Raw genomic sequence first — 144,179 nt, 5'->3', positions numbered from 1 at the left:
TATGCAGTATGTTGTCTCAGCTACTTATTAGAGTTAAGACTAATTCTTCTGTATGTTATCTGTTGTACCAGTTGGCTAATGTTCATGCATGTCATGTTATGGTTTTCTAATGTGTTAAACAGTTGGTTCTTTATTTCATTCCTAGAAACTACCTTGCACACATGACCCTGTGTGTAATGTTATTCTTGCGCAATAAATGGCTAAACTCTATCTGATGACTCAAACTCCCTGACCAGAGTTCTGTGGCGGTCAATAACACAATCACCAGTAACAGCGGACAATCCGCAACAATAGGAATTGATTTTTAAATAAAGTTTGAATGGTACATTAATAATATCCGTTGTGCTATTGCTATTATTATTATTATTATTATTATTATTATTATTATTATTATTATTATCATTATTATTTTACAACTCTATCTTTGATTGTAGGTGAATAATTCATAGTATATGTACTAATGTTGTAGCCATGATCCCACCATAGCAACAAATGCAGTTTGGTGTTATCGTTCTAAGAGCTTGATTGTCATTTAAAGTCTTTTGCTACTGCAGGACTAAATCCTGACTGCAGTTTACCCAATGTGTATACCCAATCAGAGAGCTTTTCAAGCTGGTCCAGGATTAGCCTTGAGCTTACTGACATAGCAATCATATATATTGTAGGTTTTAGCAGGGATTATGTTATTATTTCAATTTCTGTTGCTGTGGGATTAACACCCAGGCCACAAGTTGCAGTTGTTTGTGACAGGAAGCTGAGTCACAAAAAGAATGCGGAATTGACAAATTGGAAGGATTAAGTGCTGTCTTAAGTGAAAGTGTTGACTGAAAAGGAAAATGTAATAAAATGAAATGGTACAACAACCAGATAAAATATATTTCTAATCTTACTCTTGTTCTTTCTGGTCGGGGTTGGTATAAATACTTTTGTAAAAATAATACAAATAATATTATTAATTATTAACTACAGTTAAACTGTATTCAATTAATTAAATAAAATATATAATTTGTTTTGATTAGGTAACTAATTAATTAATTCATGAATTGTTTTGTTAATTCATGACAAAATGTTAAAAGGTAGGTGTAAGAAAAGATACTCATTCAGTTGTATTTCCACGCTTCACCACTAGAGGAAGACAAACAGTTTACCAAGCATGACAAGTTACCTATGACATCACAGATCACCGTTCTCCAACAACAGTATAAAAGGCCAGAACACTGAGCAGCAGTTGTCTTTCAGCACTGGGCATTCAGCATCATCCAGACCTACCGAACAACAGCTAGCAACTGACAGCAAGAATCACACATGATCAATTCTAAACCCAGTAAAGTGTGAGTGTTCTGAATCATGTACAGTGTTTTTACTGACACGCTAGAGCGAGTACAATCTCCTGATCAGCGCACACCAGATAGTGAAACTCCCTTATTTGGTCCTTCGAGCCGGATAGAAAACTTTCCTTACATTTGGTCCTTTGAGCCGGATAAGTGTGCTTACCACAGAAGTAGGATGTCAGAGCAACCTTTCTGCAAGTTTCTGTGCCCACAACACAGAACTCAGTCCCCATTATATCTTAAAGACTATGAGGTGCAATACCCTACACAGTGTTCACCTGCACAAGAAGAGGAGACACAGCAAAACACAATAAGAGATGAATCTAGCTTGTTACCCCCCGATTATAGTAATTCTCTTCCTTTAAGTTCAAATGCTGATGACATCGACGCAATTGCTGGGGCTACTAGCGCTTTGCATGGTCATGTACAACCAGATAGACCATGGCTCACCACACAGCCTTTCGAAAGTGTGGACGAGGCTGCACTCACACCCGTTAGGCATAAGTCAAAGCTTCAAGACCTGGAGAAGGAAAATAGGCAACTGCGTGAAGATAAGGCGGCCATACAGGAGGAATTCCGACAATTTAAAATCCTTTATAAGGATATGCAGAATTTAACGGTAAAGCTTCAGACAGCTTTGCTGGCTCCTCAGCCACAGTGGGTAAAAGAGACTCCAGTCCCATTGCCCCGAACTATTAATAAACTACCTGCGGCAGCGGCGCCCAAGCCAGTGCCTTATGTTTCACAACCTACTAGTATGAGTCCCTTAAAGTCAGAAGTAGATACATATGCCTACGGGACAAGTCCACGGCATGATGGCGATCATAATCTACAATATCCTTCCCTGATGGGGCGGCTTCAGAGTACTCTATCTCCGGACATGTCCTATAGGGGCCCGCATCCAACAATTCCAAATTTCACCAGTCCCGACCCTAGCGAGTTCATTCATCTAAAGTTAGCCCTTAATAACATTCTCCCTGCCGATGCAGCCGAGCTCTTCAAGTATCAGGTTCTCCTAGAACACCTCAAGTTTCCACAGGCTTGCCTGATAGCAGACTCATTCCTAAATTCCTCTCGGCCATACACAGACACTATGACTATGCTTACTGACAGATATGGACTACCTTATCAGTTAGCCCTAACTAAGATAGCAGAAGTCATGGATGCCCCTGATGTACAGCCTGGAGATGTAGCTAGTTTCAATCTGTTCGCCCTCCAAATTCAAGCTCTCGTGGGTCTCCTGAAGTCATTTGGTCCTGAGGGAGATGCTGAACTACAGTGCAGCTCACATGCAGCACATTTACTCACCAAGTTACCCCTGGATTTGCGTGCCTCATTCAGACAACACCTGCCTTATCAGAATTCCTACACCCTACCGGATCTGGCAGAGTGGCTCAAGCTTGAATCCCGGTGTCAAGACTCTAAGAGCTTGAATCAGAGGAAAGATCAGGGACCTAAGATGGTGCGGCCAAAACCAGGCCTAGTGGCGAAGCATAAACTCAATTCAGTACCGTGCCCATACTGCAACAGTACTGAACATTACTTAAGCCAGTGTACCACTTTCCAGGCGTTTAGTACAGATCAGATGATCGAATGGATCAAAGACAACAAGCGTTGTTGGAAATGTGGACGATCACACTTAGCTAAAGATTGTACCCTAAAGAAGCCCTGTCGTCTGTGCAGTGGAAAACATCTTCAAATCCTTCATGAGGTTAATAGCCGACCTCAAAACTAGAGTACCTGTCTAGTGAGTTCCATGAACAAAACCCTGTATCTAGACAGGCCAGAAGGTTCCAAGCGTGTTCCGTGTTGGCTGAGCACTCTTATCCTATCGCAACACTCCAGCAGAGATACCAACACCTAAAGGACATTCCTTTACAGACCATTGATAAAGTACAACCCCTCCTTTTGATAGGAGCAGACCATCCACACCTTATAACACCTATTGAGCCTGTACTAGACTAAACTAGACTAGGCTGGACATTACAAGGCCCAACATGCTTTCTGCAGCAGCAGCTACAGCTTCAGCAATGTTTACATATCTCTATCACCCCTCAAATGGAGGAACTGTCCCGGAACATGGAGAGACTTTGGCAAGGTAATTACTATTCCACACAGGAATGAGAAATTAGTCACGTGATCAAAGCAGGATTAAGTGGCAATGGATTTACTACAAACCAGAATGACCTAATTACCCCAAATCTCTTGCTCATGGGGCGGCCAGACAGCTCTTTACCTCAAGTGATATCACCTGCCAATGAATCCATAGGACGATGTAGATGGAGACAAGTCAAGTTCTCACTGTTAATTTTTGGTCAAGCTTTGTAAGACACTACTTACCCAATCTCCAGCTACGACACAAATGGCACGCAGAGACTAAAACCCTTGCAGTTGGGTCTGTTGTTATGATGGTTGATCCCCAGCTACCAAAAGCCCTTTGGCTGATCGAGAGTGATAAGGACATGTCCTGGAGCAGATGGACAAGTAAGGTCTGCAGAGGTCAACGTTAAGGGTCGATAATACACACGGCCAGTTACCTGTCTCATTAATCTACCAGAGATATCTGATGAGGATGACACCAAGATCCAACCAACAGACTTTTAACTTGGATTTAGGGGCAAATATGCCGTGCATATTTTTGGTGGCAGCAGTATAAGAAAGGATTCCTATTTAGTTGTATTTTCACGATTCACCACTAAAGGCAGACATACAGTTTACCAAGCATGACAAGTTACCCATGACATCACAGTGCTCCATTCTCCACCAAGAGTATAAAAGGCCAGAACACTGAGCAGCAGTCGTTTTTCAGCACTGGGCATTCGGCATTGTGCAACCTACCGAACAGCAGCTAGCAACTGACAGCAAGAATCACACACGATAAAATCTAAACCCAGTAAAGTTTGAGTCTTATGAATTCTGTACTGTGTTTTTACTGACACGCTGGGGTGAGTACAATCTCCTGATCAGCGCACACCAGATAGTGAAACTTCCTTATTTGGTCCTTCGAGCCGGTTAGGAAACCAGTAAGGGTCTGTGTATGTAAATGTACATGCATTTCTTTATACTTGTATTCCATACAGTATTTTGCCCTCAAAGCAATAATAATAAACTGCTCCTTTCCAAACTGGTACCAGAATCACCACAGCAGAAAAGTGATTACTGATAATGAATGAGAGAATGAACCCTTTAAAAGCTTTTTGTCGGACCAGAGAACTGCTAGAAATGTTCCACCGCCCAAATCATTAGCTCGACCAGCAGGCATGTCAAAGGTCTCACGTTGCCTTAATAGTTCCATTTTTGGCTGTCCAAAAGCTGTACAGTATTATATGGCAAGCTACATTACTGGTTAAGTGCAGTAATGCTGACTAAAATACCTTGTTTTAATGATTATCTTCTTAAAAAAGGTCGAAATATATCAAGTCAAGTCAAGTTTATTTCTATAGCGCTTTTCACAACAGTCATTGTCTCAAAGCAGCAACTTTAGGATGCCCCGGGATGGGTAGAGAAAGAGAAGCAGTGGAGAGGAATTAGTGTAGCTGCTGTTCATGATATTAATAGCACAAGTTGATAATGCACATTTGATCAGATGTAAAGGATCACAAGGTAATGATGTGATGTGTGTTATGTGTAGGCTTTGCTTGAAAGCTAAGTTTTTAGCACATTGTCTTTGCACCATCACCAATATATATATATATATATATATATATATATATATATATATATATAAATGTTTTGGCTATAGTCCATAGTGCTCTCTCATACCACTGCAAGTAAATTCTTTATATATTTTTTGTCTTGTTTGTGTATTTACTTTCTCTTTTTATTTACAATTAACCTGTTAGCGGACTGCATATTAAACTCGCAGTAGAGTTTATGATAGCTTTACTTCATAAATCTTGGTTTCATCAGTGTTAATTGATGAATATGGCTAGTAAAATCTTTTCATTGGTTTGTGTCTCTGTTGAGGTATGTGGCATAGCTATGTTATGCACAGTAGATTGTTAATTTTGTGCAAAAAAAAAATCAAATATATGAATGCACAAAATGAGAAAATCTACTTTGCAAATGCGGTTAATGATAATCATTGCAGGAATATTGCAGAAAGTGGAAATGCTTTACAATTCGAGCAAATTAGTTAATAATCTTTTGTAAACATTTTTAATGCAATTCAATGCAGTTTTTAGCACTCCCCTCTATTTGTCTCCAACCTACTCTTCCACTGCCATCAAGTTTAATTCCATTAAATGTTAAAAATGGAAAGCATGGACAGTTTTTCCCCATGCACTCAGGGTGGCCATGTCATGCACAGTGTATGGAATTAGAATACTCAGTGGAAACCCTTGTGCATCATCATGCTATTTACAAATACATGAAATGAGACAAATGTGTGCAGTAGAGACTGATACACAAGCAGACTTATATTTATAATTATGTAAGGTGAATTCAGTTATACTAGGACATGGGGAAATTTAGGATGGATAATTTATTTTCTGGTCCCAGGAGTAAAAGTAAAAATCCTAAGGTAGGTGAATCATGTAAGCTTTTTAAAATTATATGTTAATTAAATTTATTTGACTGTCAATAATGGAGCATGAGATTATGTTGGCCATTCTAAGCTAAATGTATTTAAACCTATTTATTAAATGTATATATATATATATATATATATATATATATATATATATATATATATATATATATATATATATATATATATATATATAGTTAACAAGTAAGTAAGGTATATCTTTCGTCTATTCCTGGTACAGTAGTTCTTTCTGAAAGTTCTCACGCCCTTCAGATATTTTTGGTTGTATCCGGTTGATGACTTATGACGTAGAAAGAGACGCAAGCGCGCGACGGGAAGGAGAAAAGCAGGAAAAGCGCAGTGTAACCGGGGGATCCTGGTGTCTGACAGTAATACATTTGGTTGGAAACATTTGGGCAAGTGAATAGTGAGAGATCAGAGCTTAGAGACGATATCAGCGTTTATCCTTTGCATAATACACGACTAGAGGACGAAAATAAGCTGAATCTAGAAATAAAGAGCAGTATAAAAATGGCTAGCAGGTGAGTCGCGCCTCTGGTGCATTCACAGCCTTTCCCATGAAAACCAGTCACGTAGATTCTCCTTAAATACATTCTCAACAAACATGTTCTATGAACAAGCCCAGTAAATTTCGCTAAGAAATCGAGTAGATATACTAAGACGAAAATATTTCCAAAGTGTGGGGCGTTGCGTCTCATAAATTCCAATCGCGCTTGTGCAAAATATTGCAAGGGATTGTGGGGAATGTATTTTTCTCACTGCATTGGTCCTCTTAAGAAGTCGGGCAAAACAAAAAGGCTGTGTTATTGTGTTATTTGTGTCTGTTAGCTTGCATGCATTGCTGTTCTGACTTTATCTGTGTTATTATGTTTAATGCATCATTTAAGCTGAAATTTGGGAGGCTGTGGTCGACATGTCTGGTAAAGAACGTTCAGAAGGAAAAAAGAGGTATGTAATATATTGATGCATACAGTTCTGTTTAAAAAGCCATTATATACCACTTTATATTAAACCTTGTATAAGTAATTAATAAGTACAAAAAAAAGTTCTTTTTATAGATAAACTGCAATTAATGTAAGGTTCACAATGTCTTTTTTTTTTGAGAAAAAGTATGTAAATAGTGAATTTAATAGTATTTCAACTCAAATGGTGATATTGTTCATTCCACATTAAACATATGGCAATATTGTAGTGATGGCATATGTTTTACATGCAAGTAATATGCTCGACAATATGACAACATAAAGGCTGGTTACTTATTATTGTGATCAATCGATCGATTGTTTGATTGATTGATTGATTTGATTATTTATTGATTTATATGTCAACAAAGCAAATTCCTTGTAAGTGCAAACATACTTGGCAATAAAGCTGATTCTGATTTATTTGCAGCTCACACCACACAGAACTGTATGCTCAGGTCCCAGCAACATGTCTGCCAATCGTTTACTCTCCAGTGTATAACATCACCTTTATGGGTCTGGAGAGACTCCATCCGTTTGATGCTGGTAAATGGGGCAAAGTTATCCACTTCTTAAAAGGTAAAAACACTAAGGAATTTTTTTATAATTCCTTTTAATTTCTTGTTTATCTCCCAGTATTATATGAAAATAATGTAGAGAAATATGTATTGAGCTGTTTTTAGTTGTTGTGTAGTAAGTTTAGGTATGTCATCTTGATCAGTGAAGTTGTCATCAAGTTCATTTTGAATGTACAGAAGTCGTCATAATTTTGCCTGAATTCACATATGCAGTCAAAGGGTTGATTCATTATCTTTAACAGCAGCTCTGACCACCAGGTTTATAGCTGTTTCTGTTGAAAGGTTTATATTAACACAGTATCGTTTCTTTGATAACAGCTTATTCACAAGGACTTTTATGGAACATGCTCTATATAATCAAAGACTGTTAAAAAAAATTGAAAAACACCACAAACATTTATATTTAACATTTCTTGAACGAGTCACATTGAAAAAAGTAAATAAAAAATAATGCAATAATATGCAAACTTCATAAACTCATTTAACCCATACTTTATTTATAATAGACCATAGGAAACAATTTAATGTTTAAACTGTGGAAATGTATTATTTTAAAGAACATATAAGATTATTTTGAATTTGGTGGCTGTAAAATATTGAAAAAAAAAAAAAAGTTGGGACAGGGCTATGTGTTTCATCCCCTCTTATTTAAACAACAGTCAGACTAAGGAGACCAGTTGCTGGAATTTTGGGAGAAAAATGTTGTCCCATTCATATCTCATACAATATTCTTGCTGCTCAACATTCCTGGGTCTTCTTTTTCATATTTTCTGTTCATTATGCACCAAATGCTTACAATTAATGAAATGTCTTGGCTGCAGCAGGCCAGTTCAGCTACCGGATTCTTCTGAATAAAGCCATGCTGTTGACAGATGCATAGGACATCTGAAAAGTTCCTCCGGATGGAAACATGAAAACCCGTGTATATGTTCACTTGAATTCAGAAATGACATGGTAAACTGTGTTCACAGACCATGATTTCTGAAGGTGCTCTTTAGCCTATGCAGTAGGCTATGAGGCTATTTTTCACTGTCTATCTTTACTTCTGAGAAATTTTGCCTCCCTAAAATATTCCTTCAGCTATATTATTTACTTGGCCCTTAATCCAGACTTAATCCAGAAATTTTGCCCTTGTCCCAATTTTTTAAAGACGTGTTGCAGCTATGAAATTCTAAATTAGCTCCTTTTTTTTTTTTCTTAATATGGTACATTTATTGAATTTAAACATTTGTTCTGTTTTCTACGTTTTATTGTAAATAAAATGTGTGTATGAGATTTAAAAATAATTGCATTCTGTTTTTATTTACATTTAAGATAGCGCTACCATTTTTATAAAGCTTCTCTTACCCAACTAGTTTCGCTAATGATGTATGGCAGTTCTGAGATCATGAGACAATGAAGCCTTCTAATGAGCGACAGAGCAATATCAGACAAAAGACCAATTGGTGACACTACCAGACAATGCTGTATTTACTAAGGGTTGGCAACCATTTTTCTGTTCACACATAGAGGAGCAGTTTATCACAGATGAGACCATTGTCGCAGCAAGAGAGGCGAGTGAGGAGGATCTCCTGGTGGTTCACACCAAACATTACTTGAACAGACTCAAGGTATTTCCTTGTCTTTACACCAGTCAGTACATTATCTAACACTTGCTTAGATAAAATGGTGCTTCTCAAGCCCTCCTGCTTTGCTCCCTTTCAAAGGGATACAAAAATCCAACCAATCAGCAGCTAGTTGCACTTCCAGCATAGGCTTGATTTAATGACTGCAACAAAAAACATTTATTGGCTCCACCATATAAAAAACAAACAAGCATATAATGAACAAATACATTTATTTTTTACAAATTGGTTTTCTTTGTATTTTGTTTGAAGGACAACAATTGCATCATGTGCGAAATTGTAATTAGTGGACATAGACAGATCTCTAAATATACAGTGTTTATTGTTGCAGATCTAAATGAGAGGGATGATAAGACTTCAAATCGTAATAGTCAAGCATACACATTGTTCATTGCTCTTTCCTCTGGTAGTGCAAAATGCCATCGATCAGACTGAGATATTAAATGATGACATTTACCATTAAAGTAATTGTTATACATGATGAATCGTTTTTTTAAAGCAGATTATGTTTACCAGCGTAATAGTATGGGGAGACTTTTACTTTAATTTCACTACATTTTAAAGTCAAACATATTACTTTTTACTCAAATACATTTTGTGAAAACTGTTGTTCCTTTTTATTTATAAGTGGAAAAAAAATTTATTATTACTATCAATTTTAGAATTTTATTAATAGTGTACCGAGTGAAGTTTTAAGTCATCGATGATGTACTGTGGCTTTATATAAAGGTAGGGAAAAGTGTGTGAGAGAGAGAGAGAGAGAGAGAGAGAGAGAGAGAGAGAGAGAGAATTAATGGGTACAATAGGGGATTATAGTCATACTTTGGATACATTTGAAGTCAAAAACTTTTATACTTTTACTCAAGTGAAAGTTTAAAGGAAGCACTTTTACTTTTAATGGAGTAATATTTTACCTACTGTATCTGTACTTAAACTTTTGCTTGCTTTTTGTTTACTTTGTCCACTACTGCAGTCTACTAGTGCAGGTGAAAGATGTCTGTGTTACTCTTAGTTCTGTAAGAAAAGAAAAAAGACAGAAATTCTGACAAGCAAGGTCAAGGAGTAATGTCTTAATTTGAGTCTAATGAGAGTCTAATGGCCTGTCAGTTAAAAAACCTCCCCATCTTGCAGTAGCTTAGAACCTGGGTAGGTGTTTCGAGACTTGTCTTTGGAGAGAATACTGACGTATGATTTTCTAGTTATTTAGAATTTATTTATCTAGAATTTATAACTCCAATTCAAAACAGCTGGAATCATGTAATGCTGAAAGGCCATTCTGTGCAAATACAATATATTATATATAAGTAATAAATCAGTATCTGTTACTATACATTTTACCCTTTTTTGGATTTGATATTACCTTCTATCACTGACAGACTAAATGACAAAATGCATGCACAATTAAAAACACCCCAAGTAACGCTTCTTACCAGGTTCCTTTCCAGAACGAACAGGTCACATCATTCCTGTTTTTTTTTTCTCTCTTTCTTTCTGTCATTTCTTATTTCTTCTTCTTATTTATTTATTTATTTTAAGTATGACTCAACCAAACTCCTTTATTAACTCTTCAAGAAGCCTAAGTTAAGGGACTCCCTAATGCTCAGAAAGCACAAGCCAAGGTCAGTATGTGGCCTGGCCACTGCCTGTGTTTACCGATGCATGACTCAGTGCAGTGTGAATCACAATTGCTCTCCATGATATGAGCATGAATTGACAACAGAACACTGGGGAATTACAACTGAGCCAAAATTTGTTTTCCACCCTCAAATTTGACCAGCATGAGCCTGTTCTCAGATGATGGACAACGTTTGTTCAGTTAGAAAATATCAGTTCTATAAATTAGACGGAGTTCATCACCCTTAAAATGCCTCTGTCTATTTATTCTCTTTCTGCATGCAGAACGATATCTTGGAGGGCTCGAGAGAGGTATATCAGCTTCACTATGGCCAAATTTATATATGCTTTTACTATTTTCTAGTGCTGTGTAACATTCTCTATAGGGCTAAAAGTATTTGGACACCTGACCATCAGCCTACATCTACCTTTTGAACATCCAAGTTTCCAAATTTAGTTTTTCTATGCTGTTATTAACTTTACTCTTTTTTGAAGGCATTCTCTTAAATGGTGGAACATGACTAGAGTTTAGCTTTTTTAGCCACAGGAACATTATTGTGGCATTAATGAGGCAATGAGTGGTGTTGGGTGAGAAAGCCTAGGGTACACTAACCATTCCAGTTTATCCCAAAATAGTTTAATGGGGTTAAGGTTAGTGCTCTGTGCAGGCCACCCGAGCTCTTCCACACCATTCTTAACAAACCATGACTAGAGACCTATATATATTTATGCCTCTCAGTTCCAGTGAAGGAAAATTGTAATGCTACAACATACAGAGACATCCTTAGCAATTATGTGCATTCAGCTTTGTGGCAACAGTTTGGAAAGGCTTCACACTTGTGTAAGATTGTCAGGTTTCCACATGCTTTTGGTCATATAAGGTACTTGTGTAATGATTTGTCTCAGTAACTCCAAACAGCACACTGACACTAAAGAGCCAAATGTTAATTTAGGGTATGATTTACCTGATTGTGCAAAGTTCTCCAAAAGTATTGTGTGTTTCTCTCAATGACTGTAATACTAACACTTAAATGCTTTTGGAAACTATGGCCACAATGTTAATGCAAATTATACGATTTGTGTGGTGGTTTGGGAAAATGCATCAGATGTCATAGTAGCTAAATTCAGGAAAACAGAACAAAAATATGTTGGTATAAATATATTTGGGGTTTCCACCAATAACACATCTTAACATCTAAATAAGAAAACGAATGAAAAAGAATGTCAGGGATTGATTAAGCTACACAATATGGCCAGCGGTTTGTGGATAGCTGTTCACCATCACATTTAAATGAACTTTTTGAACACCCCATTTCTGGTTTAGTAATCCTTTGCAGGTGTAATAGCCTTCACTTTTCTGGCTATGGAGATTTGCTAATTTAGTCACACATTTAGTTTATCCCAAGGGTTGAGTTGATGTCAGGGCTCTGTGCAAGGCACTCAAGTTCTTCCACATGGACTTTGACAAACCATGTCTTTTTGGTCCTTACTTTGTGTATAGGGCATGGACATGCTGTAACAGGTTTCCATCTCCATGTCTAATTAATATTGACAGGGTCAGGATTATGTAATTGTAATTCTCTATAATACAAAGACATTCTATTTAATTGTGTGCTTCTTCTTGGCAACAGTATGGGGAATGTGTACATATGGATATTGTGTTCAGTTGTCCACAAACTGTTGTCCACATAGTGTACATGCAAGACATGGAGAAAGCATAAGCAGTTAAGTTTATACACGTTTGGACACTGGGTAAAATGTAAATAAAAACAAAATGCAATGATTTGCAAATCTCATAAACCCATATTTTATTCACAATAAAACATAGAAAACATATCAAATAGAAAACATATTAAACATCACAGTAGACAAGGGACAAGGGCGAAAATCTATATTTGATGCCTTTGATTGCCGGGCACTCAGGTGTCAATGCATTTAAAATAGTCATGATTCTGTAATGAAAATCACTGCATGGGCTCATTAACATCTCCAGAATTCAATGTCTGTGAACACAGTTTGCCATGTCATACACAAATGTAGGTTAAATATTAATCATGCAAAAGAGAAGGCATATGTGAACTTGATCCAGAAACGCCACCAACCTTTCTGGGACAAATCAAAATGTTAATTTGGAAACCACAGACACCATGTCCTTCAGACTAAGGAGAAGAGGGATCATCCGGCGTGTTATCAGTGCTCAGTTCAAAAAGCTGCATCTCTGATGATATTGGAGTGTATAATTGCCTGTTGAATGTGCTCTATCAATGCTGAAAGGTATATACAGGTTTAGTGCAACAAATGCTTCTACTCAGGAAAAAATATTTTCAGGAAAATCATTGCATATTTGAGCAAGACAATGCTAACTGCATCTATTACAATAGCATGACTTGGTAGTAGAAGAGCCCGCTTGCAGTCTAGACTGTTCACCATTTAAAAACATTTGGTGCATCATGAAACGTAAAACACAACAAAGGATACCCAGGACAGATAGAATCTTGTATCAGACTCACATGAGACAACATTCCTCTCACAAAACTTCAGCAATTGGTCTCCTCAGTTTCCAGATGTATGCGGACAGAAGACGCTACACAGATGCTACACATTGGCAAACATGGCCCTGTCCCAACATTTGTTTAATCCATCAAATTTAAAATGACCTTATTTTCTCAATTTCCTTATGTTTTTTGTTTTATTATGAATAGAATATAGATTTATAATATTTGCAAATCATTGCATTCTGTTTTTGTTTTTTGTTTTTTTGTTTTTTTACTTTTGGGAGGTTGTAAATGGGGTTGTAATCAGATAGAGGCTCTCAAAACACTTCTAATCTGTCTGTAATGCTCCTACATCTTATCATAAAAATGGAGAGGAGGACAGCACTCAGATTACAGATGACTTCAAAAAAGTTTTCAAAATGCATAAACTATCTAAAAAACCCAGTAAAACAAAATGTTGTCAGTGGAAAAGAGATCAGTAAAGTGTTAATACAGAGACTGATGTGACTGATGCTGAAACCCAAATTTAGCACTCAAGTAATTTCCATTTATAAATGTATATTTATTTTTTTTAAGAAATGGGCAGCAATAGATTTTTTCAAAAGTAGATTATAAATGTTGCGGTAGATGGGATGTCTTTCAGTGGATTTGAAATAAATATTGTATTTTTTTCCCTTTTTACACTGGTGACAACAAGATATAAAATGCTGTTTTTTTTCTGGTTGTCATACATGCAAAAGAGAAACAGTTAAACATCTAGCAGCCTTCAGCACTTTATATTAGTAGAAAATCTTTCCCAGGCCATCATAAATGTTATACTTTTTTTGTCTCACAGGTACTTTGTCGTCCCGTTTGTTGTTGTGATCTGGTTGGCATAGAAACTGTAATATATAACCAAGACTTCTGTTTCAGCAAACAAATGTGTTTTTTTCTGTCTCCAGTGGTCTCTGGTGGTTGCCACTATCACAGAAATCCCTCCTCTTGTTTTTATGCCCAACTTCTTGGTGCAGCGCAAGGTGCTGAGACCGTTACGCACCCAGACTGGCGGTACTATTATGGTAGGCCATCAGAGAATCTCACACACACTGCAGAAAAAAATTATTCCAAGACCTTTATAGTCTGTGTTATGTTTCAATGTTGCAGTTTCATCTTCAGCACAGATTTGACATTTTTTATCCTTTTCCTATTGGGTGTTAAATCTTGGAATGAAGAATGTCATTGTAGTGTTAGACACAGGCAATGTATACATTTTCAACACAACAATGACTTTCTTCATTACCTTATACAGTGGAACCTGCTTATCTCGCCCTCGGTTACCTCGACAACCCTAAGTCGACGTTTTTGAAGTGGAACCGCCAAATTCTCACTTTTTCTAAGCATTTTTTATCGGTTATGTCGACTTTATGTCGCCGAACCCTAATATCTCGAGCACAAGGGGGGGGGAATTTGCCATTTAACGTCGGTTATCTCGGTGCAGCCGCAGAAGAACTCGCGGAAGTGGCGGAAAAATTAAGGCTTACAGCTGCTACAGGTGTTGTATTGTATACTGGTGAATATCTGCTGTTAGTTAGTGCACATGTGCCTTTTGTTGTTAAATGTTATGCGATGAACGGGAGGCGAAAGCCGCGATTGGCGGCGCGGAACGGGGGATGAGCAGCAAAATCATAAGCACTATTCGGACGGGACTAGTTTTCCAAACGACGTTTGAGTTATAATTTTTTTCCGCCGACGTCTGTCATTTCATGTATGGATTCGGACGGGACTAACATCTCCGTGTTTATTGCGGAGGTAGGAGTGTCTGTGTTTTACATGTGGGCGTGGCACAAGACCTCTACATCCATTATTGGTGCGCAGAAAGCAAAAATTTGAATACCGGCACGCTAGGGTTAGTACGGTAGTTAACGTTGACCAAAACACCCAAGTAAATGCGTTTTGGAAAAAAAACATTTTCGCCAATCACAGACATTCGCATTCGGACGGGATTAGATTTCTCAGAGGAGCGCAGAGTTTGCTGAAAAACAGTAGGTAATTTGCTCTGGAATTTTTATAGAGGTCGTGTGAGAAAAAGACAGACATGGCAGATACGGACGGGATTAAAATCACAAAGTACCTCTGTGAAACAGAAATTTCTCTAACGACCCCCTGTAAAACTAGTCCCGTCCGAATAGGGCTATAGATTGAACACCGGCAGGATCGGGGAGAATCCGCGGTGCGCTTTGGGAAGAAAAGAGCAGCCGTTGAGAGAGTGGTGGTGGGAAGACACGTACCGGGAAACGCATGCGCGATAACAACGACCGCCGTGAACCAACATATACCAACAATAACGGACGGTGAGAGTGTGGAAGTTTAAATAGGAGCTGGTGATGATGATAAACGAGCACCATATGTGCGCGATTGAAGCGCGGAGCTTCAGAGAAAGCGGCGAAAGCACCTGACACGCTGAAGGGGGCGAAGGGGGCGTGGCAGGTGAATTCCTGACAGATAAACATGTACTGTATGTATTTTTATAGCATGCCTTCATCAAACAAATCGCGGCAACGCTGTTGTGTAAAAAAAAAACTTCAAAAACACGTGCATGCACATTCTCATTTATTAACGCACATCATGTACATAAAGAAATTTCAAGCACGTTAATATATTGCCGCCATTTTGATTTTCGTTTATCTCGATCATCGGTTACCTCGATGCTTTTTGGCGACCCCCTAGGACATCGACATAACCGGGTTCCACTGTATATCTGTTTTTAATCAAACTGCTGCTTTATTCTTGATATTTATATTATATGGGAAACATTTGGAGCGCTTTTTCTGAACCAAATATTTTCTACACATGGGAGGACATGGCCTTTATAAATGACCCATAACATCTGTGTTGGAGGAGCAAGTAGTGTGTTTTTATTTTTATTTTACTGGGTAGTGCCACTCTCTGGTCTCATATTATACCTTTGCTTGATGGAGCAACCAATTTCAATATTCCATAAAAAATTCAATTTTAATGTTCCATTAAAAAGCAAAAGTTAATTCTCCATCACAGAATGTAGATTTATAGCAGCCAATAATAACCTCCTCATGCTCTGGGTCTGCCATTTTTCTGTCTCAGCTTTTTTAAACATTGTAGCATTGGCAATAAGAGGTGTATTGTCATTGGTCAGGAACAGACTCCACTGGACACATTTCAGTGTTTTATTCAAAAAACAAGTCCTTTCCTTTGTGGCGTAGTAGAGTCATTGTGGACACCTCATTAGCTGGAGCAAGTGCAACCTGGGGAGGAATGGCTTTATTTGAACATCTACATGACACCCGGATAGCAATTGCTGTATTAAGCCTGACATCCCCTTTTGAAATTATTATAGGAATAGACTTATGACTGGGTTTTTTTTAGCAGGCAAGATAAGCAGCACAAGGGAAGCGTGAATGCTGTGCTGTCAAAGCTAAGTGTGTGTTTGGAGAGAGTTTCAGGAATTGCTAATAAGTTAGTTAAGCATGGAGAAGTGGATGTTTGAACAGGCTAATCACAGAGGGAGGCATCAATCACTAGAGTGGCATACACTTGTGATGTAGTTACTTTCTTTAAGGTTTTACTTCTGTCATGTTTCACTGAAGATACTAATTATTTTAGTACATAAACAGTTTGTAATACGTTGATTAGATGAATATGAATGCTTAAATACTTAATTTAAAGATGCACATTAATGGCAAAAATGGCTAAAATGTTTTAAACCCTTAGTCCTCTTGGCTGAGTTTAAATCATATATAATAAATATGAAATTTAAGATTGGCTGCTTTGGATTCATCCTGACCAGCATAATTCAGGCTAAAATTGCTGTGCATTATGTTGCTTTAATTAAGAATTAGTGTGCAAATATTGAATTCACGGTTCTCTTTGGATAAGTATGTAGTAAACCAATAAATATACTTAATCAAATGTGAATTCAAGCAGCATTACAACATGGCTGACTCAAATATAGTGTGCCGTGTGGTAAATAAGGAATAAATCGGGGCTCCCCAGTGGCACAACAGGAATAACATGCATTCTGTTCATGTGAAATTTGGGGAATCCAGTGATGTCTCAGCCAGCTGTAGCCAGGAATGTAAAGGAGCCAAACAGAATAGGTTCTCTGGGTGGGATGGGTAGCATATTCTTTCTCTCCTTTAAACACACTGATGCTAGCTAAAACATCTGTGAGCTCATGTACTCTAATGTAGAGTCATCTCACATGGAAATACTTGCACAGGCTCCTGTGCTTTTTGTTGCTATTATAGTATATAGAGAATATTTTCAGGTGATTCATTTGAATTAAAATATATCAGTATATGTTTATCTCAGCTAATTTATTTTCCGGACTATAAGCCGCTACTTTTTTCCCACGCTTTGAACCCCGCGGCTTAAACAAAGAAGCGGATAATATATGGATTTTTCCTGGGTTTTTCCCGGTTTCACAATCTTCAAGCCAAAAAAACTGAACCCCATAACATTAGACCAATGAAATTGCAGAACGGGTTTAAGGTGAACCAATTAAACTCTTTATATTAAATCTGCCAAAAGATAAACTAGTAAAATGAAATAGTTGTGAAAGTAAGGAGGAAGACAGTGAACAATGACTTTCTTGGTAGGCTACTGTTTAGATACAAGCCGTTGTAACGCGTTGAGTCTGGGTGAAGGGAGAGCTCGCTAACTCCAGTTGCAACAGAAATCATATAAGCACAGACAGGTTTCCTCGTGCTTTTTTATTTTTCTTGGCAACAGCGTTACGGGTTAGTCAAAGAAACTTAGCAATGAGCATCAGAAAATAATGACATATTCCTCGGTCTTGCACACATGCAGTAATACCGGAAAAAAGGCGGCGGCAGGCTATTCCCAAAATGCCACTCTGCTCTTAAAGGAGCCACAACATATTTCAACCGTGTAACAGGCACTGTCGTTAAAGTCTGTGTAAAGTTCATTAGTTTCAGTGTAGACACCTGCGGCTTATAGACAGGTGTGGCTTATTTATGTTAAAAAAAAATCTTTCTAAAATTCAGTGGGTGCGGCTTTTATTTGGGTGTGTTTAATAGTCCAAAAATTATGGTACTGAGGAAAAAAAAGATAAAAAAAAATGAAAGATTTAATAGAGTGGATGCGATTAGGAATCTGCTAAACAATTTCTTCCTGTTATAACTTGCATATTAGCAGGATATAGTATTTTTTATTAAGAACTATATAATAATACTGAGTAAATCATTTTGCTTTCAAAACAGCATCAGTAATTAACGGCATGGATTCCGTTACAGTGTTGCAAAAATTCCTGTGAGATTCTGGTCCATGTTGACACGATTGCATCACACACTTCCTGCAGTCATTTTCAGGTGGACATTTCATGCCATGGTCAAAACTGACTATTTTTTCCCCATTTTGATGGATGATGTGAACATTACCTAGAGCTTCCTTTTTATATCTTCAGGATTTTATGGACTGAGTAAATAATTACATGAATGAGGAGGTATACCACGGCTCTGTATTTACTGTTCAGTGAGTGTACATTAATACTTTCTCCAGAAAACAAACAACCAAAAAAATGCAACTTTTAAAAGATCCTTTTCCAGAAGCTTAACCATTTTACAGTGCCAGTTTTACTTTGACCAAACAAATATACTGTATAAATATACAGATGATTTTCATTGAAAAATCCTCCTATAGCATGAATAAGAGCTTTGCACACTCTTAACATTCAAACAGTTTTTTAAACTTCTTGTGAATCTTGCCGCAGGTGTTCTTTGCTAGATGGATATTACTTTCTGACTTTGTGATCCAGTTCATTCTAGAGAAGTTTATTTGGATTTAGGTCACATTACTGGGCAGACCAGTGCATATAACCAGTCAACTGTTTGCTCTCAAAACACATACAGATTTTGGACATTCATATACTTTGTCATGTTGTATGGTGAAGTTGGTTAAAAATAGTCCAGACCATAGCTATAGTCTAGACAGAATTGCATGCTGTTGGTAAGGAATGGTTGTATTGTTGGTTCAATATTCCTTTCACCTGGAATTAGTCTCCAACCTTCTCTGCTCCAAAACAACACCCAAAACAGTACCCTTTCATCTCCATGTTTAACTGTGGGTGTGAGGCAGTATAATAGCATTTTCCCTTTTACAGTGTTGTGCATTACTTTTTCTGTTTGAGCCAGATATATCAAATTTGGACTCCACAGAACTTTCTTCCAGTCGTTCACTGTCTAGTTCTTGTGTGATTTTGCGTTTTATCTAGTTTGTTGCATATAAATAAAAGGAACACAAATGCGACTCAAAAACGATAAAAGACTAGGTGTTTCCAAACTTTTGACAGGCATCGTAAATATCGCTGTTAATACATAATTCTTGTATTAGAACAAGCATATTGAAATACAACTTCTGAAAAACCTGTTAAAAAAAATAAATCTTCTGACCAATCACAGCAGAGAATTTAATAGCACTGTGGTAGGTATGAATAATAATTAGTGATTGCGTAAGTAAGCGATTTCTGCGAAGCATCAGTTTCTCCTATAGCTGTGCCAGATGGTGATGGTGAAGCAACAGTGCCTTGGTGGACTCACCCATAACGGTTGGAGTTTGTGATAAGTTTGTTTCACATCACTCTTTCTGTCTCTCAGATAGAGAGTGTAATTACGCCACCTGTCTAGCCCTTCTCATTGGCGACCATGCGCTGCTAATTGACCACCAGTCTGGTCTGGCTTTGGAGCAGCATGTGGCAAGACTTTGAGGAAGAGTTAGTGTGTAGGTGTTCAGAATTGGTTTGCTGGAACACAGGGAAAGAGTGGATTATAAAGCTTTGTGTCTATAAACCAAAATCTCTTACTCAATTTCTGCAGGCCAATGCTGGGGATGCTGTGTACAATTGTACAATGGTATAGTTCCTTTTTTCTCTTCATCAAGACTGCATTTACATTTTCATTTACATTTATGGTGTTTGGCAGATTCTCTTATCCAGATAGACTTACGCTTATCTTATTTATGCCGCTGAACTGTTGTGGGTTTAGGGCCTTGGTCAAGGGCCCAATGAGTGGGAGAAGTGCATCTTAACCACTGAGCTGTGACTGTAATTTGATCTGAGCAGCCAAGGTACAGACATAAAGAATATGCACAAATGTGTAAGGTTGCTGGAGGCAGCTCCTAGTCTTTCTTTTAGGAGCCTCCCCCCATCCAGAAAAACAAAAAAACATGTGGCATTTTTTTGGCCACGCTGACACAGGCTGTGCAGTCTGTAGCTGCTGTAGCTGTGTGCCGCTGGCAGCCATGTGTGATGCTTCCTCTCAGCTTAATGTGTGTGAATTAGGGTAGTGGAGAGCTATGAGATGTGTCAGTGATTGATGGTTCCATCAAAATGATTCTGGTTGACTTCTGGCTCACATTTGGAGCGGCAGCTTAATAGCTTTCCAAAAATGTAATACATAGGCCAATATATGCAAGCTATTCTACCCGAATCACTGAAGGATGATTGCAATTTCAAACATTTTGTGCTTTAGCAGGTGGGTCCTGCATTGAGGAAATGGAGACTATTGGCAGAGGGAGGTGGTGGGAGAGGAATGAAGGGTGAAGAACAAGAGTGAGTGAGTGAGTGTGAGTAAGTGAGAGAGAGAGAGAGAGAGAGAGAGAGAGAGAGAGAGAGAGAGAGAGAGAGAGAGAGAGATGCTTATATAGAGAGATGGGGCAGAAAGTGAGAGAGGAGTGCAAGAGTGAGGGATATGCTGCCTGGTGCCAAAACCTCTCTGATTAGTTTGTCATCATGCAAAGCCTTGTTCTGGGACTCATGAGAATTTACTCCGTCAATAAGACTATACTGTATCTGGAGGTGTGTGTGTGTCTGTGTGTATATACATTTGACAATGTAACTATAGTGCATGCGTTTTCACTGTAACTGTATAAAGTGTGTGTGTGTGTGTGTGTGTGTGTGTGTGTAAAGGTCCTGCTGTGGCTTACTCTGAGGGTTTTGGTGTATGGTGTATTGATTAGATGGACTTTTCTGATAAGGGCTTGCCTCTGGATTACTACCTGAACTTGCACATAAACGTGTACACTTGAAATAAAAAACTTTTTTCACTTGCTAACAGCATTAGAAGAAGATGTTTGCTATTTTTCCTCCCTGGAGCAGAAAGAGTTAAGGGCCTTGATCAAGGGCCCAACTTGGGCAATGCTGGGGTTTAAACCACACTTGTACATTGTTTTTATCACATTGTGATCCCAGATTTGTGTAGTATGTAGAGTTTATAAACATTATACACCTGCTCCTATAAAAGCAGTTTTCAACAGAGACATGATATGATGATATCTTTTACAAGATCCTGAGATTTTATCACAAGTTTTCTGTACCATATCTCTGTATTTTGCTTGTGACTGTGCACTCAGAAGCCCATATTTACTAAGATTGGTAAATTGCTATGATGTTATCTGATCTAAAAGATACGCCCAGAAGAGTAACAATTAAACTTGCTGACATTTGAGAAATATGGCTCAGTGAACAGATAAAAACAAAACATTATAAATTTTTCAAATTCTAGATGATAGAAAAATAATGAATTTAATTTTAGATGGCTTTGCTTAATGCTGTTGTATTGCAGTTGCAATAATAAGCTAATATTATTCCATATTTACTGCATAAATTAAAGAATGGTTTTTCGAAACTTTAGATTGAGACAAGTGCTTATCTTATGTTTTTTTTCTTCATCTAGTGTTCAAATGACGGAAATCAGCTTTTACAAATTAGATATGTTGTGTTTTGAACCTTTACATAAAAACCGTCTAGATTGCATATTCATTATGATGTACTATTTTTTACTAATTTGAATGATGCAATTCTCTGTAGAGCCTGTAAGATATTTTGTTTGCATGTTATTGAGTTTGTGCATCTTTTTTTACACATGCAAGTCTTTACTTGACCATTTACATGGTAAAATTTTAATTAACAGCTGAAAATTTGTAAAGAGATCATACAATGTTTATGTGTTAGATTTAATGTTTAATCTTCAGCTGTCTGATTTCGGTGGACTCATGCCCAGTGTAGCCTCATAGTCCTCTTCTTAACTGACTACTCGACACACATGTAAAGAGTGATTATTTAAATCAGTGTCATTCTTCTCTATCTTCCCTCGTCATAAGAACAACTTCTCAGTGGACATTTTTTCTTTTATGCCCTATAAAACACTGGAGGACAGTCTTGTCAAAAATTATTTCTGCCTCCAATAATCATACCACAGTCACTGAGATCACATTCTTCCCTATTCTGGTGTTAAATGTGAGCATTAGCTAAAGGTCTTGACCCATATCTGCATGATTTTATGCATTGGGCTGCTGCCACATGATGCATGCCAATGTGTAACTCATTCATACACTGCCTGAAGCTGAGAGGATCATGGAAACCATTTCAAAGATTTTAGATTTTGTCATATGTTTTTGATGATCATCGTCTCCCGTGTTTCATTTCAAAAAGTAATGCATGTTTAAAACAGTACTGTGAGAACTTTGCTTGTTTAAGTACATTTAGAGAGAATGAAACAGCGTGAAGCTTTTTGGAAACGTAAAAGTATTTGACTGCTCATTTGTGCCAATAAATCAATGCTGAAGCCCTTCATCTGAATAGCACACACTATTTTAATTTAAACATGTGCAAAATTTTCATTTTCTTCTTTCTTTTTCTTTCTTTTTTTTTTTTTTTTTTTTACAGCAGCCCTCCCCATTTCACAGCTTTAATAAAAGCATGTTTCAAAGCCTCTGTTAAAAATTGCATCATCATGCATAATAAAAAGTCACAGATCCAGAAACATGGCCATTTCATAACTTTTCAGATGCTCTAGAAACTCTTTAAAAAAGTATTACTGTGTGATGCCTTTCCCTCTAGCTGAGTGCTTTACATGCCATTTTTAGGAAAAAAAATAACATTAGTTTTGTTTTATAGGCTGGAAAGCTCGCCATGGACAGAGGATGGGCAATTAACATTGGTGAGATCTTTTTCATAGTCTTCTTATTTTGTTTAGCCTAAAATGTTACCTCGTTACATTGGTGTTAAAGCAATGAAAAATGCTGCTTTTTTGTTTTATTTGTTCGTATTGTATGTAATTACCTTGGGTTGGTATTTAAAAAATATTATTATTTAGCAAAAGCACTGATGTGACATCAACAGAGAGATTAGGAGGAAACGTTGGCTAAGCTGTTTTGTGTTCTGACTGCATTATTATAAAACATGTACAGAAACCTTAGTCCTTGATTTGACCAGATTTGTAGGGCCACACAATCAGGAGCCACCAGGCAGGAGGAAAAGAGCAAGACCAAAGAGGATGTGGTGAGGAAAGACATACAGGTAGTTGGTTAGAAAGAGGCAGATGTAGAGGACAGGGGGTATGGGGACGGATGATCCGCTGTGGCGACCCCTAATGGGAGCAGCCGAAAGAAGAAGAATCAAGCCTTTCTCATAAGGTTATAAGAGAGGTGGTGGATTGTGTGTCTGTATCAACGAAAGTTGGTGTTTGAATGTACCAATGCTGCAAAAGATATGCCATCCTAATCGAGAGGCACTGTTCATAAACTGTAAACCTTTCGAATCGCTGTGGGAGTTTTCCTCTTTCAATCTCGCGAATGTGTACATTCCTCCCGACACGTGCGTGAGACGGAGCAAAGGTACCCAGACTCTGTGAACTGCCAAAATACAGACAGCATGTTTCATGTCCCACCAGAGACAGTAATATATTGGATCACTGTTACACCCCAATAAAGCATATCACTCTGTCCCACGAGCAGCTTTGGGTCTCTCTGATCACTGTCAAGTTCATCTCATACCAACCAACAGGTAGAAACTAAAATCAGCTAAACCTGTACTAAGGACTGTTAAAAGATGGACTAATGAAGCAGAGCAGGATTTACAGGCCTGCTTTAAATGCTCTGACTGGAGTGTTTTTGAAGCTGCAGCCACCGATCTGGACGAGCTCACGGAGACTAATTTCATACATCAGTTTCTGTGAGGATATGTGGATCCCCACCAGGTCATTCTTATCATTTAATAATGATAAACTGTGGTTTACATAGAACAGATTCGTCATGCCAAAGAGGATGCTTACAGAAGTGGGGATAACATCTTGTATAACCAGGCCAGGAACAAACTAACAAAGGAGATTAGATTGGCTAAAAACACCTACTCTGAAAAGCTGGGGGAAAAAAAAACAGTTTTCAGCCAATGACCCAGCATCAGTATGGACTGGTCACTGGGAACATCACCAAGTACAAGCCACCACCCCACAGTCTTTGGAGACTCAACAAATGGCTGCAACTCCCCTTCCTTCCTCCCCCTCCATTCAAACTGCGCTTAAAGTATTTGTAGAGGAAGTGAAACGAGTCTTCTGAAGACAGACAAACAGGAAAGCTTCAGGCCCAGATGGTGTTTCACCTGCCTGTCTAAAAGTCTGGGCTGACCAACTGGCCCCCATCTTAACACAGGTCAGATCTTTAACAGATCACTGGAACTGTGTATAGTTCCCTGCTGCTTTAAACGCTCCATTATCATTCTGGTCCCCAAAAACCCCAAAATTGCTGGTCTTAGTAATTACAGATGATATTCTGCAACATCTTGATAGACCTGGGACCTACGCAAGGATCTTGTTTGTAGACTTTAGTTCGGCTTTTGATACCATCATTCCTGACCTTTTCTCAGCCAAACTGACCCAGATTTCCATGCCCACCCCAATCTGTCAGTGGATCACCAGCTTCCTGACAGACAGGCAGCATATTGTGAACCTCGAAAAACTCACATGCAGGTCTCTCACTATCGGCACTGGTGCTCCCCAGGGTTGCATTCTCTCTACACTGTTCTTCTCCCTGTACACAAATGACTGTACCTCTAGAAAAGACTACAATGCATAGTGAAGTCTATATTCGGTATATATTTATTTGTATTGGTGTCTTTGTGTATTTTTTTATTACCTTTAAATATAATTTTACGAATTGGAAAAGTGTTCTTTTCCAAATAGAAAAAGTTCTATTTACTTTCACCTTGGTAAATCAACTTGTCCACCACTCATATGTGCTATACAAGCTGGAGCTAAATCGGGGGTGTTTGAGCTTGGAAATCACAGAATTTTCTGAAATCCAGCTTTGCAGGACTAGAGTTGTGAGCCTTTGTCTTGAGATAAACATGTAAAAAGCCATTGAGCATGCATTATCCAGGTGATAGACTTTGTTGTTGTATTGGAAAACAGGATTCTTTTTTCTTATAGCACACCAGTCCTGCTATCTACCCAGTGGGACTTTTTTTTTCTTTTTCTTTATAATGGGATCTCCTGAGGAGTAGTGCATGGCTGATAGCACTCGATCTGTCTATCTGTCTTTCTATCTCAGGAGGAGGCTTTCACCACTGTTCCAGCGACAAGGGAGGAGGTTTCTGTGCATATGCCGACATCACACTTGCTATTAAGGTACAACCATAAAATTTCAGAACAGCAAATTATGTTTTAATTGGGATTTATCTCCTTTTTTGAATAATAGACTGCATATATTTCAGTAGACATAGATTATCCTATTTAATCTTCCATATCTGCCATTTACTGTACCCCTCACATTCTGTTCCAAGCTTAGCATAAAATGTAATGTTCAAGGAATCATTTCAAATTTTTTCAAGTCTTTTTTTTGGGCAACACAGTTATATTTATTTAAAATAATCATGAATATCTTGCTAATTATCTTATATAAACCATGTATGTATCCATTTTGGGCATTGAAAAAATTATGTAACAATTTTGGGGTTAAAATGTCTCAAGATGTAATATTAATTTGTGATGTATTAACTCTTTCGGAATTACAGGCATTTGTTATAGGCTTCCTCCTATTTTCAGAGTCAAGAAGCTGGACAATTATAATGATAAATATAATGGTCATTTTTACTTAATGCAAACTCTTTACATTCAATAAATTATGGAAACCATAGTAATCACTAAATGTGGTATGCTTTGAATCCTGAGACCTTGCCTTTTTTAAACTTTTCTCATCCTGTCATTTTGGTCCTCATTTATTCATGCTAATCTTGGTTTCATTTGAAAAGAAGAATCTTGTTCCAGTGGTTTGCCTCTTGATGCAAGGTCTCGTATCTACATTCATAAAGCATCTCTTGATTGTAGACTTTGACAACAATTGCCTACCTCATTGAGAGTGTTCTTGATTTGGCAATATGTTGTGAAGGGGGTTTTCTTCACCAAGGAAAGAATTCTGCGATTATCCACGTCTGTTGTATTTTGTGGTGCTCCTATCCTTTTGCTGTTGCTGAGTTTGCCAGTGCATTGCGTATTTTTAAAGAAAGTACCAGATTGTCAATTTGACACCTACTGTTTCTAATGTTTGTGCTATCTCTCTGATAGGTCTGTTTTTTTATCCTAAATATAGTCTCCTTTACTTGCATCAACACCTCTTGCACCACATTTGTTTTCAGTTTTCATGAACAGCTACCACATGCAAATTCAACATAGTCAATTGTCCAATTAATCTGAACCTGTAAAACTGAAATATTATAAAATAAATGTCTATAATTCCTAAAGATTCAATGCAGTAGTTCGGTTGTTGGTTTGTGTCACTATACTAATGTACTGATTGCAACATCAAAGATACATTTATTTTATATGATCTTAATATATAATGCAGACATTATCCAGCAACCATTAGGCAAATCTTTTGAGGATTTTTAAGTCCTTTTTTTTAAATAAATAATCAAAGGATTCACTGTTAACAATAGTCAGCTTGTCAGGTCAGCAGACAGGTCCACTGAAAAGATCCTAATGCATATTTCTGAGGTACATAATGCACCGTTAAATTGTTTGTCCCACTATCATGCAGTCTTTGTATAGAACTTACTAAAATAAACAGTGCCTGTTTACTACTTTTATGAAAAGGCTCGAATTGCAAAACTTCAAATAAAAGAAAAACGATATAGATATAATAATATAATAATGACCATATTATCCATTTTTATACTTACGACCAGTCATTTTTTTTATGCTTAAATCCACCTTACTACATTCAGCTCAAGGGGACCTGAGCCAAGATCAACGTATGCTGTTTAATACAGAAGTAATTCTTTATGTTTTATTATGAAACTATAAAATCCTGACCCTTGATGGGTTTTCTCTCTACAGTTTCTCTTTGATCGAGTGGAGGGCGTCTCCAAGGCCACCATTATCGATCTGGACGCTCATCAGGTAAGCAGCAGTAATTTTCTGTCGGTCTACAAAATAATTGATACTATAGACAGAATAATGCCTTCTGTTTAGCACTGCAATCAATTGGACTGCTGTTTGCCCATTCATTGCCCTTCTGCATTACATATGCACCAGTTCTTGTTCAGTTCATGCAGCACAATATGAAATCTTATTCTTTTTTCTTTCTTTTTATATATTATTTAAACATGCTTATATATGCAATGCAGAGGTTTTAATCCGGCCTTCAGTATGCCATTACAGTAAGTGCAGGTTAATTATTGTATATTTAAAAGGATGACATTTAATACTTGTGACAGTTTATTCAAACCATTTATTATATTCTTACCAGCCACTTACCAGCAACAATAGGAACACTGGAACAATACATTTTAGGTGTAGTACAGAGAGTTTTGATAGGAACTTGATCTTTTGGGTAAATGGGTTTTTTTTTTTTTATCATTTATGCTTCTCGTGATGTAGGAGGTGAACCCAGTAGATTTTTAAAATCGCTGGTGATGTAAATAGCTTTTGTCAAAACATGACATTCATTCACTGGGGTTTCAAAGAACAGTGTAGATGACAGTTTTCTCAAAAAACTACTACCGATAAAAATGGACTTCATTAATGTTGTCCAGAACTGGTGAAGTATCTTTTTCTTAAACCCACAGTAAGAATACAGTACAGTGGATAAATAAAACTGTCGTGCCAGATTTTTTTCCACCTTTAATGTGATACAGCAGAGAACACAATTAAAGTGAAAACAAGTCAAAAAAAAAAAAAAAAGCTGGTTGCACACCCCTTAGCTACTACTTTGCAGCACCTTTTGTCTGCAGTACAGCACTCTGTCTTTTTTAGTGCTAAAACAGAAAGAAACCACAGGTGAACTAACAACCAGACCTCAAACAAGTCAGCCAAGGAAAACAACAGCAGTTGATGACAGAAGCACTGTGAGACCTGTGAAGAAAAACCCAAAACAACATTTGGTGACCTCACCAACCTCTTTGGGGCAGGGCTGAAGATATCACAATCCAGAGAAAACAGAGAGCAGAATTATAGAGGCCAAAACACAAGATGCAATCTACTCATCCCCAGTTGAGCAGTATTTCACCTCCAAAAGAAGATACTTATGTAAAAATACCACCAAAACCAACAATATCCAAGGGTAGCTGCAGTACAAGCCTGGAAAAGCATCACAAACGCAAATGCAATTGTTTGTTGATATCAATGTCTTATTGCTGTTATTGCAAAAATACTGTAGGATGTGCGCTGTAGGAACGCTAGTATGACTAGTTAGTGTAAGACAATTCAATAGTTAATAAACTGTAAAATTAGATCTGTCACCAAAGATGCAATGTTCTTCTTCTTCTTCTTTCGGCTTCTCCCATTAGGGGTCGCCACAGCAGATCATCTGTCTCCATACACTACTTACCTGCATGTCTTCCCTCACCACATCCATAAACCTCCTCCTTGGCCTTCCTCTTTTCCTCCTTCCTGGTGGCTCCAGTCTCAGCATTCTCCTACCGATATACCCCATGTCCCTCCTCTGCACATGTCCAAACCATCTCAATCGCACCTCCCTCACCTTGTCCTCACCTTGTGCAAAACGTCCTAAATGCGCTGGCCCTTTAATAAACTCATTTTTAATCTTGTCCTTTCTGGTCACTCCCAACGAAAACCTTAACATCTTCAGCTCTGCTACCTCCAGCTCCAACTCCTTTTTTTTTACTCTTTTTTTTCCAATGCCACTGTCTCTAATCCATACAACATCGCCGGTCTCACCACAGTCCTTTGAACTTTCCCTTTCACTCTTGTAAATACCCTTCTATTACAAATCACTCCTGCCACTCTTCTACACTCACTCCACCCTGCCTGCACTCTTTTCTTCACTTCTTTAACACACTCTGTATTACTTTGCACTGTTGACCCCAGGTACCTGAACTCCTCCACCTTCTCCACCTCTTCTCCCTTCAACCACTCCACTTCCTTTCCTCTCATTCACACACATGTACTCTGACTTTCTCCTACTGACTTTTATTTCCCTTCTCTCCAGTGCCTACCTCCACTTCTCCAGGCTCTTCTCAACCTGCTCACTACTCTCACCACAAATTACAATATCATCTGCAAACATTTTAGTCCAGGGAGGCTCCTGTCTGACCTCGTCCGTCAACCTGTCCATCACCACTTCAAACAGGAAAGGGTTTAGAGCCGATCCTTGATGCTATCCTACTTCACACTTCACTGCTGTCCTCATACATGTATTGCACCACCCTCACATACTTCTCTGACACACCTGACTTCCTCATACAATACCACAACTCTTCTCTCTGAACCCACAAACACACAATGCAACTCTTTCTGTCCTTCTCTATACTTCTTCATCAACATTCTCAAAGCAAATAAGGCATCTGTAGTGCTCTTCCTCGGCATAAAACCATACTGTTGCTCACAGATGGTCACCTCTTCTCTCAGCCTGTCTTCCATTACTCTTTCCTAACTTCATGGTGTGACTGATTAACTTTATTCCCCTGTAGTTACTGCAGGTCTGCACATTTTCCTTATTCTTAAAGATCAGTACCAGCACACACCTTCTCCCTTCCTCAGGCATCATTTCACCTTCCAAAATCTTAAACAATCTTGTTAAAAACTCCACTGCCATCTCTCCTAAACATCTCCATGCTTCTACCGGTATGTCATCAGGTCCTACCGACTTTCCACTCTTCATCCTTTTAATTACTGCTCTCACATCCTCCTTACTAATCCTATCCACTTCCTGCTTCACCATCTCCAAACCTTCTGATTTGTGATCCGCATGTTTGATTTGGCGAATGTATTATGCTGGATGCCCTTCCTAACGTAACCCTCCCCATTTATCCTGGCTTGGGACCGGCATTAAGAGTGCACTGGCTTGTGTAACCCTAATGGCTGGGTTGAAAGATGCCATGTTCTAAAATGTTGAAAATATTGATGAAAATATTAGGAAAGCAATCACATAAGATGTCTTTGTATGAAATACCAATAAATGTTCCAATTCTAAATGATGTAAATGGCCCAAAACATCCCCCCTGCAACCTTCATAATCTCTTGTGTCTGAATGAGCCCCACAGTCATGCACAAACTCTAGTGAAAAGATTTCGCACAAAAGCAGTGAATGATATACAGTAACTGCAATGAGGAACTAAATCTGGAATGGAATGTCCAATAAGCACATACTGTACAGCTGTGTTGGTCAGGTGTCCATAAACATGTGTGTGTAAATATTGAGATTCAGAGTATACAGAGATTATTTTATTTGGCATGTTGTTACTGTCCTCTCAATGCTGATAGCATGTTACACACACACACACACACACACACACACACACACACACACACACATGATCTTGCATACCCGTTTTGCATTTTTACTAGGTTACTAATTAATACATACATTATCAGCTATTAATTCTTGATTAATAACTCTGTGCTTCCCAACTATTCTAGCAAGGCAGATTTCCTTCATCTAAATTAACACATTGGTGATAATCCTTCACCAGCAGCCATAGGCTCTGCCATTCATTTTGACACTGGCATATCACAAGTCACCTAAAGGCACAAAAGAGTGATTGAGACCTTGTGAGACTTCTGTGTTTGTCACCTGAAGATTTGTAGTTCATTAGCCCTGGAGGACAATTGAGAGAGAGAGAGAGGAGAGGGAGGATTGAGCACCTGAGGGGGAAAAGGGGACAAAAGGAGAGACAAGCAAATGCATTAAGAAATGTTTTAACCACAGCCATAATTTGCTTTAACCGTAACACAGTTAAATCTTTTGCTGGGAAAAATGTGCAAAACAAAGCTCTTGTAATTAAATATAACATATTATAAACAGTCTTTCTTTCATTAATTATTTTTTTAAGTTGTTAATTTTCGAGAATAAAAAAATGCATGTGAGATTACAGAGAAAACAATTTACAGTAAAATTTCTCTGTCCCACCAGTCAATAAAAAAAACCCATAAAACCACGTCATATTTAAAATTATATTCTGCTAATGGATCATATAGTACTTTCTAGACACATGTTGTTTACTTGATTACTCTTAGGGCCTCACTATTTGCTTATATTTGATGTATGTACAAATCTTTTTTTGTACATTGCACAGTGAGACTAGGCATGTAAATATGTGATGAATAATCCACAATATAGGGTATACTGTTCATCATAATATTGCTTACAACATATTCATGTTAACAGTTAACAACAGTTAAGCCCACTCTATCCACTGAAAAAGTAGCTTCTGTTTTTATTTCAAATCAGGAGCGGCTACAAGGGTTTAAATAAAGACAAACTTCCTAAGCATACTGTGTTTAGGACCCAATACATTAGCATACAAGCCAGCACAAATTCCATTCTATATCTGGTTGAAAGAAATTACCACTGTGGTTAGGAAGTTCATAGCTGCAGATATGAGAGTGCATGGCTAACGCAAAGTTCAAAGCCAAGCTTGAGCCACAGAGAGCTGCCTGACTCAGACACTCTGTGAGATTCACAGTGAAGCATGTTCAAATTTAAGACTGTAAAAAAAAAAATGTGTAGTGTTTTTGTATAGTTTTTGAAATCAACTTGGCAATCCTGTACATTGATGAGGCTTTGGCCACAGAGTTAATGTATAATTAGACAATCTAATGCACAGCTTTTGTTTTGTTACATGTGATTGAAAGAAATTTTGTGCAGCATTATAGTACATCCCTAAAATCCCAGAGAAAAGATATTGTCTTCTGTCATAAAGCAGAAATACTGTGAACAGTCACTCAATCACCAGCAATCTTATTTCCCACTTATGATTAATGAGCCAAAGGTACAGTAGTCAGCTTGTCATGTTACCATACGATTATGCCTGTGGTCATGTGATAGTTTGTCACAACATAGTTTATGCATTCAATTCACAATACATAAGAATGCCATGTTTTTCTAAAATGTAGTGAGGAAGAAAAATACATATTATATTGCACATTAAAGTGTAATTGTTTCCTAAAATAAAAGGGGAAAATACATAAAGTACTTAAGTTCGTAATAGAATACTCAAAATACTTTCATTAATGTTTAACACTGGCAAAGAGCAGTTACATACTGTAAAAAATGGCAATGCATTTGATCAAGTGCAATATTAGAAAGCTGGAGTTTTCAATATTACAGGGACTATTGTCAAAGCTGCTCTTTATAACCACAATCGAATATAAGAATTCAGCAGTGCTATGGGTGATTATAGTTCACATTATTTGACCAAAGTCAGTGTTTGTTTATAGAACATTTACATGTTTATTGTAGAACACAGCAATCAGTTATCATACCTAATGTCTTAAATGGTGGAGAAAATTATGATGCAGGTGCCGTCTTTATTTTTGATAATAGCATGTTTTAACATTGTTTTAATGTGTAATTATTCGCTCCACTAACTTGTTTTGTGTGAATATGAACCATAGAGTGGAGTGTGGCTATTATTTTTCTTAATCTTTGCCAAGCAGGCAATTGAAATCTTTAGTTTCTATTTAACTGTGCCCTGCCACTGTAATGACTCTGCTAATGAGGCAGGCCATTTAATGGAGTTAGCATGGTTGATGGGCTGAGCACTTTCCCTGTGTTTTTGCCTTCTGTCCACAGAAGTGCAATGAGCAGTTTGAATCATAGCTTGATTATAATTATGGTCTTTTGCTTATCGATGAAGACAAGGTGGAAGTGAATCAATAAACACGCAGAGTAAATAATTCATATGTCCGCATGGGGAAACAAGAGTATAAATGTGCTTATGGGCTCATAAACAGGCATGGAAGTGCTGTCTCAGCTCTGCTTAGAGACTATGAAGAATACAGAAAGGCACAAAGGCATTAAAATGGCAATTAATCAACCAGAATATGTTTTTTCAAGAAAATATCTCTTCTGGTACTTTGCATATATGAAGTGCTAATTAGACGCACAATAAAAGAGCAAATTGCTTACAATATACAGTATATGAGTAATAATCAATTTTTAGCATTCAAATACTTTATGGTTGGGAGAACAGACCTTCTCTCACCACTGAGGCTATAGTGTCTCACAGGTTCCTATGGAAACTGTTGTCTTTGGAAGATGCAGTCTTCAATACCTTTACAATACCCAATACCATCTCCTTTTTTGGCACCCTGTTGTACACTTTCTCTAAATCCATACCCACACACAATGCAGCTCCATCTCACCTTCTCTATACTTCCCCATCAACATTTTCAAAGCAAATAATGCATCTGTGGTGCTCTTTCTAGTGGAAGCCTGTCTTCCACTACTCTTTCCCATAACTTCATGGTGTGACTAATCATTTTAGTTACTGTAGGTCTGCACATCTCCCTTATTCTTAAAGATTGGTACCAGCACATGCTTCATCTATTCCTCAGGCATCTTCTCAAAAATCAAAAATCCTGTTAAACAATCTTGTTAAAAACTCCACTGCCATCTCTCCTAAACATCTGCATGCTTCTACCGGTATGTCATCAGGTCCTACCGACTTTCCACTCTTCATCCTCTTAATCGCTGTTCTCACTTCCTCCTTACTAATCCTATCTACTTCCTGCTTCACCATCTCCACACCATCCAACCTTTTCTCTCTCTCATTTTCCTCATTCATCAGCTACTTAAAATACTCCCTCTGTCTTCTCAACACACTCTCCTCACTAGTCAACACATTTCTATCTTCATCCTTTATTGCTCTAACTTGCAGCACATCCTTTCCAGCTCGGTCCCTCTGCCTGGCCATTGGTACAAATCCTTTTCTCCTTCCTTAGTGTCTGTCTTTAGTGTTCTGTTTTGCCAACCTCTTTCAACTTATGCTCTTCTACACTTCCTCATTCCACCACCAACACCTTACACCAACACCTTTCACAACCCGCTTGTGGAGCATAAGCACTGATGATTTATCATCACCCCTTCAACTTCCAGCTTCACGTTCATCCCCCATTAGAAACTTATTTTAACCACCACTACACTCTTGCTGTACTCTTCCTTTAGAATCACCCCTACACCATTTCTCTTTCCATCCACACCATGATAGAACAGTTTAAACCAACCTCCAATGTTCCTGGCCTTACTCTCTTTCCACTTGGTCTCCTGAACACACAAAATTTCTACCTTTCTCCTCTCCATCATATCAGCTACATCTCTCCCTTTACCAGTCATAGTACCAACATTTAAAGTACCAACCTGAACCTCCACATTCCTTCACTTCTCCTTTTCCTGCTGTCTCTGTAGACGTCTCCTGATCCGCATATTTGTTTTGGCACATGTTTTACGCTGGATGCCCTTCCTAACGCAACCCTCCCCGTTTATCCGGGCTTGGGACCGGCACTTAAGAGTGCACTGGTTTGTTCAACCATAATAGCTGGGTTATTTCTGCTAGGAGTTACTATGTGAAAAATGTTCTCAGTCCCTACTTGTAACTACAAAAAATGTAATAATGTGATACAATGTTTCATATGCAAAAGCAGAAGTTTCCTCTTTGCATCACAAGGACGGTGCATACATATATATATATATATATATATATATATATATATATATATATATATATATATATATATATATATATATATACGTATATGTATACGTGTATATATATATATATATATATATATATATATATATATATATATATATATATATATATATATATATATATATATATATTAGGGATGCACGAAATAAAAATTCTTGGCTATTACCATTGCATTTATGTCTATGACTGTGTACTAACCTTACTAAAATCAAGGCATTTTAATTGCATAAATTAATATTAAAGTTTCAAAGAATGAATCAATTACAAATTATGAAAATATTTATTTATAGCACATTGCAACACTGCACAGGATAAAAAAAATTAAAATTTAGTCTTAAATGTTTAACTTTAATGCACTCATGTGTACATTAAATAATAATGTACAGGCCCTTTGGCCTGCTGAAAGGTTGTACAATTAAATATGTTCTTTCATAAAAACAAACTGCATTTAGAACAAGTGCATCTGCTTAAAGATACAACAATACAACACTATCACTGGGAAACTTCCTGCCTTTTCAAAAACGTCCACCACAGACGGAGTGCGCGTGCTTGGAGGGGTTTTGCTTTTCTGTGCGTTTGCGTTCCTCTGATATTCAGCATAGCGATCGGATGTTTGGATTTCAAATTAAACCCGACGTGGAGAAAGTCTTTGCAGACGAAATTTCGGCATTACATGTTTTGCAAATCGCTATCCGTGGGTCTTTTTCAGATATACTAAAATACGTCCACACAACAGACATGTTGTTTTAGACATGCACGTGCAGGCAGCGGTTTCTGTTAGCGTCATCACAACAAACTGTTTCGGCCGTGTTGTTTCGGTGATCAAAGTCTTTCGGTGGCCGAATATTCGGTGCATCCCTAATATATATATATATATATATATATATATATATATATATATATATATATATATATATATATATATATATATATATATATATATATATATATATATATAATGGTTCCCTTCTAATTGTCCAGGACAGTACTGGGATTAAAAGGTCATGTCCTTTAGCTCAATTGTATGCAGAAAATTAACATTATCCTGTTTCAAAGGTTTCTAATTGTTCAGTTTTTCAGTCGATTGAATCCATTCTGTAATCAGAGAACACAGCAAAAAAATAAGATCTCTGCGTTCCTATATCCATTTCATAAGCATGTAAAACACAAAAGCTGTTCAGCTGTTCCATTTTCTACCGAGTGACGTAACTAGGCTGCCTTTATTTTCCTATTCAAAGATTAATTTTTGATAGCCTTCACATTTCAGTTGATTTAAATAGTACCCTTCTTCACTGTTGATGCAGGTGATTAGAGAAGCTTTATGGATGTCTTTCTGCTTTTGGAAGCTGAATAGAGTTTTACTGCTTCATTGCATTGATTGAGCTTTAAAAAGAATAAGATTTCTCCCCCTAATGAATGTTTTTGTTCTCATAATTAGCCAGCAGTCTCTCTCAAGCTTAGAGAAGTTGTTGTGAAAGCTACATTGACATGTTTCAAGACATGAAAGGAAAAGGTAACAGTGATCACTTGAACACTGGTTGTGATGGAAAAAGCATGGGTAATGAAGAAAGATGGAGGTTTGGGTGACACGACTGTGATCGAACAGGAAATACTCGCTGACAATATTGATTGGGGATTAATTAGAATATAGAGCGAGAGAACATTAGAAATTGCATGTTGCAAAAATACAATGAAATTATGTCCCTGTTTGGGGAACCTCTGAAAACACCTGAGGTTTTGCCTATAATTGTAAAGCAATGCTGCACACAGTTCTGGGTTAATGAATGAGTTTTTCTTCCAGTATTAACAGTTTATACAGTACATCAAAGAGCACAGAGTAATTAAAATCTGTCTTAGTGGCACAAAACTCCCATGGCAAAGTGGCCTGCTATGTCTACTCATTCATCATAGCCCCAGATTATACAGGCTTCATTAGAGTCGCTGGTGTCACAGTCAAGGCTTTTTTCCTAAGCAATTTGGGAAGAAATTTCATTTCATGTGAGTCATCTTGTATCATGGCTGTATAGTGTATTACTGTATGTACTGTGGTTTAGGGCAGCTGTTCTAAACTGCAATCCAGTGTGCTCAGCAATTAGCTGTCAAACTTGATCCAAGGTTAACTAATCTCTAGAAAAACCTTTTGCGATTGTGTTATCACAGCTAGGTAATTCTAGTTTCAAATGTTAAGCAAAACACAATTTTTTTAGTATGTAAAGTCATATTTTGGTTTTGTGTGGCACCATGTGCATTGTAGGAACTGTACAAACCACTTTGTTTGACTTCAGACCTAAATACCATCTGGTCTTTTACCAATCTACAACTGTTTTATTGATGGTGGGACCCCTTTATCGAAGCGTTTCCACAAAAACGAGTATTGCTCACTAAATGTTTTTTGTTTTGTGCACCATTCAGTATAAACTTTAAAGATTTGCATGTGGAAATTATAGAAGATCAGCAGGTTTGGAAAATCAGACAAGCTCATCTCTTTATTCTGATGTTTGATGTGAACCTTAACTGAAGCTCTTTCCTGAATCTGCACAAAGTTTTGCATTATGCTGCTGCCACAGCATTGGCTGTTTGGATTAATTAGCAGTAATGTAAGTGTTATAGTTAAGGGTGAGCCTTTCTTTCTACCCTTAATTAGAAATTAGTAACTAATTTATAGGACTGAAATTTATGTTTGTGATCTATTTCTACAGTATAAACCTGCTTTGGGACAGTGTCCATTTTTAAAAGCACTATACATATAAAATTGTATTGAAAACCTAAAAGGGTGGGAATATTTGATCATAATTTGTGTTCACTAGATTCACTTTGCTTTCTACTTAATGTTTAAATTTAAATTAAAACTTTTCATTACATTTTTGCATTATGAGCTTTTATGTATTTTGCTCTCTCATTTATTTTTTCCAGGGAAATGGACATGAGAGGGATTTCTTGGACGACAGACGAGTTTACATAATGGATGTCTACAATCGCCACATCTACCCTGGGGACGGATACGCCAAGAGTGAGTTCAAAGCTTCTATCTTAAAAATCAGATTGCACAAAGGGATTATCTGAAGATGCCTGTTCTGCTGTGATACATAAAACTGTAATCTTCTATTAAGGTACTTGGAGCAATTCTGCACAGTTATGATCAGCATTTGCATATACAATTATTCAGAGAGAGAAACAGGACCTTACATTCAGTCATAAAACAGTGCTTTTCTCCTAAAGGGGGCAGTGTTGTGCAGAAGTGTTAAGTTGTATTTTCTCCTTTCACTGCTTTCTTACATACATAAAAATACACACACACACACATACACACACACACACACACACACACACACACACACACACACACATACATAGATTATAAAAGCAGAGACAGAAAGAAAATACTAAAATCTAAGAATACATCAGATATGAAAATACAATGAATTATACAAATTTAAGTAATAAATATACATAAGTATATTGCCACCAGGATGATGTGTCCATTAAAACACAATACATTTTGTTTTCATTCTAGGGTGCATTTCTTTTTAACAGCACAACAATCAATCATAGAGTTGCATTGAATCAAACAGGAAAGCACAGACAAATCTCATAAATCAATATAAAAATAATCATCATTAATCCCAGACATTTGGAGCTAACCAAAACCAACACAAGCTCAAAGAATGAAAAATATACAAACATAAGAATACCCCAAATAATATACTTACAGATTCAAGCACACAACTCTGAAAGTCTCTCATCCTTGAGAAAAGAAAAAGCCCATGCTCCAGCACACACCAAACACAAGCTACTAATTAAGCAATGGCTGATGATGCTAAATTATAGCTCATCACCAGCTTTACAACATCGACTGGCCAGGTGGGATTCCTCAACATATATTAATAAATAATAATTGTATTATAAATAGCAACAAAACTAAAAAAAAAAAAGCTTGTTAAATGCAAATTAGATTTTTTTAGCAGATGGAGTCAAATAAATATGAAGTAATAATGTTTAACAGATTTTTAAAACAAAAGGATGTCTTTTTTAAGCTTCACACATGGAATGTAGGGAACATCAGGGAAGGATATAATGTAGTTTATCAGGCCTTCAGATATGTATGTAAATGGTATCATTTAAGAGATTTAAAAACATCCTGCAGTCTGTGTGCTTGAGTAAGTTTCCTCCAGGTTCTCCACTTCCCTCACGCAGCCCATAAACATGCTGGTAGATGGATTGGTGACTCTCTATTGCCCCTAGGTGTGAACCAATGTGTGTATGTACGGTGTTCCAGTAAAGGACTTCAGATCTACTTATTACATTTGGTAGACTTTTACACCCTGATATATATGAATTCTGCTGTGCAATGCAGGGAATTTATGTGCTTTAGCTGAGTGGCAGTATATACATTATTCCATATATTTTTCTCCACAAACTCAAACTGCCAATTTAGTTTATTTTATTCTTCAACATTTTTAGTCTTTATTTTATAAACAAAAGCTCCTTTATATAAATGTATGAATGGATTTGTCTGTCAATCCTACATATTCATTAGAAAGTGCAGCCTGGGTTCCCAAGATAAGGTGTGTCTTGGCTTAGTTTCTCTGTTTTTTTTCCCCACTTCCTTTCTCAGACATTTTCCCTCAGTGACATTACGCTGTGTGTAAATAGAATGTGCCTTGCGTTTCAACAACTTTTTCCATCTATGTCTTCCTTTCCTCTGACAAACAAAACAAAAGAGGCTAATTAGGTCTTGAAAGTGTTTCACAGCGCACTGTAGCCATGCTATTATACAATGTTTCATTTATGTTTCAGTAATCCATGTTTTCTCCTCATGTTATAGCTTATAGTATGCATATATATATATATATATATATATATATATATATATATATATATATATATATATATATATATATATATATATATATATATATATATATATATATATATATATATATATATATATATATATATATATATATATATATATATATATATATATATATATATATATATATAATGTGTGTTTTGTTTATTGGCCATTTGAGACATTAAAATGCAAATCCATGTCTCTTGTATAAGACAGACCTGACAGTGGAGCAATTCAGGAAGTTCAAATGTAATATAAAAATCAGTAAGATATCAGTAATATTATATGCTGGGTCTGAACAGAAGGTTTATTTCTAAAAGAGTAATAGTATTATTTAGGATAGTAGTTTGTACTGTAGGGAGGCCCTGGTGGTGCAGCGTGTAGCGTTACTTGTTATGGTTATGAAAACAGAATGAATAAGTGAATAAAAAATGCACACTGAGATAAAAGATTAATTAGAGCGCATGTGTTTGTATAGGGGCCATTAAGAAGAAAGTGGAGCTGGACTGGGGCACAGAAGACACCGAGTATCTCCAGAAGGTGGAACTACACTCTGAGGGCACATTGAATGAGATCAGACCTGACATAATTGTGTACAATGCAGGGACTGATATTCTGGATGGTGACCCTCTTGGAGGCCTGGCCATTTCCCCTCAGGTACAAAACCAAGTGATATATATACAACTTTATTTGGACGATTTGAGAGAGAGAGTTTCACGAAAGTTTAGCTGGATGCCAAGTTGATTTATTTGAACCAGCTTTATTATGTTTTCCTTTTCCCACATTCTATTCGGTTATGTAACCAGGTTTAATATCAGATTTAATATTAGGTTTATTTTGCAGGTGAAGTATTGAGTTGGATCTAAATATAGAGGCAATTTTGAATTTGACTTCTGCATAAAGAGCCGTTTCACACAAAATGTGCTTCATTAAATTCTACCAGATATTTGAAGTCACAGAGAATAAAAAAAATCTTCTTTTCAAGTATTTGCAGAAAAATACATTTTAATAAAAAACACAGCATGTATTCCAAAGGCCAAAAAGGCTTATTGTTAAATTATTACCTGATTCATTAAGGTTGTGTTGTACACATGTTTCCTTAATTCAGAGATTTTTATTTAGAAAACCATGATCTACAATCTGTAATATTAGTGATATACTAAGACATGTAAAAAGTTAAAAGATTTCTATGAAATTGTTGCTGCTGCTTCTACCACCACAGCATTGATTTCGATATTCTGAATGGTCAAAAGGCATTGATTATATTTCACAAAAGCACAACTCTCAAAAAATTCAAATCCTTTGAAGGTTTCTGCAGTAGCAGCTCATCTGAAGTAAACCTGTTCAGCAGATGCTTCGCATAAACAAGTTAAAAATAAACTATATTCATTAGTTTCTTGAAGTTTTCTGTGCAAAGAAGTTATTTTTGCATTCAGGGAATTAATCAGCAAATATTTGTAAAGGTATTTGCAAAGCAGGAAAGCCCTCCATGAGTCCCAGCAGGGGGATCAATGCTTTGTGGTTTTCAGTAAAAATATGTAATGTTTATTATTTATTGACATACCATTATTTATTAATGTATTTATATGATGTATGTATTTAATTATCATTTATAGTTAATATTAAATCACAGCAATTCACAAACAATAACTTACTTAAGAGAATAAATGCATTATAGATTTTGAAATGTAATGTTATTGCACTCATTTGGCATTGATTAGCACATCCTGAAGTGTTTAATTCTTACTTAATAATTACTGTCATTATTACAAACTAGACAAAAGTTTTATTATACCATTGGTTCTGAGAGTTTTTGCTGGTTCTCTTGCCCAATTAGTGCATCGTGTTTTTCGTCCACACTCAGGGCATCGTGAACAGAGATGAGATCGTGTTTAGGGCAGCACGGAGGAGAGGGATTCCCATTCTCATGGTGACGTCAGGAGGCTACCAGAAGAAGACAGCACGAATCATTGCTGACTCAATCCTGAACCTGCACAGACAGCATCTGATTGGTGGAGAGGCATTGGAAGAGGCAGGGCAGTCAATGGTGCCTGTCATGATGAGCAAGTCTGTGTCAGCAGTGGCACCTTTCAACGCTATCTGATGTTTACATCCAGCTCTTAGCCGTTTGTTTAAAGCTCGCAGCACTGTCCCTGTTTTTGTTTATAAAAAAACATTTAATCCAAAAAAGGGTGATCCAAGGAAATTTTTTCTTCAGTTGTAAGTTTTTGTAACTACTACAGCCTACACTGCTTTCACCTCTAGTCCTTTATCGATGGATTAATTATTTTTAGATTGTAATACTATACATTGGTACTTTATGCAACGCTCATTTGCACAATAATAAGTAATGTTAAAAGCTACAGCAATCCTAGGCAGGAAGCAGGTTTTTAATTTACTGTACAACATATTTCTCTCTAACATTACCAAAAGTATGGTATGGTGCAAAGTACTACTTTTTTATTATAAGAATTTTATTTGAATATTTACATGCATTATTCATTGGTCTGTTACTTTTAGTACATTTCTGTACTGTTCTTATTTAAAAAAAAAAAAAAAAAAAGCCATAATTAATGCTTATAGTTCATCTCCCATGACTAGACCAATCCAATAGCCATATTCTGAAAAAAGATTAATCTGCAGGTTTTTTCTACCTGGGTTTGTGGGACTCAACCAGTTAGGTTTTTTCCCACAGACTTAATTTAAAGGTGATTTTTGTGAACCATAACCCTGTCCGTGCCCCCTAGCAAGTCTTTGCAAGTTTCTTTTTTCTGCATGCTGACTTAGCATGTGCGTTAAGAAATCCAGCATTGAGGGGAATATAAATTATAAATATGTGCACTCCTCCTGGGTCAATCCACCTCAGAAAGGTGTAGCTGCTTGAGGCCTCTTCTGACCAGAGGTATCTTCTTATAGCCATTTCTATATTTTTTCCAAAACACTTAACAAGAAAGAAGCAACCTGAAATATATTTTCCCTGTTATGCAAACATAAAGGTTTCATTCTGGTTAATGGCCATTGAAAACAAGGTCTTCTTGTAAAATTGAGAAGTTTCTGCCGTCTGCTGGGTTTAGCGCTTGGCTGCTGGAGTGCATTGGGAATGGTAGTGGCTAATAAATAGTGTGATGATAGTTTTCTCTGTTATGAGAGAAAGAGTATGATGAAAGATTGAAATACTTTAGATTGTACATTTTCTTTTGAAAGATTTGCAGGCCAAATTTATTTATAGCTTGTTAAGGAAAATTGAGTATGTGTGCATGCAAATTTCAGTACTATTTGGTAAAAGAAAATGTGTTTACACTACTCGATAATGACTTTAATGTGTTCATTCCCTTGGCTTTATACTGATTTTGGTTGATGTGTACCTTATTGACATGAATATACTTTAAACCTGTACCCGTCTCAGGGGCACTTAATGATTTGGAGGTCTATACAGGTGTGTATACTGTAAGTGTTTAAATACCCTCTTATATCCACACACTACATGTCGTGGCACCTGACATAAGTGCCATTATATGTATTCTTAATTTTCTCTGTATCTGGCATTCAGATTTAAACCACTTCTGTGTGAGAATGGGAAAAATAAATTCAATCTAATTACATGATTATGCCTGCGCTTGTGTTAGCTGTTCACATGATTTATGTCCTTCTTTCTCTATTAGCGTTCTTCCTCCAAAAGTGCCCCCTTTTTTTTTATTTCAAAGCCTCTTCTCTCCTGGAGAAGGTGATTAATGATGGAGAGCACTTACTTCCTGAGCATGGTGAGAAAATGGGTGATATTATTTATCATCATTTCTCCACACAAAGATTTTTTGTCTCTTTGATGCTGATGTGCCCCTGTGAGAGTTAACTTATTTATTTATTTATTTTATTTTATTTTATTTTTTTCATTTTCCCTCAGGTGTTCATTAACCCACTGAACTGCTCTTAGGTGGCCTCAAAGATGTGAAAACAGCTTACAAATGGTAAAAATAAGCACAATTTTAGGTGATGTCACAGGTGGGCTCAACAAAGGTATCAATGAAAAAAAAGTCCTTTAAATCACATGCTGCAAGTCAGGAAGTTACACATTCGCTCGAATGTCCTTTCGAATGTGCTTCCTGCTAGCTTACCTCTATAGACATCATTAATGTTGTGGGTGTAGGTAACATTTTTCCATCTGACCCTGAACTCTCATGCACCCAACACAGTGTGGAACAGTTTTTTTGTTTGTTTGTTTGTTTGTTTGTTTGTTTGTTTTGTTTAATATAAAGAATGTAGATGGAAAAACATCACCAATTTACAGCTGTCCATTTTTTAGTTGAAACTCATCTGATTCAATGTTCAGCTTGTTGTTATGTCTATCCTCAGCAAGACACTCCCTGGTTATTTGTTTGTTTAAAAATATATATTTTTTACACTATTATGTGTAAACAAGTTGTGTCTGGAAATCATAAATTCAAGAGAAACCAATAATCATTTGGTTTGAGTCAAAAACTGAAACCAATACTAGATTCTTTAGAATTCCATAAAAAAAGACACAAATTTTTGCTTTTTGGAATTGTCATGATGAGAAACCTGGCACAGAATGTTGTTTGTATAAAACACATTCAGTATACACAGGGACCTGTTACTCTCTGTCAGACCCCTTTGAAAATGATTGCACTTTAGGCTATATATCATATAACATCTTTGGAATAGTTCCCACTTCAGGACATACCTGCTTAAAAACCTGTGTTTACAGTGTGATAGTACTCAAAATGGCAAAACCTAAAGCGCAGATGGCTAGGAGTACCATACATTTTCATTAGTGACGCTGTAATGAGCAAACCAGTGGCAGTAGTTTTAAGGAAAAACTCCCTGAGATGACATGAGGAAGAAACCTGACAGGCTACCAGGCTTAAAAGGCAAAAACATAATCTTCAGGGGAGTTGTAATGGATAACTGCATTTTATAATACTCACTTGTGCAGCAGACAGTCAAACAAGGAAGCACATATGCTCAGGAAAGTGTCGCTTGTACCCAGAAATCATTACACTTCTATAGATGTAGACAATGAAAGATAGATCTTCAGTACAAACATAAGGGGCTTTTTTTCTTAAAGGTTTAGCTTTATATATACAGTGTAGTGTCCAATTTAAGTTAAGCCACTGAAGAATAAGTGAGACTCGGCTGGTTTCAGTAAGTGCATTCATAAAACAATCCAAGTTAGACCATCCATAGCGAGCATAGGAAATCTGTGGTAGCAGCTTTATTGATTCTCAGGTCCAGAAGGCATAAAGAGTCTGTTGCTGTTGATCACTTGCTCAATTCTGTTTACAGTGGGCAGAATCAGCAAAGGAGGTGGAAAAGCTTAGAATAGACTGCAAGGCTAGTTGCAACCTAGTGAGTCCTGTCCCAGTGGGCTGTTTAGCTCTGCAGGGTAGAATCAGTCTTGAGAATGATCAAATCTATGTCAGAAAAGAGATTCACTTGTGTCTGGCTAAATTTTTCCCAGATCTGTTGCATCACCTATGGGTACAAGCAACACTCTCCTGGGCATACATGCTTCTTTGACAGCATGTCCTGCTTGTGTTGCCCCTGCAAGTAAGTTTTTTTGAAGCTATCTACTAGTTAGCAGAACCTGGAGAGGTACTATGACTTTAAAATACAGGATAATAATACAGGGCAGTGTTGCTTGTGGCTGCTTAAGGAGTACTTGGCGCAATCACACTTCGCCTTTAAAAGTGTACAATTAACTACAATAAGTGACTATAATAAAGTAAGTATGCAATGCGGCTTCTCTAAACTTTGAATACAACCATAATTGAATACATAGACAATGCATGCACTATTCCTAATGCTTAGAATTAGGATTATGTTTTGAAGAACTGCTGAAAAAGTTGCAGTTCTTTATATTCTGGGTCTATCATATATTTTGGCCATATACCTAATTTGTTTAATACAAAAGTCTGCTTCTTTTAAAACTATATTTTTTTAAATTAACATCATTGTACTTTATTAGTAGATATCAATACCAACTATCAGATTACTGTGAAACAAATTGCTGCAAGACAAACCCTCTAAGGATTTGGAATAAAATGATTTAAGCCTTTCTATTTTAAAATCCATTTCTTTGAAATTACAGACAGTCGGGATGTTTGATCTGGGAGAATTCAAATCCTTTTTCAAGTACTTCAATCTTGCTGTTAAGAGATTCATAATTGAAACTGCTTTTCCAATAGTGCCAATAAAAGAACTAGTTGTGTGTGAAGCAAAAAAAAATAAAAATAATAATAATAATCTCACTGGCTATAAAGTCAAAACAGTTCTTCATCATTTATGCCTGTCTCTCCAAGTTATCTTAAACGCTAGTCTTCTCAGGACCAGCTCACATCAGTGGATCCCATGTTTATGCTTTTATCCATCCATTTAGTAGGTAGCGCATTTAATGGTTATCATTTTCCATGTAGCCAGTGCTGACGTAATAAACAACAAAAAAAAAAAAGCCACCCTCTCTTCACATGCCTGGAAATTGCCTCTGAGATCATCTGTTGGTATAGCGGGAACTACCTTGAGGAGTGCATAGTGCTATAATGGCAATGTAATATAGATGGAAATGAGATTAGATTGTTTTATTAGTTCTCTCATTTCCAGCTCAGGCTAAGCCAGTGGCTACTCTGCTGCGTCTTGAAATGTTTCAGTGAATTTTCTGTGAGGCAGCAGGTGCATAATGCATTGTTTAGATTCAGGCGTCTGTTACAGGTAAACACAGCCTTGGAGTAATATATTTTGAATCTGAATAAGTTTGTGATTGCACTCATCCATTTTGAAATGGGTTCTTTCATTAAAATGTGATTGCTCGTTTTTTAAGGCATTTCTCAAGCCCTTTTCTATGCAGAGCTTTATACCAGGGGTTACAAGATTTAACAGTGAGACTCTAAATGCTGCACTCATTACTATTGACTATCATCTATTGAAAAACATCCTGGTCCCATTCATCAATGCTTCAGTTGTTTCTATTGAGCAAATTTGCTACCAACTCTAAAATTCTGAGATTTCGATCCAAAGCTTTGACCTTGTTTAAGCAACTTGGACAGCTGTGGAATGGTTTTGAACAGCTGGGCTATAACCAGGTTTATCAGTTCTCTAAAGGCAGCCAATCACCCATGATAAGTGGCACCTTTGCTGCATGGGAGTCAAACCACAGGAGGTGTTATTAAAATCCTGTCAAAGTGAATTTGCTGCAAGCAGACAACAGCTCTGACAGCGACACATAACTGGCACAGGAAGCATTCTCCTCCAGTTCTGGATTGCAGGAAAGGAAACAGAAGGCAACTGGTTTTACTGTACCAAGGTGGAGGGATTAATTTTCCGTATTATTACTTCCACACACCATTTGATTTACCTACACTTAGCCTGCTTACTAAGATAATATTAAGACACAAACAAATTCCACAGTGTTTCAGGAAACATCAATTTAAAATGAAGTGGATTTGTAAATGATATAAGACCAAAAGACTTCTGTATGACTTGGATTGTCTGGGTTCTGTCTGAAGTCTTTGCTAATTTTAAAAGAACATTTTAAATAACAGCACAATATGGAGTGTATTCCTCTTATAACATTTTTAATTTATTTATTTATTTTGTGTTCATACAACATTTCAGTTTACTGTATCACTAATATCAGTAATAAACAGCCATTCCCTCACAGATTTTCTTTTAATCTTAATAAGCAAAAAAAGAAAAAAAAGAAAAATGGGTTTCCTTTGTCAGAGAAACTGTTATGCAATCAAAACTTAGGAATGCTTTAATTTACACCCTTACCTCTGACTGTTACAAAGTGCGGATAGTGAAGGCTCTTACCAAGAATGCATAAGAAACTTCTCACATAAACAGCACGCTTTATAAAAATCTGCTTATGTGGTGTGCCTTTCATTCAAATCCCTGTGGTTGTTCTTTATTGTAACCAATAACATGATCCAATTCATTAAAATAGACCAGCGATTTGTCTTGCAGCCAGAACTGCTGTCAGCGCTGTGCTGTTTTATATGATATGAGTTTTGTCATTGCTTACAATCACTGAATTAACAGGATTCTGAGAGCGACAATTCAAAGGAAAGCCCCCTCATTTGTTGAGAAAAAAATTTAATTTTTTTTTTCAAATGTAAACACTGCTTTCAGTACATTTCAATCTTTGATCATTTTATTTATTTCATTAACTCATTACATCACTTTTATTACATGCTAATGATAAACACATTTTGTTTCTCTCTCTTAATGTAGAGTTTGTATACATGTTTGCTTATCTATAGCTATAATTAAGCCATGTAAAAAATAAATCTCACTTTTAAGGTTCTTTGAAAGTTATGAACTGATAGCTTCACTAATGGCTCAATGCTTTCATTGAGCATCTTTCTTAATTTAGTAGGTGTAAACATTGCGAATGGCTTTTTAAATTAGATTGTTTTTGTTATATATAGATCACAACATGGGTAGTGTGGATCTGAGTGCATTGTTTTGCTTTTGGGGTCTTGTTTTGAGTCTCTTTTGGATTTTCTCTCTTCTGTGAAGAAAAGGACACAGGAACACTGAGAAACCTTTGGCTTAAAGATTCTAACCTTCCCAAAGATAACTCCTTGTTCAGTGTAGCATCAGGGTTCTGGAGGAACGTTGTCTCATTTTTACTGAGTACTGTGTACCACTGTGTACACTTGACTTGACTTTCCTAGTTTTGATGGTGGGGGTATTTCTCTGAAAACTGTACAACACCAAAGAAATTAACTTTTATCTAACATCTAAACAATAACTATTTGATGCACTTATAAACAAATGTTATTCTTGTGCATGCAAGCTGGGGGAATATGGGCATGGTCTGTCATGCAGCTGGTATTTATATTGAGACTACTGGAGTGTGTGCCCTCTTATCCCACTTTGCCCAAATTTTACATTATTGATGAGACTGTCATGGCATGAAAGAGAATGAAGCAGAGCGACCCAGCTTTAAGCCTTTGCTTTAAATCCAGTCACAGTTTGAACTGCACATTTAGGCTCAACAGATTAGGTACTCTCTTGCCTTGCTACATTAGTATCATTAACATTATATGGCTTTTTTGTATCTGACTAACTCTCTGTTAGGGAAGTAATCTACTGAAAGAAAGAACTCACTTGGGCTTCTTAGCTGAAACGAAAGCTTTAGAAAAAAATTAACATTTTAAGTGGCTTTAGAGTGTTTAGAGAGGATAGTTGATTGTGATCATACACGTATATTAAATAGGTATTGTTTGACTCTTATTATTTATTTTATGTTTCTTATTATAGCCAGTTATCCTCGATGGCTCTCCACTTTTCATAAGAGCTGCAATATATGCCGTGTACCAGCAGGTGGCTGCAAAAGGATCATGTGTTTTTGGGCTGGTCTGTACAACACACCCTGTTGTCCGTATGCGCAGATACAAAATGCTTCGTGTAGTTATAAAGCTGGCTTACATAAAGAATTGGAACGATACAGTTACTAACAAAGTCTGTGTCCTTGGTATTGATCCAATGTCATGTCAAGAAGTCAACACGAATGCAAACATATAAAAATAGTATTATTTGTGTGTGTGTGTGTGTGTGTGTGTGTGTGTGTGTGTGTGTGTGTGTGTGTGTGTCTGTCTGTCTGTCTGTCTGTGTGTTTGGGGAGGGGGGGCGGTTGTTACACTTATGTGTACACTTATGAAGTCACTCAGTCACTCTAAAATTGTTTATGTTAAGTCCATAAAAGTACAGTTAGAGGGCATTACATTGCTGTATGAGATGTGTCTCTGGCTGATTTCAATATACTTGTGATCATGGAAAATTATACACAGTAATAACGGTATTGCATATATCAAAAATACAACAGCAGAAAAGCATACAGCTACAAGGGCCACTGAGCGGATGGCTGTACTTTCATCATCACTGGCCTATCCTAGCCTGGCAGCTAGCCCGATCTCTGGAACAAACCCAAATAATAATCAATCTTACTAAAGACCAGCCAAGACAAACTTAGAAAGAAAGACCCAATTCTCCAGACCAAAATCCCCTGGCCTTAAGAAAGACCTTTATGGTGCCAAATATTCCAAGAACCTTAATTTAATAGCTGCATTTTATTTTTTATCAAGAATATGTCTGTCGTAATAGACAGGATATATTAAGGACTTCATCCAAGATTGGAGCATTTTCCTCAAACTAATCTTTTGGTATTGTCCTTTTGCTCTACTTCCCCCACCCACAACTGGTTAATGTCATTGTCATTGACAGGGTAGAGAGAGTATGTCATCATTCCCAGAGTATAGACCATTTTTGCCTACCAGGCACAGATGGCTATGGTATTGTTTGGAATGCAGATCTGTGATGAATGCTTTATAGCTGTACTGGAGCCTGGTCTACTTTTAACAGCAGTGTTTTCTGACCCTGACTCTTCTAACCCTGGTTACCTCTAGGGATTTTATGCTCTCAGCTTTTACACAAAAGAACTGACTTCTTTCTTAATCCTGGAATAAAAAAGGATCATAAGTAAGCCAGAGCATAGAAGAAGGAATGATAAGGAAGGAAAACACCAGGATACTTGAGCACTGTGCAGAGTGCAATTAACTGACCCATTAAAGCAGGTCCCTCAGGAAATTGTCAGCTGCAGATGCCTACATCAACACAAGGGCCATGTTAGAGGGTATGGTGTGTTTTAAAATGTGCTGCAATTGTTTATTTATCTCACTCCAGCAAAGCTTTCCAAAAACCACTGTGTAAGAGTTGAGGAGCCTCACCCAGCCAGAGAATGTCGTCCGAAATGCACCAATGAGGATTTTTTTTCTCTATGGTATGTACATTTAGCTATTAAGAGCTTCCATAATGGGAAAGGAAAATTGGGTTGTCTTATTCAGGAAAGGCTTGAAGTTCAACTCAACAAGGGAGCATTGTTGTCATCTTCAATGGCAGCTTAATTGCACCATTTACGGAAAGCAAAGTAGGATCGGAATTACTTTCTAAAACTTAAAGCACTTTGGAGTTGACTAGTTGCTAAAGAATACAATGACATCTCTCATGAGAAAGTAGGACTCTAGTACTTTTTAATTCACTGGCCCCCTAAGGTTACTGCCACTAAACCTCATATTGTCTGGAATTCTGCTGTTATTATACACTGACACTAAAGTTCTGTTTAATGTTTGACTCTACTAAAAACTGGTGCATTTAAGTCCTTATACAGAAAATTATTTTCTGGCAGTATGTAACTGTTTAAGTATGAGAAATACAAATATATAAAGTGACAAATGCTGCCAGATGCCAGATGCCTTTTGCAAATGGGGGTTAAAGTCTGTGGTGAATATTGGCTTCAGCTTAGACACCAAACCTGTCTGGAGTTCTCAATATCTGTGCAAGTATTTTTGGCAAGACAAGAATCAGAATCCCCAGCTAGATGAACTTAAGGTATGTGAAGTGTTATAAATGGACCAAAGAGAGCCTGTGTGTATGAGATAGAACAGTTTAAGATTAAGATTAAGTGATTACAAAAATCCATCTAGGTGCCAACCATCTGTGACCAATTGGCAAACATGCACACACACACACACACACGCACGCACGCTCACACTCACACTCACACTCACACACACACCTTTACATGCATTGTGTGAGGGCCAGGACTGTGCAATTTGTGCAGGATGTCAAACAAGCTTTACCTTAAATGTCCTCAGATCACGTTTATTGCGGTACATGAGATGTGCATTTCTCACATTATGCAAACACAAAAGCAAAACATGACGCATCTGTACGTTCATATTCAATTTCACACATTTTTGCAACACATAGGTGGCGGACTGCACAATTTTTTATTATTATTATTAAAAATTAAAACATAGTAGCTCAGTGGTTGAGATGCTGGTTTTCTGATCAGAATTTTGGGGGTTCAAACCCTTAGTCCTCTGTGTCCAGGGGCACTGTATCATGGCTGACATTGTGCTCTGACCCCAGCTGCTGAACAAGCTGGAGTTTGTGATTTCACTCTGCTGTAATGTATATGTGACAAATAAACTATAGTATTATTTATATATATATATATACATACTATATATAACATTTTTGTTTTAAATAGATAGACCTCTGTTATTCTATGCGGTATGTATGTGGAATTATGTGTCTGCATGGTGCAGTAATATCGAATGACGTGCATGGAAATGTTTCACACATAATTACATAATTCACACAGTCACACACATTATCATGATCCGTGTTTATAATCGTGATTATACAGTGATCTTAATGTACTCATGCACTGGTTGACTAAAATGTATTTCCTTTTTCTGTACTTCTGTGTCACAGCCAGTAACCATCAGTAATAGTTAGCCGCACTGGCATATAAGATAAGATAGTATTATCTATAAATATGCAAGAGTCAAATCATATTATAGTCAAATCATATAATTAGCTCAAAACTGTAATTATTTAATATAAACATGTTATGCCAAGATATTGCTGATTTCTTAAATGTATCTTTAAGGGATTTTTACAGTCAAACTGCTTGTAAATATACAGTAACAACCTGAGAAATGTTCATTGTATATGCTCAGTTAAGTGTAATAAATAAAGCTGTAGCATATTTTGCCAATAATATCTATGATTACAATTATAAGCAAATAGGAACCTCTCAGTAAAATGATTAGTGTCTGTATGTAATTTGTACATTTTAATCAGAGGCTGAGAGGTGGATGTTTGTCAGTTCTGTACAGTATAAAGTGCATCTGCTTACAAAATATGCCATTAAAAACACTGATCTGGATGTGGATAGTTATTGGACAGGGAGGCTATTTAAAGATATTTAGAGATAATTCCATGGTTTTGAGTTTATTACATAATATTAGCACTAAGACATCCCTGATGCGATTTTAGTAATTCTGTCTTCTATTCTCAGTATTAGATTCATTTATTAAACATCTGATCTTTTTAATATGTAATATAAATAAATGTAAAAAAAAAAACATATCTATACTTTTCACATAGCTACTAAACTGTAAGTGAATTCCTATGTGATTTTATAGCCATAAATGAACCACAAATTATTTTAATTCAATACATTTTATACAGCAGTAATATGGTACGATTATAAGAAGCTCATTTTGAAATAGTCCCCGTTACAATCCCAAAGAGCTTTTATCCATGAGAAATCACTGAGCAGTGCTAATAGCATCTGGTCCTGTCACACCAAAACCTCCTGCTATGAAAGGTTACAATATTCTGTCCAACAGCTGGAACTTGAAAATTAAGATCAGATTTATGAGCATTTCATTTTTTTCAGACAGAGAGTTCAAATGCTGCTGTGTTATACATAATGCAGTGGTGCATACATGGTGTCTGAGACATTTTGCAGTTTGATCACACCATGCTGCAGCTCCTTTTTATCAAAAGATGTTTTGCTTTTCCGCCTAAACACAATGCAGCGGCAGTAATGGAGTAGGGCATTAGTCTCCCACTGCTCTTTTCTGACACACTTGCAAAGACTTCCCATAATAATAAGAATGAAGTGGATTACCTCATCACAGATGTGGATACCCCTGTAATCTCCTAGCTAAAGAGCATCATGAAGCTATCAAGACACAGGAAATACTGAAAAAACGGCAAGTGTGGGATCACAAAATCATTCTCTGGCCCGGTGTTATTACAGCTCATTTTCCTTTTTGAAAAGAGGAGCACGGAACTAATAGATAAAAAAATAAAAGACAGGACAATATAATTTTACACAGCATTTCTAATTACCAATCATGATCCACACTGCAAATGTTGATTTCCTGTTTTTTTTTTCTGGCTAGGGTGTCTATGATAGCCCACCTGGTTAAAAGTTGTTAAGTTCGGCACACTTATTAAAGTCTCTATCCGGTTTGTCTCATGCCAGCTGGACACCTTATTGCCCATTTGATCATCTAGACAGTGGTGAAATTCTCCATGAACAAAACATCATTAATGAAACTACAAATCATTCTTAAATCCCTTTGCTTAGAGTTATGGTTTCACTTTCCTGTGATTGCTTATGCAAAAAATTGTAGGCTATGTGTGTCTTGTTTGGGTGCTTGCCATCCAAAAAAGGTGATTGCATATGCAATTTTGAGTGGTATATGAAACCCAGTTTTGAATTTCGGTATGCAGAAAAAACATTATGCACTCATGGTTGCACTCATCTGACTTTACATTCAAGTTGTTATTGGCTGGAGTGAGTAGAAGTGTTGAGTCAAGCACCATAGTCTGGCAACACCAAAATATTCAACCTCTACATTCAAGGTTTGGTGCTGAGTGTTTTGTTTTATTGTACAGAGAACAAAAAAAAATCATTAACCTAGACTATCAACTATCTGTGGTGGTCACCAAATCTCTGTAGGGCCACTGCAGACCTTCTAAACACACTTGCCTCTGAATGTGTAATTAAGGGTCCTTAATGGTCAAAGGAACTGTTACTGCTTATAATAACACAAGACATGTACAGTGGTGCCCAATACGTTGATCGCAATCTACCGGTCGATCACAAAGGTAGTGTGGGTAGTGCCAAAGAACCACCAGCCACGCCTCCCTCCTGCACTCAGTACACTCGCTCAGCCCCTCTCTCCCAAATAAAGGCAAAAGAAAGAGTTTCTACTTTACTACTGGGTTCCGACTCTTGATCCGTGTGTGGCAGGTAGATCGCATAAAATAAAATAAAAACTATATTTATTTATGCAGTTTTATATTAGTTAAATCATTTTCACTTGGTCATTTTATAAGTAGCTCGCATGCTGAAAAAGTGTGTGCGCCCCTGATTTACAGGAAAATCAGTGAAGTCAATAATCAATAAAAGACAATATATACAAAAAACCTTTATAACTTTCAAATAACTTTCAAAACACTATCAATTTATTTTTTACTAACATTTTGAAATAAAACTAAGAATGAGATGAGATAAGATAAGATAAGATTAGATAAGATAAGATAAGATATACCTTTATTCATCCTACAGTGGGGAAATTTCTTTGTTACAGCAGCAAAGAAAAAAATAAATGCAAACATATAAAAGAATAGGCACATACTATACTATACAGTATATACACAACACAATGTATAAATACAAATAAGGAAAGTACGTATTGAAACTTTACTTAATGTAAGTGTTGCATATGTGCAGTTCATGTCCAATATAAATCATCCCAGGTCTCCTGTGAGATTTCCCTCCTGCATTGTTAAATATTGTAAACATTTTAAATGTCTAAACTGATTTAACACTAGCATTGCGAATTCACCTGACACTTAGTGAAATAATTACATGGATTGCACCTGTTTTGGAGAGATCTTTTTCCACAGGAATCCAGTAGATTGTAGACAGAATACAGATAACGCTGAAGGTTATGAATCCAGTTAAAAGTTCAGTGAATTAAAACAGATGCTCTTAAGTACTGGAAAGCACCCAGACAGAGTTATCGTGCTTTGCAATGGTTTGCCTCATCTTTCATTAGACAGAGCTAACCATATTTAATAACAGTCTGGGTACATGAGGGAATTTGTGGTAGAAATGTGGTTACACTGGTTAGCTGGTACAAGAATAAGTAATACTTAAGAATGCCTACATGTAAAAAAGTCATGTCACAGTGTTTTAGACTTAAAGAATATAACACTACATGTCACCCTGCTTTAATACATACTGACATATATGAAGACTTCTTCTTCTACCTCTACTTCTCCTTCTTCTTTTGGCTTCTCTTATTAAAGGTTCGCCAGAGCGGATTATCCGTCGCCATACTACTCTGTCCTGTACATCTGCCTCTTTCAACCCAACAAGATCCATGTCTTCCATCACCACATCCATAAACCTCCTCCTTGACCTTCCTCTTTTCCTCCTTTCTGGTGGCTCCATCCTCAGCATTCTTCCACCAATATACCCCATGTCCCTCCTTTGCAGACCATTTTATAGCATTTGACAATTTTGTGAAGAAGGAATAGAGATGAGTGTGGTGCAGTCCATACATATTTACATTTACGTCATATGGAAGATGCCCTTATCCAGAATGACTTGTACTTATCTGAGATGTTGAGGGTTAAGGGTCTTGCCCAAGAGCCCAGTCAATGGCAGTTTGGTGTTGCTGGGTTTTGAATTCATGACCTTCCAATTGGAATTCCAGCATAATAACTCCTGAGCTACTAGCTTTCAGTTTATAGCTTATACAATTCAATTCAATTCAATTCATTTTTATTTGTATAGCGCTTTTAACAATGAACATTGTCTCAAAGCAGCTTTACACAGATAATGTGGTGATTAAACGTAAATATGTTCTTTGTACGTATGTTTGTCCCTGATGAGCAACTGTGGCAAGGAAAAACTCCCCGAGATGGCATAAGGAAGAAACCTTGAGAGGAACCAGACTCAAGAGGGAACCCATCCTCATCTGGGTTGCACCAAATGTCCATTTGAAGCAGATATACAATGTTGCGGGGTACAGTGATGATGATCAGAAGCAAACTGTATTCCTGAGTAAGTGTAGCAGACTGTTGACATTACCTACAGTCCAATCCATCCTCAAAGCACCCGTTCTACTCCGGAATTACATGGAACCACCCAAGGTGTTGATGAGAGACCGTCCCAAGCTGCACAGAAGTGTGAAGATTCACGGAGGGGAGAGGGGCAAGAACAGTGGTCACTGGAGCCTCAGGAGCATGTTTAACTCGACCGAGAGAGAGAGAGAGAGAGAGAGAGAGAGAGAGAGAGAGAGAGAGAGAAGAGGGTGACGGGAAGAGAAGGATATGGATTATTAAGTGTCCCTACTGTTGTATGAAAGTTAATGTCACTGTGCAGTTTGGACTCCGGCAGGACTCGCTATGGCAGCTTAACTAAAAGGGAGAACCAGAAGGTAACGCAGACATGAGGGATCTCTGGGATAAGAGACGACCCACCACACCACCGTCAACAAACCCGAGTGAACGTGTGAATGTGAGGGGACAACAGCATACAAATATCCCAGTTTACCAAACACTCTATATCCATGATCCCTCCAGATCTGAGCCTTTACCTAAGAAAAATCTACTGATAAAAGGCTTGACTAAATAAATAAGTTTTCAACCTCGACTTGAACACTGAGACTGTGTCTGAGTCCCGAACACTGGTTGGAAGGCTGTTCCATAACTGTGGGGCTTTATAAGAGAAAGATCTGCCCCCTGCTGTAGTCTTTATTATTTAAGGAACCAACAGATAGCCAGCACCTTTTGATCTAAGTAGGCGTGGAGGATCATACTGGTACAGAAGTTCACTCAGATACTGCGGTGCGAGACCGTTAAGTGCTTTATACGTCAGTAGTAGTATTTTATAATCAATGCAAGATTTAATTGGGAGCCAGTGTAGACTGATTAAAACAGGGGTGATGTGATCATATTTCCTAGATCTAGTGAGGACTCTTGCTGCTGCATTCTGAACTAACTGAAGCTTATTTATGCACTTACTCGCACACCCAGACAGTAAAGCGTTACAGTAGTCTAATCTAGAAGTAACAAAAGCATGAACTAGTTTTTCTGCATCCTGTAACAACATCATATTTCTAATTTTAGCAATATTTCTAAGGTGAAAGAAGGCGATCCTGGTGATATTATTCACATGAGACTCAAAGGAAAGACTCGGGTCAATAATCACACCAAGGTCTTTGACAGCCGTACACGCTGAAACAGAAACACCATCCAGAGATGCTACATATTTGGAAAGTTTACTTCTAGCTGCATGTGGTCCTAGTAAAAGTACTTCCGTCTTATCTGAGTTGAGCAGAAGAAAGTTATTAAGCATCCACTGTCTAATGTCCTTTACACACTTCTCAACATTGTTAAGCTGATCTCTATACAGTAGGTCTCTGTCCTTCCTGCAGCTTTTAGGTCATCCTGCAAGTCTTTTGAGTGCTTTTTTGTTTTTCAGTTATGCTGTCATTTTGTTTAATTCTGTCCCTTACAGCCTTTGAAAGCTCCTTCAAATTGACGATGATTGCAACTTTCACTGATTGCTCATTGACTCCTAAGAGTCAGGACCTGACAAGCAGTCTCATTCCTTTTTTATTTCATTTCTACACATTAACCCCAGTAATGTTCACCTGACTTTCATCTGGCCTCTGATCATTTTCAATATGTACTGGCAACCCTGGAGTGTTGCATCTTCAGTAGTAACAAAAAATGTTAGTACATATTAAAGCATTTCACTGCATGTCGTACCCTGTATGTATGTATGTGTATGTGACGAATAAAATTTGATTTGATTTGATTTGATTTGATAAACAAAAAATGCAGCTATTTTGGCTTCATGTACAATGCCCAAGTTTGACAGCAGGGTAATGAACACAAAAGTTTCCATCTAGTGTCCTTATAAAAATGAAGAAAGAATAGTTGCATCTCTCTTTCTCTAACCTCTACGTCTCACACAAACACACACACACACACACACACACACACACACACACACACACACACACACATACACAGAGTACATATATGTATACATATATGTATACATATATATTTCCTATCCAAATCATGTTGAAAATCTGCATGCAAAGAATAAATATTTCTTGAAATCAAAACGTTATTGTGAGCAGACCCTGACAACTTTAGCTAAGAATTTATCCCATTGCGTAGTGTTTCACAATCACCATTAGTCAAAACACCAACAGCGAAGAACAAAACCTGCCATGTTTCAAAACAGCCTTCATCCACTTCCTTCTCTAGCCTCAGGGTATCATCAGTAACCCTATTTCAGAGGGTATTTTTGAATTAATCACTTTAACTTTAGAAACATTATAGCTAACCCCTGAAACTGCAACTGAAGTTATAATTGGTGTCTGCACTGATAAGGGACTGAAGGGATAAGGAATAATTAGAAGAAAATTTAAAGCTGTCACACATCTTTAAAAATTCCACAGAATGCTCTGATCATATCAGTAGCTCTAGATCAATGTAACTACTTTTTATATCTGTTCTATAATTACCTGTGATCTGTCTTCTTGTACTATAAGCATGTCTTCATTCAATTATTTTTAGGGAAATCAGATAAATCTTCAGATACTGTAATGATCTGTTTAATGTACCATTTTATTTTATATAACCTATGCTCTAACTAATTAAATGTCTGTTGTTAGAGGACCATGGCAGCAGGTAGTCAAAAGAGGCATTACTCATGAAAACCAATGCTGTGCACACACATTAGTGCAAAATGCCCCTGTGCACAAAACAAGCTATGATTTACATGAAATGGAGTGGGAGATCTCAAGTGGGAGATATTAAACATCTTTGGGATGAATTCTAAATGCTGACTGTTTCTCATGCCTCCTCAGCTTACAGCACTACCTGAATTTACTAAAACACTTGTACTTGTGGCTGAATGAGTGCAGATCTTACAACCTCACTCCAAAATCTTTCTTCCAAGAAGAGTGGAGGGTATTATAACAGAAAATGGGGATTAGATGTGGAATGGAGGGTTACTTTTGTTGTGTTGATTACAGATCTGGATTCAATTAATATTAAAATACTGTAGATGAGAGATAAAGACAACTGAGTAGAAAACTGACTTACACCAAATTTCCTATAATGCTATCTAATGTATTTAGCTAGAGAACCAAAGTATACACAGGATGTGGGAAAGAACAGACCTGAATATAAATACAAGCCTGATACTTTGCGTGTTCTTAAGACATACAGTATGACAGCAGCCATTTGAAAGACCCACAGTTTCCATTGAAACTAATTTCTTCTGTCTGGTACTGCTTGATTGCCCTTATTATTTGAATGACTAAGACAAATTGAGTTTCTTGGAAAGTGCCTTTTCCACCATTGGCAGATGAATACAAGTAGTTTCTCTTGTTTTGATTATCACAGTTGACAGACTGTAGGGAGCTAACTAAAGCTTACCAACAGATTAAAAAAAAAGTCCAGCTGAGATTACAGTAGTAAATTATGTTAACAGTTTTGCCATCTTCTTCTATCCATATCATTTACTCACTTAGCAAGGTTTACTGTTTGTTGAGAGATATCTCTATCTGTATTTAAAGTCGTCTTTCCATGCACACTAAATGTAAGTTGGCACTTTTTCTGCACAGTAATATTCAGTATAAACAGTTAATGACAATAATGTTAAGGGGAAAAAATATGTTTTTGAAAATAAGTGATATAATGTATTTGAATTGTAAAATACATTGTGGGCTTATCAAATAAGATCTGACTGTGTGTAAATCTGAGCCCCTTCCTGTTTCCTGCGCCTTTTGTCATAAAAAAGTAACGACAGATTTGCAACAGATTTGTGGCTGCCTGCTGCGATTGATGGAGCACTTGATGGATATTCCATACCCTACTGTTGCACCCATTTCCTTTCATCCTGGAAATTCCTGCTTTTTCCCAACACAAAGTCACCTAACAGAGCTGGACTTATTAGTAAAACAGTCCACCTTATAGCCATCAAGTACCATGTGCAACATTAAGAGGAAATAAATTTAGCTTTACGGACTTGTATGGCATTTTATCTTCTTGAAAAAAAAATAAAAAATAAAATAAAACAAATAAAGATCAACACTATATGGTCATCATAAAACCCGAAAAACTATTTGTACAGGCTGCACGTGCATTTGAGGGTTTTTTTTGGAGTCCCTATTTGAGTCCCTAAGTTTACGCCTGTTTCCAGAGACATCTATTACAATGTTCCATGACTGTTTCTCTAATGCTGCATTAGAGAAACAGTCATGGAACATTGTAATAGATGTCTCTGGAAACAGGGGTAAACTTAGGAATAAAGAAATACTGAATTGAATTTTTTTTTATTATTTAAAAAAGATTTCATCTCCATTGTTGTTTTGACTAAATGTGCTCTAATACACTAGACCTAAATCTGTCATAGATGCTTAACTGGATTGAGGCCATAGAGGAATTGTTGCCTCACAGTTCTATGTTCCCATTTATAATCTGAGTTACTGCTTGTGAAAGGTTTCATAACAAAAACAGAATATTTTTATTGCTCAAATGTCTTTATGTGACTTAATATGTCACATTTTAAGACTTGAAAAGTACCATAAACAAGTATGTTTAACAAGCAGCATGAAACTCTAGCAAAAGACAAATGCATAGACACAATTTAACTATTAAAATCAAATTAGAGAAACTGAGCTTATAAGCACATGTATTTGATAATAGATGCAAAAGACTTGGTGCATTGAGCATTCTGGTCTGTCAAGTGACTCAAAACAGGCTGATTAGAGTCACATGCCTGGAAACACACCAAGATATCCGATGAAGTCTCATTGACACTACTACAGGTGCTGTATTGAACATTTCAAAGAAATTATCAAAACAGTTTTTCTTTGTAATCGATTAATATTCATGACCAAATTGCATATAATATTACGCTGTCAAGTGGCATTACTTTGAGCCTTTCTTTTATGGTCTTTTATGGTTTCTAGAAGAGTTTTAGAAATCGATTACCCAGGCCTAGCAGTGGCATTTTAATCAAATATAGGAGCAAAGTGCTTAATTTGTAAAACTAAAATGCAGAGTGAATGGCATTTATCCACAGATAGGAAATGGGCACAAACATATAGAGTATAGACTATATTGTTGCTTGAAATTGCATACATTCTTAGAGACAGAACAAAAGTTTAATTGTGTCCAGTGGAAGATATAATTTGAGTGCCATAAGTCTCATCGTAATGTGACTCATATTTGCCCCCACATTATACGGATTTTGTTCACTAGAGGAGTAAAAGCTGTGCACCGCCCAGAATTCCCATATGACCCTGTCTTGTTTGTCTTCATCAAAAGACATTCTGTGCAGGATAACTCCCCTTTCTTCAGATCACACTGGGATTCCATAAATCTCACCTTTTCACTGTGAGCATGCCTGACAGCCCCACAATGCACACTCCAAGCCCCAGCAATGCTGTCATTACTGAATCTCATGACTTTGTGGGTGGTTTGGTTATCCAACACCAACACACAGGCTTGCTGTATTTACAGTAAACTGAAAGTTGCTAATAAATATATTATCTCATGTCTGGCACAAATCTTTTCTCAATGGCTTTGGAGTTTTGTCAGTGTTTCCTTTTGACTTCTACACTAAGGTTTGTGCTTCAGTTGAGAATTTTTCTTATTTCAGTTGTTGGACTTGTTTCAGACAAATTTATAATCTAGAAAAGTGGAGATTAGATTTAGCAAAGAAACCTTAAATTACAAGGATTATAGTAAAGTTCATTTGCTTTCGTGTCATCCAGTCTGCTCTGGATTGTTGAAGCCATGTCATTAGACAAGCCTCATTTAGTGTAAGTGTCAGAACTCAGAACACAGAAAATTCTTGAGCATCTGATAAGCAACTTCAAATAAGAATTAAGAGAAACAAATAGGAAAGGAATGTAGTTAGAACAGTGGGAAGTGTCTGGACGTGCCATCAGGAAGTATATGCCATCAGTATCCTGCAAGTATAACCATTTATGAGCATGAGGGTATGTTTATTATATTAACTGTATCCAGTTTGTGTAATTAAAATGACTTGTGCTGTTGTGGATCTTATACATATGGCTGCCAGACGGGTCTTATGAATATTTTTTTACTTAGAAACACTGTTTGTTCATTGTTCCTATTCCAAAAGTCTGGAACTTAGCTCAGGGCAAAAATAAATTTGTATTAATGTGTGAATTAATTAAATAACTTCTGTTTTAGTATTTACACACACACACACACACACACACACACACACACACACACACACACACACACACACACACACACACACACTTCATCACTAAAAGAAGACAGGTCTGAAGGTTCTTAAGCGGGCAAATAATACAAGCTCATGTATTTTTTAACACAGCTCACACTCTCTTTATTCTCATTTACAATAAATTACGGAAGAACATTTTTCCAAAAGGGGTTGTGACTACTACATTAAAAAGGCCAGTGCTTAAATTCTCCACATGACAGACTCTGAAATTGATGTTGGCAATTTTTCTCACATTAATTTCACACTGTTCATCCAAACCTCTCTCCAAAACACATCCTAAAGACATGTAAGCACACTGAATAGTTTGATGCTGTGCCATCATGATCCAGAAAGTGCTGGTCTGATTGAGGTTTTTGTTCCATGCAAGCGGTATTTTAAATGTAAATGGCTTTAGATGCAGTTGTTACCATGTTCACAGGCCTTCCATGGAATTGTGATACTGTGATACGGATGCAGCTATAGCAGTGAAGCTATAATCTAAAAGTTGTCTTAACAACAAATAGCAAACATATATATTCCGTCCATCAGTATATTTGATGATGATTTCAGGCGCACTTAAAGTGAATTGAAAAAAAAAGTTATTAATCAAGTAATTCAAAAATATATATATTGTATATATATTGTGTACATATTCAAGCCTTCTAGCAATTTCCAGCAAATAGGAACGATATTGACCTAATTAGGACCCATTTGATTTAGAAATGGTGTTTACCTGCCTGATATTAAAACAGATCCTATTTTCTAAGAAAAACCTATTTGAACTGCCATTTGGGAGAATGTCAATCTGAAGCAAAAAAAAGAAAAACGCTGAGAGCTGATCAAAATAGGATATACAATTTTATCAAAGCATTTGGCCACCCCAGTATGCACTGTATCAGAAGTAAGGAAGTGGAAGATGTCCTACAATAACAAAATGGAGACTGAAAGAAGTCGTAGTGATGGCAACAGTCACTCTGAAAGAGGTATAGAGGATAACGGTTGAGAGTGGAATGAAGCTGTGATTTGTATGAACTGTATTTATCATTATGTCTTAGTTAATTTTGTGTTGTCTAGTGTAAATGTATGTTGTCTTATGTTGTTTTATGTTGTTCTATTTAGTATTTTGGTCGTGAAGTTTGTTTTACTGTGTGCTGTACCAAACTGTTCAGATGTGGCCATCAACAAACTACATCCAACTCGAACATCCTTAAGCAAATATACAATCATTTTTATCCAGTTTTTACATTACTGCAGTAATTATCTTATGTCCTATGTGACACTTTTTGTCAAGTTTTTTTTCATGGCGTTTAATATGCTGATTTTAGGTTTGTTTTAACCTGGCAAAACATTTTGTGGGGAAAAAAGCTGCCTTGGAATTGACATGCCTCAGCCTTAGCAGACTGTTTGTACTGTAAATGTATTGTATCAGAGCTGAAAAAATTGTTGAGTCGACACATCTGTGAAACTTGTTTGGTAACATGTTATACGATTGCGGTATTTAACCTAAAAAGAAGAAGAAGAGGAAGCACGATTTAAATTATTGTTCTTGGCAAAAAAAGACATTTGTAGGGAATGGTCTACATAATGTGTCCCTCCCCTTCGTGTCATTTCGCGGGGTCTTGGTGAGCAGCTGTTTGTAAGCTGAAGCTCTGCACACATGCACTCGCTATTCGGAACTTTGGCACAAGGCTGGCGGCGCGCGAGCTCCCTCTCCACACACACTTCACTAGGTAGGTGAAAACTTGTATCTGATTGTCTGCTTTAAGAACACAAATGGATAAAGGAGAAATGATCGTATCATTGTTAGACACTTGGTGCGTCTTACTTTTGTTGCTGAACGTTATAAATGACTGTGAATATTTCATTGTCTTAAAATCACAGTGCTGCTCAAAACAATACTATTGTAAAATATGTAAGAAAAAACAACTCTATAGAATATGTATTAACACCCCCAAAAAATAAAATAAATAAAAACTACAACCATGCAGTCAATATGCGAGACAAGTTCCACACATTTCAACCGTATTGCAGCATAGAAATGGTTAGAAAGTGCAAGTTTAGCAAAAGTCATTCTTATAAGGAAAAATAAATCAGTCGGTGTAAACTGTGCAAGAATTTGATAATTTTAATAGTGAACATATTTTCTAACTACCATTCATGCTGCTGTGCATCACGCTGTTGCAAAAATAAAAATACATAAAAAATAATGCATCTTTGTCCTGCATTTATGAATAATTAATGCTTAACATAACTCACCTAGATGGGCACAAGTTAGTATATGTAAACATGCATCATTCTGCAGCATTCGGAACTACTCTTAGTTCTAATTGGATTGCTTAAAGAAGTTTTTTTCATTCTGGGCAGAAATCTGAAAGATCCTTAGGGCTTGAAAAGTCTCCAGAGAAAATAGAATCTGTTCCCCAGATGAGTCTTAAGGCAAAGCTGCTCAATACATAAGCAACTTAACCAAACACTTACAAAAGTTTTTTTTCAATTTCCACTGGTGGTTAAAATAAAGTTGCCATTCCAGATACTATTCCAATTGGTAAAACTGGCACTGTTGAATAAGTTTGTTAAATCGTTTTTATGTTAAACCTATATAACACCCGATCAGTAAATTGTAATTGACCCAGATATTGTCAAGGTAGGAAAAACAGAGTTTTCTTAAATATTCAAAATGTTTTACTTTGTACCTTTTTTGAGAAAAGAGAGGATTCTGCACAGAACCTTTCTTGTGGGATTCTACATAGAACCTTTTGGAATTTCTACAAAGATCCCTGTAAGGTATCTATAGGTGAAAGGGTGTGTTTGAAATATTTATATTAATGATACATTTAAATATTAGTTTGTTTAGAATTTAATAAATGATTCTGCTGTTGTTAAAGTATATGGCTCAAATGTTCTTTCATACAATGACAGAACTGCTAATCTAACCACAAAAATGAAACTATATTAATAATGTTACAAAACCTTTTTTTTTTTTTTTTGCTAGGATTTGCTTAGTATGGAATAGCCTTGAGCTCAATCTTATGCATAAAGCTTATAGAATATGGGACAGTTTGCTTCAACAACTTATTTCAACTAATGCAGATTTGAACTGACGAGGCTGAGACTGATTATGAAGCCAGTGACTTCATGAAAATTGAAAGAGGTCCAACGGAAATCTGTAGCACACTCCCTAACATGTATTTTCTTTCTCACCCTACATCTCTGACACTTTCTTTTAGGTTTTCCTGACTGCTGATTGTTTATAAGACAAGTGACAAGCTTGTTTCATATTGTGGAGATTTGGAGAAACCACTATCCAGCTTTGTCTACTGAAACTAATATAAATTCATATCTGAACTGGCAGCCCCACTTGACCATAATGAGGCTGCTTTTGTTGCTGCTTTTGCTTTGTACACATGAAACTCTCTGCCAGAAAGACTGTACTGGAGTGGAGTGCCCACTTCTTGACAACTGCATTGAAGAAGTTTTGGAAAACGGTGCCTGTTGTGCCACTTGTCTACAAACTGGCTGTAAATGTGAGGGCTACCAGTTCTATGACTGTATTAATGCTGGCTTCAGATCTGGCAGAGTGCCCGAGGGAAAATCTTACTTTGTGGATTTTGGAAGTACAGAGTGCTCTTGCCCACAGGGCGGCGGGCGGATCAGTTGCCATTTCATTCCATGTCCTGAGGTCCCTGCTAACTGTATTGAAATCTTGCAGCCAGCGGATGGGTGTGTTCAGTGTGAGCGGATAGGCTGTTTGTATGAGGAGCAAAAGTATGAGGCTGGCCATTCATTTCGAATGAACCAAGACTGCCAAGTCTGCCACTGCCCCAATAATGGCGGGAATTTAATGTGTTCCCCGATCCCAGACTGTGATCTGAGGCCAGTAAACAAACCCCTGCTTGCAAATAATACAGAGAAAAACACACCATGGAGACATCAAAATAATGTCCAAAATCTTTTCAATCATCAAGGCTCAAAGAGTCCCTTCCCCAAAACTTTTCCACAGTCAGACCTTGACAGTCTGCCTCCATTCAAACAATTCCCAAGTGACGTGGAGGAGGAGGAGGACGAGGTGGAGGAAGAGGAGGACTATGACTACCCTATTACAGATTCTTCAAAAGAACTTAGGCATGACCTAGCCTCTCCAGTGGAATCCTATATTACCTCAGTTTCTGATATGGAAAACATTCCCTCCCACCAAGCCAGGGGAACTAAGCAGGAGCTTAAAGAGAGATTTGGTGTTCATGAATCAACAACAGAAAGACCATGGTTTCCCTTATATGAAGAGAAGACAAGAGGGACAAAAAATAATCAGCGTAATGTGAACTCTATGCAAGATGCTTTAGAAGTTCCTGAAGACAGTATAACAGGAGCACAAATTAACATTCCTAAATTTGGTGGGTCCAAAGAGAAAATCCCCATCTATACAGATACCACAAATGAAGAACAAATCTCTATTTACAGAGACTTCACTGTAAATAAAAGTTCTAGCCCCTACAAAGACATAAGCAACACAGAAGTTCTTGAAAGTGAAAGAGACAGGCTGAGGAAGGCATCAGACAAGATCATCAAAGACACCACTGACAGTAATACGTTTGATTCAAATGAAGATACCACATACAGTGAAATAGTCACTGAATCTCCAGTTACTGTAGTTCCAACAATGCCTCAAAATACAGAGGGGACACAGATGACAACAACATGGCAGACTACTGAAGGCAGTTTTTCACCAGATCAAGTTTATTATACACAAGGAACTCAAGAATCTTACAGCACACAAAAGATAAAGGTGAAAGAGCAAAATGTCTCATTATCTAATGTCACTGAGAGTGATAACAATCATAAAAAGGATAAAATAGTTGACACACAGGAAAAATATACTCTTAGAAGATCACAGTCTATAATGGTAAACATCTCAACCAATGAATACACAACTTCAGCAACACCTGATGGACTTGATGAAGCCAAATCAAACATAAATCCAGAGGTGAATACGCATCCTCCGGTGATATTCAGCCAAACCAGCCAGTCAGTTGTCAGAGTGAAGGAAGAGGATGAGCAGCTTTTAACTAAACATTTGCAGAGTGTGCTTGAAGTTGCAGAGAAAGAGGAAAGGGAAGAAAAATACAGCACACTAAGTTCCATTACAAACTCCAGTGAGGGTGAGTATGCACATATGTGCCTACAGATTACAATAACTTGCACTTTTTTTTATCCTGACTACAACAGCATTTTAAAACACCAAAAACACTTTTCTACAATGTGGGCAAATAAGGAAAGATTGTCATGAGACATCTGCAATTCTGCTTTATATAGAGCACAGATTATGCTGGAAAGTAGAAGAAAGCATGTTTTATTTATATTTTATCAACCAAATGACAACGATGTAAAGGTCATGGGTTAGACACCCAGTGCACATGCCCATCATGGCATTTTTTATCATTTTGACATTTTACTGCAAGTTGGAAACATTTGGAAAACTGACTAAAAATAACAAAAAAACATTGAAAGTGCTTCTCAACTACCTCTGTTATTATGGATTAGCACTTAATCCTATTTAATCACTGTTTATAATGAACAAGTGTCTACAACATCAAGAGTTTAATTAATCCATTCTGATTACTGATTGGCATTGACTAGGCAGTTACTCATCACATCTGCCAGCCTAAACACCTGTGATTGCACCTGTGTATAAATAAAGGCAACTCATAATTACAACTTTTCTGTTCACCAACTACAGAAATCTGATATATGGCAATATATCAAAGCACATGCTGTACTTGCAAACATGTTCATGATTGGATTTCACAGATATAGAAATATATGTCAGAATTTCTTTTCCCAAGGAAACATGGCAGGAATCCATTATGATCTTGAAACTATTTAGTATAAAGATGCTTACCTGCCTTTACAGTAAGGAAAATAAGTATTTGAACACCCTGCTATTTTGCAAGTTCTCCCACTTAGAAATCATGGAGGGGTCTGAAATTGTCATCGTAGGAGCATGTCCACTGTGAGAGACATAATCTAAATAAAAAAATCCAGAAATCACAATGTATGATTTTTTAACTATTTATTTGTATGATACAGCTGCAAATAAGTATTTGAACACCTGAGAAAGTCAATGTTAATCTTTGGTACAGTAGCCTTTGTTTGCAATTACAGAGGTCAAACGTTTCCTGTAGTTTTTCACCAGGTTTGAACACACTCTGCAGGAGGGATTTTGGCCCACTCCTCCACACAGATCTTCTCTAGATCAGTCAGGTTTCTGGCCTGTCGCTGAAAAACACTGAGTTTGAGCTCCCTCCAAAGATTCTCTATTGGGTTTAGGTCTGGAGACTGGCTAGGCCACGCCAGAACCTTGATATGCTTCTTACAGAGCCACTCCTTGGTTATCCTGGCTGTGTGCTTCGGGTCATTGTCATGTTGGAAGACCCAGCCTCGACCCATCTTCAATGCTCTAACTGAGGGAAGGAGGTTGTTCCCCAAAATCTCGCAATACATGGCCCCAGTCATCCTCTCCTTAATACAGTGCAGTCGCCCTGTCCCATGTGCAGAAAAACACCCCTAAAGCATGATGCTACCACCCCCATGCTTCACAGTAGGGATGGTGTTCTTAAAATGGTACTCATCATTCTTCTTCCTCCAAACACGTTTAGTGGAATTATGACCCAAAAGTTCTACTTTGGTCTCCTCTGATCACATGACTTTCTCCCATGACTCCTCTGGATCATCCAAATGGTCATTGGCAAACTTAAGACGTGCCTGGACATGTGCTGGTTTAAGCAGGGGAACCTTCCTAACAGGTCTTTGAGGGTCAGAATTCTAGCTGATAGACAGGTGTTCAAATACTTATTTGCAGCTGTATCATACAAATAAATAGTTTAAAAATCATATATTGTGATTTCTGGATTTTTTTTTTTTTTAGATTATGTCTCTCACAGTGGACATGGACCTACAATGACAATTTCAGACCCCTCCATGATTTCTAAGTGGTAGAACTTGCAAAATAGCAGGGTGTTCAAATACATATTTTCCTCACTGTATGTGTGTCTAATAGTTAGCTTCTAATGAGTTAGTCTAATGTTTCAATCAATCTGCTGGTTTAGATTTTTATTTTGCCACTTTACTCACTAATACAATAATTTCATTATTTAAGCATTTAAGCTGTGCAGCCATTCATCTTTTTGGGATGAAAAGGTCAGCTTATTGTGTCAAGACCTTTTAGAGCAATGAGACAAACATTATTTATTTCTCTCTGCGTGTGGAGCTCCCCATACACACTAATTGAAGATCATCATTTTATATATTTTCCATAAAAAAAGTTTAATGTTATAATTTTCTTGTTTTAGAGAATACGACCCAGGGTCTATGTTGAGTGATGTCTTCCTGGTGCTGGTTGCTCATGTCCAGCTAGATAAGCAGAGGAATTAGTTATCTTGTTAAGTGCCAATTGGACACTGCTCAGAATAGAAACACTTGGGGCTTTTAACAAGTTTTTACTCGTAAGTCAGAAGGCATAGAGAAGGGAGAGCTTTTTTGTATGCTGCTAATGTTGTAACCATGGTACCGGAATGCACTGATAGGAAACAAGTCTTGAATTTAAAGCATTATTCTAAGACTTTATTTTCTTTTACAAACCCGATTCCAAAAAAGTTGGGACACTGTACAAATTGTGAATAAAAACAGAATGTAATGATGTGGAAGTTTCAAATTTAAATATTTTATTTAGAATACATAGATGACACATCAAATGTTAAAACTGAGAAAATGTGTAATTTTAAGGGAAAAATAAGTTTCAAGGCATCAACACATCTCAAAAAAGTTGGGACAAGGCCATGTTTACCACTGTGTGGCATCCCCTCTTCTTTTTATTACAGTCTGCAAATGTCTGGGGACTAAGGAGACTAATTGCTCAAGTTTAGGAATAGGAATGTTGTACCATTCTTGTCTAATACAGGCTTACAGTTGCTCAACTGTCTTAAGTCATCTTTGTCTTTCTCTTTATGATGCGCCAAATGTTTTCTGTGGGTGAAAGGTCTGGACTGCAGGCTGGCCATTTTAGTAACCGGATCCTTCTTCTACGCAGCCATGATGTTGTAATTGTAAGTTGTATCTATCTATCTATCTAATTGATGCAGTATTGGTCTGGCATTGTCATGTTGGAAAATGCAAGGTCTTCCCTGAAAGAGACAACGTCTGAATGGGAGCATATGTTGTTCAAGAACTTGGATATACCTTTCAGCATTGATGGTGCCTTTCCAGATGTGTAAGCTGCCCATGCCACACGCACTTATGCAACCCCATACCATCAGAGATGCAGTCTTCTGAACTAAATGCTGACAACAACTTGGGTTGTCCTTATCCTCTTTAGTCCAGATGACATGACGTCCCAGTTTTCCAAAAAGAACTATAAATTTTGATTCGTCTGACCACAGAACAGTTTTCCACTTTGCCACAGTCCATTTTAAATGAGCCTTGGCCCAGAGAAAATGCCTGTGCTTCTGGATCATGTTTAGATATGGCTTCTTTTTTGACCTATAGCGTTTTAGCTGGCAATGGTGAATGGCACGGTGGATTGTGTTCACTGACAATGTTTTCTGGAAGTATTCCTGAGCCCATGTTGTGATTTCCATTATAGTAGCATTTCTGTATGTGATGCAGTGCCGTCTAAGGGTCCGAAGATCACGGGCATCCAGTATGGTTTTCCGGCCTTGGACCTTACGCACAGAGATTGTTCCAGATTCTCTAAACCTTTGGATGATATTATGCACTGTAGATGATGATAACTTCAAACTATTTGCAATTTTTCTTAGAAAAAACCCTTTCTGAATTTACTCTTTTGACTTCTGAGAGACACTGCCACTCTGAGAGGCTCTTTTTATACCAATCATGTTGCCAATTGACCTAATAAGTTGCAAATTGGTCCTCCAGCTACCTTATGTGTACATTAACTTTACCGGCCTCTTAATGCTACTTGGCCCAACTTTTTTGGAATGTGTAGCTCTCATGAAATCCAAAATGAGCCAATATTTGGCATGACATTTCAAAATGTCTCACCTTCAACATTTGATATGTTATCTATATTCTATTGTGAATAAAATAAATGTTTATGAGATTTGTGAATTATTGCATTCCTTTTTTATTTACAATTTGTACAGTGTCCCAACTTTCTTGGAATTGGGTTTGTATAACCTGTGCTTTTTTAGCTTTTATGAACTGCCTGGCTAAAGACTGAGAGGCTTGTCATCTAGAACAAAAAACTTTGTAGATGTCTGGGTTTGAGTATGGTGAAAAAGAAAAAGGCTGCCAGCTTGCCTTAATATCTCAAAGCTTTGGCAACTAAGTGTGTCAGGTTTCATAAAGTTGCTAGATTGATATATGTTAGAGAACTAAGATAAGCGTTATCAATATAGTGAACCCTTGTAATCTGATATAAGCTATTAAAAGGTCTGACACTGCTGCACAGTCCGAATGAAATGTTTAATGTTGGTTGCAAAGAGGAGTGTATATATACAGTGAGGAAAATAAGTATTTGAACACCCTGCTATTTTGCAAGTTCTCCCACTTAGAAATCATGGAGGGGTCTGAAATTGTCATTGTAGGTCCATGTCCACTGTGAGAGACATAATCTAAAAAAAAAAAAAAATCCAGAAATCACAAAATATGATTTTTAAACTATTTATTTGTATGTTACAGCTGCAAATAAGTATTTGAACACCTGTCTATCAGCTAGAATTCTGACCCTCAAAGACCTGTTAGTCTGCCTTTGAAATGTCCACCTCCACTACATTTATTATCCTAAATTAGATGCACCTGTTTGAGGTCGTTAGCTGCATAGAGACACCTGTCCACCCCATACAATCAGTAAGAATCCAACTACTAACATGGCCAAGACCAAAGAGCTGTCCAAAGACACTAGAGACAAAATTGTACACCTCCACAAGGCTGGAAAAGGCTACGGGGAAATTGCCAAGCAGCTTGTTGAAAAAAGGTCCACTGTTGGAGCAATCATTAGAAAATGGAAGAAGCTAAACATGACTGTCAATCTCCCTCGGACTGGGGCTCTATGCAAGATCTCACCTCGTGGGGTCTCAATGATCCTAAGGAAGGTGAGAAATCAGCCCAGAACAACACGGGAGGAGCTGGTCAATGACCTAAAAAGAGCTGGGACCACCGTTTCCAAGGTTACTGTTGGTAATACACTAAGACGTCATGGTTTGAAATCATGAATGGCACGGATGGTTCCCCTGCTTAAACCAGCACATGTCCAGGCACATCCTAAGTTTGCCAATGACCATTTGGATGATCCAGAGGAGTCATGGGAGAAAGTCATGTGGTCATATGAGACCAAAATAGAACTTTTGGGTCATAATTCCACTAAACGTGTTTGAAGGAAGAAGAATGATGAGTACTATTTTAAGAACACCATCCCTACTGTGAAGCATGGGGGTGGTAGCATCATGCTTTGGGGGTGTTTTTCTGCACATGGGACAGGGCGACTGCACTGTATTAAGGAGAGGATGACCGGGGCCATGTATTGCGAGATTTTGGGGAACAACCTCCTTCCCTCAGTTAGAGCATTGAAGATGGGTCGAGGCTGGGTCTTCCAACATGACAATGACCCGAAGCACACAGCCAGGATAACCAAGGAGTGGCTCTGTAAGAAGCATATCAAGGTTCTGGCGTGGCCTAGCCAGTCTCCAGACCTAAACCCAATAGAGAATCTTTGGAGGGAGCTCAAACTCAGTGTTTCTCAGCGACAGGCCAGAAACCTGACTGATCTAGAGAAGATCTGTGTGGAGGAGTGGGCCAAAATCCCTCCTGCAGTGTGTGCAAACCTGGTGAAAAACTACAGGAAACATTTGACCTCTGTAATTGCAAACAAAGGCTACTATACCAAAGATTAACATTGACTTTCTCAGGTGTTCAAATACTTATTTGCAGCTGTATCATACAAATAAATAGTTAAAAAATCATACATTGTGATTTCTGGATTTTTTTATTTAGATTATGTCTCTCACAGTGGACATGCACCTATGATGACAATTTCAGACCCCTCCATGATTTCTAAGTGGGAGAACTTGCAAAATAGCAGGGTGTTCATATATATATATATATATATATTTATATATGGCACGCAATAGCACTGTCCCTCAGAACAAAAAAAAGAACAAAAAAACACACACTATGAGAAACATATGCAGTTAACTCAATACATATAAGTCCCGGTGTCTGTGTGTATTGGCTTCTTACTTCTGATAAATAGCGCAGTTATGTTTCAGTTTAACCTGGTCATGCCTTGTTGTTTGGCCTCATTGAGTTCAAGGCACGATTAGTGTTTTAGTGTTGGATTTCTGCCATTAATTGTTGATACTGGACTAACTTTTCCACTCTATTGGAAAGGGTGGGAAGAGCAGTTCAGCCAAGGCTGGAATATCTCCTGTGATACAGTCTTGGTTCTGTACTACATTACATTATGACATAATAAAAAACACATTGTAATGTTTTCATTTTAATTTAATTTGCATAGTGCTTGTAACAATAGACATGTCACAAGGCAGCTTTACAGAAATCAAGATATAGGTTTAGATCCATAATGAGCAAGCCAGTGACAGTGAAAAGAAAATCTCCCTGTGACATCATCAGGAAAAAATCTTCTGAGGAACCAGACTCAAAAACAAACCCATCCTCTTCTGGGTGTTACCAGATACTACAATTTTGAATCAAGTACATTGACTGAACATAAGTTGAGTTTTCCATAGAAATTTAGTCATTTAAATTCGAAAACAAGAAAACAGGTCCAGACATACATTCCAGATTTACTTTCTTAACTATGTTTCTTATTAGTTACAATATACTTTATTATAGTTATTAGGATACGTTGATGAGGATAATGACAATAATTTCTCGAACATTTTAAAAACGTCTAATTAACTTTCGTATTCCATTCATCAATTTGTAATATAAAAATTCTCCCACAGGTGTTTCATATAAGTTTTATATGAGGTGCTCTGACTGATCTCCTGCCAGAACAAAACAGAACAGGATGGTGGATTTTCTTTTGAATTTTCAATCAGTCTTTAAATAAATGTATAACAAATATAACATATAATAAATGACTGGATAGGATTTTTTCCTCCCTGAACTGGGATGCCCCACCTGAGTTACAGCAATTCTTATTTACCCACTAGGTCCATGAAAACCTGAATATGAAAATCTATCCTCATTGTGAACACCATTAGCAACTCATATCCTGGTCTGTCCTGCCTCAGGGTTTCCTTCTCAGAAATAATCCATTTTTTAGACACTGATGAAACAGTGATAAAAATGGGAAAAAGCGGCTTATAGTCCGAAAAACACGGTAAGCACTCAGAATATAAACAGATACAAGAGCAGAAGACTACGTTAGGTTGCACTTCTCACAGCCAAGAACAGGAAGCTGAGGCTGCCAAGGCATATTGGGTCCATGGGACTAAATTATGACCCCACCATCTGTGTGCCTCAAAAGAAAATACGATTTTAACATTCATTCATTTTAATTTTTAGTTATACAGATGTGGTGAGACTATACCCAATGCAGCCTCAGCTTCCTGTTCTTGGCTGTGAGAAGTGCAACCTAACATATTAACAGTCCAGGATAGTGGAAGTGATGTAAGGGGGTTTTCTTGACATATTTGTTAAACGTCTGTACTCCTGTGAAACAAAGCTTATCACAAATTCATCATGCTTGACCATACATGACTAACTAGTCTGTTAAACAGTTAAATTATTGATCAGGATATTATTCAAATTTTTCTCAGATTTTGTGAAATAACAACACATTTTAAAATCCATTAGTTTTATATGATTTGGAACATCTGCCATAGCCCCTGTTAATTAATTGTTATATATACATTTTATGTATTAGAATGAGTGCATTTATATAAACCTGTCTAACTAAAATTGGAGAATTCAGCAGCATTGTCAAGACTTGACTATCAAGCTCAACATCAGTGTCAAAAATTAGAGTTTTCAAATGCTGCTGAGCTAATTGGAGTCACTCAGCTTATCTGTATGTCCAGCTGGCTAAAAAAGAAACTTTTGTTTAAATTCATTTAAAAATTATGGTATGTTCACAGTCTCCCTTGCTTTACAACAGCAAGCCCAAACTGCTTTTACAGTGAAACTAGGAAATCAGGTCAACCCTGATAACTATAACTGTCTGAAGCTCCTGTTTTACTGAGTGAGGAGCCTGGTCTAGAAAAATATAAATGGAAGTCATTCATCATGAGCTGTAACTGCCAATAGAACTTTTCCTCTTCGGGCAGGTGATTGCAGACACCACATTGCTATTTTTAAGACTAATTAAAATAAAGATCTTTGACATGCAAAACAATGGCAGTGAACATATGTCTACTGCATTCCATCAAGGAACAGAAAAAGACAGGAATAAAGAGTAAAGCTGAGCAAGAAAAAGACTTTTAGTTGATATACAGTATGTCAAGTATGAAAATATTTCTTTAAGTAGAATAGCCTTAATTTAGTGAGATGCATGTACACTAGAACCTCTTGATTTATTGTTACTCAGGCTAGACATACAGTTGTTGAGTTGAAGAATCCCATTGAGCTGATTTATAGTGCATGTTCTTACAACAACAGCAACTTGACATGAAGCACTGGTCTGGAATGAAGCTTGTGGTTCGGTTTTTTATTTGCCTTCATCTTTCCAGTGCTTTTTGTCTGCTTTGTAGCTTAGCCCAAATGATTGGTCTTGGTGAGCTTCCAAAGGTCTCAGCCGAAGAGTATGAAGTAGTAATATTTGAATGATGTTTAAAACAGTCGTCGTTTCTAACATGAAAAAAGAAATGATGGATTAAACATTTTCGGTAATTCGTCAAGAAGTATATGGAGTCAGTATGGTTGAATATGAGGATACAGTGGACAGTATATATTTAGTTGTTACTGTATAAACTGTTTGGTGTGGAGGACTTGCAAATGGAAATTAGCAAAAACAAATTTTTGGATAAGCTGATTCAGATCCATTTTATTCTGTCAGTGTAATGTGACACAGTCATGTCATGCATCCTAAAAAATTGTTGTACATTCTGCAATTGGACATTTTTATTATTTTTTTAATTATTTTTATTTATTTTTTTATTTTTTTAATTTAAAAAATATATATTTTATCTACACTCACTTTATGGAATACCTGAATTCATGAAAATGTTAATGTTGATTCATATCAGTATGCAGTAGTATATTAAATTAAAATAATAATGAAGATAAGGATAATGAAAACGACACTGAAATAAGCAACACTTTAACAGCAAAATTTCTTCTTTAGACTATGAAAAAAATCCACTTTGCTATTCTGTTTAGGTTTAGTAAAACTTACGTAAGTAATACCTAGTGTTTTTTGTGCGTAATTAAATTGTGCAAAATACAATCAGAAAAATTCTGAAGAAATACTTGTGAAAAGATACAGCATAAAGCACGTATTTGGATGTGTATTATTTTAAAATTTTTGGTTTAAATTAACTGTAAATAGTAAGAGTAGGTTTTTATAGTGGGTAAGTACTATTCAGTTATTTTCAATAGCAGAGCTACACAATATTGGCAAAAGTTTGCAGACACTTGTTCATAAGAATTGTATGTGCTTTTTGAGCATTGCATTCTACTTTTGGTCCCAATTTGCTCTTTTATTTCCCTCCACTCTTCTGGGAAAGTTTCACTCTGATTTTGGAGTGTGCTTGTGGAGATTTGTGCTCATTCAGATAAGAGTGTTAGTAAGGTAAGGTGAGTAGGACTGGGGTGCTGTCAGTATTCCAATACATCCCAAAGGTGTTCAATAGGGTTGAGATCAGTGCTCTATAGCAGGAGATCTTCCACTCAAACCCATGCAAATCATATCTTCATGGAGTTTGCTTTGTGAACAGTGGCATTGTCATTTCGAACAGGTTTGGGTCTTCTTGTTTAAGTCAATTAAAAAATTTAATGGTACTGCATCCAAAGACACCCTATAATTGTGTGCCTTCAGCATTGCATAAAGAACCACATATGGCCGGGGAAGTAAGGTGTACCAGTACTTTTGTCAATATAGTGTATAATCTATGTAGTCCAAGGCAGGACATTGATTTTCTCAGTCTTGCTGTTTGATTAGCCTTTACTCAGGGGCTGTGACATGTTTCACTCGGTGATAGAATAGCACACACTACTGGCTTGACAGTAGTGTGGGTCAATATGAGAGATGAACCTTGCTAACAAAGAAACTTAACACTGTGTTAAAAACAACCAAGCTAGAGAGCTGTTTGGGGAACAGTAAACTAATTTGGTCTGAATTAGCACTAAGGCATTTTTTATCAGTCTTAATTAAGACTGTTGGGAGTTCATTACTAGCCTAGACACTCTTGAAGGTTTCCATTTAGATGTGAAATTGAAAAGCATAGTATCATGAATATAGATTTGAATACAACAAGCCACTTATTTGCTTCTTAGCTTTCCACTTTTCATAGTTATAGTAAAAAGCCATCAGTGATAAGAAAAAATATAAAAATTGGATGAAGTGGTATGAGTGACAGCTCATTTCATGGGGTGTGGGTTAAAGCCAACAAAAATAATCAAGTACTGGATAGTATCACAAGAGACCTGACTTGTGTATGAGAAACACATGTATTCTATTGTGCTTTCTACACTTCTGTATAGAGCTTTATCATTCTCTGAAGCACAAGTTAATCCCTAATCTTCGTTATTATGCTATGCATTTACTTCATAAATTTTCTAGCTTGGCTGAAGAGTTTGGACCATTTATTTGAAAACGGAAAAGCTTTGCGTTTTGTGTATTTTTTTTAATGAATGGCTCAACTATGTGGCCCATAGATGTATGTTAAATATACTGCTAAACTGAACATGAGAATAAAAGATGCTGTGTGTTTAAGTCAGAGTGAAGTCTTCAGAACGTTTGTTTGCTGTAATTGACCATCATAGCACTTGTCCATTTATCACTATTATATTTGAATCTGGGGTGCTGTCATCTCTGTTGACCAGATACTCAGCAGAATCTCCTGCGGAGACATTTGCCATCAGCATCAGAGCACAGATTGTTCATCATTATGGAAAGCTTTTCTGTTGTTACAGTGCTCTAATGCTTTGACACCTTTATATGTTCTTTAATCACATCACGCAGGAAAAAAACATCAAGTTTGAATTTACAATTTAACACAACTTCTAAAAGAAAAAGGGGATGCTGTGTAAAAAGTAAATGAAAACAAATTGCAAAACACATTATTTCATTATTTCCCGTATTTTATTCACAATAGCACATAGGAAATACAAGAAAATTAAACTTTTTTAAGGAAAAAATAATGTAATTTTAAATGTGATAGTTGCAACACAACTCATGGGGCGGACCATGTTTACCACTGTGTTGCATTCCCTATACTGTACTTGTATTCGATTCAGCATTGTCTTGGTGAAATATGCAAGAACTTGAAAAAACATCTATGGCCTGGAAACATATTTTGCTCAAAAACCTGTATATATCTCACAACATTGATGGTGCCTTTCCAGATGTGCAAGCTGCACATTCCATAGGCCCAATGCCCCCTATACTGCTTATTTCATAGGCACAACTGGCCCCATGAGATCTAAACTGCTTTTGTGGATGACACATTAAACTACAGATTCTTATTTTCTTTTAACATTTTTCCAGATAAACACATGACCTGAATATCAGTACCTGATATGTACTATACATATGTACAATGCCTATTCTTTAATGCTCTGATGATTCAGGTTGGTACTTTTGACTAATGCCTTGGACTCTATAGAAAAGTTGATTACTTTGGAATTTAAGCATTTTCTTTTGTCTTTTTTTTTTTTTTTTTTTTTTTAACAAACCCCATACTGTCAGTTTACTAACTAGATAAACCCTATGAAAGTATTTTTAGTCTTTAATTAGCTGCCTTTAGCCAAATAATTGACATAAATGCCACAACACAAAATCAGTTATGGTAGCTGCAATGGCTAATTGTTTAAAAATATTAGTTACTGAACTATGGACAGTTTGGTTGTACATTGATTGCTTCTGCTTCAGTATGTTTTGCTAGTTCGGTGCAATCTGCATAAATACTTTGCTGGGTCAACATCCAGACCTCCAGGTGGTATGTGCTACACTGATTAAACAGTAACAAAGCAGCTAAAACATTGACATAATCTATTATAAATAATAACACTAATCTTTGGAAGAGCAACCCAAATTTGCTACAACACTCTAATAAATAAGGTATTTAGCCAGCACTCTGCAATGGGGAGCTTCAGTTTTAAACACCCATGGTATGGAAGTGCAGAAGCTTTGCAAAATGTTTCATGTGATTGCATGTTATTACTTTTTAGAATTATATTATTTATGCACTGTTGTTCATTTTATCAAATATGTCTGACTACAGCCTGATGAGAAAATATCCAGAGGCCATTTTTTACATCATCTCTATAATGTTGTGAAACTTGCATTTGGAAAAGTTCATATCAGCGGACTAAAAACTAAATCCTGTTTGAGTTTTAACCATTAGTTGCTGTAAGAAGAATGTATCAAGTACTAATGAACCACTTGTGTCTACCCCAGGAGAAAATCCCCAGAACTGAAAGACAAGTTGAACAGAAAGTTTTTCAGAGAGAAAGGTCAGGCAATTAACAGTGTAAGGTCAACTTGCTGCTGTTAGTCTAACATTTTTAAAGAATAAAACTAACTTCTATATTTTCATTATTATTGTGCTTCTTAGCAAGCAGCAATTTATCTAACAAATACCTAAATATATTCTTATAGCCTTTTCAAATGTTTCCCCCTTATCCCATGCAGCTCTGTCATTGTTCTATCACTGTTTGTTATGGGCAAGACCTAATCTCTATCATTCAAACCTCAGGGATCTTTTAAAAGGCATTTTGTTGCTCTACCATCTGCTTTACAGATGAGTTCCTGCAGACATAAACCAAGTCAGGAGAACTGGAAATGTTCATTCATCCATGTAACTATTTAACAACATTGTGAATGTGTTATGTCAAAGCAAAACTTGGAAATGTGTGAAAAGCTTGAAAGAATTCACAGGAGACACAAATATCTGAACATCTGTTGGTAGAAGAATCACTCATTCACTGTAGTGCTTAGGGGACATTGACGCAAAGAATCCAAATAAAGGCTTTCCAACAGTGTACAATGATGAAATAAGTTGTATCTTCCACCCACTGGAACAGACTCTGTATATTTTGGACTATATTCTGGACAGTTTGTTTTGTGAGTAGGGCTGTCAGGCTGCAGAAGTGTACCTGCATGCAATCTGTTCTGGATCACAACATTGTAGTCCAAGGATGACAAAAGCCTTTCAAATCCCTCCCATTTGACAAAAGGAAATGGCTATGTGTAAACTGCAAACCCATATCTGAAATGTTATAAAAATATGTACCCTATGTTGAAGCTGACTGAGTCTTGTTCTGCATCTATTTGTGTCAAAGCCTTTGAGGCTTAAATAAACTGAACATACATATACGTACGTATGAACCCTGCAATACGGACAATTTAAATTAAATACTTTGGGGGAATTTAATATCATGCTTTTTTGTAGCAGTTTTTGATATCATGTTATGTTTGTGATGGGTTTTGCATACTTCTCTAGTCATGAATTTCAGTCACAAGTGGTCAATGAAGACCTAATTGAGCTCCATGAAAAGGAGAGCTGTGATCACGACTGTCTACTTGTGATCTGCTCACTCAAGGCACATGTTAATACCAGCTGTAAATGGGAGACTTTCTTTTACACAGTCACCATATGATTTACACATCAGGGATTCCAATCTAAATCCAGATTTCTATAAGCCTGCTGGGGTAACAATGTATCTTGCTATACAAATATAATGAACTGAAACTGCTGAAAACTGCTTTTTCATTCCATCAGACAGAAATTTTGGAACAGTGTTTGTGCTTGTGATCTAAAGAAATGTTTCAACCCAATCTGTATCTGTAACATTTGTACAATTATTACAGACATTAATTTTGACATTTCTTTTCCCAGAGGAATAAACCGAAGATCAATTTTATTGACTAATTTTAAGGGGCTTTTCTGTGGCATGCATATATTTAATTTGAAATGACACAGATTATATGTGTAGCCCAATTGTCTTCCTCAAATAAAATGTATATCCAGATCTCAAAGGACAAAATATACAGATTTAGAATATTTTTTCTGACATTAGTGGGGGCTATGATTCAAATTACAGCCTAATAGCAATGCTCTTGTTTTGATATGTCCTATTTTCACTATTGCACTGGGAGTTGTTTGGTTGAAGTTGATATGATTGCAAGTATAAAGTGGTTTTATACTTGCAATCATACTATTGTAGTATATATTAGCATGGCTGCGATTTCCTGCAACCATGCTGATATATACTACAATAGTATGATTGCAAGTATAAAACCACTTTATTCAACAATTTGCCCGGGTTCGATTCCCGGTCAGGGAACCATCCCCAGCCACTCTCAGTGCCGGTCCCAAGCCCGGATAAATTGGGGAGGGTTGCGTTAGGAAGGGCATCCAGCGTAAAACATGTGCCAAATCAAACGTGCGGAGGATCCGCTGTGGCGACCCCTAACGGGAGAAGCCGAAAGAAAGTTTATTCAACAATTTAATAAATATAAATATTTATATTTATATTTATATTTAATAAATATAAATATACTATGAAATAAATGACATTTTAGTCATAATATGGCTAGGTGCATGGCTATGTTATAGTATGCTAATAAAATAAAATTGAATTGAATTGAAATAATATGGTCATTGTTGGCAAATTGGTGTGATGCAATTGAAATAAAGCACTTCATTGTGTTGATCTTGGAAAACAATCAATGACCATAACCCTAACTATTCCTCAGGTTTCAATTTAAACCAATATTTAAAAAAAATACTTTTTATAAGCCATGTCTGTAATAATCACAAATTTTCCCTACAATTGTTTTTGAGATTTTTTTCACTAATTAATACTTAATTACATTTTTTTCCAGCTACCCCTGATTAATTGCAAGCACTTGCAGAGATTGTGTGACACTTGCGATCTTGTAATGGGTACTGTGGCATGACAAATGTGAAACCACTGTTTATAACTGCTTTAATCATTACTCAAGCTCTGAACATTCCTTGGAATACCCCAGTGTGTAATGTGTGCAGGAGGATTTTGGAGTCAGGACTGAGCAACTGAACATGACAGGCAACAAAAAATCATTTTCATTCCAAAAGTCATGAGATTGCCACAGCATGCCACAAAAGTAAACTTTTTTGTCAGATATATTGCAAGGGGTTGCATGCAAAGATTTAGGTAGAGAATTGAGCTCTTAAGTTTGTTAAGAAACTTCAAAATTTAGCTGGGGCTCCAAATGGATGGTTCAAATTTCAAATTTCTTGTGTTAAGGGAACCAGTATGGTCTGTGTTCTCCTGTCTTAGATGGCAGGTCCAAAACTGAAATTTTTATTTATGGTTAGAAATTCCCTTCTCTCAATTTGTTTTAATAACATTTAAGACAACATAGGACTTGTACTTGTACAATACTTTGTACAATTAAAAAGCTCTTTTTGAAAGCTTCTGTGACCTTATAGGATGCTTATGGAGAAGAGATATAATCCAATTATGAGTCTGATTTACTACAAGGACATGTCCTAGTGATTATATTTTGGCATCCACACTCAGGAGATAACATGAAAGAGGTCCTCCACAACATTGTGTGCAGATGTGTTGTGGATAGGCATAGCTTCTGGGCATCGTATTCCCAATTTTTCTAAATCTAACAAAGAGCGATAACTGTCTCTAGGTTACGGATGCAACCCTGGTTTCCTGAAGGAACCAGACGCTGCGGGAACAATGCTTTGGGAGGGCTTCCGCGTAACCATGCTCTGAATCACATGTTATCTGTCCAACAGAATGGCGTGACATCATTGGCGGGGTGACGTCACGACCAGGAAGCTATAAGGACACATGAGATGGAGACGGCGCTAGCTTCAAAAGTGAAAGAAGCGTTCGCAGGAAACCAGGGTTTCATACGTAACCAAAAGATGTTCCCTTTCAGGACCTTTTTTGGCAAAAACATTTTCTCCATATTTGCTCCACCACTTCTGGGTGGAGCCTCCATTCCCCAGGACTCAGCCCTTACCTCCTTGATTTAACCACCCCAGGATGTATAGTGCTCTCAGTTAGAGCAGCTTTCCCTGGGACCACAGGACGATCTGTCATGCCAGCTTGTAAAGGACGCGAGAGCACAGACCCCCCTGGTGGATGATGTAGGAGACCACCAATGTGTTGTCCATATAGACCAGCACATGTCAAGTCAAGTCAAGTCAAGTTTATTTGTATAGCGCTTTTCACAACAGACATTGTCTCAAAGCAGCTTTACACAAATCAACAGTGATGGTGAATGGTGTGCATTTGTCCCTGATGAGCAAGCCGTGGCGACTGTGGCAAGGAAAAACTCCCTAGATGTTATGAGGAAGAAACCTTGAGAGGAACCAGACTCAAAAGGGGAACCCATCCTCATCTGGGTGACATCAAGAGTTTGATCATAAATCTTTCAACAATAGATGGTCCCTTAGGTCTGAGAGAAAATGCTTCAATGCTAGAAGTGTGGCCAGCATCTCCAGGCAGTTGATGTGACACGAGAGATACACGATCTTTCCATAGACCTTGGGCAGAGCTACCACTCATGACCTCCAACAACCTGTGAGGAAGGCGTCCGTCGTCCGTCGAATCTCTCCACATGTCTAAGGCCCACCACGTGACCTTGACCTTTCAGGAGAACCCTCTGTCCCTAAACATGTAGAAGAGGCCAAGTGGCATCACATTGGTTGCAGCTGCCATCAGACCCAGCAGTCTTAAAAACTGCTACACAATGAGTAGCTGGCCTTCTCTTACTCTCTTGATGGCTGTGAGGATAGATTCGACTCATGCAGGAGACAGCTGTGCAGCATAATGTCCAAATCCTACACTACGCCTAGATAGGAGGTTCTCTTTAACAGAGAAAGTACACTTTTCTTAGTGTTCAGTCTTAACCGGAATTTCTTAAAATGGGTGAGAACGACATCTTGATGGCAGGTTGCCAGACGCTCTGATCAAGCTATTATCAACCAGTCGTCGATATAGTTCAGTATTTGGATGCCCTGGAGTCTCAGAGCCACAGCCACACACTTTGTAAAGTTGCTTACTGATAATGGTAAGCTTTGCCCTGAAAGAAAACCTTAGGACCCTCCTGTGTAAATGAAGGATGGATACGTGAAAATAAGCGCCTTCAGATATATTGTGACAAACCAGTCCTTTGACCTGATTTGGGACATGGCCTGTTTCAGGGTGAGCAGCTTAAACCTGAGTCTCAATAGGGAGCAGTTCAGCTGACGTAGATCTAAAATGGGATGCAGCCACCCATCCTTCTTCTGAACTATGAAGTACCAGCTGAAGAACCCAGGCTCTCTGTCAAACGAAGGGACCACCTCAATGGCCTGCTTGCTCAAGAGAGTTTTTACTTTTTGTTCCATAACCAGAGCCTTGAGAGCTGACTCTGCATGTTCTGCTCCCAAGCAAGCGACCCACAAACAGCCGGAAAGATTGCTTGCTATCCATTCTTTTAAAATGTATAAAATTGTACCGCACCTTACCTTTTCCTGTAGAAAAGACACACAGATGGCTTCCTGAACAAATAGAAGCTAGCGCCGTCTCCACCGCATATATCCTTATACCTTCCTGGTCGTGACATCACCCCTATGGACAGATTAAACATGTGAATTAGAGCGTGATCATGCAGTTCTCAAAGCGCTGTTGACGCAGCTCGAGTTCCTGAAAGGGAACTCAATCAGTCTATTCTACTTGCCTGATGAGGTCCATACCAATTTTGTTGAAAGCGATATCGATCAGTAGAAGCTTTTGGGGTAGTTGTGAATTTTGCAGGTGACATTCACTACATCACACATCACCTACAAAAATCACCACAGATACCATTTAATAAAGATGTGCCATTTTTTTTTAATGTCGTGTCTCTTTATATAATCTATCCTTTATAATGAAACATATATGGGTGGAATAGTGCAACATTAGGGTGAATTTGCTGGCCATCAAATATCAATACTTGAAAATCTCCAGGATTATTTTGACAGAAGTGATTTTGAAAGCCCTGGCACAATCTCCCCAGTTAATACTATGCACATTCTTTATTGTGCATTGCAACTGCAAAGCACATCCACATTTCTCTTACTAATGCCTAAAACCCCTTTCTCACAAACTGTCTTACAAGTTCTGCCTTTCCTTCTCTCTCTCTATCCCTCTCTTTCTATCCCTCTCTCTCTCTTTCTCTCTCTCTCACACTTTCTGTGTCTCTCTCTCTCATTTTCTGCCCTAAAATGGTCCTCAGCCAAAGGCATAATTGCCTTTAAAGTATCCAAGTACCAAAGAGCCAAGGTACTTTCCCAGGAAAAGGCTTTAGACAGTGGGGAAACCATGTTTACAGTCATGTGAAAATGATAGTACACCCATTTTTATTACATTTTTTATTTATCAGGACATAAAACTGTTTCATATGAGGTTTTAAAATTTGGTGAATACAATCTCAAGTGAACAATTCATGACATTGTATACTATTTATTTAGCAAAACCTGATCTGGAGCATTCAGGTGTATGTTAACATGATGCCATGGAAGGGCATAAGCAATGATCTTAGAGAGTCAATTGTTGCTGCCCAACAATCTGGAAAGGGTTATACAGCCATTTTGAAACCATTAAAATTCCAACTTCAATGCACTGAAGCAACATTTTAAAGCAGCGGGAGATAGATTTTCTATACAATGATGTGAGCGACTATCTAGCAAAATTCATACAGAGCATGAATACTTCAAGTTAATGCTGCTAAAGGTGGTTCTACGTGCTAGCTGTTTCCACACTTAGTGTCTCCATTTCTGCTGTACTAGGTATTGTTGCGATGCTAGTTTGCTAAAGCCTGGTCTTGTAGAAGATGGTAGTGTATATATTAATTGTTTGTTGTGCTTACAGAACTGTCTACTTTGGTCATAGTGGAGACCTGTTGTGAAGCTGGGCAGAAATGGGCCTCTGAGACCCAGCACTGCAACCATCTTCCCCCTGTAATAGAAGAATACTTTGTTTGTGGGTAAGGCTCATATCCACCTGCACTTTGTGACGGTGATATACGGTATTTTAGTCATCTCTATGGGGAAAATATGGTTTTAAATTGTTACAAAACTTGCATCAGAATGCAAGATCAATAGTTTTCTGGTACCTTTGGAGCAGATCCTATTGTAAGCTATCAGTATTTATACAGTAGGTGCAGGCCAATAATCGCAAGACATATTCATAACAAACATCAGAATCAGAAAATTGCAATCTCTGTTATTTTAACTGTGTTATGGTTGTTGGTGCCAGTTATACTGGTTTGAGTATTTAAGAAAGTGATAATTTCCTCACATATGCAATTCTCTAGAACTTTCATAGAATTATGTGAAAAGCAGAAAACATTCTGTAAGCAGCGGTTGTGCACAGGGGGGACACTTTTTTATGAGAGATAATAGAGGATGTCTTGGTTTAGGATGACAGGTCTACATCAACTGAAATAAACACTTTTTACTATGTTGAGCAAAAAAAAAAGCTTCCTCATGCCCCACACATTAGGTGGATTTGCAACAACAGCAAATCACAACAGGTTCATTTATAGAAGAGCCAAGAACAAGAATCTGAGGCTGTCTTGAACAGACGCACCTTGTCTATACAATTGAAGATTGGAAGCAGGTGATTTGCTTTCCTATGTCCAACAGCCCAGTTTTTGTAAACCGTTGGCTCCGATTTCTGTTCTTGGCTGACATGAATAATTGTTCCTATGTATTTTTATCTAATGCTGTAGTAAATAGTTTTTATGAGAGTTCCGATCAAAACAGTGGCAGCTATGCATATGACACCATAAACCTTTTACGAATGCATTTTAGAGAAATGCATGTTTTACATAAATATTTACTTATGACCATTGAAATGAACAGATTATATCATATTTTCTTAGCAAAATATATGTTATAAATATAATGTTTTAAATATAGTTCGAGCAATGCCTGCATGTTTTGTTGTATTTATCATGTTTGTCTTACCCTTTTTGATAATTGTTGTTACAGTGTATATTATAATGCTACATTACAATATAGCTCTGCTAGTCTTTGTTATTGTGCGTGCGTGTGTGTGTGTGTGTGTGTGTGTGTGTGTGTGTGTGTGTGTGTGTGTGTGTGAGTGTGTTAGGACTGTTCAGGAGCAATGTTGTGCAGGTGCTCTGAGAGAGAACAGGTGTTTAGCTGGCATGTATGCTGCCAGAGATGGTGACATGTGTGAAGAAAATAGCAGCCCACACTGTGGAGAGGATACCCAAAAGGCAAACACACACATGCGCACGCACACACACACACACACACACACACACACACACACACACACACACACACACACACACACATAAACAGATAATTACATAATTACATATACACAGTATAATAATGATTAGTAATGTCCATGTTAATATTCATGTTAGTCTTTAATTAAGTAATTGGCTATTTTAAATCAAAACTACAGTCAGTAAATAAAAATGACTGTTCATTAGTATGCTTATATCATTAGTAACACTGTGTTCACGTTGGCACAAGTGTAATATAATTTTGAGCAATAATTAAGTATAACGTGTAATTTCATTATATGTATACACTTATTTATGTAATATAGTTATGTATCACTCTCATCTCTTTTTGCCTAGCTGCTCTTTTCATGATCAGAAATTATCATACACCTAGTGTAGCTGAACAAAGGCTATCAATACCCAATCTTGGTACCAGTAAAATGGCATGGACAATAGTATTTTTTCAAATGTTATTTATTTATTTTTGTTTTTTTACAATTCCCTGAAAGCTTATTTTTTGATCCTTTTTTCTTTGGCTCAACATTATATATAACCAGTTGCCTAGTTGACATTCCAGTTAATTTGAGAGGTGTTCAGTGGGGTTGAGGTCAGGGCTCTGTGCAGGCCACTCAGGATTTGTCACTCCAATCTTTGCGAATTGCACAGGGACATTGTCAAGGTTTAAGGGAAATTAAAATTTTACAGCAAATAAAACGCATTATATAGAATGATGTGTTTCTAACATTTTGGCAAGAATGTGGGGAAGGCTAATTCCAATTGGATTCCAAAAACTTTTGTGAATGAAGGCACATGTGGATTTGTTTTACCATGATGAATGCTTTTGCATTGGATATGCTTTGAATTGTCAAAGGCTCAGTCCTAAAAAAAAAAAGACTGTATTCTGTTTTTAGACAATATATTTTTCGTCTGTCAGACATAATTAAAATATTGTATTTAGATGGAAATATTGAACTGACTCCTGGTACTGCTTGTATAAAAAAATAGAGCACTATATGCTGAAGTGTATATTTTCTAATGAAACTAGCCATTTTAGACTGCTTGAGAGCTAACTGTATAACTTAAATACAGTATATCATACCAGTGGAGTATACTTCCTTTATTATTTATTTTACAGAGCCTTAATATGGTGTTTTGCTCCCATGAGTCAAGCTGTAGAGGAAATTATTGCTCTTTTGGTCATAACAGAAAATCTGTTCATGTTGAAAACATTAGGTTGGCTGCTCTTTGAACCTTCCTCAATTTCACCTGAATGAACAAATGTAATAGCATCCTAATGAACTGTTGTTACATTATTATGTTTTTCAATTCTACTATGTACAGCCAGACCGGGGAAAAAACTGCATGTTGTGTGACTTTGTGGTGTGTATTTATATTGAGTAGGAGTGTTGCAGCTGCTGTGCACTTGGTTTGCGCTTTCGACGTGAGGGAAAGGACTGTAACGCACATCAACACCTTAGCTACCCTTGTGGACATATTTTTCTCACCTGCTGTGAAGAAGAAGAGGAACCGTATAACACACCAGTACTAAAGAGAAAGGAGAGACCTAGACCTACTGCCCTGCCTAAAAAAGGTGACCAAACAAACACACACCTACACAACACAAATTTCTATTGTATCGCCTGCCAATTTTATGACTTTCATTACTCACTGAATTTTTTTTTTTGTATGAAATGAGTTCAAATTGGTTACAAGTAGAGCTGAAATGATTCCTCGAGTAATTTGATTACAAAATTAATTTGCCTTGATGCTTCGTTTAGTCATTTTAACTAAACACGGAGCACTGTGTTTCCTAAGGTCCATTATTATTGACGCACAACCCGCTAAACTCTAGAGCGCTCTGGACAGGTAACAAGGAAGATGCTGTGGAATGAAAAATGGAGGAACAGGGAGAAAGCAGTGAAAAAGTTTATAAAGTTTGGGATAATTTCTAAATAAAACATAAAGAAAACACTGTACAGTGCGGTTACCTTTTGAAAAAATCGATTTTTTAAATAGATTTTTATATTTGTATTTATTTACAGTGCGGTAAAAAAGTCCTCCGCAGTGAACAGTTTTGATAATAAAACACTCTGTACATGGCCAAAATAAAATGATAACCTAGGCTAGGCCTTTTGGGCTAGGTAAAAAATTAGCCAAAATACCCTCCGGTAGTTTTTACCAATATTATTTTATGGAATTTCAGGAATAAAAATTAAAAATTTTCTAAAAAGAAAAACAAATCACTTGTTCATTTTAAGAGACCTGTCTTATTTTCTCTTTTTTATATACCGGTAGTATTGCTCTTGAATAAAGAAAAGGTATTTTTATCCGATTACTCAATTAACTGATTGAATAATCATTAGAATACTCGATTACTAAAATAATCGATAGCAGCAGCTCTAGTTATAAGCTTTTTTTTTCACATTTGTTTTCACCTAATTGCTTTTGTGGTCAGAGCTGAAGACTTTGGCCCTTTTGTTAGCAGATCTGTGCAACAGAAGATCTGTGGGGTATTTTCGAACTCTTTCAAATCTAGTTCAATTCACGTTTATTTGTATTAAAAAATAGACACAAAGCAGCTTTACAGGCATTTAGATGACAAGAAAGAAACCTTGAGTTGAACCAAACGCAAAATATAACCCCTCTCCATGGATGACACTGGCTCATAGAATTATTAAACATTACTCTTCTATACCGTATACTATAAAGTCATAGTGAGTGATTGCTTGAGTGCACTATATTGTGCACAGGGACAGTCTTTATGATTGCAGCAGTTTTTAGCTACATTCACTATTACTTAACTAAATCTGTATGTTCTGTCAGATTATCCCTTTTTAACATGGTACTGGAAGTTCCATTGGTTTGAGTAATGCATAATGGTGACTGGGATGTGTCTGCCAAATCTACACTATGATCTTGAGCCATATTTTTGTACTTGTATTTTGAGTTTCATAGGGTCTATAGTTTAAAATCTCTCAATTCTACTGCCAATGCCTGTTTCAAATAGGACTAGTTGTACTTGTATATTTTATATTTTGAATTGAGCTGAGGAGTCCATGCCCATGTCACAATAGTGGTGAAGGAGCTGAGCTTGGATGGGTAGCGAAGATATCTATAAGCTGCTTCATCAATTGTCACGTTACCGTTTATAATATTGTATAATGCTGCCAGAGAGCTCTGAGCTAAATCTGAGGCAGATGGCTGAGCAGCCCGTAGCAGCAAACTTTTTCCCTGTAGATGATTCATTCCAGCAACGTTTTGTCAAGAAATACTTACACAAATGCAGATTTTTTTTGAACTGCTGAGATTTGCCAAACATTTTTACAGAGTCTCTGTACTCGTCATTTTGTTTACAAGGGTCAGCTGTAAAAGACCCTTGAGTAATGGATTCATTTTTTTTGTCAAGTGGTGACTAAAGGATTAAGTTTTGACTGACTGCTATTCCAGGTGCCGTATTCTGCCGACCCAGGTTTCAAGTTACAGAGTGTGACTGTTCTGGCTGACTGAATGTCAATCTACACCATTTGATCATGTGACTTGATGCTTGAGCACAGGTCTGACCCAGTTTTGCATCCATCTCAAGAAACTGTTAGTCTTCCTGTAACCTTAGAGTTACAAAGGAAACCCAGATTTCTCATACAGCACATTCTTGTAGGCCTTTTCAGAATTTCTTTTTTGCCATCCAAAAACACCAGCTAGTATCCTGAAGCTTTCTGATCCTCTGTGCCTGAGCTTAACCCTCATGTTCTGTTGACTAAATGTAAGGAATGTCCCATAGGTGCAGGCTTTTTTTATTTTATTGCAACACAAGTGAACCCATACAGAATAAACACGATGAGGCATGCTGTTACGAAAATGAAGAATTATTGAATAGTTTGATGCATCCTTATGCAAAATGGAGTTACAGTACCTCCCAAAGTGTTTTACTCTCATTACTCCCTAGCAAGTTGCTAATGCATGCTTATGAATTTTTGTTATTTGTGATGAATGTTAGACTTTTTCACATTCCATCACCAGTCTTTATTTTTTCATTTTCCTGAAGTTAATAAATCCCAAACGCTTGTTAGTGTATTTAGAAAACAGAAAATGCTAAGTTCTCTGTTCTGAGACTTCCCAGTAGTGTTAAAATGTACTTTATATGCACTGTTACAAAGTGCTGACACTGTCAGTCCTTCCTTAAATGTTAAATATGAATGAATTATGAATGTTTTTTACAGGTTGCTTTATCATATCAACTTTTCGATAGTTTTGTTTGTTAAATAACAACCTATGTTTTGAATTACAGCTGACATTATTGTCAGAGTTGTTAAAGAAATAGTGATGAACCGGATTAGAAGTTCCAACAAACAGAGGAAACTGCTGAGCATACTAAACAGAGCTTATGTACTCTAGTCAGTTTACTTAGTTAGAACAATCTAAATGTACACATTAATAAAGGATTCTGAACCCAACATATAATTTAATCGCAGGGTTAATTGTTGTGTTTGCTTCTGTCTCTGTTGCATGAAAAATCTGATGGTGGTCTGCTAAAAATACCTTTTAACCTGGAGGCGAACTGCAAAGGTGCCTTTGTCCAAAATTTCCTAATAATAGGAGTGTAGCACAATCTGCATGAACGCATACTCTATCCTAAAGGGGTTAAGTGCTAGAAAAACAGTTGAGGGGTAATTATATCCGTGAGGGATGCCTTCTCATCCCCACTGCCTTCTCAAACCACGCAAATCGTGATTAATTACAGCGGAAACATTTAATCTCTCACCATGGTGCATTAACATTCAGGTGATGACTGTAAGGAATATTTACTGGAAACTGTTATACCATGCAACATGAGCCTACGCTTGTTTATTATGTTCAGGCAAGTGCTAATGGAGTGAGCAGAGATTTGCCAGACTCATGTACAGTGTCAGCTGGGTGTTTTTGTATTTGCTCCAAATATATTTCCATTAGCGCCTGGGAAATATGTATGCAGAGCAGGACCACCATGATTGGCAGGAACTGAAGAAAGGGGTGTGGCATTGACAGCTGTTGGAGGTGGAGCTGCAGATGTTGAGTGGAAAGGTTGTGCTTAATGAGTGTTTGGCATATAAAGCACCTTAATTAGCACATGCCAGTTCTGTCTGATGGTTTCCCAGTGTGTCCTTCAGAAAATGGGGTTTATGTTCATTAGTCTGGTTATTTTAATGGTAATGTGTCAGGCAAGAGGCCAGTGGATACACAAAAGTCAGTCATAAATGTCAGTGGCTGCATGCAAGGCTGTTTTTTATGCTGTGTGTGTATTTACAGCAGTGCTCAGTCATTTCTATTTGACATCCTATTACCTTACCATATCTTGTTAGGCTTATCTAATATATTCTGCACAGACATATACAGTCCTCTTTCAAAGTAATGGAAAAGGAGTGGCAATATTTTTGTTTTTGATATACACTAAAGACATTTACGTTTCAGATCAAAAAATAGATTAGATGATGGATCAGATTTTTACCTTAAACATTTTTGGTAAAGATGTATTATTATTTCTTCAAAGCATTATTTCTTTGTGGCAATGCTCAATGTACAATATGCTATAAATAAAATGTAACTGAAATGAATTACCACTTTTTCAAGTAATCAGCAATATTATATTATTTATTTAAAAAATTAATAATTAATTGTGATGCAAATAAAATAATTGAATTGAATTGAAATAATTACTTCTTTTGGGTTTTAATACAGGCCTCACTGGAAAAAGAAAGAAAAAAAACCCCATGAAAAATCAGAGCTGATGCCCAACTTGTGCTTATAAAGAATATCTTATTCATTTTTATCACCACATTATCTGTGTAAAGCTGCTTTGAGACAGTGTTCATTGTCAAAAGTAATAAAATAAATAAAAATTAATTGAATTGAATTGAACTTGTCACAGCCACTGACATCAACAACAACCAGAAAGGCCTGAAATACAGAGAAAATGTCTGGAATTTCAATTATAGCCCATGATCCAAAACCTAAAACATAATTGGTAAAGATTCATGAAGGCTGTTTCATGGTTAGAGCTTGCATGGCTGCTTTTGGAATTGGCTCACTATTCTTTACTGATCATGTATCTCATAATTGTAGCAGTGGACAAGAAACATTCTGTCTGAAACCTTTTTTGCATCCCAATCTAATTGGGAGAAATTTATCATGCAGCAAGACAATAACCCATAGGTAAAGACAATGAGTAAATATTGCATGGTGTTAGACTGGCCAAGTCAATCAGTCAATCAAGGAGTATTTTACTTCTTAAAGAGGAGACTGAAGGGAGAAAACAAACCCAGAAAACCCATGAAAACATATGTTGGCTTGTTTTAATCAATTGATCAATGAAACCAACAGTTATGCTATTTATTTTTACTCTTTTTTCCAGAGTTTAAAAAACTAGTGCCTTTTGTTCAGCTTAAATTTTTTGGAATAGCTGTGTTTATTAGCTTGTGTGGGAATAAACACTCGGCATTATGAATTTGCAGTTTTGCTTATTTTTACCTAGCCTAAAAGGCCTAAATAAAAAGCCTAAAAACCTAGCCTTATAATATATAATATATAGTTATAATTTTATTTTGGCCATGTACAGAGTGTTTTATTATTAAAACTGTTTATTTTACCTCTAAACCTTAAACTGTGCTGCTTGTTTTTATCTCTGTACGCATGTTATTGTGTGAATTGTTTGCCCAGCAGGGGGCTCAAACTCTTCCCCTTTCAATTCACCTTGCTCAGAAACAACTTAAGGAACAGAAGTGAAAACACTGACCTAAGTTATTATATATCAGGCATGGGGGTCTTAAAATAATTAATTTGTTTATATTGATAGTATCAGATAATTTAATTTTCATTCTGCTGACTGATTCATCTGTTCACATACTGTACTTTTGCTCACCAAAAATCTATGTTCTAAGTACAAACCTGATTCCAAAAAAGTTGGGACACTGTACAAATTGTGAATAAAAACAGAATGCAATGATGTGGAAGTTTCAAATTTCAATATTTTATTCAGAATACAACATAGATGACATATCAAATGTTTAAACTGAGAAAATGTATCATTTTAAGGGAAAAATAAATTGATTTAAAATTTCATGGCATCAACACATCTCAAAAAAGTTGGGACAAGGCCATGTTTACCACTGTGTGGCATCCCCTCTTCTTTTTATAACAGTCAAGTTTAGGAATAGGAATGTTGTCCCATTCTTGTCTTATACAGGCTTCTAGTTGCTCAACTGTCTTAGGTCTTCTTTGTTGCATCTTCCTCTTTATGATGCGCCAAATGTTTTCTATGGGTGAAAGATCTGGACTGCAGGCTGGCCATTTCAGTACCCGGATCCTTCGTCTACGCAGCCATGATGTTGTAATTGATGCAGTATGTGGTCTGGCATTGTCATGTTGGAAAATGCAAAGTCTTCCCTGAAAGAGAAACGACGTCTGGATGGGAGCATATGTTGTTCTAGAACTTGGATATACCTTTCAGCATTGATGGTGCCTTTTCAAGATGTGTAAGCTGACCATGCCACATGCACTCATGCAACTCTATACCATCAGAGATGCAGTCTTCTGAACTGAGAGCTGATAACAACTTGGGTTGTCCTTATCCTCTTTAGTCCGGATGACATGGCATCCCAGTTTTCCAAAAAGAACTTCAAATTTTGATTTGTCTGACCACAGAACAGTTTTCCACTTTGCCACAGTCCATTTTAAATGAGCCTTGGCCCAGAGAAAACGCCTGCGCTTCTGGATCATGTTTAGATATGACTACTTTTTTTACCTATAGAGTTTTAGCCAGCAATGGTGAATGGCACGGTGGATTGTGTTCACCGACAATGTTTTCTGGAAGTATTACAGTAGCATTCCTGTATGTGATGCAGTGCTGTCTAAAGGCCTGAAGGTCACGGGGATCCAGTATGGTTGTCCAGCCTTGACCCTTACGCACAGAGATTGTTCCAGATTCTCTAAACCTTTGGATGATATTATGCACTGTAGATGATGATACTTCAAACTCTTTGCAATTTTTCTCTGAGAAACTCCCTTCTGATATTGCTCCACTATATTTCACTGCAGCATTGGGGGAATTGGTGATCCTCTGCCCATCTTGACTTCTATACCCAATCATGTTGCCAATTGACCTAATACGTTGCAAATTGGTCCTCCAGCTGTTCCTTATATGTACATAAACGTTTTATCTGCCTCTTATTGCTACTTGTCCCAACTTTTTTGGAATGTGTAGCTCTCATGAAATCTAAAATGAGTCAATATTTGGCATGACATTTCAAAATGTCTCACTTTCAACATTTGATATGTTATCTATATTCTATTGTTAATCATTTATGAGATTTGTAAATTATTGCATTCCTTTTTTATTCACAATTTGTACAGTGTCACAACTTTTTTGGAATCGGGTTTGTACATGTTTCAAAATATCTTCAGTGAAAGAACTCACCTTGTCATAATAATATGTTTTAGACCAGGTGTCAGGCACTGAAAATTATTTGAAATTAGGCAAAAAGTAGACATGTACATCTATTCTATTTGCATTTTGTTAGTTACCAGGTAGTTGGGTCTATGACACTATATGTGAGGATGAGCACTAAGGCTTGCCATATATGAATTCTGATTTTCACACAATGTAATAGTTATACTAATGTTAGCTAGATTTTATAACCCTATTTAATAACTGTCTATTCATTAAATGGCTTCTGGTATGGAAAATAACATTAGAGAATAAACAATTATTAGCACATTTTAGATGAACAGTAGATATAGACGTATACAACTTACCCAACAAATAGCTGTTGTGCATGTCCAATGCTACTTTGACACAATTTAAAATAGGCACTATAACAATGACTGGGAAATGAGAGTTATTTGAATATTTATCCTTTTTCCCCTTAGTTGCTGACAGATCGTTTCCTAAACAGTCTCTTTCTATTGTGGGGTCTGACCATTCATCTAACTCTGTGGAGAACCTGGAGGATGTGGACGAGTGTAAAAGGTTTGAGGGACGACGCTGCCTCCATGTCTGCATCAACACATTGGGATCATACAAGTGTGAATGTCACCCTGGATATTCACTGATGCAGGATGGTCACACGTGTGCACTCGGTATGTGAATGTTTTCACCATAGATTGGAAATCTTTTTTTTTTATCCATGTCACTTCATTTCTTAGTAGTAGCTATTCATGATTTCGAACCAAGTGTCAACTCCTAAATGTAATTTTTTAAATAATAATTTAGTACTAAAAGCAGGCATGTTCTCTTTTTTGTTTTACTTTTTTAATTTTAAAGTTTAAAGCCATTTACCATATAGCTTGGAAGCTGACATTAATGTGAATTTCAGGTATTTTCATTATACATGTCACGAATATAAATAGATTATTTTCTGTAGTGTATCATAAGGAGGTTTTTCCTTTGCTTCATACTTACTGGAAGTCTAAATTATTTTAACAAAATAAGATGTTGCATTCAAATAAATAACATTTAACTTGAGTGTAGTACATTGTAGTCTTTTTAAGTGTCCTGGTACACTAGATTATGTAAATTTTCTAATTAAATCAGCATTGTGTCTCAAAACACATACTTATATACCATTCTGCACTATTACTGAGAACTAATACTAACAGATTTTCATAACACAGTTAGTATTTGCACCATCTCATGTGGTCTTAAAAGCTATAAAAAAGCCATCAGTTTTTGTGTTTACTGGAATTTCTACATAAGTACATTTTTTAAATGTAGATCAGAGTTTTATATCAGCTTATAATTATATTCACAGCAATGGCAGGAGATTTTAAGGAAACAGAGGTTGTTAGTCTGTAGAACACAGATGTTTATTAATCGCTAAATATTAAACACTTTAAGTTGGAAATCTGACAAATAGCACATTTAATCATGTGGTTGTGCATAAAGTGCACAGATGAGTGCGTGAACAATTGCACTTGTGTCGCTGCTGCTTTTGCAAAGCCAAGAGACAGGTGTAGAGCAGAACCCTCTGCTTCGACATTGGGCTGTGCCACTCCACCCCAGTGTGAATCTCTTTAAATATTGTATATTGTAATAGAAGTTGGATGTCACATTGGAAAGTGATGTGCCCTTTTATACACATGACTTTTCAAAAAGCTATTTTAAGACATGCAGGATCACATTTTACACTAGACTGGAAAGTCAGTGTAGGGAATATGTATTTGATTTTAAACACATAGTTTACGTAATTTACTGACACAATTGTCTTAGATTATAAATCTGGAACATGTAGGGTGGTTAAAGTTTAGGTCACAGAAAATGCATGATGTGTATTTGGTTATATGCACCTAAATAGTGTGAGGAACTTCTGATATAAGGTTTACACATCAATGAGGAAATGCATTTGATTAGCCACAAAAATCTTTAGCGTTATATCTCTAGACACACTTCAGTGTGCATGTCCTTAGTTTCTAGGTAAAAAATATGGTTTATCGCTTAATCTTTATGTGATAATAGGATCTTCATATGACAAGAAAAGAAATAGCCAGTTCAATCAATTGTATTCATATTCATTAATGTTAATGAAAATAACAATTCACATACATCGAGAGAAAATAATTTATTGCTTTTGTGTTTTGTTTCATGCCTACATGGATCAGTTTCAGCTGTAAAAAGTTGTGTTCATCTCACCTCATTCTGTTTTAAATGCATGTCTTATCATTAAAACTTTTAATCAAAATGTGATATATGATTTTATATATGACCATCATATCTACTGTTTATATCCAGTGTTGGTGTTTCAGATGCTCATTATGTTGTGTTTAAACACAGAGATTGCCTTCCTGTCTTTGTGTTAGTAGTTTGAATTCTTGACATTTTGCTCATTATGAAATAAAGATAGAAACAGTGATAAGCTATACTTCCTTGTTTCAATAAATGCAGGTTGCCCATATTTGTCCCTATTTCCCTGGCAATAGGGCTATAAATGAACATATTCCATGTGTGATGAAGTTAGAATAGTCGGATGTGATAGGCTGCTAGAGGGTTTCCCAAATTATAATAATCAGTGCAGCTCTCATGTGGCATTTCCCTAATTTTACATCTTTCAGAGAATGCAGAGGAGGACAACAGAGTGACAGAGGAAGGCAGTGTGTTTACTTTGGCCACAGCACCTCAAGAGACCACCCAAAGCACAACTGTACAAAATCCATGTGCAGGTATGATGATGCAAACGTTTTTTCTTACATACATTGCATTTGCACAGTATTCAGGCCCTCTTCAATGTTTTTCAATTTTGTTATGTTGCAGCCTGATACTATAATCATTTAAATATATATATTTTTCTAATTAATCTACACTCAGCACCCCATAATGACGAAGTGAAAACAGTATTCAGAACTTTTACTCAGTACTTATTTGAAGCACCTTTGGCAACAATTAAAGCTTCAAATCTTTTTGGGTATGATGCAACACGCTTTGCACACCTGGATTGGGGGATATTCTACAATTTTTGTTTGGAGGGCTGCACACAGGGTCTACAGAGCTCAGTCAAAGTGACCATCGGGTTCACCTCTCTTGCTAAAGCTCTTCTCCCCCGATTGCTCAATTTAGTATGGGAGACTAGCTCTTAGAAGAGTACTGCTTGTGTCACACTTGATCCATTTGAGAACTATGGAGGCCAATGTGTTCATGGGAATCTTGTGTTTTTTTTTAGCTTTCTCCAGATCTGTATCTTGCAACAATCCTGTCTCTGAGCTCTGCAGGCAGTTTCTTTGACCTCATGGCTTGGATTTTGCTCTGATATGCATTGTCAGCTGTGAGGCCTTCATGTCCAATCAATAAATCTTTTCAAAGGGGGACTCTAATCATGGTGTAGACACATCTCAGCAATGATCAAGAGAATTTGGAAGTATTTGAACAAATTTCCAAGGCTGTAGTGGTTGGCTTAATTGTAAAAACATTTACAGATGTTTCTAGAATTCTGTTTTCACTTGGTCATTATGGGGTACTGAGTGTAGATTAATGAGGGGAAAAAAAAATCTATTCGAACAATTTTAACAAAATTGTTATATGCGAGGGGGTCTGAATATTTTCCCAACACATGGTACATACAGGTAACAAATGAAAAAGTTGAATTTTAGTTATCTTGTTTCATAGAACAAAACATGAAGAGGGTAAGATCTAAGATCTGACTTTGGAAGTATGCTCATTAAAAGGTGTATAAATAGCAGAGGTATCAGACACAAATATGGCTACAGTGACTAAGTCTACAGGAAAAAAAAAAAGTATAATAAAAACAGTAAATAATGATAGCAAAAAAAAATCTACAGCTTTGTACAATCTGTGCCAAGGCTTAGCTTGTTCTGATCCAAAACTACTAAGACATTTTATCTTTTATGTTTCCTTTATGCATACACATGTTGTGCAGAACATGTCTAATATATTTTATTCACATCATTGAGAAAACATGACATTGGCCTTTGTTCTTTTGTTACTGCAGAATAGAACATTTTGTAATATTGATTTGAGTTCAATCCACTATGCCACAACCTTCTGCCTCCAACACACCTAATGTCTACCAGACCTGCACAGCATATGCTATATCTTAGTATGACCTTACCCTAGGTGGTTTTCCTCTTTTTGGCCCACATCACATTCCTGAGGTTTGTACCAACATCTCCTAAACCCCCCACGAGCAACATGAGCACTGTGTGTTCCCAACATCAACATGAGATGCCTGCAATTTCTGCATTATCTAGCAATCACCACCAAACCGAGCACACACCCACAACATTCAGACATCAGTACAGGGATAAAGCAGCAGAATTTAATGCTCTGTATTCATCTCAGTGTCCATCTTCATGTCTACAATGTCTATGGCTAAAGTGTCTAGCACAGAGAAGTTTTAATTAAAGCTTTATACTGGACTATGATTTATTTATTCATTTATTTAGTTAATAGAACACTTATTCTTAATTAATGTGACAAGAATATGTAAATACAAGACAAAAAAAATGGGTTTACCACACATGTGTGTCATGTGATGAGAGCAAAGGCATGCTCAGATGCTAGTGCAGTAATTTTATTTAAGGTGTGAAAAAGCACCAACAACCATGAAAGACAACAGACATGAATGAATGAGTACCGTGAAGGGTGAGGTTGTGTACAAGTGTTGGTTGTAAACTGTGACATGTGATCAAGGCATTAAAGTGCAGTGTCTGCTGGTAAACATGGTCTCTGTCCAAAATCCTGACATTGTGCACAATTATTATGCACATATACTTATACTTTTTAAATAAAATATTGTTAAATAAATATTGTTCTTATTGCTAATTTTTAAAAGGCTTACAGTGTATTGCATCCTGAGTAAATAAATGCCAGTGACCATACATTTTATATATATATATATAGATAGATAGATAGATAGATAGATAGATAGATAGATAGATAGATAGATAGATAGATAGATAGATAGATAGATAGAGCCTAAGATGATTAGCCTTTTTATATTGCCATAAGAATCTACATACATCTTTCTTTTCCTTCACATTATTCCTCTGAATTTGCTTTGAAAATCTATTTTCATTATAAGCTTGGTGTAATGCAAGTGATTTATTTACTCATGCTGGGATTTTATAAGCTGCTAGACATGTTTCAATCATGTACAGAAGGAAAAATCAGCATATATCTTCAGCTCACTCTATATACAAGATGTATAGTTTCCATTCAACTAACATTCAAATGCTTCCTGAAGTCCAGGTGCAACTGGGCTTAATGTACATCTGGTTAAAAGACCAACGACTGCTTTTCAAAGGCCTGAAAGTTTAATGGGTTTGTGTGTCATGTCTGCGGCTGAGCAGGGTCTCTAGTGGCCCAGGTTGTCTCTCGATCCATTTCCCACCCACATCTGGCCAACACATCACCTCCCAAAACCCAAACCAGCCTGCATTGTGCCATCCAAGACTGTGCCTTATTAAATATATAATTGTCAGTATTGGTCATTTAGTTTTTCTTTTCCAAATTGGGCTTCTGAGTCACTTTTTTCCACATTTTCAATTTTTTTTTCATATAATCAGTAGAGGCATTTGGGCAAATTTTCCATTAAAGTTCTGATGGCATAAGGAAATGCCATTAGTGCAATGAAAAAAAGAATGTGTTACTCCTGAACATTTTTTTTCAGATTACCATGATACTAATTATTTTTCTCTTAGCTATCCAGGTGAAATAATCAAGGCTGTTTCTTTTCTGCAGGTAATGGCCCATGTTCTCAGCAGTGTTTTGGTGTGGAAGGACTGGCTCGTTGTTCATGCTTCCCAGGATTCTCTCTGAACTCTGATGGACGGACATGTGAAGGTAAACTGGCACTAGAGCTAATAGGAAATGTACCTGCTCTCTGAGTTTTAGAGTGTAGCGGCATTCCATAGCTTTAACGTGTTCATGTTTTGCATGGGAAGCCCATGGGATTGGGCTTCACTGATGCGTAGCCTGTTAACTCAACTTTCTTGGCTCTGATAATAAAAGTGACGTTAGCTCTAGTATGTGTTTCTGTTTAATAACAATATTTTCTGAAGTGCTATTTTTTTAAAATAAGGCTTCTATAGTGCTGGAAAAATGGCTTTGTTAATGATGCTTTTTACATTTTGGAAAACAGAGTTCTGGAGGGGTGTTTGAAATCTTTTGCATGCCAAGTTTTACAGTATATAGAGCTAATAAATTTCCTGCCTACTGTTGGTTTGGAATGTAAGCATTTCCAGCAGTACAGTATTTTGCTGGTACTTTTAAAGCAGCTCAGGTTTCTGTTAGATTTATAGCCACTTTTCAATCCATAAAGACTGGAGCTACCCTACACAAAAGTTTAGCATCATTAAAATCGCTTATGGTGCAATCTTGGTCTTATTCAGAAATACTGAGTGTTTTTTGCAGTCTGTAATGTCAGGGCTTTTAGTTTGTGATAAGATCCAGCTATTCAATGATTAACAATCTTTATTCACTGCAAGCTATTTGTTTAAATGAATCACAACGTAGGTTTGTTTTCGTGTATGTGCGGGTTCTCCATGAGCCGTGTCTAAGCTTTAAACATAGTAAATTTAGATGGATTCTGCTGAAATGCCTGTATTCGTGTAAAGGACACTTTTCCTTTCTTTCTGTCTCTGAATTGTTCCCATATGTTTGAGTATGGGTGGGCCGAGAGCTTGATCTGGTTTGAAATAAAACAAACAGCAGGTTTGAATATTCTGGTTGTTGAGCCAAATACTTTTGTCACACTCAAGGAAACAGGAAAGAGATGCTTTATCTGCCATGTACTCATATTACATTTCATACAGTTTGTGGTATTAGTCTAAGAAACTTAATCATTATACCAGAGGGAAGATACAATGTCGATGTAGTCTATGGGCTGTAATCCTCCCATCTTAGGCATCTGTTTCTTTTAAAACAGACATATTCACATGCTACAAGTTGTATGTAATAGATTCATTGAGATTAAAGATGCATGCAATCCAAAAATGTTAATATAGTTAACTAATTGAATGTAATTCCTGCTAAGTAGTGTAGTTTATATTTAATACCTTAATGTATGTTCACCTGCAAAGCACAAAATGAACATTGTAGGGCCCTGAGCCAAAAGCTCCAGTGCTTTCTTACTGTATGATGTAGTGTGTGTGTGTGTGTGTGTGTGTGTGTGTGTGTGTGTGTGTTCTACACTCATCTACTGTGTGCACCATAGATGTGAATGAGTGCAGCAGGGCCACACACACTTGCTCTCCCAAGGAGGTGTGTGTGAACATGGAAGGTTTCTACAAGTGTGTGCTTCTTAATGAAAGGTGTGACGTGGGCTTTATTCACAACCAGAATAGAGAATGTGTGGGTAAGAGTGCTTAGTCAGTTCATCACTACACAGCACTGCTGGTTTGCTAGACTTTATATGAAAACAAAGACACATGCATATAAACACACATACACACTGAGGAAATTCAAAGCCCATAGGCGTGCAGTTCATCTCCAAGCTCACATTCATGTGGTCACAATTTGCGGATCAGATTGTCTTAGACCTCCCTTCAAAGGCTTTAAGTCCTGAGTGGATTTGTTTTTCATTGGTCCCATCAAAACTGAAAAAGCAGTAACCTTAAGGGCTTTGTGAATGCACACAAATATCATCTCGTAGATCATTAAATTTTCATTGTCATGCTTGAGCTACTAATCCATAATTTTAATAGGAAACAGATATTTATATGTCTTATTTTTTTACTTCAGTAACAGAAAAACTATTCAAGATATGAATAACCAAATATGTATGAATATGTAATGAAAGAATTTATTTGATTTGACAAGAGATTTGTAAGTCTTTATTAGTCAGTTTGTAGAGAGTGTTTCAGTGTTTCCTCTGTCGAAACATTTGCTTGTTCTGGATATTCTCAAAAAGAAAACAAACAGAGGCAAGTAATAACTGGCAAATCAGCATCAATGCCTCATTGAAGTCCCTCCTTCAGGCTGGTGATACGTCTGACAATGAAATCATGTTCATAGCCCATAATCCTCATTGCATGCTCTTCAGTCATGCCATCTATCACTAAGAGGCCCCCTCAAGCACTCGCCTGGTCACAGAAATGCATTATTTATAACATGCATGTCTTCCAGTACAATTTTGGAGTGGCAAAGGTAACCTATTATGACAGGAAATATCCTGTAGATCTCATGGTGTGGATGGGAAATGACAGCTAAAAAAGATTATTTTCTGTTCTTAATGAGTGAATGCACTGCTTGCCACCTTGGACAAAACATAAGAGAGACAGACAAAAAAAGAAACTGGGCTGAAAGACTTGAGGATGAGAGACATTTTCCCAGCATGTCCCCACTTTTACGGCTCATCAGAAATATTACAGAGCCTCCACAAGAGTCTGACAATCCAACAACCATTACAATCCAATAGCATAACCTGTCCATTAAAAACCATTAAATGGAAAAAACAGACCCTTTAAACCATGGCACCAAATATGACCTAAATTGCTCACTAGTGCCTGAAATGCAAAGAGCAGCAGATGGTCTTCATTAGTAAAGCCTTACTTTGATTTGCTTCAGTCTGAAGGCGTCTTTATCTGAGTGATGTCTTCATTTACTTTACAAGTTACAAGTGAGTTTCTCTTTGGTGCTCACACACACACACACACACACACACACACACACACACACACACACACACACACACACACACACACAAATCTCTGTTTTTTAGCTATCTGCTTACTCAGAGAAGATATTGCAATTATTAGATTTACAATTTTATCACGCCACAGCAATACATAACATCTTTTCAGGAAAAAGCACTGTTATAAGCTGGGAAGTAGACCATCCCTGCTGTTAGGTGGCCTTCAATTCTTTTTTTTTTTTTAAAGGGATATGAAATGCAGGGGCTGCAGCTCTGCCAATTATTTGTCTGTGTTTATTTTTTAACAAGCTCTGTAGTTCTGCTTAATCTGTTTATCTTTAGCCATGTCGCAGTGGTCAGTGTGACATAGTGTTAACTTCAAGACTGAATGAAAGCCATAGGTTACAACAAACATAGCCACACACATACATTAACATACTGTGTAACCCCAGTAGTCGCTTTTGTGACCTTTTCCAAATGATGCCATGGCCGGAGATTTGAGCTCAGTCACAATGTCATCATCTGCTGCCGTGTCTCACCCCTCAGGCAGCTAAACACTCGTGCTAAATCAATGTCTTTTTCATGATGCCGTCATCCGTCGTTGTGCGCCATTGAGAACGTACCTCATGCGTTTTATCTCAGCAATACTCGTCGCTAAGAGACAGCACAAACATGCTAACAAGCTTTATCCTTTCCAAACACAACAAAATAATTTTCTTGGCAGAAACATCACAGTGATTCCTCCATTTGGCTCAGTGACCAGTCATTGTCTAAGCTTGAAATAATTACCTTCACCTTTCTCTCCCATCTCACTCTTTGCTTATGCTGCTTTTCCAAGCTTTGTTTTGAATAATTTATCAGCAACCATGTCCATGTTTAATGTCTTTAATGTCAAATGGATGTTTTTGGCCACAGCTGCAGCGTTAAAGCAGAACCTACACCAGAGCCACATGGTAGATGTGACACTTTAAGTAGAAATGTCTGACCACCATGTACTGGTTCCATCTGCTTGCAGCTCTACAGATATCCTGTCAATTTGCCATGACGGCTTTGTCGTTGTAATTGTGTGAGCCTGAATACTGGATAAGGTGCACTGTGTTAAGTTATACATGCTTTTCTTACCAGATTTGAATGAGTGTGTGACAAACACACACACCTGCCAGCCCAACGAGCGCTGTGTGAACACAGTGGGTGCTTTCATGTGCGAAAGGCAGATTTCTTGTTCAAGTGGCTACCAACTGAGGAATGGAGTTTGTGAAGGTAGGTATTCCCTCTTGTTTTTCTTTTTTTCACACGTTCCCTTGTTGTTTCTCTGACACCTGCTCACACTCTGCTCGTTCATTCTCTCACCTACCCCATAAAAATGGTGAATAATTTATGAAGAATGTGAAAATTCTTTCTTATTCCACTCTTATCTGAACCCAATACAATTACATTCCTGCTAATTATCAAATTATTACAGCCAAGTAATTATACTTACACTGACATTGTTGTATTTCATCATGCATCTTGCAGTTTTTAGGTCTCTGATTACCCTGTGCATTTCTTACCATGAGGTCAGTATTAGAATAATTTTCAGAGAGGGTTCAGTACAGTTAGGCAAAGCAGTAGTGTTTACTTACAGCATTCTCCAGTATGTGTCTTTACATTTTATCTAGAGCTTTAGAACAGCAGTTAGAGTTTAGAGCTGGTGATCAAAAGTTAGACAGCCATTGTTCTGCTTTTTAGTGTTCCTAAAGTAATGCTCCACTGTTTTTTTAGGCTTGTGCCATATAACAATTAGTTCATTTCTGCATGATTCTATAGTGACATGAGAACCAGTAAAGCTTACTCTAATTATATTATATTGACTTGACAACCTTTCATTTTGCATAGGAGTGTTGTAATTTTCCATCAGAGTACATTTGCATGAGTTATCACTCACATATGCAAGTGTAGATAATGGGAGTTAAGTCAATCAACATATGAATCTATTGTGAACACTGATATTCACAAATGCTGTTTGTAAGCCTCACTGATGGTAAAATTATGGCCAGTGATCAGAACACAGAACACACTTGTAGTTTATGTGCTATTATTACAATTTCAATTTCAATAATTTCAACAATTTTAGCAATAATTTAATATGTTGTGTTTACATTTCTATGTTAATAAAAAAACAAAAACACAATTCCTTCTACACTATTTTATAATAAATTGACAAATTTTTTCAGTATTTCACACAAAACTTATTTGATATTGTTTTGGTAACTGCTACAATAAGCCCCCTTTTTTGGAATCTGTTTCAGTGTAGGGGAAAAAAATTTGAAATTATTGCTAGTAGTAATTACATACATTCTACAGATGGAGTAAATAAAGTTTAAGCTGAAAAGCATTGTAGTTTTCCTTGAAATCTGAACTGCTTAGCTGTATGTTTGGATTGCATCTTGTCTCAATTATAAGTCACTTTGTCTGCAAAACGAAGAAATGCAAATCAAAATGTAGCACCATCTGCTTTAAAGTGTGCAGGGGATTTATGAAAACACTTTATTGGAGTGTTCCGTTTAAACACATCTTCAATGTTATCAGCAGCACAGCAGCATCCCAGCTTCCAATATAGAGATGTAGCTATCAAAATGGGCCAGGCGATGTAAATGAACACACCTAATAAACTGACTCCTCTGACCTCCATCTCACATCCATCATGGGCCTCGTACATCATCTAACAAGCTTTAAAACTAAAACAAAATCAAGCCCAAGACACTATTGTGCTACACTGCCTAAGGCTTGCAGCAGGCCCAACCTTATTATTTTTGTGTAAATTCTTCAGTTCATGAACACACTCTTGTGCTAGAAAAAAAGTCTATTCTAAATCTAATTTATTTTCTTTATGTGATATTTGGTGTTGGATGGTGCAGTAAGTGTATAGAGAATTAAGGTAATAATTAGCAAATGGAGAACATGAGTGAACTAATGATGTGCTTGAAAGGGAGACAGAGATACCCTGCAATAAGGCTTAGAAATATTGGTATAGCTTGTGAAAACCTCCAATTAATATCCCATCGTTAGTGGAGTTAATGCTCATTTGGTGAAGTGAGGCTGCTCAGCAATGCCCATACTCATGATATCCTCATACGTCCAACCAAAACGTTCGTTTTTTTATCCATGAAAATCCAAATTAACAGAAGAGGGAGAGTCAGAAAGAGGACTAATGTGTTGGGTGTGATTAAAAAGCTTTGTGCACCAACATAGAACCACAGTGCCACCTACTGTTCAGTGATAGTGTATGTTTAAAGATCTTCTGTACAGTATGTCATGTTCATTATTCAAGCGCATCTTTCAAGCTCACAGATCTCCATCAAGTGACTCATCAATTATGCACTCACATCTCATTAACATCAGTGTCTAGACAAATCAGTTGACTTTAATGATGATACCTGGCACTGAGATTTTTTTGCAAACCTGTAGGCCTCCAGGCTAACATCTGCACTGTTCTGCCTCTTCAGATATTGATGAGTGTGCGGTGCGGAGCCATGACTGTGGCTCGGGATTCCAATGCCAGAACACACACGGCTCATTCCGTTGCAGCCCGAAGCAACAACACTGTCTCACCGGCTTCTCTCAGGACCTGCACGGCAACTGCATTGGTGAGAAAGATGAATAGATGAGAGTGACAGTAAATGTGTGTGTGTGTGTGTGTGTGTGTGTGTGTGTGTGTGTGTGTGTGTGTGTGTGTGTGAGAGAGAGAGAGAGAGATAGAAAGAGAGAGAGAAAAGAATTGAGTAAATGAGTAAGTGAGTGAGTGGTGGTGAGTGAGTGGTGAGTGAGTGAGTGAGTGATTATGTAAATAAGTGTGTGAGTGAGTGAGTGAGTGAGTGAGTAAATGAGTAAGTAAGTGAGTAAATGAGTGAGTGAGTAAATGAGTGAGTTTGTGAGTGAGTTTGTGGTGAGTGAGTAAATGAGTGAGTGAGTGAGTGAGTTTGTGAGTGAGTGAGTGAGTGAGTGAGTTTGTGAGTGAGTAAGTGAGTGAGTGAGTGAGTAAATGAGTGAGTGGTGAGTGAGTGAGTCAGTGAGTGAGTGAGTGAGTAAATGCGTGAGCGGTAAATGAGTAAGTTTGTGAGTGAGTGAGTGAGTAAATGAGTGAGTGAATGAGTGAGTCAGTGAGTGAGTGAGTGAGTAAGTAAATGAGTGAGTGAGTAAATGAGTGAGTGGGTGAGTGAGTGAGTAAATAAGTGAGTGGGTGAGTGAGTAAATGAGTGAGTGAGTGAGTGGGTGAGTGAGTGAGTAAATAAGTGAGTGGGTGAGTGAGTAAATGAGTGAGTGGGTGAGTGAGTGAGTAAATAAGTGAGTGGGTGAGTGAGTAAATGAGTGAGTGAGTGAGTGGGTGAGTGAGTGAGTGAGTGTGTAAGTGAGTGAGTGAGTGAGTAAATGAGTGAGTGGGTGAGTGAGTAAATAAGTGAGTGAGTGAGTGAGTTTGTGAGTGAGTGAGTGGTGAGTGAGTAAGTGAGTGAGTAAATGAGTGAGTGAGTGAGTGAGTTTGTGGTGAGTGAGTGAGTGAGTGAGTAAGTAAGTGAGTGAGTGAGTAAATGAGTGAGTGAGTAAGTGAGTAAATGAGTGAGTGGGTGAGTGAGTAAATGAGTGAGTGAGTGAGTGAGTGAGTGGGTGAGTGAGTGGGTGGGTGAGTGGGTGGGTGAGTGAGTGAGTGAGTGAGTAAATGAGTGAGTGAGTGAGTGAGTGAGTTTGTGGTGAGTGAGTGAGTGAGTGGGTGAGTGAGTAAGTGGGTGAGTGAGTAAATGAGTGAGTGAGTTTGTGAGTGAGTGAGTGAGTGAGTGAGTGGGTGAGTGAGTGAGTGGGTGAGTGAGTAAATGAGTGAGTAAATGAGTGAGTGTGTAAGTGAGTAAATGAGTGAGTAAATGAGTGAGTGAGTAAATGAGTGAGTGAGTGAGTGAGTAAATGAGTGAGTGAGTGAGTGAGTAAATGAGTGAGTGAGTGAGTGAGTGAGTGAGTAAGTAAATGAGTGAGTGGGTGGGTGAGTGAGTGAGTGAGTGGTGAGTGAGTGAGTGGTGAGTGAGTAAATGAGTGAGTGGTGGTGGTGAGTGAGTAAATGAGTGAGTGAGTGAGTGAGTAAGTAAATGAGTGAGTGGTGGTGAGTGAGTGAGTGAGTGAGTGAGTGAGTGAGTGAGTGAGTGAGTGAGTGAGTGAATATAAAAGATGTTCGGGACACGACAGTCCTCATGCTGTCCTGGTCATGACTGGCAAAATTCAAATAGCTGCTTTTCTCTGTTTTCTCCATTGTATCGTATCTTGTTCTCTATTCTATACATAAGATAGAACAATAAAAAATAAAGTGCCAAATACAGGTAGTCCTGGATTTATGATGAAAATGCTTTCCAGTGACACCATGTAATAATTTAATAATTTTGCATTTACATTTACATTTGTGGCATTTAGCAGATGTCCTTGTTTAGAGCGATGTACAAAAGTGCTTTGAGTCTCTAGCAATGAATAAATCTACACTTGTACGCTAGATTACAAACTTTAGATAAATCAGCCTACAACTCTGTTGAGTTTTTTTTTTTTTTTTTAAACAAAACAAACTTGGAAAGTGTTAGTTTAAGTGTTTCAGGAAGAGGTAGGTCTTCAACCATCACTTGAAGATAGCCAGGGAGTCCACTGTTTGGACATCTAGGGAAAGTTCATTCCACCACCTTGGTGCCAGAACAGAGAAGAGTCTTGAAATATACTTACCTCTTACCCTGAGAGAAGCTGGTACCAGTCTAGAAGTGCTGGAGAATCTCAGACAGCTTGGTGGATTGCGAGGTGTGATGAGGTCTCTAAGGTACTGGTGCGGTGAGGGTGCTGGTCCATTTTTGGCCTTGTAGGCAAGCATCAGTGATTTGCAGCTACTGGAAGCCAGTGGAGGAAGTGCAGCAGTGGGGTGGTGTGGACGAATAGCGTTCAGAGGAAGACCTGCCAGCAGAGAGTTGCAATAGTCTATATTTTAAATGACTATAGACTGATCAAGCTCCTGGGCAGCCTGTGTGGACAGAAATTGTCGAATCCTTCGGCCAGGATTAGCAACATGTGAGGAGAAGGATAGTTGATTGTCCATAGTTACCCCAAGGTTGCGAGAAGTGGCTGAAGGGGAGAGCAGAGATTCATGAAGAGTTATTCACAGATCTTGACTTGGAGATGAATCACCTGGGATGACCAGCAGTTCTGTTTTGCTGGGGTTGAATTTTAATTGATGTGCACTCATCCATGATGATATGTCCGTCAAGCCGAGATCCAAACGAAAGCAGTGGTATCTGAGGAAGGGAAAGAAATGATAAGTTAAGTGTCATCAGCATAGCAGTGGTAAGAAAACATATGTGAGGATATGACTTTACAAATAGAGTGGGTATAGAGGAAGAAATGGTGGGGATCATGTTTTGGACATCAGTGGAAAGTCTGCGTAGGGCAGATGTGGACCCCCTTCATGTTACCTGGTATGAGCGACCTTCCAGTTAGGATGCAAACCATTCCATGCTGCTCCACAGATACCAAGGCTCCTGAGGGTAGGCAAGAGAGTCTTGTGGTTGACTGTGTCGAATGCTGCTGAAAGGTTAAATTATATTAATAAAAATTTATATAATTTAAATTATTTAACACATTAGTTCATAATTTAGCAAAACAGTACAATTTACAGTACTTTACTCTATAAACTACAGTATACAATATATATGTATGTGGCAGTATGTCTGTGGATGAGCGGCGGTTCGCGAGTGGAGTGCAGAGCATATGCTGGTTTGTTTGCCTGCAGTGCTAATCTTAAAATATTTTTACAATTTGTTGTATCAATATCATCATCATAAGATCGAAAAAATGTACGTCGAACCATTGTAACTCGGGGATTATCTGTATTGCTATTATAATGTGTGGGTGCACTGGTAATGACAGCCATTAGAAGTTAATGATTAGTTCAGGTGAGTATTGAAATTTTTGACTGCCTCAGAGAAGAAGCTGTTGCACAGTTCAGTGGTGGTATTACAGATGCTCCGGTATCTCCTGCCAGATGGCAGGAGGGTTACAATTCCATTGGAGAGATGGGAAGGTCATTCCACAGTGCTGCTGGCATTGGGTGATGTGCACACTAAAAACATGGAGCTTTTAATTATCTACACATTTGCTGATGTACTTTAGTGGGTGGTTTATTCAGGGCCTCCTAAAGTCAATATCAACTGTTGTGTTGCCTCTACACAAGTCTGTGAACTGCTCTTTTATAGCATTTATATTGCTATGAGGAGCACACTTGTTTAGTGTGGTGGGACTGGAAGTAAAGGTGCTGATCCTGCTAGATAGTTCTAAGAGTCAAAAGTCATACTGTATGCAGAGAGGGTGGTCATACCAAAGGCCCAGTTTACCTTTAAGTTGTTGAGATGATTGTCTTTAATGCTAAACTAGTCTGAAAAGCACCCTCATGCAATTGTTATCTTTTGTCCAGGTAGGTCAAAAACAGGTAGATGGCAGTAGAGTGTTTTGGATAAATGAGCATACAATAGGTCCATTATACTTAATAACAGGTGTGAATGTAATAAGCCATTCATTGAGGCAGGTCATGAATGATTATTTTTTTTGGTAGATGGTTGTCTTGAGGTGATGACTGTTTCACTTGGTGACTTGTTGCAGGTGTTTGTTAGGACACCTTCAAGATAGAATGTCCTGAATAGGGGGAATAATGTCCTGAATTCCCTGAGTGCCCAGCCAGGTATGTTGCCAGAACGAGCAGCAATCTGTGGTTTGACTTTGGACTTGATTTATACGAGGAGGTCTTCATTGCCGGCATGATCTTTTTTTAGATTGTGCATAGAAAACATTCAGTGCATTTGGGAGCAAGGGATCTCCATAGCAGACGTGATGGTGCTTTGTAATAGGCCACGGACTGGACACTTTGTGTCGTATTCCATGTGTCCTTGGAAGTGACCATGGATTCTTTGTAGACAGTATCTAGGCAGTGTCTTACACTTTCAGCAGCAAACTAGATGGTCAAACATGCAGTAAACAATTAGAGTGCACATCTCTGGTGCTGTTATGATATGTATTGTGGCATATGCAAATATAAAGTGTGAGGCTTTGTATTGGCTGTAACTGTCATTTGTCTGACAGAGGAGAAGAAATTGATTTGGTCACAGCTAAAATTGCAAGAGCATTTACAAGTTGGGCATTATAAGGAAAGGTCAGCCAAAACAGTTTAAAACAGTTGTTAATCTTTTTCAAGAACAATTTATATTGTTCTTGAACCCCCTTACTTTAGTAATGGTATTCATTCTTACTGCATGAGATACCTGTCTGTAATGCAGTGCTCTGTTATACTGCATTTATGTATAATATTGATAGTTTCTATAGCCGTGGCATCATAATTATGGTATTAAAGGTGGATTGATTAAAGTAGGACACTACTGAAGGCCTAGGTGTGAATTGCACAGTCCACCAGTGTTTAACACTAATGTATGCTTCTGAGAGCCAAAAGCAGACCTACCAATCTTATTTTGTGCTTACAATACTTATCATAGCACACCCTGCACCACACTCCAGTCAAGCTTCTAGCATGGCTCAAATGGACTCATCATCTGTCAATGTAATAGTTAGACTTTCTTCAAAGTACTTTTTTTGTCTTGCAGCCAGGAAGTTAAATGAACTTGATGAAGTTGTCGGAACAGTGAAATTACTGTCTGGTTTCAAAAACTAAAGACCTTCTTCACACAAAGCACGTGAATTAGCACTTAGTTTAGCTATATATTTTGCCCATGACATGTGTATTCCATGCTGCATTAACCTGGCCTAACAGTGTTTTAGATTAAAGGTGTTTTTAGGCCCTGACGTAGTGATAACCATGAAGATCAGTTGTTAAGACTGCAGTTTTGATGTTTTGTATTTGCAATTTGTTCTAATATAACACTTTCTGTCTCTCAGACATCGATGAGTGCAGCGTTGTGCGAGAGCCATGTATGTCAGGCTTCAACTGCATAAATACTGTGGGCTCGTACACCTGCCAGCGCAAGATTATATTATGCAGCAGAGGATATCACTCCAGCTCCGAAGGTTCACGCTGCATTGGTGAAAACACACACACACACACACACACACACACACACACACACACACACACACACACACACACACACACACACACACATATACATACACTCAAACACAGATGATTTTAGATAATAAAATTTGTCAAAGCTCTGGCAATTAAACTCACAAGCTTTACTACTCTTTAACTTTAGTAAATTTACTTTCTCTCTTTTGCCTACTTACAAAATACATAATGGGCATCTTCACTACTTTTAAATATGTTTATTATTATTATTGTTATTATTATTATTATTATTATTATTACTATTATTTAGTAGTTGTACTAGTGGTAGTATTTATATGTATTTGTATGTACATTTTGGACATTAGGTTTTAAAAGTTGATTGTAGAGTAACATTTGGTGTAGCTAACATTATCTTTTGAATTAAATATAAGCCATAAATGTAATTATTCATAAACCACAAGTTTTGTTTACAAAGAAACACAAAAGTGCTGTAAGTTATTGCAATATTGTTGATGTAGATATTAAAGTGATCATGTAAATAACAATAAATATTTGACCTTATGTAATGTTGACTATATCAGTTATGATATTTAGCAGCTTGAAGTTAGCTAAGTGTAAAGATAAGACTTTTTGGAGTTAGTTTGAGTAACTAAACATTAGTTTGTTACTTATTGGTTGAGGCTAAGTGTTCATTATTTGCTTTTTTTTTACTTGTTTGAACTTAATCACAGTAATTACTTATAGCATTACATAATGACAGAAAGTGAAGAAATCTCAGCTGAGAATTTAACCTCTTCTTACATTAGGAAAATATTTCTATCTGTAAAATTTGTGTTGAATTAGCTTTGGTCTTAGACTGATTTCATGTATACTATTTATAGTTTACTTTTTTATTTTTATTATGCAAAGGTTTTAGGAATATTCTACCATGCAAGCAAAGTATTGTCTGTATTGTCACAATCTTGTATGATTGTGTGTGTTTCTGGCATTATTTTAATGATGAAACAGAAGTGAAGAATGAAGTCTAGCAGGTGTGATGTGTTTGCATCCTGCTCTGTGTGCAGATGTGGATGAGTGTGCAACAGGAACGCACCGCTGTACTGACGGTCAGATCTGCCACAATCTACCTGGCAGCTACCGATGTGATTGCCAGACTGGTTACCAGTATGATGCTATACGCCGTATGTGCATTGGTAGGTTTTACACACACCTGCACTTGGTGAGCACCAGAGACCTGTAATGAGCCCTGACTTCAACACCCACTGAACATCTTTGGGACAAATTAAAAAGCTGAATGCACCTATGCATCCTTGCCTGAACCTCAGTATCTGACCTCATTAATGATCTTGTGGCTGGATGAGCAAATGTGCTCATCCTTAAGCACAAATAATAGCTTCAATAATATAATATAACTAAAAATAATAAAGAAATAATAATGATGTATTGATTTAATTCTATCAAGACACTTCTTATAGAATAGAATAAACAGAAATAATAATGAACACTTTAGACTACATATCTGGAAACAATTCTTTATGTAGCAATTAATCAGGATTATTTAAAAACTCTTAATTGTAAATAATTAAGATTATATAATGACAGTACAGTATGAAGTCACAATACAGTTTATGACTCCTATTGGACCTCAAACTTTTTTTCATTGGTTTGGCCATTCTGTTTACCACAATGAAATAACCCCTAAAGTGACAGAACATGCAGCATGCAAAACAACACAATAGAACCTCTATGTTCCTTCTACTGGCAGATTTGAACGAATGTTGGCGTTACCCAGGGAATCTTTGTGCTCAGAAATGTGAAAACACTGTGGGCTCTTACAAGTGCTCCTGCACCACAGGCTTCTTCCTTTCCTTCGACGGCAAAAATTGTGAAGGTAGTTCATTTTCTTCTCTCAGTAAATTGCACTCGTACACATTCCGTTTCCCATGAGGTGTTTGATAGGTGGAGCGTTAAGGAGTGATTTATGACATTTTGATAGTTGATGGTGTTGGTAGTGGATTCTTTATTCTGAGCTAGGTTTAAAAAACTAATCATAAGTGTGAAAAGAAAGTGAGAAATAGAGGGAGAAAAAGGGCAGCAGAGAGAGATAAACATGACTGAGCATGACGGGGAGTCTGTGGTCCAGATGAAGAGAAATAAAGACTGAAAGTGACAGAAGAGTGATAGTGCATGGGCAGGAAGGAGACAATGCAAGGAGATTGAGTAAGTAGGGAAACACATGGTTTTGTCTATTCTCAGCTTGTTTTTTGTGTTATTCAAGGACCGTAATCAAGCATGACAGCTTCACTTGTCACATTACACAGGCAGTGGCATTAAGGTGGGATGCTTTCAAGGACTTTGCTGGTCAGTTGGGGCTCACAGTGCTATTTCGGATGTCACCTTATGCAGCAACATTAAATTATTACAGATAAAAATAGAGATAAAAAATTACCCATGGTTCGCTGTGGAACAGTGCAAACAATGAATGTTCTTCATATTTATAAATACACAACTGACAAAAAGGAAATGCTATCATTTATCACATGCTCTAGCACCACCTAGATCTACTTCATTTAGCTATATATTCTGTCTTTTTAAGCTGTATCCTACAAATGTTTATTTAAAAATGATACAAATGCAGTTTATGATGTTATATTTTTACATTTGCACAGTAAAAAATCAGAATATCTGAAAACTGTTTATTGATATTGATATTGATTGTAAATATATAGCTGTATTAATAATTTTACAATTTAACATAAAGTAGCAATGTAAATTTAGGTTATATTTTCCTTATATTGCTTGTTTTCCTCCCTTATATGCAGATGTTAACGAATGTGACAACAGTCCCTGCAGTCAGGAGTGTGCCAATATTTATGGCTCGTACCAGTGCTATTGCCGTGTGGGATACTATTTGAAGGAGGATGGCCACACCTGTGAAGGTGAATCACTTTTCTTTAAATGCTTTCATACTCATGCCTACAATTACTGCATTCATACAGATGAGTGGACTTTGAGAGAGAATGTATTTTAATAAATCTATACAGGTAACATATTATATATTTAACAGCCTGGCTCTCATTTCACTTCCTTAAAAAAATAAAATAAAACAATCTATACAAGATATGAAAAGAAGCATGAATAGTTAGTAATTTGTTAACTTATTGATCAAAGCTAAGAGTGGAGACACACCAGATCAATATTATTGTGATAGGATCATTTTCATCTTGTTTTTATGACAGATGCCATTGTTCCAAATGAAAAGTGTCATATAGTAGTATAAATACACACTCCTTCCTGGTATGTCCTCACAGTGCTATAAGTTTACCAACTTATCATAATATATTTTTTTTTATTGTAGATATTGATGAGTGCTCTCAAAGCATTGGGAACATGTGTACCTTCCAGTGTGTGAATGTTCAAGGCAGCTACCAGTGTGCCTGCCCCCCTCATGGCTATTCTATGTCACTTAATGGACGCACATGTCAAGGTAAAGGTCATTTTCTAAGATTTAACAATTATAGTTTAGGTTCTCTAATGAACAGTAAAAACATTATTTAAAAAGTCACATAAACACATATCACACATAAAGCTTGACAATAATGTTGTTATTGTCATGCTTTAAAAAAGTCTTGTGGGTGGTGTTAAAATTTAAATAATACTATAAAGTTCATTTTAATTTCCTGCCATTTCCAGTTAATGGAACAGTTGCAAATGTTAGTCAAGTGTGTATTTAAACAGGCAAAGATCTAAAAGACAGGAAATGAGGGTTAGATCATTTAGGAGACAAGGATAAAAATCAGACTTTGAAAGCAGCAGCCAAGAAGCCTTGTGAAATATGTGCCACAATAATGGCAGTAATATTGATATTGATTGTTGATATTTTTGTTAAGGTTTAGGGGCAAATGTGATACCCACGGAGTACAGCGTGATTTGTTGTAGTACTCCTTGATCATACATAATGTATATCATGTGTTGTACATTGTCAGTCAGGGTAGCAAGGTGTATCAGGATGCTATTAATGTACATAATTTACTGTTCACTATGTAACTGCCATTGATATGGCATCAAGGCATGAACAGTGATAATTAATTGCAGTGAATTAATGTGAGCTTAAAGTCTAAAAGAGCCTGTATTCAAATCAGTTGTCACTAGAATGCTAATTTGTTGGTTGGTTGGAGAATGGAGAACGGCTTACCCCGGATTAGAATTAGAAAGAATGAATGAAACTTAGAAGGCAGCTGACTGAGTGAGGAGTGCAGTTCAGAAAGAAGCAATACATGTGGATAGACGTTATTGTCACTGTACTGGCTACTTTGCCAAAGTGCTGAAAATACAGTATACAGATGATTTCTGACTGACAAATAAGACTATAAGTTATTTATTGTATTTCTTTCTTTCTATTGTATAAACAGCCCCACCTTTTTAATACCCTTGAAGTCTTACACTGTAGGTATGACACTTAAAGGGTGTTAAAATGTTACACTGTAGGTGCTCTTAACATGTATATGGAGCAGATCTGTGCTGCACCACATGTTTTTGGGTGATTGTTTTTAGGTTTTCCCCAGTGGAATTACTTGTACTCTGCAACTGGTAAAAATGTATAACATTCCATAATTGTAATTAAATTAGCATCATAAAAATGCTTTACAACATTTAAATTGGTTGCTGTATTATCTAAATAAATCTTATATTCAAGTATTACACTCCTTATCATTACATTCCTTATCTTTCTCTTCTCTAATTTGCAAGCAACTTGAAGTGTAATACCCTGACCTCCAGTGAAGTACCATTTAATTTTTCTCACACTGGTGGGCAAACAGCACATCTTTCCTCATGATCTTCTGAAAAAAAGATGGAAAGATTGACAGAAGCAGTACTAGAGAAAGATGAGGGAGGAAGGAGCTGAAAGTAATGGTGTGTGGAATGCAGCTGGCGAGCTGTAACAAGAACGTCGCATCTGTAGAATGAGATTTATAATTAATTACAGCTGCAGCAGTGGCTACTGACTTGTGGCAAAACGAAAAGCAGCACATCACGTACCAGTTTTAACTTAAATATTCTTGCACTGAGCATGGAGGCAGATTTACGCAATTCTGCTTGGTTTAACCTTGGAGTTTAATGCAGAGAAAAACACTTTATTTACAAAAAATTAATTACTTTAACTAATTGCATTTCTTCTAAGATTGTCATATGACATGAACATGCTGTTAAATAAATTGAATGCAGGTCTCTTAGTTTGCAAATGTTGCCTTGTGTTTTGATTTTAGACTTGCTACTGCAAAGACATTGATCAAATAGCAAACAATAAACCTACACAGTAACTTCAATTTCATTTAGTAATGTTTAGTAAGTAGAAAGAGAAGTAAAATACTTTCAGCTGCTGAAAGCACTTTTTTATTTCAGGGTGTTTATTTGCAAAATATCAAAATATCCACCTACAGAACCCAGACTAGTTAAACTTAGTTGTTGATATTTAAAATATTAAAATCTGTTTTTGTGTCATAATAACAGAAGTTTAGTTTTAATTAGTTGCATTAGACTTGCAGGTTGATTTAAGCTATTGTTATTTATACTTGGCTGATTTAACCTCGGATTTATGTCATTGGACTAAAATGATTTTTTTAAATAATAACCATGACAAATGCAATAATTATTAAACATAATTTTTACAACCATAATATCATTAAAAATCCCAGCCATGTGGCTAAACATCAACAACCTAAAGACAAAGATTTGATGTTTAAGAATTACATTGACTTATTTAACTGACATCGACATTTTATGTGTTTTAGATATTGATGAGTGTGCAACAGGAACACACAACTGCTTAGCAGGCCAAACTTGCTACAACATCCAAGGAGGATTTCGCTGCCTATCCTTTACATGCCCAGAGAACTACAAGAAGGTGTCAGATACGTGAGTGACATTATAATTTAATACCCATATTAATTACAGACATTTGTATTTATACCCACCTTAACCAAGAATGTTTCTCCTAATGTAATCACAAATTGTAATACAAGTATATAAATTACAGTCTGCTGAGTGTTAATTTGTGTCAATTTGTGTGTGTGTGTGTGTGTGTGTGTGTGTGTGTGTGTGTGTGTGTGTGTGTGTGTGTGCGCACACGCTTTGTACCTTTTTTAAACTAGAAAGAAATGCCTACCAGCACAACAACCATTAGATGTAAAATGGTTCACTGGTCATGAATGTGCTTCTTGAAAACTTATGCATATCTCACGGTGTGTGTGTGTGTGTGTGTGTGTGTGTGTGTGTGTGTGTATGTGGTGGGGAGTTGGGGGGTTCTGTCCCTCTGGCCCTGTGTGTTCCAGCAATGACCTTGTTTAGTAAGGAAATCCATGCTGGTGACAGGTTTATTGAGCCCAGCCCCATGCAAGCACGGTTTCCATTAGGCTGAGAAATGAAGGAGCCTGTCCCTGATCAAAAAGAGCTTATTTCACACACGAATGTCCAATCTAAGTACAGGTTCTACTGGAAAAGCCAAACTGTGAGAGACACACAAACACATACATATCTACGGTACACAAAACCCAATGCAAATGCACCCAGAGTTGGCCAGATGTGTGATTTTCAGGTATAATTGGGCCAAGTTTTGTCATATATGAGATTTTTTTTCATTATTATACTCTCATATGTATCATATACTCAACATATCAAAACAGAACTATGTATGATACACAGTATAAAATAAAATAAAAATTATAAATCTTATACTATATGGAATGGATGTAAGCTGGCCACAGGTCTAGACACAAAAACTTCTTAAAATGCACAAAGGATTCCACCCAAAGTTCAGCACCTGAGACCCCATGAGTAATGGGAAGAGCTAAGAATGATGAAGATCTCACATCTGTTATCCAGAATAATACAAGGTGCCTTTCTGAATGCATTAGGAAGATGACACCTTGGGACAAAATGCTAAAAGAGTGACAACCTAGGAGAATTTGAAAGAAGAGGAGAAAGAGAAAATACTGTGGAAGACCCAAGTCCTTCAGAGATCTGCATGATCAGCAAATAGAGTAAATGGCTGGCATTGAGAAATCCTATCTGTGGCTAGAAAAAGCCAACCTGGAAGGGCAGCACAAATACAGGTCCTATGCACAAAATCCATAGCGGCTAAGGCCTATCAGACAAGACCCTAGGTGCAGGCTGTGCACAAAGACTTCCCTGAAACAGTACAGCATACAGTAGCAGGGTGTAAGATGCAAACTGGGATAGGATACACTGCAAGGCCTAACCAAGTTGCTAGGATAGCGTAAAGAAACATCTGTTCCGAATATGTATTAGATATCCTCAAATCGAAATGGGACACACGACAGAAAGTGGTTAAGAACAGTCGATTGTAAAATCCTGTGGGACTTGATCCAGATTGACAAGCAGCTGCTGGCTAACAAAAAGTTTGCTGATGGTGGAATGTGGTATCTGGCAACAAAAAGGGTAGCAACAAAAGATCTTATGCCCAGTTGCAAAAGAAGTTGCAAGTTATGCCTCCATGTGTCAGTCTTTTTTGTCTAGCACATCTTACAGATGGCATCTCTTTTTAAATGTACAAAGATTAAAAATAGAATGATAGAAATAGAAGAGCCTGGAAAAGGGATGGAACTGCTTGATTTAAAGCTTACTATGTCATCTGATGACATTAATATGTATGCCTGCCAATGACAAAAGCAGCAGGATGAATTTTGTATAAGACTATATTACTGCTCAGATTCGAACAAATACTTTCTCTTTGGACTTGGAGTATGTTTTGCAAGTAACCCAAGACTTCTTTAAGACAAAGAAGCAGGAAATCCTTTATTAAGTATTTATTTTACTTGATGAAAACTGAAAGCAAAATGCCCCAAGAATCAGCAAGAACTGAAAACATGCAGAAAAGGCCTAGTATAGGCCTTAACTAACTAGTATGAATGTTTGTTTGTTAAAATGACTTTTTGGTTCCTTATAAATAGCATTCACACAAAAACGTTTCTGTTATTTCTAAATTTAGATTTTCAAATTTTTTTAACCCAAATATACTGTATTCACGTGTAATGTATAGGTGTCCAAGTGTTAAAAGAACTCCTAAGGAAAACTTATTTTAATGTTACTGGCAACTCATAAACATATGAATGTCTTTCTTCATTAATGAAAAAAATCAGCGACTCTTTGTGACAATGTATTAGAAACAGTCAACAGGAAAAAAGGAGTAAACTTTAATTGCACACGTTTATATGCAGTTGCTCATTATGTAAACAACAGCCTTTTAATTATAACCTATTAGTAACCTAAGGGCATATTAGCCATGTTACTGTAAGTCTATTTAATAAGAATGTTATTTATTAACACATTGTCTTTGTTTTTGAACTTGCATTTTATATTTTTTCCATGAGCCGTCTGATGACTTTGTTGTTGAGTATTTGCACATTTTCCATGGTCCTTTTAAATGTTGTTTGCACTACATACAGAGTGTGTTTAGTAGATCTCAGGCACAGTTTTGATGAGGAGCCACAGAAATGTAATGTTAATTCCACATCGCTGAAACAATAAAACAACACATTGCACCTCCTAGTGTATATACATCTGGTCTAGAGCAAATACTACATACAGTATACCATGCATAAAGATAAAATACCATAAATAATATGCATAGAGCAAACATACCAATGTACACATAGGTCAGCCACAGATGCCTAATGCTGCATAAATCATACACAGAAGTCAGATCCATACAGTTCTGAGAAAACATGCTTGTCTTTTTGTCCCTCTTAACATTAAGTGAAGAGAATCGAATGTAATTTCCAAGTACTGATGGCTTTATTCATTCCGGTCTTATTCCCTTTAAAAAAAGATAAACCATGATAATAATTAAGACTTTTTGTAAATCCATTTAATATTATATTATGTAGAGCATTGGTCTTTAGTCCTGTCTACAAAGGGTCAGTGTGGCTGCAGGCTTTCATTCCAACCTCATCGCTATTTCCTTTTAACTATCAGGTGTACTGCTTATGTGGTTAGCATGGGAGCCTGCAGCTTTCCCAGCCCTTTATTGGTATGATTGAACCCCCTATGTAAAGTGTGTTCTATACAAGTCACTGTGAATGAGCTGTTACCATCTAAATAGTAAAGTTTTAGAACAAACACAACATAAACTTGTAATTACATTACATTAATGTATCTGCCTTTTCAAACACTCCTAACATAGCACGCATTTAAGAATGTTGTGCTATTTTGTCTGCTTTACCACTGTGATCAGTAAGCACCTCCAGCACTAAAATGTATGAAGAAGCTTGAATACATAGATATCAAGATGGTATGCAAATCCACAAAATCACTTGATTGGATGTCTCAATATGTAGGACAATTTGTCAGAGCACAATCACTTCTGTCAGAGCTGCTGCTGAAGTAATCACCTTCTGACCAATCAGATCAGAGAATTCAATAGCAGTATGGTATAAAACATTGTGATTGATGAGACTTGACTCACCATGGTAGAACATCCATACACTTAGCATGTCAAAGTTCGCAACTGGCCAAATGAGACTGCAAACCACATTAATCCCATAGCCACCTGTGGCTAAAAGTTTTAAAAGAGTATGACACAGGGGCCTGCTTTCTAGGTAAAAAAGCCTTGTTTTTCTGTTTCTCTTTGTGTAGTTGTTTCTCTTTTTGTAGCCAATCAGGGGTGTACTAACATATGTCAGCACATTTAACTTTAATATACTGTAATGTAAGAATGGCAGATAGAAATGTTTCAACAGCTGGTCATGCACCTTTATCTTTTTAATTGGTAACTGTCAAGGTGTAATAAGAAATTATACACTATTAAATTTAAATTTTGAAGAAAACTTTGTGCAAAAAGATGGTTTACAATAACATCATAATGTTCATCTCTTTCTTACCTATGTATTTATAGACGTTGTGAGCGGGTAAGCTGCTTCGGCTCTCAGTGCCAGAACATGCCACTCCGCATTACCTATTACCAACTTAGTTTCCAGACTAATATCGTCATCCCGGCGCAGATCTTCCGCATCAGCCCATCTCCAGCCTACTCAGGTGATAGCATCATGATTAGCATCCCACGTGGCAATGAAGAAGGTTACTTCAGCACACGTCGCCTTAACAGCTTTACCGGAGCTGTGTACCTACATCGTCAGCTTCATGGACCACGTGACTTTCTCATTGATGTGGAAATGAAGTTGCTGCGCCAGGGCACCGTCAACACTTTCCTCACCCGCATCTATGTCTTCATTACAGCTTCCTCCATGTGATGACACTTTCTGTTGCATCACATTTCATAGGGTGCTAAGTTCCTGAGGCAGTTGCCAGAATATCTCATTAGCTGCTTTGCTGAACAGATTTGAAAGACGCTTGTCCAAAAAGAGGTTTGATGGTGCTTTTTTTTACAGGAATCCAACAGCTTGTGTTCTGTCATGGCTTGAGTCAAAAAGGGAATATGCAAACTGCAAAGACTGGCAGAAATATTTTGATATTTGTCTACATTTCTTCTAAGTCATACAAATTACTCAATAGCAGATGTTATCTTTCTGAAACAATTATGATTTCTTGAAACATTTTCTATAGTGTCTAATTAATGTTTTTTACAAAACAGTACTTCCATGCAGTGAAGAACGGTGGGGCGGATGGAGTGGTAAATTACATTTTTAATCTTTCCTTTCACAGAGCTACATTCCTTTCTTTTAGCCACTATAAAAATTTCAGTCATTTTGTAAACAGTTACTTGCTGTTCTCTAGTTATCGAGTCGATAAATATATATTTTATATATATATATATATATATATATATATATATATATATATATATATATATATATACTACTAATGAATACATAGCCAGCAATTCTTTTCAATAAGGGACATATTTCCAAAACATCTTTTGTAATTACTGTGATTAATATTTTGCAACTGAAAGGATGTATATTATTTTCTACTATTTGTAGCTTGCTTGTGCGTTTCATATATCTTATTGCAAAGCACATTTGACCTTCACACTTGGAGTCTGTGTGAGCTACAATACAGCACTGAGGACATTGCATTTTTCACGACTGTATGGAGTGGGTTTTTTTTTTTTTTTGGCTTTCTGTATCTTTTCATGTGTTTTCTAATCCTCTCAGGGTAAAAGTATCAGATTGTTTTTTTTCATCTAAACTTTACAATGTCAAAGTGATTACCAATTCATAAGTGGATCAATAAATAAGCAATACATTGCAGACCCACAATAAGCATTTTTAATACGGAACCGATTTGTCACCATTACTCATTTTAAAGCCTGTTTCTCTGAATCAGCAGGTAAAGACCACCACCTGTTGGTAAAAAGCAAAACTGCATCTTGCACATTGTGTACTATGATGCTTTTTACTTTTCTACTTCTGGCCAACAAAATAAATGTAAATCGATTTCTTCACATCTGGGTCCAAGACTTAATAGTTATTTGGCAGATTTGAACCTCATCAACCATGAATGTCAAACAATCTCACATGTTATCACATGTGGAAAAGCAGTCTGTTTTTAGCTTATTGGACCTGCCTTTAAAACCAAGGATTGTGTAGGCGCACTTCTTGCTGAAGTTCTCATCAGTCCATGTGCTATCATGTACTGGTCCACCCTAGAGGCCACTCGACCTTCCCTCCCCATTGTGTGGGTATCGGAAAAGGGTGTACAGTTGTGAGTTCCACAGCACCTTAGATAACCTCAGACTGCTGCCTCACTAAGTGGAGTGAGAGATGCCAAGCCAATTTAATATAATTATATAATATTTAAGATTTAAGATGAAATAGCAGTCATTTTTGTTTAGTAATTTATAGGTCTTATTGTAAAAAAAATTATAAGACGATTTCACAAGACAATTCGACAGTTTTTTAATGCCTATATACATTAAAATAACACAGCATCATTGCATTTAGCTTAACTTATCAATAAGCCCATCTCTTACAAGAGGTTGACACAGCATGTTCCATTTGACTATGCCAAAGTTTCTATGATGTTCGCTAAATTGAACCTAAATCCACTTCCTGCTATTCAGGTGGTGTCCTACACACATCTAGGAGTGTGCAGCCTTTGACTGATTATCGTCTTTCTCTGAGTGCTCGTTATCAGCTTGGCTAAATATAAGTGACTATGTTCCAGGAAAGCAAGTGCTCATTCTTGTGATAAAGATAGTAACAGGAAATTATGAATCTTTAGATAAAACTGAGCTTGATGTTGTGGAGTCAGTGGACCCATCTCAAATTGACGCCCTGGAATCCTGTAACTTGGCACTATGCCATTCTAAGTGTGAATAATTTATACAAAAGCACTGGGATTATAATTTCTGATTATAATCTACAATGCAGTTTAAGAGGTAACTCCAACCAATGTAAACTATATCTTCATGGTGCTTTCTTTGTACACAGGGGAATTGTCATACAGGAACAAGCCTCCAAAGATCTTTTATAATTGTCTGCCTCCAACTTTGTATTAACAGAACAACCACGTATATCAGGTCTAATACATTTGTCCACATAGTGTATCCATCAGGAGTTGTTTTATTTTTTTGGTAAACAGGTTAGCAGAACTAGTCAAACAGCCTTGCTATCACAGTAATGCATTTTTTGTTCTTTATTCTTCATAGACTAAATTGCTATGAACAAAATCACTGTTTTGAGCGTCTTATTAAATTACTGATATGCTTAATGGTTACTTATTTCTTTATTGATTACACTAGGAATAATACAAGTTTTAGATTCAGTTTGGAAATCAATTTATGGGTGTGGTATTATAAATATTAATTTAATCTAGCGCTGTGGTGCTAAAGCCTTGATGTGAAAGCCCTGACATTCTAAAGTTAATCATTTATTCAATCAGATCAAACAACATATAAAGAGAAAATCACATGCACAGTCACATTCTTCAGAACGCTTCTTCATAAGTGTTTTAAAAAAAGATTTGATTGTGGAACTAATGACTAACGGACATGCTATATTTAGACCTTGTTTCCGGTATTCCTCCATGAACCAGACAAGGTCTAAACTATTAAATGATGACGAATAATTGAATGAATAAATGAATATTTAATCTGCCAGGCTTTATTTTGTGAACTCTCATCAGCTATTCTCATTAAAAGTCAACATCCTATACCACTGAACCAGGCAAATCCTCCAAGCATGATTAATAAAGCATAAAGGTGTTAATAATTACATGAAATAAAACTAGGCTGGCACACAGGGCTCTAAATCTGATGCATCAATGTGTAAAGAACTGGCACCCATGCAGTATTTATCTCAGTGCTCTGCCACCCTTTGATCAAGAATGGGAATTTGAAGTTAAAAGAAGATGATCATTATCTTGCACTGTGTACTGGGTCAGGTCGACAAAGGCTTTCATCAGTGAACAGTGACTTTAGGATTGATCGCTGGCATTCCACTTCAAACGCTTTTGGGCAGGGCAGCAGATCTTGAAACTTAACCATCTTATGCTCTACAGCTTAACATTAAAGTCAATGTGAAAAATCACCTGAGCTTTATTATAGCACTAACATTTTAACGCACATTTCTCTCAACTTGTGCCCACCCACATCAAATAAATCTTACATTTCAGTAGCAGTGACAAGCTTATTAAAAGTATTTACTTCGACAAACCCTGCCATTAACAAGATTTCCAGACATATAGAGTGAAATTCTGTTGAGCTATTAACAGCACATATTTGTGCTTAGAAGATTGCGTACTGATCGTACTCTGCAGTGAACTACAGTACACTCAAAAATTTTACCCACTTTCTTTTCTGTGACACAGTCAAATCTTTTAATAATTATCCATTTACTCATGCCTTTTTAAATTCCAGTTACAACTGTAACTTTAAACATTTTATGTCAGTAAATACGTGTGTAAAGTAAGTTTCTAAAATTCGTAGGAATGTTCCTTGTACAGAAGTACAGTCATGTTGGCAGCGTTGTGTGCTCTCTGTGCACATGCAGAAGCAGCAGCATCGATCATTTACTTGAGCACTGACTGTTTCATTTTTGTCAGTCTGGAGGATTGAAAATGCAATTCACCTGCAATGAAAAAATGCAAACATCAGAGCCAAAGCATGCCTGTTTGTCAGGTTTCTGAGTTGACACAGGACTGCAGTTTGCATTTGATCACCATCACTGCACCTCAACATTGTTTATCTGTAATAAATAGACATTCGGTTATTCCATCTCAGGGAGTTTTTCAATGTTACAGTTACCACCAGCTCGCTCATCAGGGACAAATGTACACTTATAAAAAACAATTTTATTAATTATTTCTTACCACATCTGTCTAAAGCTGCTTTGAGACAATATCCATTGTTAAAAGCACTATACAAATAAAAATTAATTTAATTTAATTTAAATGAATTAAGCTAAAATGTAAAAATTCAGCGACTTATTGCACAGCAGTATTAAATGACTGAAGAATTCTCTTTTTAAAACCTTTTGCTATGGTCGTGATTGTTGTCATAAACTGTGTATCAAATAGAAAACTGATCTTTCATTTACAAATATTTTGGTTTGCTGTCTGCTCAGGTGTTTTTCAAACATTAATTGAAATAAGTTACAGTAAATGCTCAATAGTATTTTAGAGTGGTACACAATGATGCAATGTAGATGTGATGCTAGTTTGTTTAGCTTGGTAAGATGGACATTTTTTTTGTAGTACTGAAGTGTGTCATTATAATGACAGTGTGAATTTGAATAGATCCCTTTCCCACAGTCTGAGATGAAAAGGGAGAAACCAGACAACACAAATCCAAATCATGGTTTGTAACATCAGCAGAGTACATATAATAAAACTGTCTAAAACTTCAACCTGTATGTTGTTTAGGAGATAACTTGCAGAAAATACATACAGTTTAAGATAAAAAAAATTATCTAAGATGTCAGGTTTGCTGGTAAACACAAAACATAAATGAAAAATCAGCTGGCAAAAAATCTTGTGAAAGCCAAAAGAGAGAACAGGGACCAAAAAGCTGAAAACATGCTTAGAAACAGACATTCCCAAAATCTCCAACCATTTTTCAGGTCAACTACTTTCATATCTAAATTGTAATAAAATTAGTGTACAGCATTCTTATTAGGTGTAAATTATGGTGTCACTTCGATTTATTTAACATGCTTATCCTCTAAGATCATTCAGTGCTTTACAGGAAACAATCAGGAAATAACTGACAATTTCCCAGCTGAATTCTTGATCATGGCCTGATGGATTTCTTTGTTCTTGCAGGAATTATGTTATGTAATAACCTTCTCATGCACAACAACCACTTTATCTACTTGCTTCTCATTAAACAAAATGATTTAACTGACTCATTAAACTTTGTTTATACCATTTATCTGCTGAAAAAAATATGTTTAACATATTTTTGCATATTCCATTAATCATAATCCCGAACTCTGCTATAAAGCTGTGTGATAGAGGATTTGTTTTCACAAATAATTAGTGATGCCTTGTATTCAATCTCTCTCTCTTTCTCTCTCTCTCTCTCTCTCTCTCTCTCTCTCTCTCTTTTCTCTCTCTCTCTTTTTCTCTTTGTCTTTCTTTGTAGCAACTATAATTGCACTTATTTAAATAAAGCAATATTCTAGGTGGATAGCTTAATAAAGAAAACTTAAAAGAAGGAAAGCAAAATCATGCAAATGAAAACAGATATTGCACAAGAGATGAGTGTAATAATGTTAACAATATGTAATGTGTGTTTGTGTGTGTGTGTGTGTGTGTGTGTGTGTGTGTGTGTGTGTGTGTGTGTGTGTGTTTTGATTGTTTATTTGTCTGTGTGTTTTTTTATATCTTGATTTGAAACTACTGAAACAGTCATATTTATTCACCAATTGTACAGAGCAAATGTGTTGTGCCGCAGTAACAAAGAACTTAAGAAACTCAATTCAAAGTAAATATTCAATATGCATATAATATATAATTATACATTATGTATACTAATTTAAAGTATAAACAGGATATTATACAATATTTAACATCAGTGCAACTTTGCTACATGTTACCTGCTACATTTCTTAATGTAATTACATTGCAATGTTAAATGTTGCTGAGGTTAGATGTGAGAAGGGGACTTGTACAACATGGCCAGAGGAAAGTTTCCCTTCGAGTTTCTCCCTAATCTATAGGACTGCATGTACGTCAAAAGGAGAACTTAGGCTTCTTTACAGATATCACAATGAATATGTGATTAATGGTTTTGTGCTGTTAAGGAAAATTAAACCAGCAGTATTTGTGACGATCCAGATTTCTTGAGATTTTGCAGAAAGTACATCTACTACTTATTATGGTTGCTGCCAGATTTTTCCTAGAAGTTTAGCTTTGAAGTTTGAGACTCTATGCTGCTGACTGCAGAGCTATATATTTCAACTGGGAGGAATGGGAGTATATTAACCTATAATCAATAACCATCTGCAAGTTGTCTGTACATTCCTCTCCCGATTGTATGCTTTAATGAATTAAATGATGGAAAATGATGAAATGAAGATAAACTCAAAGTGTGCTCTTTCATTCTCTGTGAAGCCAACTTTAAGATACAGTTTAGTTCTAGCCACTGATTTGGCAACCTTACAAGAGATCATAGGAATAACTCATTTGGGTAGAAAGATGATATGGTTCCGGTAAGTTTAACAGAGCTGCATCTTGGGTGGGTTTTTCATCATCAGTCTCAAATGTTTATTTAATGGATTCAGTGCAATAAATAAATAAGAACTATATATAATTTTGATCAGTTTGATTAAAAGAAGCAGAGTGTTGTTGATACCTTGAATAATGAAGGATATAGCAAGGGGCTAAGCTTTCTCTACAGTTATCAAATATCCTTCAACATAGTTTAAAGAGTTCAGACACAGCATCAGCATTTAAGGCTAAACTCATACTGTATATTTTTTTTCAATTAAATCCAGTTTTATTTGTATATCACTATTAACAATGGACATTATCCCAAAACAACTTTACAGTGACAAAATGACAGTGTTACATAGAGTAAAAGTTAAACAAGTTATAGTCCCTCACTAACTCTCTGCTTTGTACAGCATATTTATGTAATTTCTATTGCAAATCTCAAACTAAAATGTAATGTACATGTAAAAAGCTATACCAGAGGCAAGCAAAACATTAGCCTTTATCACTACACTGGCACTGGAGGACCAGGTGATTTATTATACTTTTTTAAATCTGTTTAGATAAGTATCTGAGTTATTAGTTGAGGTTGCATCAAATGAATTAATTACCCTGCATCCCTGTCCAACACTAACATGGGAGGCAGTTTTAGGGGAAGGTTCAGGACAGGACTTTACCCAAGGCTTCATTTCACTTTCTTCACTTCATTAAGCAGTGAAGCCTCCTTGTTTCTTTTACTCTCTGAGCTCAGACCACATTTTTCCCTCACTATTTTATCCTTTATTAAATATAAATACTCTGTTTACAGTGTGTGGGTGTATAAAATTATATTATACAGGCTTTAGTGGTTCTTCGAAAACTGTGGTTTTTTTTGAGCTTGCAAATAAATCTGCAGGGCCAATTCTTTTGTTTTTGCTATATGCTGAAAACTTTAGTTTGAGATCAAAAGGTGACGGAGATATCAGAGTATAATTTCATGATATTCATATGTACATGAATAAAACAATTTAAAACGTTTTTACATTTAAAAGAGTGTGAACATTGTGTCTCATCATATATTTATTTTTGTGGTGAGTGGTTTGTGGTGAGTGGTTTGCCCTTTTTATTCTTCCTTCCTCTTAAATCTGCCCAGTGAACGGTGTTGGTGATTGTTTTTGGATATTTCTTTGCAGCTTTCAGTGTTTTTGTCATCAACCCCTGTTTTATTTATATATATATAAATAAAGATTATTCTTTTTACATTTAAAGCTATTATCTGTTTAAACCAGAGTCTAGCAGGGTAAACCTGTGCAAGAAGAGATAATATAGATAATATAATGTAATAATATATAAAATATTTATATCAATCTTTTGATCACAAGCTTAATAATTTTAGTATATAAAACAGAAGGACTGTAAAGGTCTGAAAATACAAGTATTACAATAGATTTCTAAACTAGAAAAAAAAAAAAAAAAAGCAGAGGAAGAAGAACAAGGAAGAGGAGGAGGAATCACCGGTAGCAAAGCATGATCATGATTTTGTCTTTACTCTGTATTAAGAACATATTATTGCTTCAGAAAATGCATCACAGTATCTCAAAATGTGCTCAGACCATATGCCACACACTGCAATGAATCGGTTTGCATGGTTGTCGTCCCAGAAGTAAACCTCTTCTGAAGCTGGCTCACAGAAAAGCCTGCAAACAGTTTGCTGAAGACGACCTGACCAAGAGCATGAATTACTGGAATTATGTCCTGTGATCTGATAAGACTAAGATGAACTTGTTTGGCTTTAGATGGTGTCCAGCAGTGTGGCGAAGACATTGTGTCTTGAATACAGTTAAGCATGGTGGTGGTAGCTTCATGGTCTGGGACCGCATGAAGCGGAACATGATGCCCTCCCTTTTAGAAACTGGACAACATGATAATTACCCCATCCACACCACCATGATGTAAACTGCCTTGCTGAGGAAGCTGAAGGTGAAGGTAATGGAGTGGCAAAGTATGTCTCCAGACCTGAAGTCTATTGAGCACCTGTGGGGCATCTACAAACAGAAGGTGGAGAAGCACCATTTGTCTAACATTCAGCAGCTCAATTATGTCATTATAGAGGAGTGAAAGAGGATCCCAGCAACAACCTGTGCAGCTCTGGTGAATTCCATGCCCAGGAGGATTAAGGCAGTGCTACATAACAATGGTGCTCACACAAAATAATGACACTTTAGAAACAGTTTTGACATGCTCACTTAGGGTGTACTCACTTTTGTTGTCAGATATAAAAAATAAGTAATGTTTGTATATTAAGTTATTTCTTTTGACAGTAAATCTATACTGCTATACAAGCTGAAATTGACTACTCTAAAATATATACACTTTTAATTTTTATAGTATTGCTGAATTGTGAGGGATGTACTTGCTTTTATGAGATGCTGTACATGCATAATTGCATACATACAAACATACATACATACATACATACATACATACATACATACATACAAACAAACATAAATACATAAACCCAGTAATGAACATTTTATAAAGTATTGCTGTTTAAGACAGGTCTTATCAATAACAAAGCCAAATTCAATTAAAAAAATGTTGTTCCATTGAAAATGAGACAGGAAGCAAGAAGAAAAAGAAATAACAATTTTTCTCTGGAAATTCAAAACATCTACTCATAATAGGCATATCAAGAATTACACAATGTGAAAAAAATGCATAATAAACTTATTTCCAGCAATTGCCTAATGTTCCTATCATAGTCAGTAATGTTTGTCATTGATGAGTAATGGGTTATCTTTTCCATGCCTGACAAAATGTATATTATCCTTGTTGTTTCAGTACTCTCATTCCTTAATTGAGAACAAAAGTTTCTGTTGGTTCACTGGTTGGAAGTTAATTGAAATAAGTGTAAAATACAGGTATGGGCATAGAGAACAGTTCACCTTTTAAAAGGTCACACGCTGAATGTAAAGCAAATGAGTAAAACTATATATTAAGTTTAAAGGTTTCATCCATATTCTTAGCATTTTATATTCTTTTTGTTCTTTAATATTATTTGAAGTTCGGATGAAATTTCCTCCAGATATTTTACAATTACAATTTAATTATGCATGAATAAAAAAAATCAAACGTGCAAGAACGATTACAGCTGTGAATATGTTTCGGCAAATATAGACACTCAAACATCTGGTTATCAGACATTCATGTGGTATAGAAGCATAATTCATAATTCATCAAGTTGTATAAATAACATTGCTTCAAGACTTTAAAGTTTTTTTTCCCGTGCTATTTATTTGTCACGTCTATTTTTTTGTATTTACATCCGAACTATTCTGCAATATACATGCACATTTGTGGATAATATACACAGAACATACTGAAAAAAGTTTCCAGTCACCAGTTTCTCAAAGTCACCACTAGGTGGAGACCTACTGATAAGAACAGCACTACTTGAATCGTTAAAGTAACAACCTTTTCCTGTGAGAAATCATATTTTTATCTTACAAAAACATTCACAAAACCATTAAATAAAGCCAACTCATGAAGCTGCTGCGACTTTGTTCCTTATCACCAGATCATCATAGAGCCAAAATAATAATAATAATAATAATAATTCAGGGAAGGTAGTAGTATATACAGTTTATACAGTAGTATAAACTGTATTAATTTCTGTTACAAAAACAGAAAATATTCATAAGCTCTCAAGTGGATAAAAAGCTACACATAAGCTGATCAAAGCATACTGCTGTTGACACTGACAGGAAATCATAATCTATTCCTTTAAACGTGATCAAATTCCCATTCTGTTTGGAACAAATATTTTACTAGAGCACACATGCAAAAAGGATATTTTTGAGGATAAGTAAATTCTGTCAAATTGCAAGGATCTCATAAGTCCACATTCATAGAAGGAATGGATGATACCATTTTCCTATACTTGATCCAAAACTATATAGCAGTTCTGCCATCCCAAAGTCATCATGTGTACATGATCTATTTGGTATTCTTTTCTCAATACAATTACTCTAATATTTTGCTTCAGTGATTAGAGTTTTACACAAAAGAAGCATGTCAAGCGTTCCTTAATGGGTTCTTTGATAAGGTTTCTCTTGCTGTCTAAAAGGATTGCCATTTTGAACCCCTTTCAGATGGAAACATTCTGTTGTAGTGTTTAACAAAGAACCTTTAGAGGTTCCCTCAGAGGGATAAACAAAGCAAACATTTAAGACATTTAGATTTGAAAGGTGTAGGCTATCAATCGGCCCATCCCTAGTAGACAGTCGCCAATAGCAGCAAGATATAACTGAGCTCATGTCTGATAGGTTGTGTGGAAAAACAAAAGCTGTGGGCTGTTAGTATGAATCCCCATGGGTGAGCACACTTTTTCCGTAAATTCGTTTTTTTTCCCCAGGCTTTTGCAACGCTACTGTTCCAAAACAGGATCAGGCTTGTGGAAAATCCACCACCCAGCAGGAGTGGCAGTGCTCATGATGCTGGACGTGCACAAGCTATTTATGGATGCCCAGGCTGTGACTCTGTCATAGGCTATTTTTTTGTAAATAAACAAAACAAGGGAAAAAATGCAAAACCAGGGGGTGGGGGCCATGGAGGGTTTGCCCAGCACCTCTTTGGCACAAGGTGACAGCCATACAGACATACATTTGTTTGAGAACACCTTTTAATGTTCTAATGCCACTGCATATGACAATGCTTTAAGGGAATGTCTAGTATAGAACTATAGGGGAGACAAGAGTTATTTGCTTAGACTTGGGTCCCTATAGTCACAGCTCAATCTAGTGTACTCAGTTCTAGATATGCATGCATGTAGGACTATTTCTGTGTCTCTGCCAAATTTTGTTTGTTGCACATACTGTAAGTTCATTCGGCATAACAGTTCTTCAGCACCTTGAAGACTGGAGATGTATTGTTTGGGCCAAGAAAATGTCTACATAACATTGCACCTTTTGCATTAAGCTCAGGTTGCGGATTTGTTTTTTCTTGTGTAATCTCTGGCAAATCTCTGCATGTGCTGTGGGCTGCCTGTGTGCTCTATCTACCTGATCTTCTGTAGCACAGTAAGCGGAAAGGCCCTGATACCAGGCAGGGTTGAGTGACTCTGATTTCCATCTAGAGTTTTCTCTCTGTTGCTGTTCAAGAACTTTTTTAAGAACTCTCTATAAATCCTAAGTTTCATTTGTTTTCTGTCCACATTGTTGTAAATGTTACTTTTGTATTAAGATTAATTTCATGTTTTACCGTGGGCAGAGGTGGGAAGTAATGAAGTCGGACAACTTTTTACTTTTATTCATACAATTTTCTTAGCAAATGTCTGTACTTTTTACTTCTTACATTGTCAAACCAGGCTTGTTACTTTAGTTTGAATCTATTTGGTGACATGAACAATATTTTTTCCTCATTGCATGTCGTTTTCAGCCCATCAGCCTATTCCTTGTCATTGCACGACCTTTTCAATCTACCACAGGTGTATCATTTCCTGGCTCTCATGCACCACAGATGTATGATAGCCTATGAAGCTAACAGTGAGCAAGGCAGAAGGGAACAAGAACTATGGCTAACGTGGATGAGACAGAGTGAGTCAGTGATATAAACATTACTGAGAATAAAGACATTACTGATCACCTGATCATCATCTTTGCTCTGCTTGTGTTCTATATGGTGGTTGTTCAGCCTGGATACATTCATTAGATTACAACATTTTAAAGACTTTTGTATTAATATATTAATATGATGTGAGGTCCAGTTACCAGTGTGACACTGAAACAGATAGTATTAATGGGTCTTTTTACCTAAGTACATGTCAGAGCCCAAATGTCTTTACTTAAGTGAATTTTTTTCTTTTAAAACATAAGTATCTATATTACTACTTGAGTGAAGGATGTGTGTACTTTTGCCATCTCTGACCCTGGGAAATATAAAGCTTGTTCAACTACTAAACATTTAAAACATTGATTGTAATCACATTATCAATACTGTCCAAGTAAAAGAGAAAATGGCAGATCTTGCACCATCATTATTATATTATATTCCTAAATATATTCTTTCTTAATAAGAACCATAAACATGAACACTCCCATGTTGAACATTGGTATATTTACAATTAAAGGCAGCATATATTGTGATCAACTCAAGATCACTATGCACAGGAGTAAGCATGAAACATACTGTATACACAGATGTCACAGACACGCTATCCCACTCTAAATCATTGCTACCTCATTTAAAAACACACCTTGGCCATAATGTATAATGTTTTTACTTGCTACTAAATGAAATGTACAATCATAAAGGGGCATTCCTCTTCCCCATTTGTATCAGGATGGCCATCTCTCTTTGTTCATAATACCAAATATAAACCGCTTAACGTGTGAAACCACCTGCGAGGACAGTGAAAGAATGGCCAGAGTGGGCAATTTCTGCACTTTAGCACCAGTTTTAGGTTATATATACTGGAACATGTTTGCCTCGCAGGCCACACTGGGGTCCTGCACACATGGACATTTATACATATTTTGTTCCTGACTATATCATCACGTGTATTGAAAATGTAACTACCATCAAACACATGAAAAGCTTCCTAATCAGGAACCGTGGATGACCAAGGCATAGGACAAATGCAAGCAAACAATCCATTATCACCCTTCACAGCAGATGTTTATTCAGCACTGAACAAAATGGACGCATATGATACGCCTGGGCCAGATGGCATACCTGGGTGTGTGTTGGTCAAATGGCACAAGTCTTCACTTTTATTTTCAACTTGTCACAGGCCGAGCCCATGGTTACCACATGCCTAAAGATAACAACCATCATACCATTGCAGAACGTCTGAATGCTTTTCGCCCGGTTAGACTCACCCCATTGTTATGACATGCTTTGAGAAACTGGTTCACTGAGTCACTTCATAGCGAACCTACCACCTACACTGGACCCACACCAGTTTGTCTACTGCCCAAACAGGTCGACACAGGATGCCATTTTCACAGCTCTTCATCAAGTAATAAGAACAACAAATACATTAGGATACTGTTCGGTGCTCAATGACCTGGGTATCTGCACCACCACATGCAGATACATTTTGTATTTTCTCATTAATAGACATCAGTCTGTAAGTTTGGGCAATCACCTTTCCTCAACTCAAGGATGCAGATAACACCACAGGCAGCATGGTGGTCCACCAACAATCTCATCCTCAATGCCATGAAGACTAAAGAGCTCATTGTGTACATCTGACAGATGGAGACACTCCCCTGCCTACATCTATGGAACTGATGTAGTGTCTTCAGCTTTCAATCCCTGTGAGGTCACAATTCTTAAAATCTATCATGGCACCAGATCACTTCTGGTTAGAAAGGTACAACAGCATCAATAATTTTTATGAATACTTAAAAAATTTCATTTGTCCCCTGAAATTTTAACAAGATTTAACAGCTGCATCAACAAGCATCCCCACCAATTGCATCAAAGTGTGATATGACAGCTCCACCATGTGTGAAAAGAAACCTGGCAATGCATGGTCAAAACTGTTACTGCACCCAACAACCTGCCACCGAACACCTTCACCACAGTAGATGTCTGTGCAAAGCACACAACATCATCAGGGACTCGTTACATCCCAGTAACTAACTGTTTAACATGCTTCTGTTCAGAAGGAGATACAGCAAAATATGCACCAGAACCCACAGGTTCAGGGCCAGCTTTTTCCAACTGCCATCATCCTCCTGATCTCTACAGTGCATCACTTGGTCACTAATGGCTCACTGTGTCGTTCTGATTCTACTGCCAGTAATCATCTTGCAGTTATGACCCACACTCTACAGTACATTCTGTATCATCGCTGAAATATTTATAAATGTATGTATTTATAAATTCATAGCATATCCTAGATATATCATACTGTAAAAATTGTATTTCTCATATCTCTTTATATATTGTGCCTTACACATATTGTACTCTAATATTGCATCTCAGTAAATTAGAATGTGTTAAAAAGTTTATTTATTTTAGTAATTCAATACAAATAGTGAAACTTGTATATTATATAGATTCATCACACACAGACTGATATATTTTAAAATGAATTTTAATTTTGATGATTATGCCTTACAGCTAATGAAAATCCAAAATTCTGTAAAATTTGAATATTGTGAAAAAGTTCAATGTTGGAGAGACTTGTGGTGTCACACTCTAATCAGCTAATTAAACCCAAACACCTGCAAAGCTTTTCTGAGCCTTTAAATGGTGTCTGGTTCAGGCTACACAATCATGGAGGGAGAATGCTGACTTGACAGTTGTCCAGAACACGATCATTGACACCCTGCACATGAAGACACAAAAGGTCATCACTAAAGAAGCTGGCTGTTCACAGAGTGCTGTTTCCAAGCACATCAAATGGAAAGTTGAATGGAAGGGAAAAAATGTGGTAGAAAAAGGTGAAACGAAGCCTATTCAAAAATTCGGGGAAGATGGGAGATGGGGGAGAGAGTGGACTGCAGCTGGAGTCAATGCTTCAAGAGCCACCACGCACAGACATATTCATGGGCTACAAATGACGCATTCCTTGTGTCAAGCCACTCCTGAAACAGAGTTGTCTTTTCAGATGAAAGGAAAGACATTTTTTTATTTCATTTGGAAATCAAGGTATCAGAGTCTGGAAGAAGAGAGAAGATGCACAGAATCCAAGTTGCTTGAGGTCCAGTGTAAAGTTTGCACAATCAATAGTGGTTTGGAGAGTCATGTCATCTGCTGGTGTTGGTCCACTGTGTTTTATCAAGTCCAAGGTCAGCAAAGCTATCTACCAGGAAGTTTTAGAGCACTTCATGCTTCCCTCCCTGCTGACCAGCTTTATGGAGATGTTAATTTTATTTTCCAGCAGAATTTGGCACCTGCCCACACAGCCAAAAGCATCAAAAGTTAGTTAAATAACCATGGTGTGGGTGTGCTTGACTGGTCACAGATTCTCTATGGGTATTGTCAAGAGGAAAATTAAGGCAGTAATTAAAGCAAAATGAGCCCCTGCCAAGTATTGAGTATATATACAGTAAATGAACATGCTTTCCAAAAAGTATTGATTGGTCTTATTAATTATTCAATTTTAGGTTTGGGTTTTTGTTAATTGTATGCCAAAATTAAAAGAAAGAGACACTTGAAATATATCAATCTGTCCGTGATAAATCTATATAATATACAAGTTTCACTTTTTGTATTGAATTACCACAATAAATAAACTTTTTAATGATGTTCTAATTTATTGAGATTCTTGCTCAAAAGCTTCTGCAAATTATTCAGTGTCCTTTTTATTTATTTTTGGTACTCTTCTGCACATTTTTACTGACCATAGCCTCTATATTTGATGGTTGTACATGTACATATTTATCTAAACTTGTCTGTTTGCACAAGGTTACTATTTGCCTTTCTGGCAGATGCAAAATTTCATTGCTGTGTACCTGTACTATCCAAAAATAAACTAACAATAAATATCTATCTATCTATCTATCTATCTATCTATCTATCTATCTATCTATCTATCTATCTATCTATCTATCTATCTATCTATCTATCTATCTATCTATCTATCTATCTATCTACCTACCTACCTACCTACCTACCTACCTACCTACCTACCTACCTAGATACTGTACAGTCAAAAACTGGCGATGTAATTACATTGGCTGTCCTGTAGATATTTAAAAATCTGCAAATAATAAGCAGATTAACGTTTTTGGAAATCCAAATAAGTTAGCTCTGAATAATATCTACACAGTAATTACTGTCTATACAGTTAATAACTCCAGTATTTGTGTTTTTATATTTCAAATTCCATTTTGTTTAATTATTTTAAAGTGCTGCACCCTATTAAATAATTGAACCATATAGCTAATTCCAGCTCTTGAATAATGTTGGTTTGTTTACTTCATGTTGCATCTATTGTAACCTAGAAACACTATAGATAAAAGAATTGCACAACAGAATTTAAGTGGAAGTAGCAATAATGCAGATTTCTGTCAGTCTACAAACTCTTGCATCCTTTCAGACATCAACAGCAGTACAGGAGGCATCTTTGTCTAAGATGTGTCTTATAGGTATCTTTGTAAAACATGGCAAAATTGCAAGCAAAGAGATTCAAGCCCTGACATGTGTGCATGATGTGTGGGGGACCAGATCATCAAAAGAAAACACATTTACAAATACCACTGGTGGAAGATCAAGAAGGATTGCGTTACCTGTTGTTGACTGATTATGTTCAAAATGTGACATTGTCCTCGGAAGAAAACTATATAATAATTATACACGAATTCCATGTTTTGAAGAAGATAAGGAGCAAGAAATTTAAGATGGCTTTAGATAAAAGAGTAAGATGTTTGTTTTTCGGGTGTGTATATTGTATGTTTTTCAGGAATCTATATGCTTTGTTTTGAAATGCACTGACATGGATATTCACCATGATCACAGGAGCACCATTACATGTTTTAGATGTTATGGCTCATTATCTTATAGCTGTTTTTTGCTGTGAGGAAAATAAAAAACTAAAAGACATTTAAACTCAGGTCTACTACATGCAATTTTAATTACTAAAACTAAAACTGGACCTTAATATTTTAGAGTTTTATTCCAATTCATTGTACTGACCCACATTCCACCCTAATGTACGGTACCCACAAGTGAACATTTAAAACATAGCTTAAGTACACATACACAACACATGAACATTTCATAATAATGATTGATTAAAGCTATTCAGGCTCATTCAGCTTTGTGTGAAAGCCCCTTAGATGTTGATTTTACTTTAATTATCCAGCCTTCATTTGCAGGTGATATGTTGAGAAGAGTTCAGCAAAAATCACAAAGGGAGTTTCCACTGCAGTGATAACCTTAACACTTCACTCATTCTATGTATCTACCTTAGTCTGATCAAGCATGTCTCATTTGTCCTCTGATTTCTTGCTCAAGGCGTGTTATGTACACAAGACAAAAACTTGGGGAATGTTTAAATTTGAGCAGTGCACACATCAATGATACACACATTGAAGGGAAAGCACAAAGGAAAGGGATGAAAAATGATCTTTTAAGTGTCAGGTTTCACACTAGAACCTAACACAGTGTTTTTTGACTATACAAACCATTTACCGGTCATTTACTCTGCAATTATTTTTAAATAATTTAGTTCCTATGTAAGTACTAAGAATGGAATGTTTTCACTAAACTTTAGAAACCAAAGTTATTCTTCTAATGGGAGACGGTTGGGCAGAATATAGGACTTTTTATTTTCATAGAAACTAATCTGGATTTTTGCATATAGATTGTTTATTGGTTTATTTTAGAGGCGGATTTGAGTTCTTACAGCTCCAGAGGGGCACATCATAATTGTTGCTCTATTGTTGGGAGAGCACAGGTTCAAAGCTCAGCAATGCAGTCTGTGGCCTGAAGCCAAGACAACAAAATTAGCCATGCTCTCTGGGTGAGTGGGATAGCATATTGCCTTCCCTGTCAATGACAATTACACTGTGTAATTGTGGCCTTCTCTAAGCTCATGCATATGGAAGAGGACATGTGTTATTTTCTTTCAAGTGTGTTAGTCTGTTCTGTGATGCTGCATGAGAAGCAGTAAAAAAATACAGATATATCTTTGCAAACATTTACCCCACCCTTCCTATATGGTTGCAGATAGGAATGTTTTGTAGCTAGGATGTGATTTATTTTTTCACACATTTCAATGTAATAAAAGTGTGGCTAGACAATTTGACAATACACATTAACCCTTTATTTGAAAGATTACTATGTATATATACATACATTTGAAGGATAACTGACTAAAGTTCTATGGGCAGCATTAAATGATGAATTACTGTAAATATTATTTCCTCTGCTAAACCTTAAAATACATGGTAAATCTGGTGCATAAACCTACATAATGAAACAAATGAAATTGAATCTGTGTAACAATATAGTACTTTTTCACCTAATGCACAGGGGGTTAAAAACAGAAATGTATATATTGTGTATTGTGCTGCTACACAGTAATTGGCACACACCTTGAAATTAATCTGGTAGTCCTTCACACAAAGTAAGCTGCAGGGTAGATTGGGTTTCCAGCTTCTAGTGCTCACTTGGTACATGCAGCACTAATCATGGGAGAGTTTTAAAGTCCAAACTGTTCAGTAGCTGCGCCATTAGCTTAGTTCAGGTACTCAGCAGCTCACTATCTCCAAATTACTGACTTGGCTAAGACTGAAAGACCACATTGTCTGGCTAAGATCTACCACAGTGACACAGAGCTGAATGAGGCCCCAGTGGACCTACCTGAAGTGGTTACTTCTCATTGTAATGATATGTTTACCTCTGTTAGAACTCAAACACCTTCATTTGCATGGATGTGTTGCTGCAAGTTAAGCTTCAGCAAAAGGAAATCCTACAGGAATGTTTGTGGAGCATGATGCAATACGAGAGGTAAGTGTTGTCAGTAACACTTCACATGCATGAAATGTTAGTAAGAGTTATTTTCCAATTTAGCTAATAGTGATATGTCTTACCATTGTAAAAGTGTTGTTTATCAAGAAAAAATACTATATCATATTCTTCTCATTTATACTCATTGGTAAGCCAAATAATATTTAATAAAACCGAGATTTTTGTGAGGAATGATTGTGTTTACTGCATAATGAAACTATGCCATTTCCCTCCTACATCACTATGGCTTCTGAACCCAGCCTATAGGTGACCCATCTATTTTTTCCCACAAATGCATAACAAAAGCAAGTCAAACCTTGTCAAGCAAGTGGTCTTGCATTGTCTAAACTTGCATGTGTATTTAAAATATAGACAAATATTATATTTTTATTTTGAATACATTTTAGAATTACAATATGATGAGCATAATTTGTAGTTTTAATGTATAATTGCGTATTAATATTACAAAATTTTAATATGAGAAGTACCGTTAGAAGATTTGTTCATAAATGTTCGATGAAGGGTTGCATGTGGCCAGCAACAATCCTCTGTGGCATTCAATTGATGAATATTTAGTATGAATAGGCCCAAAGTGTGGAAAGAAAATATTTACCCACGTCAATACTCCACCTCCACCAGGTTGGACTGTTGACACGATACAGGTTAGGTCCATGGATTCATGCCAAATTCTAATCTGATCAAGTGTGTGCTTCAGTAGAAATAAAGATGCCAGCTATGTTTTTCCAGATCAGTAGTTATAGAAGACATCAAAGCATCTGTCCCTGTTCACTGAGATCCCCTTTGTTTGATTTCATGCATTACACCATTGATTTTACATTGATCAATGCACTACAAATTCAGCCACACGTTCCACTTAATTTTTATTTTAAATTAAAAATCTATTTTGGCATGCAATTGCACTACAATGTATAAAACTATCCAAAACAGCATTTAAAGTCTAATTAATACAATATATTGAAGAAAATGTTTGCATTATTAATACATAATGCATTACCAAAAACACCAAAAGG

At 36.8% G+C, this 144,179-nt stretch overlaps 2 protein-coding genes across 7 annotated transcripts; both read left to right on the top strand.

Annotated features, from left to right (window-relative positions):
- Positions 1-3,812: 3,812 nt before the first annotated feature.
- On the top strand, positions 3,813-43,368 carry hdac11 (histone deacetylase 11). Of its 4 annotated transcripts, none has more exons than XM_046875271.1 (12): positions 3,813-4,276; positions 6,768-6,828; positions 7,273-7,421; positions 8,930-9,030; positions 10,945-10,971; positions 14,096-14,212; positions 23,083-23,125; positions 25,512-25,588; positions 27,296-27,358; positions 37,825-37,921; positions 40,245-40,423; positions 41,631-43,368. In XM_046875271.1, the coding sequence occupies exons 2-12, from the start codon at positions 6,794-6,796 to the stop codon at positions 41,868-41,870; spliced, it is 1,128 nt and encodes a 375-aa protein (XP_046731227.1). In that variant the 5' UTR covers positions 3,813-4,276; positions 6,768-6,793; the 3' UTR covers positions 41,871-43,368. The 4 variants fall into 4 exon arrangements, with proteins under 4 accessions (XP_046731227.1, XP_046731226.1, XP_046731228.1 ...); XM_046875270.1 differs by lacking the exon at positions 3,813-4,276 and adding an exon at positions 6,173-6,401; XM_046875272.1 differs by lacking the exons at positions 3,813-4,276; positions 10,945-10,971 and adding an exon at positions 6,173-6,401.
- Positions 43,369-64,089: 20,721 nt separating this feature from the next.
- On the top strand, positions 64,090-124,861 carry fbln2 (fibulin 2). Of its 3 annotated transcripts, XM_046875333.1 has the most exons (18): positions 64,090-64,189; positions 65,687-67,615; positions 86,502-86,616; positions 87,747-87,876; positions 89,296-89,485; positions 96,793-97,002; positions 98,971-99,078; positions 102,113-102,214; positions 103,587-103,727; positions 106,131-106,265; positions 108,491-108,631; positions 113,937-114,080; positions 115,131-115,259; positions 115,832-115,957; positions 116,889-117,005; positions 117,425-117,553; positions 119,859-119,982; positions 123,980-124,860. In XM_046875333.1, the coding sequence occupies exons 2-18, from the start codon at positions 65,827-65,829 to the stop codon at positions 124,332-124,334; spliced, it is 4,185 nt and encodes a 1,394-aa protein (XP_046731289.1). In that variant the 5' UTR covers positions 64,090-64,189; positions 65,687-65,826; the 3' UTR covers positions 124,335-124,860. The 3 variants fall into 3 exon arrangements, with proteins under 3 accessions (XP_046731289.1, XP_046731290.1, XP_046731291.1); XM_046875334.1 differs by lacking the exon at positions 115,832-115,957 and having other exon boundaries at positions 123,980-124,861; XM_046875335.1 differs by lacking the exon at positions 103,587-103,727.
- The last annotated feature ends 19,318 nt before the right edge of the window (positions 124,862-144,179 follow it).

This window comes from Silurus meridionalis, chromosome 19, assembly GCF_014805685.1.
Source record: "Silurus meridionalis isolate SWU-2019-XX chromosome 19, ASM1480568v1, whole genome shotgun sequence".
In the NCBI taxonomy this organism is placed as follows: Eukaryota; Metazoa; Chordata; class Actinopteri; order Siluriformes; family Siluridae; genus Silurus; species Silurus meridionalis.
This window is presented reverse-complemented; position numbering and strand designations above follow the sequence as displayed.

Excerpts from the sequence above, each read along its gene's own strand:
- hdac11 (XM_046875271.1), top strand. The coding sequence starts at position 6,794 with ATGTCTGGTAAAGAACGTTCAGAAGGAAAAAAGAG. Across the intron at positions 6,829-7,272 it reads CGTTCAGAAGGAAAAAAGAG|CTCACACCACACAGAACTGT; the intron begins GTATGTAATATA and ends ATTTATTTGCAG. Across the intron at positions 40,424-41,630 it reads GCCTGGCCATTTCCCCTCAG|GGCATCGTGAACAGAGATGA; the intron begins GTACAAAACCAA and ends GTCCACACTCAG.
- fbln2 (XM_046875333.1), top strand. The coding sequence starts at position 65,827 with ATGAGGCTGCTTTTGTTGCTGCTTTTGCTTTGTACACATGAAACTCTC. Across the intron at positions 67,616-86,501 it reads CATTACAAACTCCAGTGAGG|AACTGTCTACTTTGGTCATA; the intron begins GTGAGTATGCAC and ends TTGTGCTTACAG. Across the intron at positions 115,958-116,888 it reads CGACGGCAAAAATTGTGAAG|ATGTTAACGAATGTGACAAC; the intron begins GTAGTTCATTTT and ends CCTTATATGCAG.